General features: G+C 42.3%; 8 protein-coding genes, 1 non-coding gene and 1 pseudogene across 27 annotated transcripts; 6 read left to right on the top strand and 4 right to left on the bottom strand.

Moving 5' to 3' along the window:
* The first annotated feature begins 9,641 nt into the window (after positions 1 to 9,641).
* Positions 9,642 to 14,932, top strand: RNF39 (ring finger protein 39). The gene is made up of 4 exons (XM_016120665.2): positions 9,642 to 10,259; positions 11,950 to 11,972; positions 12,188 to 12,279; positions 13,724 to 14,932. Exons 1-4 carry the CDS (start codon positions 9,897 to 9,899, stop codon positions 14,299 to 14,301), a joined length of 1,056 nt encoding a protein of 351 aa, XP_015976151.2. The 5' UTR covers positions 9,642 to 9,896; the 3' UTR covers positions 14,302 to 14,932.
* A 128-nt stretch (positions 14,933 to 15,060) lies between these two features.
* PPP1R11 (protein phosphatase 1 regulatory inhibitor subunit 11) lies at positions 15,061 to 18,156 on the bottom strand. Its single transcript, XM_016120674.2, has 3 exons — positions 17,883 to 18,156; positions 16,725 to 16,833; positions 15,061 to 16,308 (listed from the first exon to the last, which is right to left on the bottom strand). The coding sequence occupies exons 1-3, from the start codon at positions 17,949 to 17,951 to the stop codon at positions 16,106 to 16,108; spliced, it is 381 nt and encodes a 126-aa protein (XP_015976160.1). The 5' UTR covers positions 17,952 to 18,156; the 3' UTR covers positions 15,061 to 16,105.
* A 1,724-nt stretch (positions 18,157 to 19,880) lies between these two features.
* POLR1H (RNA polymerase I subunit H) lies at positions 19,881 to 23,356 on the bottom strand. Of its 5 annotated transcripts, none has more exons than XM_016120678.2 (5): positions 23,294 to 23,356; positions 22,550 to 22,705; positions 22,210 to 22,310; positions 21,892 to 22,001; positions 19,881 to 20,122 (listed from the first exon to the last, which is right to left on the bottom strand). In XM_016120678.2, exons 2-5 carry the CDS (start codon positions 22,683 to 22,685, stop codon positions 20,098 to 20,100), a joined length of 372 nt encoding a protein of 123 aa, XP_015976164.1. In that variant the 5' UTR covers positions 22,686 to 22,705; positions 23,294 to 23,356; the 3' UTR covers positions 19,881 to 20,097. The 5 variants fall into 5 exon arrangements, with proteins under 5 accessions (XP_015976164.1, XP_015976163.1, XP_015976165.1 ...); XM_016120677.2 differs by lacking the exon at positions 23,294 to 23,356 and adding an exon at positions 23,106 to 23,242; XM_016120679.2 differs by lacking the exon at positions 23,294 to 23,356 and adding an exon at positions 22,791 to 23,014.
* ZFP57 (ZFP57 zinc finger protein) lies at positions 23,302 to 39,629 on the top strand. The gene is given in 7 exon segments (XM_036237712.1): positions 23,302 to 23,505; positions 35,918 to 36,115; positions 36,118 to 36,166; positions 36,169 to 36,419; positions 36,866 to 36,992; positions 37,446 to 37,526; positions 38,327 to 39,629. Coding segments are annotated over 7 exon segments (1,986 nt in total). The 5' UTR covers positions 23,302 to 23,439; the 3' UTR covers positions 39,541 to 39,629.
* LOC107498076 lies at positions 23,503 to 28,380 on the top strand (annotated as a pseudogene).
* A 12-nt stretch (positions 39,630 to 39,641) lies between the features above and the next one.
* On the bottom strand, positions 39,642 to 55,664 carry MOG (myelin oligodendrocyte glycoprotein). Of its 5 annotated transcripts, none has more exons than XM_016120669.2 (8): positions 55,418 to 55,664; positions 54,068 to 54,415; positions 49,945 to 50,058; positions 42,415 to 42,435; positions 42,046 to 42,066; positions 41,294 to 41,410; positions 40,917 to 40,995; positions 39,642 to 40,558 (listed from the first exon to the last, which is right to left on the bottom strand). In XM_016120669.2, the coding sequence occupies exons 1-7, from the start codon at positions 55,497 to 55,499 to the stop codon at positions 40,952 to 40,954; spliced, it is 747 nt and encodes a 248-aa protein (XP_015976155.1). In that variant the 5' UTR covers positions 55,500 to 55,664; the 3' UTR covers positions 39,642 to 40,558; positions 40,917 to 40,951. The 5 variants fall into 5 exon arrangements, with proteins under 5 accessions (XP_015976155.1, XP_015976156.1, XP_015976158.1 ...); XM_016120670.2 differs by having other exon boundaries at positions 40,975 to 40,995; XM_016120668.2 differs by lacking the exon at positions 39,642 to 40,558 and having other exon boundaries at positions 40,581 to 40,995.
* A 2,768-nt stretch (positions 55,665 to 58,432) lies between these two features.
* Positions 58,433 to 58,551, top strand: LOC118606514. The gene has a single exon (XR_004952482.1). It is a non-coding gene; the product is annotated as a 5S ribosomal RNA (ribosomal RNA).
* A 13,472-nt stretch (positions 58,552 to 72,023) lies between these two features.
* On the top strand, positions 72,024 to 99,214 carry GABBR1 (gamma-aminobutyric acid type B receptor subunit 1). Of its 11 annotated transcripts, XM_036237678.1 has the most exons (24): positions 72,027 to 72,360; positions 72,763 to 72,856; positions 73,530 to 73,733; positions 74,446 to 74,631; positions 75,941 to 75,961; positions 77,418 to 77,578; positions 80,885 to 81,019; positions 81,403 to 81,573; positions 82,676 to 82,777; positions 83,218 to 83,283; positions 83,771 to 83,962; positions 88,880 to 89,122; positions 89,763 to 89,826; positions 91,076 to 91,153; positions 92,493 to 92,643; positions 93,110 to 93,242; positions 94,939 to 95,055; positions 95,146 to 95,253; positions 95,679 to 95,772; positions 96,526 to 96,653; positions 97,251 to 97,379; positions 97,588 to 97,731; positions 97,949 to 98,033; positions 98,491 to 98,651. In XM_036237678.1, exons 2-24 carry the CDS (start codon positions 72,763 to 72,765, stop codon positions 98,508 to 98,510), a joined length of 2,826 nt encoding a protein of 941 aa, XP_036093571.1. In that variant the 5' UTR covers positions 72,027 to 72,360; the 3' UTR covers positions 98,511 to 98,651. The 11 variants fall into 11 exon arrangements, 10 of the variants coding, with proteins under 10 accessions (XP_036093592.1, XP_015976182.2, XP_036093581.1 ...); XM_016120690.2 differs by having other exon boundaries at positions 97,949 to 98,624; XM_016120689.2 differs by lacking the exon at positions 97,949 to 98,033 and having other exon boundaries at positions 72,028 to 72,360; positions 98,491 to 99,214.
* Positions 99,215 to 106,203: 6,989 nt separating this feature from the next.
* LOC107498094 (olfactory receptor 2H2) lies at positions 106,204 to 107,177 on the bottom strand. Its single transcript, XM_016120732.2, is given in 3 exon segments — positions 106,204 to 106,489; positions 106,491 to 106,868; positions 106,870 to 107,177. Coding segments are annotated over 3 exon segments (957 nt in total). The 5' UTR covers positions 107,163 to 107,177.
* Positions 107,178 to 119,963: 12,786 nt separating this feature from the next.
* Positions 119,964 to 122,371, top strand: UBD (ubiquitin D). Its single transcript, XM_016120733.2, has 2 exons — positions 119,964 to 120,093; positions 121,353 to 122,371. The coding sequence occupies exons 1-2, from the start codon at positions 120,076 to 120,078 to the stop codon at positions 121,821 to 121,823; spliced, it is 489 nt and encodes a 162-aa protein (XP_015976219.2). The 5' UTR covers positions 119,964 to 120,075; the 3' UTR covers positions 121,824 to 122,371.
* The last annotated feature ends 18,742 nt before the right edge of the window (positions 122,372 to 141,113 follow it).

The raw sequence follows: 141,113 nt of genomic DNA, 5'->3' as shown, positions 1-141,113 counted from the left end.
GAACTAATTGGCAGGCTGGATGCCAGCAGCATGCCTGCGATGTTTTGGTGACAGGTCACCTGGGAAGAGGAAGGAAGGGAAGGAGAATCTGTCATGTGGAAGAGGCACGTGTGGCTCCTCTCAGCTCACTCTCCAGTTCATCAAGCTTTTGTACGTCTCTCTGTGTTGCTGTCTCCCTTAGGTGTCTGCTTTGCCTCCTGCTTCCTTTAATGTTTCTGACTCATAGTTCATGTTCCTGGCTCCCATTGTGTCTCTGTTCCTAGGAGTCAGGAGTCGGGTTCTAACACTGTGTTTGGGGAAGAAATACATTAGTCCCAGCCCTGACTCTGCCCCTTGCGGTCTTTGACCTTGGACAAGCAAGAATGGGCCCAGTTTCTTCCCTGTAATGGTGTTATACGTTCTCTGGAGTAGATAGTGAAATAAAAAATAAATAAATAAAGAAGCTTTGAAGATTATCAATTCCTAAATAAACATGACCTATTATTGTTCTTTTTTGGTTCTGCCACTACTCATAATGTCATATGCTTACACAGGGCTGCACAGTTCATAAAACTATTGATAGCTCAGCTTCACATGTCCACCGTTAACTCCTGACCTCCCACCCAAACCCAACCCTCACAGTCTACCCCACCTCAATCACTGGCATTTCTGTTCTCCCAGGTGCTTGGGCCAAACCCCTTAGAGTTTCCTGACTACTCTTTTGCTCTCCATTCCACATCCAATCCACCAGCATACCCTCCGTCAGCTCTACATCAGCTCCTGCCCAGAACTCAGCCCCTTCTTGCTACTTCCATACCCTACCAGGCTTACCTCATTAAGCACAGAAGGGAGTCCTAACAATGGCCTCCAGATCCTTCACAGTAAGCCCATTGCCTCTCTAATTTCCTACCACTGTTTCACTCTGCTCCAATCACCTGGCCTTCATGCTAAATCTCACATATCAGCAGTTTCTGCCTCAGGGCCTTTGCCCTGCCTTTCCTTCAATCTGGACCACTCTTCCTCCACATAAGGGATTGATTAATTCTTTCATGTCCTTCAAATCCTTGCTCAAGGATTACCTATTAAAATTATAATCTTGCCCACTCTATCCAGCAACCCTATCTTCCTTCCCAGTTTTATGTTGCTTTATGGTAGTGTAGGGTTAACTCAGAACATGGCCCCTCTACATTCTCAGAAGACTGATAGATGCCAGGCCAGCAGCCAAGGAAGGCAGTTCACAAAGTGCTTTCAGGAACGCCTGCTCCTAAGGTCATTTTCTGCTGCTCACATGGACGTTATCTGCTTGTGTTATCAAGCAGCACATCTTGCTCCCATCTATCTGAGAAGGTGGCTGCTCCCCCAATGAGATGATCCCTCCCTCTGATTGTGTGCAAAAAAACTCTGCTTGTTCTTGGTCAGCAGCTTGACTCCTGCGGCTTCAACCAGTGAGCAGCTGCTGAAGCTTTCCTTCCTTGTGAGTAATAAATGGCATTTCTTGTCCCTCTGGTCCTCCTGGTGGTTCTTCTGGAATATCCAAACTCAGGTGCGAGTTCCAGGCCTGGGGCTCCTGCGTTACAGGTACCTATTATACATTTTATTTATTTTTTAATTATTGGTTTTCCTCATTAGTATGTAATTCTCATGAGGGCAGATTTTTGTCTGCTTTGTTCTCTTCTGAGTCCTCAGCTCCCAATACAGTATCTGGCACATAGTAGATGCTTAAAAAACATTTGTTGAGTAAATAAATATAAATTATTTTCTTTCGCCCTTAAAATAATTCTTTGATGTAAGTATAATTGTTTCTACTTTATAGTCACAAAACTAACAAGAGTTGAGTCAAACCTTCAAAACCCCACTGTTTCCAAGTAGGGCATATGTTCCTTCATACAGGTTTTTACCTAGTTTAGTTAAAATGAGCTTAGGCCTCTGTTTTCTCAGTTGTAAAATGAGGAGTTTGGACAAGTCAATTTCCCCTTTGCTAGAGAAGGATACCTCTTCAGCTGCTTCTGTCCAAGTTTTTCTCCCTGCTCCTAGCTTCCTCCTTCCTGGGTCTGTGGAAGAGATGCTAAATGGTTTATCAAGTCTACTGGGAAACTGGGAAATCTTTTCATTGCTAGCTTTCTATATTCCATCCATCTCATAGGCTGAGCCTCTGATTTTGTCTAGGAAATAGGATGACTAGAGGGCAAAACAAACAAACAAACAAATAAATAAAAATAAAAGAGAGAGACAGAGAGTTAGAGGATAAGAAAGTAAAAATGATGGGGGAGAAAGAAGGCAGAGAGGGAGGAAGAGGAGCAGCAGGAAAGTACAAGTTAGGGAATATTCTGCAGAGAGGCAGTGGTTGTGCACTATTGTCAAACTGAAACAAGATATCTTATCATTTTGTCCTTATCTCTTCTCTTGTGATTTTATCTCAACACCTAAAGCTCCCTAAGAGCCTTTCTCTATTTCTGTAATAGCACTTGTATCTAGGAATTCATCCTTGATTTTCCTCTCCTTCACCCCATAATGGCCACTCTAACACTTCTGTCAGTTTTATCTACATCATATGCTTCAAGTTGCACTCCTCATTTCCAGCTCCACTGGTTCTCACCAAACTTAAGCCATCATCGTTTCTCACCTAAATTACTGGAATCATTTTCTCTTTTCAGGATGACCATCTTGTACAAATCTGGGGAATGCCATTAGCATGTAGTGGCCCTGGGTCTCTCCCATTCTATGCTCATCTTATTCTACTATTCAAAACTTAAGACCTTGCATAATTTGGTCTCTGCCTAAGTCTTCATCCACCTTGTACCATTTTTACCTCTAGCTCACTATAAACCAGTTTTGTTTAAATTAGACCAAAGTGTTCTTGCCTTGGAGTCTTTACAAAGCTGGTCCCTCTGCCTGGAATGCCCTTCTCTGCTCTCTGTGGCTGATGAACTCTTATTTTTCTCTCAGGTTTCACCTCAGTGAAGTGACTTTTAATACCCCTACCTAAATTAGGGCACCTCGCTATCAGTTTCTGTACTGGATCTTTGCAGGGTTGTGAGATTTAGCAAATAAAAATATAGGATGTCTATTTAAATGTGAATTTCAGAGAAATAACAAATCATTTTTGTGTGTGTGTGAAGTATGCTCCATACCATTTTTGGGAAATCCTTATACTAAAAAAATTTATTGTTTACCTGAAATTCAAATTTAATTGGGCATTCTGTATTTTATCGGGTAATTCTAAATATATAGATTGACTTCATTGCTCTTCCAATTGGAGAGGCTGGAAAGTAAAAGAAACTCTGCTTCTCAGAAAATTTTGCAGCTGGGTTTCTGAACATGAATTAAATTCTGCTAATTAGATGTATTTGTTTGTTTGAGATTTTAAAGGCAGAAATAAGGTGGAGGCCATTTTCTTATAACAGGGTGGACAAGTTCCAATCAACATGAGAGGTTCATGTGAGTAGGACAGTTGGGGCTATAGCTGCAGTGCTAGAAGTAGCTGTTTCTGACAATTGAACTTGAAGCCAGGAGTCCAGTTAGGACTATTTGACTTTAATCCTCCTAGCCTTTCAGTGATTTTCTTATCATTTAGTTCCCTATATTAAATCCCATGTTGCTTAAAACATCTGGAGTGATTTCTGCTTCGTGCACTAAGGCCTATCTGACACAGTCCTCATCACTTGTATTTTCTTTCATATCAGTTTGTATACACTGTGTGATTGTGCAGTATCTCTCTTGCCCATAAATTCTAAGCTGCCTGGGAGTAGTGGCTGTTATATTCATTATTATACCCCAGTGCATGTACCTCATCATGTGCTCCTTCTATTCTTTGTGAAGCTGGGCCCCAACTCTGGACATGTAGTGAGTGGTCAGTTAATACCTTATAAATTGAAATAAGTGTCTAAGAGACAGGAAGCAACCTGCTCCTACATTCCTGAGGGGTAAAGACCAGAAAGTCTCCCCCCTTAATAGATGAGTTATCTTCATAAGCTAGGTCACCACTCAGGACCTCAATTTTCTTACCCATATGTAAGGGTTAGATTACATGTCATTAATGTCCCTTTCAATTCTAGTATTCTACAAATCTATGATTCTTTTAACTCTCTATAATAGATATGGGAACCAGAATTGCTATAGCTACATTTGATGCTCAAGTTAAAACATCATTTGTTTGGAAGACTTATTCTCCCCCACGGGGAAGTGGCGTGAATGGGATGCTCATCTTAAATGTAAATATACAATGGAAGGTGGGAGTTAGAAAAGGAAATGGAGAGAAAAGGATAAAGAACAAAGTGAGTGTCTAAATACATAAATTAGACCACGTAAATTCCCCCACTTAAGCCTTTCACTGGCATTCTACTGTTCTTCGAACCAAATCCAACTCCTTATCCTGGACTGTAAGGGCCTACACAGCCTGGCCCTTAGTACCTCTCCAATCCCATATCAAACCATTCTCATCACACCTTGTTCTTTATCAAAATCTTTCCCATTTCAGGGTCTTTGCACCTGCTGTTCCTACTGTCTGGAAAACTCTCCCTCAATTCTTCTCATTCCTGGCTCTCTCTCATCAGTCAGGACTCAGCTCAAATGTTGCCTCCTCAGAGAAGCTTTTTCTAACATCTTATTAAATGTAGTACACACCTCCAGTTAATTCCTCTTACATTACTCCCTTCATACTCTTCAAAGCACTTGTCACATCCATAATTATCTTGTTAATTTATTTGTTTACTTGCTTATTGTTAGTCTTTCCCAATAGAATCTAATTGCCAGAGGATAAGGGACCATGGCTAGTTTTTTCATCACTGTACCCTAACTCCTAGAATAGTGCTTGACACATAGTAAGTGTTGAGTGATTAAATGAAAGTCTGCATGGCTCTTAAAGAAACATTGCTAAGGGGGTGGGGAATTAGAAGGCCTGGGGAACATTAAGAAGAAAAGAATGATTAGTGAATGTTTAAAGGAGAATTTAAAGAATGAATAAAGAAAAATTATTAATGAGTGCTTGTCAGAAAGAAAGAGAACTGTAAGCCCTTGGCAGGGCTTTAAAGGGAGAAAGATGAAGGAGGTTTCCAGGAGAGAAAGAGAAAAGAGAAAATAAAGTCTCAGAAGAGAAGATTTTATGTTTAAGGGAAAGAGCACCAAATCTGGAGGCAGTAGATCTGAATTTTAGCCCTGCCTTTGCCTCTAACCTGCTGTTTGAGACTAGGCAAACCACTTACCATGCTGGAATCCCAGAGTCCTCACTATGAATGGCTGGTCTCTTTGCCCCATGACTGTTATAGGGTTAATAAGAGACCAGGCTGTGAGGATGACATTGTTATGACCTGGGTCAAGTCTTTTAGCATCAGGACTTTTTTAATCTGGCTGAATGTCTGTACTCTATCTTTACCTCAAATCCACCCCTCTTGAAGCAGCCCTTTCCATCAGAGGCTGTTTGAATAAGAGTTTTAGGAAAGCTGCCCTGCTCTAATAGAACTTCCAGGTATGTTAAAGCACATTGTAAACAACAGAGACTTTGTTTTAAAAAAAAAAATCATTATAGAAGCAATCAAGATTGAAGAAAATCTTTAGAAAAGGGCATAGTAAATGAGAATTGAGAAAGAATTTGGTCTCCTTTATTTGTGCTTCTTACCCATCTCACCTTTTTCTCCTCTCTTCCAGTTTTCTCCCCAAAGATGCTTCAAATTCCTTATTCAGACTTTTAAAAATCTCTTTTACTCAACCCAACCCACCCTTCATTTACAAGTCATCTCCTCTATGAAGACTTCCTGAAGTAATTCCCGCTCATTCTTTAATCTGTCAACAGAATCCTCCACTCGCTCTTCTCCCCTCTTCTCACCTTATCATCTTTACAATTCAGTAATGACAGATTTTGGTTGATGATGAATACACTTTACCTGCTTTATCACACTCCCTAAGGGCAGGGACCATGACTGTCTTTTCATCATTCTCCCAAACAGCTCTTTGTAACTATCTCTCCCCTTTGAAGTCTCCTAAAGATTTGTGGACTCTTCAAAAGGATGGAGATGCTACTGATATGGAGGGGAGAAAGACTGAAGAATAAACAAAAAGAGAGATGAAAAAGAGGAAGAGAAGACAAAGAAAGGATGGAAAGGGCTAAGGCCCATCCTACCTCTAGCATTCCCCAGGGCCATGCATGGGTATGGAGCTACAATATTCTACAATACCACCAGTAGATATCCAGGAAGGTGTTGGTAAAGGGTGGTAATAGATATGTGGGAGGCATAGCTATTAAAAAGATATGGTGCTAACAGAGAGGCAGGATCCAGTCAAGGTCAACTGAAGCAAACCAAGCTAAGCCAACACACACCAAACATCTCCTCCACCCATCCGGCTCTCTGGAGATAGAATGAATCCAAGGGGGATTAGAAGATCAAGTATAGCATTGTTAGGGATTCTGGAGACCAGAGGAGAAAGTTTTGAGAAGTGAGACATTTGCAGGCAGCATCTGTCTCCAGATGTCTTTTCTCTGTACTACATGTCCTAGAATCATCAGGTGTGAACTCTAGTAACCATGGCATAAAGGCTGAGCTGAAGCATCGTTAGTAGAAATCATCATCACCTAGTTTTAGAAGGCAAATGACAATGAAACTATGAGCTCTTTAATCAGACTAAATGTCATGTCTCATATCACATAAGCATATTCCAGAACTGCATCTGGCATCTATGAGTGAGGAATGACTGTTGATTGAGAAGGATAAGAATATCTTTGTCTGGCATTTAGAAGGTCTAAGCAGAGTCAATCAACGGAACCTTTCACTTTGCCCATTTGGTGAAGGGCAATATAATAACTGGGTATATTTTTATTCAGACCTACTGTGTGCTAGGTACTTTTCCAGGTTCAGGGAAAGCAGCAGTGAACATGAAGGCTAAGTTCCTTTTCCTATAGAGTTTCCTTCTATTGGATAGTGATAAAGGAAACTACTTGAGGTATGATGATGAAATAAATCCTCTATGAACATGTTACCTTTGAGTTGAGACCTGAATGAGAAGATGGAGACAGCCATGTAAAGTTCTGAAGGGAGAGGGGCAGGAAGAGCAGAAGGAACAGTGAGCATGAAGGCCCCACAGCAATATCAGCCTTGGCATGCTCAAGGAACATAAAATATAAAGCACTATGGCTAAAGCATAGGAGTGAAACAGGAAGGGGCAGGTCTACTTGTATACCTCATTATGTAAGATGGTGGGCTCTCTTAGGTAGACATTGGAGAGCTTTTAAAACTCCTGTTGCCTGGGACCCATCCCCAGATATTCTATTTTATTGATCTGAGGTGTCTCCTGGGCATTGGGAGTTTAAAAGTTCCCCTAGACAATTCTAATGTACAACCAAGGATAAGAACCACTGACAAGACCTTGAGGGCCATAGCAAGACCCTTGGATTGATGACAATAGAAGAGACCCAGAGGCATTTCTGCAGTACTCTAGACCCAGATCCAGAAAGAACGTAATGTCTAAGAAGCCTTTGTCTGGAGATGGAGCCAAGAAAATAAAGCAATACAAAAGAAGGTAGATAAAAGAAAACAGATAAGAAGAATCAGAGAGGCAAAGAAATTCAGAGAAATCCAGACAAACTGGAAGGGGCAAACAGAGACAAGTGCGGATAGTTCCAAAGAGCCAGAGACTGAGGGAGAAGGGAAAGCCTGTGTATTAGTTTCTTATTTACTGCTGTCCCAAATTATCACAAACTTTGGTTTGAAATGTGTGAAACAATGCACACTTCTTACAGTTCTGGAGGTCAGAAGTCTGAAATGGATCTTACTGGTTTAAAATCAAGGTATCAGCAGGGCTGGGTTCCTTCTGGAGGCTCTAATAGAGAATCCATTCCCTTGCTTTTTACAGCTTCTAGAGGCTGCCCACTTTCTTTGCTCACACCGTCTTCCTCAGTCTTCAAAGCCAGCAATGTCTGTTGAATACGTCACATGCTTCTATTTATCTGGTTGTCCTCTTCTGCTTTCATTCTTCACTTTTAAGGACTCATGTGATTATACTACCCCCACTTAGATAATCTGGAATAATTTCCCTACTTTAAACTCAACTGATTAGCAACCTTAATTCCATCAGCAAACTTAATTCCCCTTTGCCTTATAAGATTACATATTCATATGTTCCAGAAATTAGGATGTGGACATCTTTGGGGGAACTATTATTCTACCTAACATAACATAGAAGCTTATCTTTTACAAAATAGATTTTGGTTGTATTTGTAGTCTTTTACTTGGGTAACTGTGCATTTTATGAGCATTGTGCTTGGAAATTTGTTTCAAGATGACTGTACGTGTGTTTATTTGTTAGTTTGTTTATTAGGATATAGTATTTGAATGTCTCCCTGATAAGTATGAAGGGGGGAGAAGGATGCTTGGAGGAGAAGTGTAATATAGTGCTGCTGTTCCATAAAGACATACCACTGTTGTACTGTTGTTCTTATTGACAATAAAACTAATGACAGAACATCTCTTTGCATGTTTTCTTTGAGTTTGTCTATCTGTTCCTAAATAATACTGGATGTTTGTCCCTATCATAGTCAGCGTATATGAGAGTATTGAGGCATCTCTGAGATGTTTGCATAATATGAATGTGCACTTTTGGGCATTTGGACATTGATGGATGCACACACGTTTGTACAACAGTGTTTGTGATCATAATCGTAGACATCTGGATGTTTACTTACTCACAAACCCCCAAGGATATCCAGACAGACAGGCCTAGTTTGAGAGAGGTACAAGAGCTAGAAAGAAGAGGGAGCAGGGAGGAAGAGAGGAGAGGAGGGAAGAGGAGAGGGAAGGAGAGAGGAGACAGGGAGATGGAGGTGAGGAAAGAGGGCACAAAGAAAGATCAAGAAAAAAAAATCAGAAAGCAGAAGAGAGTTCTAGGGATCTGAAATTAAAAAAAAAGAGAGAGAGAGAGAGAGAGAGAGGTGGAGGTGGAGTCACAGCAAGGGTACAAATTAGAAGAGCTCCTAGGTAGAGCTCCACTTTTCTGGTCATTCTCTTGATGCGTGACCTTGGCAATGTCAGTTCTCTGGGCCTCGGTTTACCAAAAGAGTTGAAGTAGATAACCTTTAGGTATATGCCAAAGGAGAGAAAAGTGAAAATAAAAACATATGCAGGGGGAAATAGAGAGAAAGAACTAGAGAGACATAGGAAGAAAGTAACAAGAGAGGCCCTGGGAGCCAGCCAGAGGTAGAGCTGAGCTTAAATCCTTGAGGCAGGATTGTGGGTGCCTGCTCCCCACTCCTTACCCCAAAGCTTCAGAGGGTCTTTAAGCCCTTAATAGGTAAGGCAGGAAGGTGGAAAGAGGCATCTGGAATGACAGCCACACACCAACACTCAGAGGCCTGCCAAAGCCACATCAACCAAGATACATGCTTCCAGCCCCAGCCCTCAGATGTAGGTGTGCCAGCCACCTGGAATGACTCACACCCTGGCGATGTGGGCATACATGCCAAAAGCGAGCCTGGGCACCCTGCCCACCTGGAACGCCACAAGCCAAGGGGGGAGATGAGATTTCAGCTCTTCAGCGGGTGAGGGGGCTACCCTCCCCACACATGGCTACCTAGCCCCGCGTCTCCTAGTGACCACCACTCTGGCTCAAGGACCTAGATGCCCTTTTCCTTCCTCGCTCCTCCCCCAAACCTTACTCCAGACGCGGGAGAACCAGATGAGGTGTTACGCAAGGCCTGATGTTTACCTCTCTCAGGGGCCTCCTCCTCCCTATAAAGCCTGACCTGGTGGGGCGATTGGCAGAGACTAAGACTGGTTGACAAGATAGGCAATTCCAGGAAAAGGGCAGAAAAGTGTCAGAAAGTTAATGCGGAAGACAGAGAGAGGGGCTTCATCTCAGCAAGCAGCAACTTTGCGCACTCAAAGGCGGTCCCGGTGGTCGCGGAAGAAACGGCGCCTAGACGCTGGCTTCCCATGGAGGCGACTGAGCTGGGCCCGGGGTTGGTGGAGCGTCTGGAGCAGCTGGCGACGTGCCCGCTATGCGGGGGGCCCTTTGAGGACCCAGTGCTCCTGGCGTGTGAGCACAGCTTCTGCCGCGCGTGCCTGGCCCGCCGCTGGGGGACCCCGCCGAAGACCGGCACCGAGGCGTCCCCCACTGTTTGCCCCTGCTGCGGCCTGCCGTGCCCCCGCCGCAGCCTGAGGTCTAATGTGCGGCTGGCGGTGGAGGTGCGGATCAGCCGCGGACTGCGGGAGAAACTGGCTGAGCCCGGAGCCCGCACTGGGAGACGCCGAGGAGGCCGCATTCCTACTATGGGCAGCCTGGACCAGCTAGGAGAGGTGAGGCTGGGGGTGCTTCAAGGGTCCGCACCGGGTGGACTGGGGAGATTCATGGGTTCCCTGGAGAAGCGAGAAGTGGTACCTCCTGAGCCAGGGCCCTTATGGCAGTTGGGGCAAAGGATGGAGTTGAGGAGAGAAGAGCAAAGTAAGTGGGGTGGGTGGCAGGCAGCGGCAGTGGGGGTTGAGGAGCAGGGGCTGACCCCGAGTGCTCAAAGTGAAGTGAAAAGTGCCGAGGAGGACGGTGGGAAGGAGTTGACGCTTTGCCTAGAGGGGTGGAGCTGGACAGATGCCTGAGTCCTGCGAGAAAGCTTGTAGCAGAGAAGGGGTTTGGGCACTGGCCAGTGTGAGGACCCATTGGAGCCTTTGCGAAGAGCGCAGTCACTGCAGGAGTATAGGGAGGAGTGCTGTTAAGCTCCAGGAGGAGGAAAACCGGAGGGGAAGGAGATGACTGGTGCGAGGGGACCTATGAGGATGGTGGGGGAGAACAGAACTAACAGGAGAGCGAGGGGACAGGGAAGCCTGAGGGAAAGCAGAGAAAAATCTGTAGTGGACTGGTGCATAAGGAGGGGGCTGTCTAAAGGGGAGAGGAAGGGAGAGGGTAGCAGATCTAAAAAGCCCTTGTAGCTTTGGGGTTGGTCCCTGGGCTCTGGCCCTAGAGCTGAGTGTTGTTATTGTTGTCCTGGGCTCCGCCTGGGGCCTGAGGCAGCCACGAGGCAGGGCCAGAGAGGGTGGAGGTGAAGTCCTGGAGTACAGTCCCTGGGGCCTCTCACTCTCCTCTCCTTCTGAGACTTATCACCCACCAACCCCATCCGCACCCCTCTTGGGCCCCAAATCCTTGGCCATCAAACAATCCCATGCCATTGTGGTACCCCCATGCATCAGGGATTCCTGACTGCCTTCTCCCCAGCAGCCATGCCATCTGGGGTCTTGGTTACCTCCCTTTGAAGTCTACATAAACTCAATTAGTCTATGTATAATTGGCATAATTAAGCAAATTGCCTTTCCTCTTTCCCCTTCACCACCATACTGGTCTGCTTCAGTCAACACCCCCTGGACAGGGAAGGGGGAGAAATTCTCCTACATGGAGGGGGGAGCATCCGGCGCCCTCTCCTGGCTCCCAGGGTACCCTGCAGATCTGTTAAGCTTCCAGGGACCCATCCAAGTTTGGCTGCCTCCTTGACCAGGGTAGGGCTCAATAAACGCCACTGGGCTTTTAAGGCAAAAGGTAAAGCGGCATTATTATAAGCCTTTTATATACCACCCTTTAGCCCAAGGGCTCTGAGTACTTGTGATGAAAGGGGAAGGGGATGTTTATTTGGGAAACACCCTCAGGAAGGTGGATAAGGACAGGGGTCACTGAGACAGAGAATGGGGTTGTGGGGGCAGCAAAGAAAGGTAAGGACTCTGGGGTCAAGAAATGGCAAGGGATGAGGCTGGGAAGGACAATGCCTTGTAGAGTTAGGAGAATGAAATGAAAGGGTTGATGAAGTGAGAGGAAGTGGCGTGAAAGGAAGAGGAGACTGAGAGGAATAGAGAGCACAGAGAATAAAGAGGAGCTAATGCTGAGAGATGGGGTGGGGCGGGGGGAGCTAATTAACTGAGACCCAGATTACCTGAATGGGAAGGGAGGGCTCGTTCCCACAGTATGAAGCTCAGAGGTTACATCCATGTTTTCTTCTGTCCACCCCAGGATATGAAGAAGACATGGAAAAGGTGAGTTCCATTTTTACTATTCCTTCCTTTCCACTACAAGCTGCTATATCCATCACTTTCTCACTAGCTCACATCTTTGTACCCACTCACAAACAGGTTTCCTGGCTATGGCTTTACCCCTTCCTGCTTCAGAGATGTGAGTGGGTAGGAGAGGGGACATCAGAGGGCATAGGGTATTTACTGATTTCCTGACTCTGCTCCCTCGATCTGTCCAGATTTGATGCCCCAACACCCAAGTCATCAAATTCAGAGGATGATCTCCCTGAAGATTACCCGGTGGTCAAAAATATGCTTCACAGACTGACAGGTAAGGAGGGCAGAAGGGAGGGGACTGAGTGAGAGTTTTAGGCTTGCTCCCTTTTCTTTCTCAAAAATAATCACATCCTTTTTGATGTCCATATTAGTTTCCTAGGAATGCTGCAACAAAGCATCACAACAGAAATTGTTTTTTTGTCCCACAGTTCTGGAAGTAGAAGTCAAAATGTTGGCAGTTTTGGTTCCTTCTGAGGGCTGAGAATCTGTTTCATGACTTTCTCCTAGCTTCTGGTAGCCTTTGACGTCCCTTGGCCTATAGATGGTATTCTTTCTGAGTCTTCGCATCATATTCTTTCGGCATACGTCTCCAGGTCCAAATTTCCCCTTTTTATAAGGACACCAGAGCCCACACGAATGACTTCATTATTACTTGATTACCTTTGTAAAGACTATTTCCAAATAAGGTCACATTCTGAGGTATTGGGGTACTTCAACATATCTTTTTGAGAGGAAAGAGAATTCAACGGATGAGAATGCCTACCCTCAATTCCTCATATTCCACCCATTCTCCCCTCTTACCTTTTCATACACTTACAAAACAGACCCCTGGAGGTCACTGCCTCTTGGGAATCTCTGCTTCCACAGCTTTTCATCACTCCTCTCCAGAAGGATCTAAGGACTTCTGCATCTCCTTGTCCCCAGGACTCTGGGCCTTCTCTGCATCCTCTGGGGAGTTCCTTTCCCAATCACTCCCAAGGCTGTCCTCCACCCTTCTTTAAACTGTCTAGAGAAGATGTTCCACCTTCTTGGTCACCCACCATTCCACCCAACTCAGATTGCTTCTAGCACCCCTAATCCAGAAATCTTTTCTCAAGGTACCCCATACACACAAAGTACCCCATATATATAAGGCCAATTTTTTTCTTTCTGGTTCCTTTGGCTATCATCGCCTTCTCTCCAATTCTGCCCCACTCTATCTACAGAAATAGGCCTGTCCTCTATCAACCTATTCCTGTGAGTGAGCTGGTTTCTCAGGATACCTAGGATTCCTCCCTGTGCCCATCCCCTCTGACACTTGGGGTTCCTGTCTGATATCAGTCTTTCTGTTTAGATCCACCTTCCCCATCTTGCTGACCTGGCTCCCATGCCCCACCCCAGATACTACAGATTGAGGTATCAGTTCTCACTCCTCCCTCTATATCCAATCTGCCTTAGTGTTCCCCACCCCCACAAACCAGGCAATCTCCTTTGATCTCTGGGCTGTGCCCCCTGCTCTGGGCCAGCCAGTCCTTTTCCAAGTCCAACTCTTCAGAAGTAAATGGCACATTAGTGCACAGGGCAGGTCTTGCCCAGGCCTACCCTTCATATGCCTTCATTTTCTTTGGTCTCACTGCCCTTTCCAGCCTCTGAAGTGCCCTATGCTGCATATTCTCTGTTCTAGCCTACCTGTGACTCCAAAACCCCTCACTAGGTTCTCTCTGTCTTGCTCTCCCCAGCCAACCTGACCCTGGACCCTGGCACCGCACACCCCCGCCTGCTCATCTCTGCCGACTACCGCAGTGTCCGACTGGCCCCACCAGGGACACCTGTGCCTTCTGACAGCCCAGCTCGCTTCGATCAGCTCCCAGCTGTGTTGGGTGCGCAGGGCTTCGGGGCTGGCCGCCACTTCTGGGAGGTGGAGACTGTGGATGCTGCCTCCTGCGGAGACTCTTCTGAGGATGAGGGCGACTGGGAGAGTCGCTATGCCTTGGGAGCAGCTGGGGAGTCGGTGCGACGCAAGGGCCGTGTAGGGCTGTGCCCCGCGCGCGCCGTGTGGGCCTTGGAGGGCCGCGGCGGCCGCTTGTGGGCGCTCACAACACCAGAACCCACCCCGCTCGGGGGCGCCGGGCCCCCACCACAGCGGATTCGGGTGGACTTGGACTGGGAGCGGGGCCGAGTGGCTTTCTACGATGGCCACTCCCTTGACCTGCTCTTCGCCTTCCAGGCGCCTGGTCCCCTGGGAGAGCGCGTCTTCCCGCTGCTCTGCATCCGAGACCCCCGTGCCTGGCTGCGCATCGTGCCAGCCGAAGGCTGAGAACATTGCCTACAACTTCTTTCTACTTTCGCCCACAGTGAGGCTGCTTCTTCTTGGCATCGGAAATCCCTACTCATTCCAGGGATCATGTACAAGCCAGCAGCCAGAACATTGATAAATACACCCCACCCACCGACATTGTCTCTTTCCTCCCAAATAGGAAGACTGCAACTGGCCTTCAGTTTCCACATCTACTCCCAAAGCCCAATCCATTCCAGCCCCTCCCTCTTGGGAGATGCTCCCCAACTACCCCAGAACTTCCCAACTGTTTCAGGCCTGAGCTAGAAAACAGGCCCTGCCCCCACTGGAATTGGCAAATTGCCCATGTATACTACACAGAGTCCCTGCTAGTCAAATATTTACCTCCCACTCTGCTTCTCCTAGTCTCAAAGAAGGGTCCAGTGCCTTCCCACAGGCTTTCGGCCCTGTCCACTCTCAGGTTGCTGGAGAAACAAGGCCCTCCTCCTAAAAAACAAGAGACTTGACTCTGGCCTGGGCCTTCCGGCTCTCTAGGAAGGTTAATATTGTTTTTTGTTTTTTGTTTTAGGGGAATGGGAACCCTACCCCACTGTGACTGCTTTCCATGTTCACAGTCTTTTCCCATTAAGAACTTTTTTTTAAACTACCTGCTGCACATACTCACAGTAAGGAACCAGTGGTGCTACCTTTTCTCAACCTGGGCCCAGGCACCCCAAATTCACCCTTGTATATAGTCTCATATCTTTCCCCATATGTATAAATGGGCCCGTATTTAACACGTTTTTGTGATGTTGGGTTATTTATTTTGTGCATCTGTGGCAATAAATGAGATCTCTAAGGTGGTATGGATTTGACCAATCTCTGCAGCTGTGCATGGCAAGAAGCCTGAAAAATGATATTCAGATCCCAGTAAGGGGTGAAGAGGGCCAAGAGAGCTGGACATCTGGACTGGCAGGGATATCAAAGCCTAGGAAGGAAAGGCTAATAGTGTAGGGGATATACCCCCATCTCTTTGCTCCCTTTTCCTTCATCTCCCAGGGACCCAGGCCCCTGGGATGAATTTGGATCTGTCTCTGAGCTGGAAGACCAAAGGCTGAGGAGATAGTTGGTTCTAAGTGACCACTCTTGAAGCCAGCTTTGTCAGAAATCCTAGGTCACATGAGAAGGCTAAGAAGAGTGGACATGACTATTTCTTTTTTCATTTTCCATTAAAGGTGAGAATGACAAACACCTATCTCTCTTAGTTCCTTTTGAAGGCAGGAGGGGAGTGAGCAGGAGGGGAAGAGAAGGGCTAGGAGTCCTCCCATAACACCTCACATACCACAGGCAAGGACTAAGAGTTATGACTATATAATTACATTAGTGGAAGAGCTCTAACCAGGATTAACAAGCATAGCAGAGGCAAGATTGCCTGGAATCTGACTGGGACCCTGGCAGTAAAAGCTGGGGCTGCTGGAAACCCAATTTAAATGTTTGGGACTCAAGTAGAGAGTGCAAGGGGCCACAATAACTGGGTCCCAGGACAGCCAGTTTGGCAGTGAGAACAAAAGGAAGACATGGGGACCAAGATGCCTGGATCCCTGGATACAGGATGATGGGTATCGGAAAGAAAAATGAGAGTTGGAGGAACCCAGAAGCCTGGGTTCAAGAATAGCAGCAAGTCAGAATTCCGGGATCTCTGTCCACCCTCCTCCCCTTCTATCAGGCAGAGAAGAGGGGAGGAGGGGGTCTGGAGAAGGGATCAAACCATGGGTTTAGTCCCAAAAAAGCCACATGAACACATTCAGGGCCAGACAGACACAGGAATGGTGGGGGAGAGAGGAATTTAGTGCTGCATTGGCCCTGGAGGGGGCTGGGAGGGGTCAGGAGGCTGGGGAGGGGTGGTGGGGCTGGGTCCTGGGGTTGCACGACTCCGTCCTTTTCGGTGGCCCCGTACACAGTGTGTATGACCACAGCCCTCCTCTTCCTCCTCATCACTCTCTGTGGAGCTTTCGCCAAAGGCCCGAGGTTTCTCATAAATACAGCAGCCTGGATTTGGAAGGAGGAGCCCAGTTAAAAAGGAGGAAGAATAAGATGTAGAGTCAGTTCCATTCCCATTGGATCTCAGTAAAAATTCCTATTTCCACCATTGTCTCCTTCTACCTTCCAGGATCCAGCTTCCCCAGCTCCCCACTCTGCGACTCAGACATTCAATTCCTTTGTCTTTTTAGAGAGCCAGGAATCAAAGCTCCACTTCTCCCACCTCTGATAGCTACTGCCTTCAAGTGTTGGCACATTCCAATTTGAGCCCCTCCCTACCTCTTTCCCCTCTAACTTTAACCTTCTCTCCCTGATGCCAGAGAACCACCAACGCATTGTGAGCATCTTAAGATGATAGATGAAGGTAAAAGGTATGAAGATGGGTGCTAGAACTCCAGGGTTACTGTGGGCCAACAATTACTTACATTTTGATGAGCGGCGCCCCATGTGTTCATTGTCCACAGTGTCACTTGTCCATTCCACCTTTTTCTCTGGCTTCCGTTTCCGAAGTTTGATGGTTAGGCTCCGGTTTTCCTGGAAGTTTAATAGGGATGGGCATACCTATGTAGTCCTCTCCTATTGACCATTCCCACTCCCATCCGGGGGCCTACTATCTCCCCTATCCCAGCTCAATCAGTATCATAGACATAACACCAGAAGAGTTGAGTACTGGGAGATGAAATTAAACAGGTCTTTGACCTCCTTGAGGAATCATGAAATGGTATTTCCTATTCTTGATTACCACTAGTACACAGAGAAGACACAATTCATAACCTAGGGAATGTCTTAGCAAATCTTCAAAGGAAAGTATATCCCTCACTGTTTCTCCATCTTCCTCCTTGGTCGTACTAATACATGAAAATTATTTTCTCAGTTTTGATGCCTAATCTATGATCTCTATTTTTCCAAACCCCCTATTCTTTTAGCATTAGAGAAAACTTCATTCTCACCTCTCTCATCCTCAAGCCCTATCTCTTATCCACCTATTCCCTAGCATAATGTTATCTCTGGTAACTATTATTCTACTCTCCCTTAATCCAGGTGTAATTAAACCCAATACAACCAGTTCCTTTTGAAAACAGCCTGTTTTTACAAAAATGCTTTTCTCTATTTACACCTCGTCTGATTTTTCAAAATATTATTTTCATCTTTTTGTTTCCTTTCTCTCTGCTTCCTTTTACAGTCACCCCTTCGACAAATATTTATTGATGAGTACTCTTCCCGTCAAATTCCCCTATAGCTGGCCTCCAACCACGCTTTCTTACAAAGCCCTTCATTTGCCCCCAGAACTTCCCTTGCTCCTTAATCCCCAGGTTACCATTCTTTCATTAATTATACACATCACTACCCCAAGCAGCATCACCTACATCCTAACTCTATTACATGTCGCTTGATCAGCCTTCAGCACCATCTCTGCCACTCCAAATATCCCAAGACCCTGCGATTCTCTGAACCCAGATATTCAAACCCACCCCTCCCATATTCTCAAGCCTAGCCCCTCCAGCAACTCTTCGAAGCTCTATCCCCTCCCTCCCAGTAATATCCCAGATCCCTAAACAGCACCGCCCCCCGGCCTTTCTCACGGGCTCGGTTGTCACGGTAACCGTTGTCTCAGTGACGGTCTCACTCAACCCGGCCCCTGCCTCGGCCATGGCTAAGGCTGAGGAAAGGGAGGAGGGAATGAAGGGGGATGAGACACCGTTCCCTTTTTCTGTGTCTCTGACGTCTAAGAAAATCGGTATCGGATTTAGAATAGTAGCCAGGGTCCTCCACCTCCTCTTTCCCCCTGGTCCTAGGCCTCCGGTTCCCCACCCCTTGGGTATCCTGTCCAACCCCACTTCCGGCTCTCCACTTCCGGGTGTGACGCAGGTTGTAGAACCACTTCCCTTCCCTGACACTAAATGCGTCAAAGCGCAGGGGCCGCCAGATTAGTTCCTCCTGTAATGTAATAGTGCGCAGGTGCAGCAAGGAGGAGACAAAAACTTGGCGGAAGAGTCGTCACTGCCGTGGTGCACGAAGGGCTATCAAGAGCCGCAGGCACAAGCACTTCAAACAGGAAGGGGCGGTACCGAAGGGGAGATCTGGATTTGGCGTTGCAGACTGTGTGCCGCACTTTGGTTCATACATCTTGTTGCTGAGCAGTAGTAGTGTTTTGTTTCCTTATTTCTTATGGGAATTACGGGAAGGGGATCTAGGAGCAGAACACACTTGATTAAGAATCTGGGTTCTGGTACTCGCCCTGTGCCGGTAAATCTTCGAACGGGGCACCCGATGCGTGTTCAACTTGGATTTTTTCCCTGTCATTGTACGAGGCCTTGAAGAAGGAAGTGCATGAAACACTTAGACCCTGCCTTTTAGCTCCCAGTCTAGTGGAAAAGCCTGGCATGCTTAGGACTAACAAAAATATTAAGACATTGGGATATTAACGTAGATGTAAACATCATCTGTGAAGTTGAATTTAGTTGCATACTGCCAAAACTCTAGGGTGGAAATGAGTAAGATTAAGCAAGGAAATGCTCACAAATTATAGGTCAATTTATGCTATGATCGAATTGTTTTTTTTTTTTTAGGTAAAAAGAGCAGCTTGCAGAGTCATAGGTGTGTGCACTGAAGGAAATGTAGTTTTGTATTTTTGGGATGTAAAAGGGGTACCTGATGAGGCTTGACAGGTAGGTGTGGTTATATGGGAAGCCCTGTATGCTTTGCTAAGAAACTTGGGACTTCATGCTGTCAGTGTTATGGGCTAGGAAAGGCTTAAAGAAATGAACAGATTTGTTTCTCATTTCAGAAGTGGGGCAGGGATGTTAACTGCCAGAATGGTTCAAATGGACAATGCAAAAGACTGACCTGCCTATCTATCCCTCCAAGTTGCTGGGGAGTGGGAGAGGTCAAACAAGATAGTGTATGTTTGAGAGAGCTGAATACATAAAGGGCCACACAATTACAAGATAATTATTACTATCACCCATTGATCACCATTTAAGTCAAGGAATGCAGGAATACTGATTCCCAGACTAAAATTTGAATATGTTTATTGTGCCTGGACTATATATTTATTTCCCTTTTAAGTTTTTGGTTCAAAGTGAAAAAAGTAAGGTACAACTCAGCATATATAGTATAGCCCATTAAAAGAAAAACAACTCTGTGGAGTGGAATTCCCTATAATTTTTACTTTTTTCTACATATGTTACAATAAATTATATATCACATTTATCTTAAGAGCAATAAAAAAACAATTTCAGAATGTCCATCTGTAGTAAGTACATACTGGTATCCCTTAGTATCAGATTTTTGGTTGTTCAAGCTTAACATATCAAATAGGTCTGGGTAAATTTTCTGTTGAATCTCTCCAAACTCCCACTTTTTGTCTCCCTACACTCAGGAACCAAATAGATTTAGATATTGAGGAAATATTTACAGTTGTTTTTTCATATTAGCCTCATTTCTGGCTCCATTTTTTTTTTCTCTTTTTTTTTCTCGTACTAATTTATACTCTTTGTCAATGATATATTTGTTGAAAGAACAATATAAGCTCATTTAAATTCCTTTTGGAACAAGACAGTATAAATAACATACATATGTCTAGGTCTTACAAAAAAATATAACTTTAATAGGAAAACTCAACTAAAATAGGAGTACCCTGGGGACAATAGTAATCCTCACATGATGAAGAGATGCTTCTCTTATGGGAGCAAAATACTGCAACCAGTGGATGGACAAGAGATCTAAGAACCAATGTCCATCACCTTCAAAGGAAGAGGAGAGGGAGGGATTGTTGAGTCGTCCAGAAAAAAAATATTAAGAGTCTTCCTTTTCCTGGAACCTATGGGAAAAGAAAGGATTTCTTTGTTATATTTGACCAAAGGAAAAGGTTCTAGCAGTATAAGATGAAATATTCAAATAATTGAGGAAGGATTTTTATTTATTGACACTGGAAAGACTAGTTCCCCTAAACAATTCTCCAACTTTCAGCCAACTAAAAATGCTGAGATTAAAAATATATCTAATGAATTATGACCTCGAAGTATGCAAAGACTTTTTGGACACAAAAAGCACTAGCCATAAAGGGGGGTGGGGAGACTAGACCTAGTAAAAATTGAAAACTGCTCATTTCAAAAAAGTTAAATAGGTAAGACTGGGAAAAATACTCTCAAAAGATGTATCTAACAATAAATATTTTTAATCCATTGATGAGATGGCAAAAAAGTAAAGGGTAAAATGATGTAAAACCAGGAAACTAAACAGATAAGTTAAAACTGATGCCCCTGCTACTGTGATACCCCTTGCTGTTTTGACATGGAAGAACCAGAGACAAAGCTACAGTATCTGATAGGAGATACTCTGCATAAATTTGGGACCTCCCCCTCTGTGTAAAAGTAAATAAGAAAAAAAAAAAATCCACCTCTGTAGAGGGGAATTCATCTCACTAGGTAGAGGAAGAAAAATATCTCCCCTGAGATCTAACCATAAGCTGGCCCTTACATCGATTTGCAGCCCAAATTCATATTACCTATGTAGTCAAAAAAACCTGAAGCCAAGAATTTATTTAAAGTGATTCTGGCTTGGTAGTGCCTCAAGATACCTGAACAGGAAACACAAATGCCGATTTCACCCAAGGCCTCAAAGAATTCTCGTCCAAAAACAAACAAACAAACTGAACTTACAGTCAAAAATCACAAAACAAAAAGGCACCATGAGAACAGAAATCAGATGCAGCAGTATCAGACCCACAAAAACTGGGTATTGAAATTATCAGACAATATAAATAACCATGTTTAATATATTTAAATATATACTTTAAAGATAAAAGGAGCAATTTAAAATATGATTAAGGAATTGGGAATTATTAAAAATGATTAGAAAAGTGATAAAGTAGAACTCTAAAAAGTTTTTTAACGTAAAAGAACAAAAAATCCTCAGTGACCTGGAAGAGAGACCTGGAGAAATTACCCAAAGCAGCATAGATAGAAATAGAAATGTGAGAGGCAGGGTGAGAGAAACTAAGGATAGGTGGTCTAATAAATAGTTAATTATAATTATAGTTCCAGAATGTGAGCATTGAGAATATGGGGGGAAAGCAATATTCAATGAGATAGATAATGGCTGATAATTTTCTAAAGTTGTTGTGAATAAAAGAAAAATCAATCTTCAGTTTCAAAAAGTCTAACAAATCCTTAACAGGATAAATAAAAGAAAGCCACATCTTGATAAAGTGTAGTGAAAATGCAGAACACCAAAGACAAAGAGGAGTTTATAAATACCATTCAGAGAGCCCATGTTCTTTAAATCATGCACAACTAATTCTCCCAAAAGTACAATTTGAGAGCAGTGGAAGATTCCAACATAACATGCTGAACACTAAGCAATACTTGCCTTCTGTATTTTTCATTTTCTTTTAAATATTTTAAAAGGTTTACTTCACTGGCTAATAAAAAGATAAGTGTAATTCTTAAAAATATAAACAACCACAAATCTATTACCTGAACTTACAGAAATGGATGGGACCAAAAGAAACAACTGTTTATTCAGTACAAGAAGTAAATCCCTGGATTTGTTAGCAAATTGAGAAAGGGCAAGTGGAAGGATACGCACTTGCAGTTGGTACAGGTGTAGAAGACAGTCTGCCCTTCATCCGCTGAGCGCATCTGTCTGGTGTGGTATGCCATTCCCTCATGACTACATCGAGAGCAGCGCCTGTCAACCTGGGAAGCAACTGGTGGGTTAGGGAAACCTAGTTATATCCCCCTACTTCCCACACGAAGCAGGCTATAACACTCCTCGGACACTGATGCTCTAAAGGCCCCTCTTTTCTCTTGAAAGTGAGGACAAAACTCTCCAGTTTTCAGCAATCATCCCTCATTTATTTCCTACCCTCCCTGTGAGTGCCCAAACTCGATGTCATTAACCTACCACGGGTCCCTGGAATTCAGGTCCTCCCTCCATCGACATAGGCATGGCTGTCCCCAGTTTGTGGAACACAAATGAAGTCTTCACAACCTTTCCTTCGAAGTCTGCACAAGCAGTGAGAACTGGTTGTACAAACAAGTGGAGGGAGCTGACGCCCACAACTCCCTCTCAGTTAGGCCAGGTAGCCTTACAAATTCCTTCAGGTGTGGTCCAGATACGAAAATTATTAAGTGTCTGAGGTCCTGCTTTAGAGTCCCCCACCGATAGAACCAATTTGGAGGTCCTCAAGCCTCCAACCCTTCCATCCTGGGTCTAGACAGGCCGCTGTGTAGGAGCCCCTTACCTCTCACATTGATGGAGAAACCACAGCGGGTACAAGTGACTGTATCCTGAGTCCCTGGCAGAGGCAGGACGGAGCCGCAATCCGGACAGAAATCCAGGTCCGACTGAAAGCTGGAGCCGGTGCCAGCGAGGTCCATGACAGACAGGTGGTTGAGGGCTGAGAAGGGGAAAGAGAAGTTTATTAACAAAAGAGAGAGGGTAGCCCCCTCCCCATTCAGGGGTCGTTCTTGTTGTTAGTGGACCTCCTCCCACGCACGTCTCGTTCCGCTGCAACCAAGGAGCCCGAATGTCTGTAATTCCCAGCCCCAGTAGAGTACCACGGGCCCTTAGAGTCTTCCCGGGCCAGGTGAGAAGAGACGGCCAACTCCGCCGGCTAGAGCGCCAGCTCGGTGGGGATAGCGGGTCAGCGAGCGCGAGGCCGGCTAGAGCGTTGAGGCGGGCTAGAGCGTCAACGCGTTCCGGCTCACTGTTGACTGTGACGTCATAATTAATCGCAAACAAGATCCCGAGAACCTTAAGAGAAGAGGAAGAACCTCGCTGAAGGGTGGCAGCGTCACCTTTAGCTTGGTTCTGAGACTTTGGAAGACGGGTACTCAATGCTGTGCCTTTCGCTACTTTTCCTCTCAGGACTCCGAGCTGCGATGTTTATTTTCTTGGTCTCCCATCTTACAGAGGCCCCGTGCGGGGCGGGGGCGGGGACTGGGGCGGGGCGGGGGGGAAGCGTACCTCCGAAATTCGTACTAACCTTCCAAATATTAATCTCTTCGGAATAGAGAACTACAATCCCCGCCGTTCTTGAGCCAGTATTTCCCTTTTGCGGCTGCGCAGTAGTTAGAAAGCTGAGCAAATTGGGAGTTCCAGTTCTAGCGCTCCTTGGGCCTCGCTGGCCGAATGAGGGCTTTCTACAAAACCCAGTCTGGCTCATGTGTTTTGAGGTCTTCTGGGCCTTTAGAAGGGGTGAGTCGGCTTCTTAAGGGGAAGGAAGTGGTGAGGGTGAAAGCGGAGAAGGAATGCTTAGTCCCTGGGAACGAAAGAAAGCAGCGATGAAATTGGGACAATTGGAAACAGGCTCAGGACTTGGAGGTGGCGATACAGGAGTAATCTTAGATGCTAGCATTGGTCAAGGGAGCAGTATTGGGTAGGATTTCACTAGGACTTAGGTCGAGTTTAGCTTTCATTTGCAGACCTTTCACCTCGTCCCTCGCCTCCCGTCCAACCAACTCTAAATCATCATCCATTAGGCGGACAGTTGACATTTCCCAAATTTTTTACAAAACATGAGGACAAACATCTTTAGAAAATCTATTTTCATTCACCTGTAAGTACAGTATAAAGTAGAACGTTGCCATGAAGGGACCACTCCTGGACGTTTCCTAGTTTCCTCCTGGCCCTTTCATCCCCACCCAACCAGATGGCTGTACTAAGCTCCTTACATATAAAAGTTCTGGAACTGTCACTGTTTTCTCCTCTATAAGATACAAGATGTGGTCTCCTTGAGAAAGGCTCTGGTCTTCCTTTCTCTGCAGTAATGGAGAGACACATAATAGTGAAGGGGTTAGACCTCTGAGCAAGCCAGACAGTGACAAGCCCCATAATTTGATTTACCTGGGTGTTTTGTCTGTCTTACAAAGGGGAGGTCTGTTACAGAGTCTATGATGGTAGGCAATTTTTATTCTCACTTCTTTGTGTGTGTTCTTTGAAAATGGAATTCAGAATTAGCCCTTTTCCCTCACCAACTTTACCTTTTCATTGAAGATCTACCATGAGTTGAATACTGTCCTAATGCAGTAAAGGAACATATGTGTTATAAGGCATGGCCCTTTTCCAACAAAAGCTCACAATCTGTTCAGTTAGAATTTATTAAGCACCTGTGTTAGTCTTTGAGCTGAGGCTTGGGCTGCAAAGTTGAAAACTTCTCTGATCTTAAAAAAATACAAATGAATAATTATAATGAAAGTACACTAATAGGACAAAATGTGAGAACCGGGGACAGGCATATGAAACAAATATCCTTGTGCAATCAAGGAAGACTGGTAAATATTTGAATAAAAAATAGGTGCAGTGTTATAGGGAATATAAGAGAAAGATGCTCAGATATTATGATAAAGGTAATCACCAGTTAAATCATTAATTATGAGAACTTGGGGTCAAAAAGTCTAATGTTAAGTACTGTGCTAGATGCCATGTACTGAGAAATAAAAGTAAGATGGTCATTTTAAAATCTCAAAATAGATATACATAGGCAGATAAGAATGTATCTAAGAGGTCAGTGAGATCCAATATTTGATATCGATCCCTTCTGATAATATAGACATATTTTATTTGTTGATATAAATTATAATTCCAGTTTATGAATCTAAATTCAGCATCAAAAATTTAAGTGATATATGAATACAGATATAATTGATATCTGTAAACCATGATTGATTTTCAAATGAGTTATAGAAGTAAAAAATGTTAAGTGTCAGAAGAAGGCAAAATCATTGTTATATAGAGTAAACTAGAAAGACTTTATAGAGAGGGGCTTGACCAGTGGAGGATAGACAACTGGCATTTACTGATAACTTACCAGATCTCATGCATTGTGCCAAGCTCTTTAATTCACTTTTTTTTTTTATTATCCCAAGAGGTAGAATTTTGTCTTATGTCTCATTTTATAGATAAGGAAACTGATATAGATTATGTTGCTTGCCCTGAGTCACACACCTAGGAAACGGTGGAATTAGGTTTCAAACAGCACTGGCAAGCTTCAAAACTCTTAATCATAAATAGTATTTTAAAAAGACATAGAGATGAAATGCCAGGCATCTTCAGTGGTTTAAATATGACCTCATAGTAAACTCAGATTGGACCAGGGGTGACATAAAAAGTTGGTAGTCTTCACTTGTGTTGCCATCAGCCTGTACTATAAATAAACCCAGAGTAAGCACAAATTCTCATCATAAGGTATTCAACAGAGAATGGCCTCATAATGTATTTAAAGTTGAAAGACGAATGGGAGTATAAGGAAGAACAGAATTTGAGAACAAAAGATTAGAAGGCAGAGATGCTGTATGTGCTGATAGAAGCAGAGAGGGCCCTGATAAAGAAACTGCAGAAAGAGAATGAACAGATAACACTGCAGTCTAGAATTATCTTGGAAGGCAGAGAGGCTGGGAGACTGAGCAATCTGACGTAGATGTGCTTGAGCAACACTTCACCAAGAAACCTGTCTCTTCCTTCTCCAAATCCCTGATACAAGATTCAGAATGGTTTGCACTGAGTCCACCAGAGAAGTATGCTTTTAATTTATGTGAAAGGATATGTTCTTATTTAAAAAAAAAAAAATTCCTTGTTCTCCACCATAGGAATGCAGTGGTTTCCAATGGGGGAAATGGCCCTGCTGTAGTTTTGCCTAGTAGCAGGTGTTTTCTTTCTAAGCAGAAATATCCTTGGCCTTGGCCAAGACAATTGGTTTTTTTGGTTCAGTTAGTATATGAGATATGTTCTGACACTTCCTACATTCTAATTTGCCTTTGCTTATTTATCTTTCGGATTGGTCTTGGCTAAAGCATCTAGAGACCCTAGGATTGCTTCAGGTCAGCTGTCCCCACTGGAGAAAAAAAAATATTGGTAAATAAATTGTCTTCACATCATACAGTTTGGAACTACTAAGAGAAGGAATGTTAGGTTTAAAATCCTTCTGCCGAAGTGACACTCCCCAGTGGTGTGTCTACACCAGCAAATGTTTTCTAGTTACATCTGTACTTGCAAAACAAGGTATTATTTTGAAAACTCCCAACACTCTATTTTTAAAAAGCTAGTTATTGATTTTGGTGGTGGGTACATCACGTTTCAGAACTCACTGGCTCATCTAGGAATGATGAGAGTAAAATCATAGTTCTGACACCAAAGTAAATAAAAGACCACACATCTTTTCTTGGTGTCAGTAGTCAGGTATGCTCCTGTTTAAATGTTCAAAATAAAAAGATGGTCACCTTATAAAACTCTGTGCCTCACTGACAGAATCTAGGTGGTGTGTATGCAAAAACAGCAAGACAACTGATAACTCAAAAATATCAGGAAGAATATAAAACACTTTGTAGGGAGCAAGATCTTTCTCTTGCCAAAGCAGAGTCTTACTATAATAAAAGATTAGTGGAAATGATAAAAGAACAAAACACAGGCAATGAAATCAAGAAGAAGTTGGAGGGAAAAACAACCCAAAGCACAGAGAGACAAAAATGATACTATTTGGTACCTGAAAGAAATGAAACACTTAGGCACATATATTGAGCAGGACAGGTCAAAGAATTTAAGAAGAAAATGTTTAAACAATTACTATGGTCCCATAGTGAAACAACAGTCCCCAAATTTGTGTCATAAGAGCACAGTGTCCAGAAGGCACAGAGAAGAAAACAGGTAAATGAGAGAGAACAGATAACAAATTAAAGATCATCAGGAATGCATGATTAGAGGGAGAGAGAACTTGTAGAGCAAAGACTCAAGGAAAGACTTGAGAAAAAGCCAGAGCCAGTCACCTACACAGGAGAAGCATGAGAGAGTTAACAAAGAGATAAAAAGAGTTTGAAAGCGTTATTGTATATCCACTTTTCCAGCCACACAGTAGAAGTCAGGTTAAAGTGAATATTCTTATGGAAAAGTCTCAAAATAGAAAAGAGAATACAATTATAAAGCCATATCAAAGAAAATTCTTAACTATGCCACGCTTTTTGAGGAGTCAAATAGGAAAAATAAAAGATTAGTAAAATTTCAATGCTTTTATGATAAAATCATGTCTCTTAAACAAACCGTTTTAATTTTTTTTAATGCTAGTTTTCATCTCTCCCCAGAGTTCAGTGAACAGTCCCATTTGTATCAGAATCATAAATATTAGATAGTTCTGGACTTGAAAACTAGCTTAGCTATTTTTAGTTGCCTTGTGTTTAAGTTGCTTATTTCTTTGATCAGTTTCCTCATTTGTAAAGTGAGATTAAAGCATTACATAGCATTTATAGGAGGATTATGATTTCTGTGAAGTGTTAGCATATATCAGACATATTAGATGTTACATAAATGTTAGTTTTCCCACTTCAGAAGACCTGGATTGGGCAGTGATAGTGAGTAAGGAATTGTTCTCATTTGTCTCTCCCATCCCTCTGCTCCCAACTCTGGAAGGCTGTCTTGATGAGATTGCTATAGGTAAGTATGTGGTCTTTCATTTCCCATACTTTTATCAGGGAGCTGTTAACCATGCCCTGAAAGTTTAACTTGCACTGTGCAATTTATTTGTATGAGAAGCTTAATTCTGAGAACCTCCTATGTGCCAGGCATTGTTAGTTACTGGGAGTGAATAAAGAGAAGTCCCTGTTCTTGATTAGGTTATAACTAATGGCATAGATCATTCTCTAAACAGGTAACAAAATGTGGTAATGATTATGGCAGAGGAGTTGTACAGAAGAGAGTCACCTAACTTGGCCTACGTGAGCAGAGTATGGAGGAATAAGGTCAGAGAAGGGAGTTTAGAAGACTCATGTTTGTTCCAACTCCACATTTTGTCACTTTCTATCACCCACTTAAGATGTTTCCAATGTTTGAATCTACTCAGAGGTAGATTCACTCACCCTCTCTGAAACAGATGTTGTTCAACACTCACTGATAAATCAGAAATCAAATTTATGAATTTAGTGAGACTTTTAATCCCCAAGCAGAATGAAATTTATTGTTTTCCATTCAGTTCATTTTCTTTTCAAATACCAGAAAGTTGGGAAAGGAGAGGTTCAGAGTTGGTGAGTAGAGAATCCGAGAAATGAAAACTGGATGCCCTACAGAATATTTATACTTAATTTGTGATATTCCTGATGCCTACCCTTCTTACTAACAGGACACCCTTTACCCAGGATATTGCTGGATCAACACTATTCAATAGAACCTCCTCGAATGATATAACTGTACTGTATTTTTGCTTTTCAGTATAGTGGCCACTTCCCACATGTGGCTATTGAGCTTTTGATATGTGACCAATGCGACTGAGGAACTGAATTTTTAATTTTATTTAATTTGAATTAATTTTAAATTGCCACATGTGGCAAGTGACTCCATATTTTAGAGCATGGCACCAGATAAACATACTTTATTTTCTAGAGTTCAGTCCCACAATCAGTTTTCTGTCTTTGACAGTATATGGAGGTATGATTACTGCTCATCTTACATTAGAATCAGTTTAGTTTCCTGTATATTCGAGAGGTTCCCTAATTCCTTGAAGAAATTCAGAAATACTGTAGATGACTTCTGTGTGGAAATGAGATGGCTGAAGTTACTTAAATTGGGTTCAGGAACTGGCCTTCTCTTTGTTCATTCTAGAATTTGACCAGGACATTTACCAGAATCTCATTCTTACCCACCTGATTTGCCTCATGGAGACTCTTGTCCTGCCTGTTCTTTGGTCTTCCATCACCATGTCCCAGCTTTAGATTTTATACCTTTCAAAGATATGGATCATCAGAATGCAAGAGGCAGAAGACTTAGAAATCTAAATCACTAGGGTGATCAGCCCTTTGAGTTGAATGGGACTGAAAAGTAATCTAATGCATTACTGTTAGTAATGGTTTACCATGAAGATTTCACGTCCGGATATATAAATTGGGGAGTTCAGCTGCACTCTGTTCCTCCTCCAAATCTAGCATAAAAACTGGTGATCTCAAGCAATTTCACACCTCATGTGGCTCAGAATAAAGTCTGTGGTTAAAGAGACTCAGTTTGGCCCAGCTTGAGTCCATCATCTCCACCCCATAAACTCTATTCACCTTTTCTTTTCCTTGTACTATGTGTGAATGATACCATAATAGTAAGTCACACTTAATGCTTTTTTTGGTCCTAAATTCTTTTTTTCTTTTCAATGTGAAATGTAATATACAAGTGATAATGTATATGTACATTTGGAAGAACAGTAAAAGATGGCCAGGTATCTGCTACTCAGGCTGAGCAATGGGACATTACCACACGCCAGGAGCCCTTGTGTGGTCTCCTCACATCCTTCTCCCTTGTCCCTGGAGGCAATCACTATCCTGAATTTTGTAATAATTGTCATCTCTTTATAGTTTTTATTATCTACGCATGTACAGTTGATCCTTGAATAGTATGGGGTTGGGGGCACTGACTTACAAGGTGTATAAAATTCATGTATAACTTTTGACTCTCCAAAAACTTAACTACTAAGAGCCTACTGTTGATCGGAGGAAGCCTTACCAATAACATAAACAATTGATTAACATATTTTGTATGTCGTATGTCTTATATACTGTATTCTTACAATAGAGAAAAGATGTTATTAAGAAAATCATAAAATACATTTATAGAACTTTATGTATTTATTGAAAAAAATCCATGTGTAAGTCGATCCACACAGTTCAAACTTGTGTTGTTCAAGAGTCAACTGTGACATAATTGTTCATCATTGCCTGTTTATGGCCTTAATACAAATGGAAATATATTTTATCTGATTTACTTTGCTCATTAATATTTTTGAATTCATTTATGTCGATGTGTGGAACTGTAGTTTTTTTCCCCCTCATCTTCCCAGTCTCTAAATGTTGGAGTGCTCCAGAACTGAGTCTTTAGGCCCCTTCTCTACATTTGCTCTCTCATTAATCTAACTGAGTCTCTTCGCATTAACATTATCTACATAGTGATACACCAACAATACAAATGTATATTTCTAGTGTAGTTCATTTTCATAACATGAATATGCGACAACTTAATTACCTGTTCCGTTGATGTCATTTGGGTTCTTTCTGGCTTTTGTTTTCTTCTACTTCTGTAAACATTCCTTTAATGTGTTTCTGGTGCACGTGTGCAAGAGTTTCTCCAAGATTTATAAGTTGTGGTACGTTCATTATTACAAGCTTCATCCTGGGGATTGTTAGATTTCTATTCCATTGTGGTTTTATACCCATAGGCCTATTCTGTAGAGTCTGGCACATATCATAGTAACTATTTGTTGAAAGAGAAAAGGACATTTGTCAACTGCTGGAAATAGCTGTGTCTGAGACAGCCAGACCCAAAATACAAAAACAGCTGATGATATACCAGTATACATACCTTCCTATATCCTGTCCATGCACAATCATAGTTGACCTTTTTTTGTCCTTATATTTCAGTTGAGGTACTAAAATATATTCATTTACTTAATTTGTTTTTTAATGCCCTTCCATGAAAGGTCCATTGATACCCTACCATTGACACCCATTATCAAGAGGCACACCATTGTCAGACTAAAAATAGTCTGGAAAGCCGAAAATATGACAGATTAGTTTCAAGAGCCACAATGGTGTAGCCAGAGTAGGCTGGTTGGATTAGAATAACAACAGTGTATCCTAAAAAAAAGTGTCAACAGTGGTGAGGCACCACTGACTGATATCCCTGAGAAGGGATCAGAGATCCAGTGAAGTTCATCTACCAGGTGTAGGTGCGAACAGTGCCCCTTGCTATGTAGCCTCCCTCACTGTAAGACAGGTTAATTTTGGGTAGTAGTCACAAGTCTAAATCTTACTGAATCCTTTATTTTGTGCATAGTCTGCAATCGTGAAGTTCTTGCCATGTCTAGTATGATGGATCCAGACAGCAGTGGGGGCAAATCTGCGCAACATAGGCTCCATCAGCAGCTTGATTCCAGTCAGTCTCATCAGAGAACTAGCTCTTCCTGTGGGTATTCACCTGAGTGACCCAGATGGTTAGATTAGCAATTATGGTTTATTTCCACAGATTGAAGTTCCAAAGAGATGCCTAATAGGTCTAGTTTTTCAACTGTCAGATCAAATAGCTAAGTTATTGGCAATAACCCAAGAGTCAGTAAAATTATAGAAAGGTTGATCAAGGGGAATATTGATGAGAGCTATGAAAATGGCCTCGAGTTCTGCCCACCAAGTAATGACAGCATTCAAGTAGTGACAGCATCCATTTTGGGTTTTGCATAATACACTGAGATTGAGAGGCAAGCCACTCCAGATTGGTAGGAGGAGAGTTTAATAAGCAAGGGAACTTACATACAAGGCTTGTCTTGGGTGGCTGCAAGACAAGTGGATCTCCAAAACCACCTGTAAGAATCTTAACAGTTTACATAGAGGTCTCAGCTGGGTTCAGTAACATATCCAGTCCATGTGGTCTCAACAATATCTTACTTTCTCAAGGCTATGTCCTTAAAACAGCTCCTAGTGTGGGAATAGTGGGCAGAACATACATTCATGAACAGGGGAAGGGGTGAAGAGCCTCTGATTGCCTGGGTCCTGCTGACAGGTCAACGTGGTTATGTCCTCTCAAAAGGTTTATGGAGCTCTAGTGGTAGAGAACTTGCCACAGCTTGCTATATAGTGACGATGAGGTGGAGGTCTTCCATTTATTGCCTATTAATGAGAAAGGATTGGGGCAATGGTTGCAGACCAAGAACCAGGAAATTGATTCCAAGACATCTGCCCAAATGGTGGTAAACTTCAGACCAGGGTTTTTTGTCACTAGTCTGGTGGTTAGCTCAAGGGTTTGTGTCAGTATTTGGAACCATATAGATCAGAACCAGGAGGGCTTCTCTCTTTTCCTCTTAGCCTTTAGTTCTATCAAATCCAGACTCCATATATAGAAGTTCCCACAATATCCAACTCTCCTTCAACTTTCTTCCTCTAGCTCATTCTCTTCACACTCAAACCTCAATATCTGTCTCATACCTTGTTGCACCTGAGTGTAGCCCCCTTGCAACCATCCCTAACTCAGTCTCTGTCATTAGAGTTGAATCAGTTTCCCTTACCTGGTTGCTTCTCTATTTTAGGACATTGCACTGCATATTACTTCATATAGTGCTGTTCTTCTGTTTTGATTATAAACTCCTGTAACTCAGCTAAGGGTCTACTGCAAAGCAAGCGTTGTGCTGAGTATCGTCGAAACATGCAGAGATAAATAAAACTGGGTCTGTCCCAGTCCCTCTCTCCAAACCTAGAGTCTAATGCTCACTGAATGAATGAATAAATGCTCTATTCATCCTATATCTCTTTGCTGACCTTCAAGACTTGAGGATCAAATCAAATTGGCAAACCACGGTCCAGGGGCCAGCTGCCTTGTTTTGTAAAAGTGATTTGGAACCAGGGCTGGGATAAGGGCAAGCAGGTGAAGCAGGTTTATGCCATGCGCGGTCAGATCCTATGATTTTTGAAGGACTAGTTTAGTTTCTTCATGGTTAATGGGAAGTATATTTTCTATTCCCTCCTTCAGCCTGTCTACATGTTGGTCTGAAGATGGTGGTAATGTACGTGACTGCTTCAACCTCATGCTTTTCCTGTCACCTTCTCCATCAGCTTGCCATCTGGAGACTCTTTAGTCCACTAATACGAATTATCTATCCCTAAGGCAGAGGAGTACTGTGTCAGGTACTTTGGGAACACTGAGAGGTTTAAAACCTGCATCTGCAGCCATCCAGTGTGGTAACTTAAAGCAAAAGGTCTGGTTCAGATCCGGGTGCAGCAGGACATGGGCTTTGGCAAGGCTCAACATCGCAGGGCCTGTTTCATCACCTGTAAAGACGAAATAACAATGGTGTTATTGAAGATTTAATGGCGGCTCCATTTACAAAAGTATTTTGTAAATTGTAAAACCCCATGCCGATTGTGAAATATTTCCGTTGGGCTGATATCAAAACAAAACAAAACGAAACAAAAACAAAAGTCTCTAAGAAAAGTTGAATTGGGTTCGAGTAAGTGGACAAGGTAAATAGAACTTTACCTGGGCATGATTCTTTCTGATCCCCTACCGTTGTCTGCCATCTGTTATATAAATCACAGTTGTGTATTCTCCCCGTTGTCGTTGCTTTTCCAAGGTGATGTATCTCTCCGTGTGTCTTTCTGGGGGCCTGTGAAGGTCTCATTTTTGTCCTTTGGGTGGTGATAGTGGTTGGTGGTTGCTTTAACCAGAGATTTTAATTTAAAATCGAATCCCTTTTCCAAGAGTAAATTAAAACTGGGAATAAAGAAAAAGCCTAACGCTAGGTGGCACCAGCGGTTACAACTGGTAAAAGGGGTGGGCTGGTGGGGCGGGGAAGGGAGTGGTCTCTTCCTTTCTGGCTGTGAACACTCTATGTTGCCGAGACCCTCAGCCTCAGCTTAGTAACCTGGCAGCGGACGCGGGTGGGTTGACTAAGAGGGAGCGAGACCGCAGCGGGGTCGCGGACGCCTCTTACCTGTCGTCGGGGAAAGAGTGCGAGCAGGTTGCCGCAGGTTCCCAGGGATCCCTACGCTCTGAAGTCTGCGGCGGGTGAGTGGGGCCGAGGGGAGTTGAGCTCACGATGGTCCAGGCTAATAGAGGGTGTTTGTCCCGTATTCCCCCGCCCCTGATCTTGGCAGGTGGGGAGAACATTGAGCCTCCAATCTTGGATGAGTTTCCAACCTCTGGGGCCCGTCAGGGCAACATGAATTAGTCAAGCGTGTGGCCCAATGCGCAGACCGCTCCGGCGACGTTGGGGACTCATCGCCGAGGAGGGGCTTCTGGCACGTGTTGAGAAATTTGGGATCCCAGGAAGGAAATTCAGGGGGCAGAAACCTCGGGCAATAACAACCCAGTCAGTGGAGTCATTTTGAGCACAAAAGCCTCACCCAGTGGGTGTTCATAAGCGCCTGCCGTGCTACGCAAATGGGAGCAAAATTGTCTCGCTTTCTGCCGGAGGGAAGCCTCCAGGTTGGAGTGCGGAAGCTGGGCGCGCAGTGACACGAGGTGAGCATGGTGGGCCGTGTCAGCACCCACTAGAGGCAGAGCTGGGCAGTGGCTGGAAAGGGCCCTTGAAAGACTGAGCAGAGACCCGGAGGCCACGTGAGAGGGGCGAGTGTCCGAGGGCCATTATGCTTGGCTGAAGGGAAGTAAACTCAAGTGGTGTAGCACTGGGGTGGGGCGGCGGGGGCGAATCCTATAGTCATTCTTGGAATTGTGGGAAAGTATTGATGGGTTTCAGGTTAGGGAGAGACTAGGTGGAATCAGAGGACAGGAAGATGGCGACACATTTTCTCGGGGGATTTACTTCTGAAAGGGCAGAGACAGGTCTGGGATCAGATAAGACCGAGAGTCTCTTGAGTTATACCAAGCAACTTTACACTAGCCAGCGGGAGGGGTTGAGCTCTGGAACTTCTGGATGGAGAAAGTACTGTGGGAGATACAAGTGCTGGAGTCAAGCAGCAGCTGCCAGAAATTCAGTCTCCACAATCATGCTCCCTTCCCAAACCAGAGCTAGTTTAGAATCCGCACCAGGGGCCTCTTCCTACCAACCCCAGCAAATGCTGCTTTGAGGACTAGTGACAGAAGTGGGTTTCTCCTGCTGGAGAACAGGAAAGCCAGGGCCTTGAAGATACTGTTATTGATACTGTTTGGAAATGTTACCTTTATGTGTTTCACCGAAGAGTAGAAAAATAATCCAGACCTGAACACCAAACAGAATGATTATGAATAGTCTTGAAGGAAAGGAAGGAAGGGAGGGAGGGACTCAACTTTAGATCCCAGGAATGCACCTTTCATGTCAACTTTCTTTTTAGAGATCCAGTTAACTCCGTTGTCAAATACTTTTCCTTGCTGATATTTTCTATTTCATCACCTGTCCAAAAAAGTGAAAGAAAAAAGCCAACATATTTTTATGCCTTCATTTTTTTCATTTCATCTCAGGAGTAGATGAAATGTAGAATGAAAAGTAGAGTGAGTGACTGTCAGCAGGAAGAGGCGGGAGTTTAACCATGTTTGTTTCAGAGCAGGAAATTTCCAGGTGGGCAGGAAACCTCAGTGCTGGGCTCATTGTAAGCCCTGAATAAATATAAATGTTCACTGTTGGGTTGTTATCACTATTGTTTTATTTTTTATTTTTATTTTTTAACAAGGTTCAGTATATATTTAAAATCCACAGAATCATGTGGTTTTTTTTTTTTTGGCTCCCAGATGGGATCTTAGAGAGTGTCTTCTTTAATCCCATTTTCCAATGAAATCAGATCAGAATGAAGAGAATTGTGCAAGGTGGTTTGGAACAGGTCCAGGGCTGGTTATCATAGGCATATGCTTTCTTTTCAGAATTCTGTACCGCTGCTCTAGAGAATGCTGTGGGACAGTGGAAATCATGTCCTCAGTGGTACAGAGTGTAGGCTTTGGACACTGATTCTGCCATGAACTAGGTGTATCCTTGAGTAACTTAGCATTTCTGCACTTTAGATCAGTTAAAATGAGGCTAGGCTAGGAATTATTACCTTAGAGGACAGTGATGAGAGGATTCCATGGCACGGAGCAGGAATTCAATAATTTTTGGAGTTCCTTAACCAAATAAGGAAGCTGTTGTTCTTCTCTCCCCCTCTTGCTGATGTGTTTTGTTTCTCTCTGACCTCAGGTTCCTAAACTTGGGCACCAGCCAGTGTTTAGAAGCAGGGTGAAACAGAAGGCAGATGCCTTCATAGTCCCAACTTGGCATTACTGGACAATGGCAGCTGAGCCAGGGATGACCAGATCCCTGAACTCTGTGGCCTAGGCTTTGAGGGAACCAAAATTGTTCTCAGTTGAGAAAGAAGAGAATTTGGACCATAGAACAAAAAAAAGGAAGACAGCCCTTTGGAGCAGATGCATTTGTAACAAGAAGCTGCGTAAACCCTGGGGCCTTTGCAAAGCCTCTCCATCTGCTTAGTTACTGGGAGGTAGATAGCCCCAGGAAGGTGTCCAGCCAGCCCTGGGGGCAAAGCCAGGAGTGGATAAAACTAGAAAGAGACGCCATGGAAGAGAAGGTGTTTGACCAGCTGAAGCCAACTGAACCCGTACAGAAGCTGCTCCCTCACATGGACAAGGAGGCCCTTCAGGAAGCTCTGAAGAGAGAGGGCTGGTGGAAAGCATGGGCGAAGGTGAGGAGACCAAGCTAGAGAGAGGGAGGGACCAGGTCCTAGACTCCAGAAGCTCTTTCATCCATTCCCCTGTCTACAGGTCAAATGGAATCTCAGACTGTTTCAAGCTGAGTAACACTCAGCAAAGGGCTATAAGGCCTTCCTGTCTCCTACACCACCCTAGCATCCTTCATAGAATACTTCTAAAATCTCTCATAGCAGCAACCTTTTTCCTTTTGCTTCCCTTCCTATTTATATTCAATATATACCCTTCCCTTGTCTCCTATATTGTTCTTCCCTCCACTTTATCCTTCCTTTCCTTTCTATACATCATCATTGTTGACATTGTCTGTTTTATAGTTCTCCTACTTCCATGGTTTTATTTTTCTCTCAGTTTTCTGAACCTTGAGTCTAGATGTCTGTCTCTGTATGTGTACAGACTCCCTGAGCTTCTCCTACTCTTCCAGAAGCCAGTCACCTTTGAGGATGTGGCAGTGAATTTCACCCAGGAAGAGTGGGAATGTCTAGATGCCAGTCAGAAGGTCCTCTACCAGGATGTTATGTCAGAGACCTTCAAAACCCTGGTGTCTGTAGGTAAGAGACTGGGGTTCCCTTAGCAAGCCCCCTATCCCAGGACCCTTGGATACCTGGTTTCCCTGGATAGGTAAATCAGCTCACAAGGAGCTTCATTGACCCTTGGTTCTCAGGTTTGAAAGATCTGGATCACTAAGCTCAGGGTAAAGGAAAAGAAATGAAAGCCTATATGAAGGCGAAGATATCAAGATAACATGATGAGAAAATATGCAAATTTACCTATTTATCCATTCAGTATTTACTGAGTCACTCCTGTTATGTACCAGGCTCCAATTAGGAGCTGGTCTTTTGAGTGTCTCCTCCTTTGATCCGTGTCCCAGATTATGGTTCTTAAACTGAGGCTACAAAAGAAAGTAGCCTGTTGTCCCCTTTTGGTATGAAGGGGCCAAGCCTGGAACCCCAATACCTTCTCCCCTTCCCACTCTCCAGCTTGAATCTTTCTATCTAATCCAGATCTGATTACCAAGCTTGAACAAGATGAGAAACAGTGGAGAGCAGATCTTTGTCCCCCAAACAGAGAAGGCCTCCCTTCAGGTAAGATTGCAAAGGAGAGAGGAAGGATGGAAAGCTGCCTAAGAGGATCAGGGTTCTATATATTATCTCTTAGCCTGTATCCTTCCAGACTGATCAGACTCTGAGCTGGATGAGACCTTGAGATCATCTGTTGGAATCCCTTGGCTTCAAGAAGATGAATATAGAAGTCATTCAGGACAAGTGAATATCTCCATTTTCTAGGGATTGAGAGACTATGTATAGGTTGCTTATGTCAGTGATACTCCTTTGATGAAAAAGTCCTTTCCAGGAGAAAAGGAAAAGAAGGAAGATGAACTTGATGCTGAATGGGAGTTGGGGAGACTTGTTCCTGAGAGTAGAATAAGGATTTGAGAGAAACTGAAGCCCAGGCTGACCACATTTCCTGGTTTGCCAAGACAGTCTAGTCCTGGTTTACTTCTCATTAACTTTTCATCCAAGCTTGATTATTAATAGCACCTCCTGTCAGTCAAGTGTCCCAATTTGCATGATATATTATGAGGTCACCTGTGAGTATCTGTGGAGGATCTATGGAAGAATGAGAGAAAAAGGACTTCAGAAATTGTGGTTATAGGCTAAAAATTTAATCTCTGATACTGTTGGAAGATTCCAATTCAATTTTTATTTGCTTTTAATTTGAAAAACCCAAAAGTTTTAACTTAACTCTAGTCCATGAGGTCTAAGAGTGAACATGAATGTGTCAACTGGGAGAGTGAGGTCAGGAAGAGGGAAGTCACTTGGACTGAATGGAGTGTTGAGGTTCTCATGGTGAATCTTGTGTTATTCTTCCTCATTCATTGTAGGAGGCAAGAAGGAGGAACTGCAAGAACACAGTCAGAGTTTGAGAGATGAGGGGACTAATGATGACAAGGTCTCCCTTCCTTACGGAAGGTCAAGCCTAGCCTCTGCTCCAGCTGGGTCCATGGCCCCAGTGTTTCCAGCATCCTGGGCTGGGCCACCCTTTTCCTGCCACACTTGTGGAAGGTGTTTCAGCAAGCGTTCCAGCCTCCATAGCCACCAGTTTGTTCACAATCCGAAACAGACTAACAACTGCAGCCAGTGTGGGAAGTCATTTCAGAACCCCAAGGCCCTCAGCCACCACAGACGCATGCATCTTGGGGAGAGGCCCTTCTGTTGCTCACTTTGTGACAAGACGTACTGTGATGCTTCTGGACTGAGTCGTCACCGCCGTGTCCATCTGGGTTACCGGCCCCATTCATGCCCCTTCTGTGGGAAGGGCTTCCGGGACCAGTCTGAGCTCAAACGCCACCAGAAGACACACCAAAACCAGGGGACAGTAGCTGGAAACCGGAAGCATATTGTGAGGAGTCCAGGCACCACAGCTGGATTCCAGGAACTCATTGTCAGGAGCCAAGGACTTACAACTGAGAACTATGCACCAGTGGCTGGAGCCCAAGAACCCATGTTTAGAGCCAAGGGTCTTGTAGCTCACATGCAAACATCTGTAGATGGGAACCACGTACCCACAGGCAAGAACCAAGCAATCACTGTGAGAACTTGGGCACCAATTATTACAACCCCGGGGCCTGTGTCCAGGACCCAGGGAGCCAACCCTAGAGCCCACTGCCTGGATACCAGGTCCAAGTCTCACCTACCAAAGCCTTCAGGAATCAAAGTCTTTCCTTGCCCTTATTGTCCCTTGACTTTTAGTAAGAAGACGTATCTCTCCAGGCACCAGAAGACCCACCTCACACAGCAGTTAAACTGCTGTTTCTGCTGTGGCAAGTCCTTTAGCTCATTCTCTGAGTTGGTCAGGTACCAGCAGACTCACTGGAAGCAGAAGATCTACCGTTGCCCTATCTGTGACATATGCTTTGGGGAGAAGGAGGACCTTGTGGGTCACTGGGGAAGCTACAAAGATGAAGGGCTGTGCCTGGGCAGTCCTCAAAAATGCTGGGTTATCCTGGATCAGCGGCTTGGCTTGTTTCATAATGCTTCCCCTGTGGCAGGAAAGGAAATGCATCTTCTAGGATCCATACCCCTAGGGAAGGGTTGAGAAGGAAGGGAGAAAGCATGTAGAAGAGAAAAGGCAAATGAGGCAGCAGAGGATCTTGTAACATAAATAAATGTTCTTTTTTGACAGAGGCCCTTTTTGTGTGTTTGGTTTTCCTAAGGACTGACCGACCTCCAGGGTAAGGGGCACGGGGAGGGTAGAGGAATAGAGGTGAGGGGATAATGAAGGAAATGCAGAAAGGAAAAAGGACAAGAAGTGGCGCATGGAAACTTGTATTATCACCTAGCTTGTTTCTTTGTGTCTGATAAACCATCAGGTGTCATTGTTGAATAAACAGCGGATGCTCTGATAGGTATGAAAACAGGAGAAAAATGATGGGGGAAGGGAAAGAGTCTTTGGGACCCATTTGTACAAGCCATGGAAGTAAAACAAGCATTTTGAAGGAGGTGCGTGGCCCAATTTGCATCCTTTACTTCCCTAGCTCCTTGGTAGGCTGCCAGGGCAAGATGTAGCTCTGGCCATTATTCTATGGGTTTCTCCCCATGTCCTCACTTTGCAGCTTACTTAGCTCTCTGATGTTTTGGACTCATCTTGTTCCTTCTCTTCCACCTCAGTTCTGTCCATTGGAGCTGAGGTCTTGGAAAAAGCAACCACCTTTTGCAAAGTTGGCATGCTGTAGTTTGCACCGAGGAGGTTCCTGGTCTTCAGTTCATGGCAGAGACCCTCCTGTACCTTACTCTCCAGCACAGGTTTCCTCTCATGAAGAGCACCTGCCTGGTTGTAGCCAGAGAGGGCTTCCAGATGGAGGATGGAGTTGGAAAGATTTAGGCAGCAAAAATGGGGAAAGGAAAGAGCTGGGAAAAGGTAGATGACAGAAGAAGAGAAATCAATTCTACTTGGAATTTAGAGCATTTCTGGAAGTACAAATTGGAATGTCCCCACAGTAAAGAGGCCACTGTGAGTGTGGAACTTGACTGCAACATCCCTAAGGACAGGTCCTTGGACCAAGCAGGTTCTTCTCCACTTCTGCCAAGGTGCAACACCACTCAGAAAGGGTTTCCTAGAAATAGAAGAAAATAACTTGAAAAATCTGCCAGTAGTTTCTGTCATGAAACCACTAATCCAGGGAGAGGAAAAGCCCTCTAGTTTCATCCGGTCTCCATGTCTGACTCAGTAGATGGTCTTGGAGGCGAGGTAGCTGCTATAAGGGAATGGGAAAGGAGGCCCTCCTGAGTGGGATTTTTGCTGAGGAACACTGAAAGTGGAGCAAATCAGGTAGCAGGTGGGAGTGCCCCCAGCTTCCTTCCCTGCCACCCTGTAAAACTGGCCAAAGTGGCTTCTGCTTCACAGGATTTCTCCCTCTACCCATGCAGTCTAGCCCCTCCTTTCCTCTGAGATTTCCATCCTTCAATACTCCCCTCTTTCTCTTGCTGCTTCCCTGGTATTTTGTTCTCTACTTAGAAGAAGAAAACTTACTTAGCTCTTCAAGAAATTGTCCTGAAAACAAAGAGAAATAGGTGATTGATGGAAGCTGACTAGCTCCCTCCCCACATCTTCCCTGTGCAGATTCACAGGGACCCCCCACCCCTCTTTTCACTAAGGTGTCCCTCGAATCCCAGTAAGTGGTTCTTTTCATGACTTCTCTGAGGAGCCTGGGTTTGGCCACAGGGGACAGAGGAAGAAGGAAATCCTGGCTCTCTGAATCAGGAGCCCTGATTCATCTTTTTGTTTCCCATTCAGGACTGACTGGGTAACCCACTGATGGGTGGTCCCGTTTGCTGCCCCACCACTGCACCTGCTAGTCTTCTATGTAGCCAGTTGTAGCAGATGATCAGGGCCACCAGGGGTCCGAGAACTGGCACGATTACGAACAGGGTTATCTTCCAGCAAGGCACCCTCAGAAAGTGAGGATCTGAATTGTTCACCACAGAACAAACAGGATTAACAGTGTTCCCCCTTATACCCAACCACCCCTCTCCATATAGGTTTTTTTTTTTTAACATGTTGCAGAAATCTCAAAATATTGCTTATGTTTATCCATATTTTGAAATGACAAGTTATTAGACCCGAACAACATCTTAGTGGAGCTTGGTGTCTTCACTCTTCCTCCAAGAAGCCTTCCCAGATTAATCATGTATAGTTACTCATTCTGTACCTATGAAAATACCACTACATGAGTTCAGTTAATAATACATATGTACTTTGTTCTTCAGTTACTTCATGTGTATGTATCACCTCCCCAACTAGATATCAAGTATTTGTGCAAAGGATCTGTCTACCTCCCCTTTGTATTTCCTGAAAAGAGAAATATTGTGCATACAGTGCTTGTAATGAGTTAACAGGTTAAGCTTTTAGTTTAGTGCCTGACACATAAAATTGTATGTTTGTTTGCTATTATCTTACCAGTCCTAGATGTAAATTACTTATTTAAAGAAACAAAAAGAAGGAGGAGAGCAATCAGAAACAAGGGGTTCTTACTTCCTCAGGTAACTGGAAATGAGTGAAACATCAAACTGACCTGGGAGTGCTGGGTATCCCAGCACTTACCAAAAGTCCTGTGGAGATTCTCTGAAAGAGGAACAAACAGAGAGGGACTTAATAGACACTCAAAGGGAGATACTTTCTCCTCTTAATTTTTGTTATATATCACTTAAAATTGTTTCTAGTCTTGACACAGTGACACACGATGGAGAGAGGGAAGCTGTAGAATTTCGTGCCTACCCTGGCTGGCATCAGGGAAGAGGAATAAGATTTTCTACAATTCTTGGCTGCTTTGGGAGTTTTAAAGAGTAAATTTCCTGCCTGAAGGGAGCACAGGGTATTGGGATAAAGGCAGATTGTCTGGGAAAATGACTATTTGGTTATGCTAAAAGACCAGAAGGGAGGGATTGAGGAGGAAAGGTGCCTGGAACTCACCTATCTCTGCTCGAAGTTTTCCTAAAATAGAAAAAGTCAACATTTTTAGTTCCTGCTCTGGCATTAGGTGGGCCCCTTTCACACCCAGTGCCCTGAGCCTTTGTGCAGGCTGTTACTGCCCAGCCCAGGAGATCCTTTTGGTGGGAAGGGCACTGAATTTGGAGTCAGGAGTTAAGGCTCTTTCCCTGGCTGTTGTCTGGATTAAATATTGGGGTAAAGAATGTGGAGAGCCTTTGTAGATAGCAATGCCCCAAACCAACCAGGTTTTATTATTATCTTCCCCACTGTTCTTTGCTCCTTTTCTAGGTGGTTCTCAGTTCACCTTGCTGCTCCACCCTGCTGGGTTGTCACTTTGTAAATATAAAGCCACTCCCATCTGAATGAGGAAGGGAGGAGCTAAACATTTAGTTGAGCAGCTACTTTGTGAGGGGCTCTGTACTAGGCACTTTACATAACATTATCCCCTTTAATCCTCTCTTACAATTTAGGAGGAAGGGTGTTATCTCTACTTGACAGGTGAGGCAACTGAGGCTTGGAGAGTTCAAGTCAGCGCCTGAGCGGGGGATTCAAACCTGGGCTGTCTACCTCTTTGATCAGGTTCTTTCTGCTCAGCGATGTGGATAGGACTTATTCATGTGGGAAGGGTAGATAACTGAGTTTCTGGGATGAATTCAAGGGGAGAAAAAAAAAAAGACCCCATTGTTGATCCTACCAACATTCCCCCTCACATAGACCAAGTTTTCCTTGCTGCTTTATGCTCTTAGGAGGAAGAGGGGGAAGAGAAGAATTAAGGTCCTGAGTGCTTTGGTTTTGAGAAGAACACTTGGCGGGAGGAGAAAACTCAGAATGGAAACCCTGGGCACAAAAGAGGAGCTTTATCAGCAGCTGAATCTGAGTCCTTAGTGTTGAATAGAAAAGAAAGAGGGAGGAAGACGTCAGAAACATGGCAGAGTGAGAAACGTCCCTGGATCTCTCCCCTTGAAATAACAATAAGCTGAACATCTAAAACTCAACAACAAAAAAAACACCTAAACTGCACAAAAGCACGTCTGAGCATGGGATCTGCACATAAGAGCTACCACAGGTCAGAACCCTGGGAATAGGGTGGTGGACTGGGAGAAATAAGGCTTGCAGCTGCTGGAGCTTCCAGTAAGGAAAGGGGAAGTGGGAGGGGATAGGGTGCGGCGACTTCCTTGAATAGCCATGCCTGGGGAAGCTGCGAGTTCCATGCAGCCTGTGGCAGAGCCCAGTCATCAGGACAGAAAGCAGAGAAGCAAGGACGGCAGAAAAACAGGGACTGCAGAAAAACAGGGACTGCAGAGAAACAACAGTTGATTTTTACCAGACACGATTGCAAAGCTGAGGCTAAGCTGCAGACCCCATCCCCTAACCCAGAGGACCCCTCCCTCCATACCCTCTGAGAAGGAATGCTGTAGAGACCTAGGGGAATCTGAGCAAACGCTACTGACAAGAACTGAGACTAAGGGTAGCGAGTGTGATCAAACATATATAAGGAAAAAAAAGAGACATTATTAAGACTTTGTATCTATAAAGCAGAGATTCAAGAGGCTTATACACCACTTACTGGAAACCAAAAGAAAAACCCCTTCTTTGCAACAAGCTAGGGAATATTATAGAATAAATCTTCTTTCTAGAAAAAAATCAGAAAACACTTCCATTATTGCCCACCTGGGGGTGGAGAAATATTAAATGCCATGAACAACCAAGGTGACAAGCATCTCAGAAAGAAGAGAAAAATTTCCAGAAAATAAGCTTACAGACATAGAAATATGCGACTTAGATGACAGAGAATTTAGAATTGTACTTATGAAAAAAAACTCAATGAGACCTAAAACGAATCATATTAACAATTTCAAAACTTGAAAAAACACCTAGATGAGCAGAATGAGTTCTTTAGCAAGGAGATCGAAATCCTCAAAAAGAACTGAATAGACCTTCTGGCTATAAAGAGCACACTACAAGAGCTGAAAAATGAAATAACAAGCTTAGAGAGTAGAGTCGACCAAATGGAGGAAAGGATCAGTGATATCGACAACAGAAATCTAGAAATAAATCAGAAGGAAGAAGTGAGAAACTGAGGATGAAAAATAATGAAACAGAAATACAAGAACTAGCTGACGCCTTCACGAGAGAAAACATAAGAATAATGAGCATTCTCAAGTTGAGGAAAAGGAGCAGGGATTAGAAAGCATTTTTGGACGAATAGTTTATGAAAATTTCCCAAATCTAAGGAATGAGCTGGAACTTGGAATTCAAGAAGTCAATAGAACACCCAATTATCTAAACCCCAAAAAAGCCTTCACCAAGACACATTGTGTTAAAATTATCAAAAATCAACGCAAAGAAAGACTTCTCAAAGCAGCCAGAGAAAAGAAGACTGTAGTCTATAAAGGAAAACCTTTGAACTTCTCAGCACAAACCTTACAAGCCAGAAAGGAGTGGAATCGAATATTCAAATGATTAAATGAAAGGAACTACCAGCCAATATTAATGTATCCAGCTAAGCTCTCATTTAGATATGAAGGAGAAATAAAGACTTTTCCAGACATGCAAAAATTAAAGGAATTCTCCACTATGAGGCCTAGACTACAGGAAATGCTGAAAGAGGACTGCAGACCTAAAACAAAATGACCAAAAAAATCCCCCAAAACCATAATTAGGAGTAAGGTGACTAGCAGGCTGATAGAAGCAGAGGAGTGCAACTCTGCTAGGAACAAGGCATTGTAAACTTGAAAATTAGAAGAGATATGCTGTACCAAGATAATAATGAATGTTAGCATACATAGGGGAAAATTGTGACAACAATGACTAAAAAGGAGTAGATTCAAAGATCCAAGTTCGCAAAGGGGAAATAAGGCATGCACAGAAGAAAAGGGATGACTGTATATATATAACTATCCTTTACAAATTCATAATGGTAACCACACATCAAAGATTCAGAACTGAAGTATATAACATAAGACAAGAGAGACCAGAGGGAAAACCCACAAAACCCAACCAAAATAAAGAAAACAGAAACACAAGGACAAGGAAGCAATGGAAACACTGAGCTACCAAAAATCGAAAGATAAAATGGCTATAAGAAGACCTCATACTTCAATAACCACTCTAAATGTAAATGGATCGAACTCACCAATAAAAAGGCAGAGTTGCATATTGGATCAAAAAACAAAACTCAACCATATGCTGCCTCCAAAAGACACATCTCAGTTCCAGAAACAAATTTAGACTCAAAGTGAAAAGATGGGCAATGCTATTTCAAGCAAATGACATTCAGAGAAAAGTGGGAGTAGCAGTACTAATATCAGATGAAATAGACTTCAAAATCAAAAAGGTAAAGAAAGATACTAAGAGACACTTCATAATGATAAAGGAAATCATGTACCAAGAAGACATAACATTTGTTAATATCTATGCTCCCAATCAGGGACTCCCAAAATATATAAAGCAGTTAGTAACAGAACTAAAGGGAGAAACAGACCAAAACACTATCATACTAAAGGATCTAAATACCCCACTGTCAGATATGGACAGATCATCCAAACAGAAAACCTATAATGAAATAACATCTTTAAATGATACATTAGATTGACTGGACATAATTGACATAAACAGAACCTTCACCTCCAAACAGCTGCTTATACATTCTTCTCTAGTACACATGGAACATTCTCAAGGATTGACCACATACTGGGACACAGAGAGAGCCCAAACAAATATAAAAGGGTTGAAATCATACCAACTATATTCTTTGATCATAATGCTTTCAAATTAGAGATCAACTGCACAAAGAAAGAGGGAAGAACCACAAATACATGGAGACTAAACAACATACTACTGAAGAATGACTGGGTCAGAGAAGAAATAAAAAAAGAGATCAAGAGATATATAGAAATGAATGATGATGATAGTACAACGTATCAAAACTTGTGGGACACCGAAAAAGCAGTCATAAGAGAAAAGTTTATATCATTACAGTCTTACCTCCGAAAACAAGAACAAGCCCAAATATGTTTGGGCTAAATGCTTCATCTTAAAAAACTAGAAAAGGAACAAAAAATGAAGCCTAAAGTCAGCAGAAAGAAAGAAATAATCAAAATTAGAGCAGAAACAAATGAAATTGAAAACAAAAAAAAAAACAATAGAAAAATAAATGCAATAAACAGCTGGTTCTTTGAGAAAGTTAATAAAATTAACAAACTCTTGGCTAGACTCACAAAAGAAAAAAGAGAATGAATAAAAAAAAAACAAATATGAAAGAGGGGAAATTACACCAGACACTGCAAAAATACAAAGGATCATACAAGATTACTATGAAAAAGTCTGGAAATTGAAAGGATCATCAAAAAACTACCAAAAAGTAAAAGTCCAGGACCAGATGGCTTCACTAGTGAATTCTACCAAACATTCAAAGAAGATTTAATACCTATTACCCTCAAACTCTTCCAAAAAATCAAAGAGGAGGCAATACTTCCCAAAAAATTTTATGAAGCCAATATCACCTTGATACCGACACCTGGTAAAGATAACACACACACACACATACACACACACAAACCCCTACAAACTGATACCTCTCACAAATACAGATGCAAAAATTCTAAATAAGGTTACTAGCAAACCAAATACAGCAACATGTTAAAAAGATTATAAAAAAATGCCAATGAGATTTTGATGGGGATTGCATTAAATCTGTATAATGCTTTAGGTAATGTGGTCATTTTAACTATGTTGATTCTTCCAATTCAAGAACATGATCGAGTGGCTTCATCCCAGGGGCACGGGGATGGTTCGACATAGGCAAATCAATTAATTTGATATACCACAAAACAAATTAAAAAATAAGAATCATATTATCATATCCATAGATGCAGAAAGCACCTTCGACAAGATACAGCATGCAGTTATGATCTAAAACTTAACAAAATCAGCGTGGAAGGAAAATACCTTAATATAATAAAGGCCATATATGACAAACCCTCAGCCAACATTATACTTAATGGTGAAAAACTAAAAATCTCCCCTCTAAGATCAGGAACAAGGCAAGGCTATCCACTATCGCCACTGTTATTCAATATAACATTGGAGGTCTTAGCGAGTACAATCGGGCAAGAGAAAGATATAAAAGGCATCCAAATAGGAAACAAAGAAGTCAAACTGTCATATTTGTGGATAACATGATTTTCTATATAGAAAACCCTAAAGACTCCACAAGAACACTATTAGAAACAGTAAGCAAATACAGTAAAGTTCCTGGATACAAAATCAATGTTCAAAAATCCATAGCGTTCCTATACTCTAATAACGAAGTGTCAGAAAAAGAAGTGGAAAAAAGAATTCCTTTTGCAATTGCAACAAAAAGAATAAAATATCTAGGAATAAATCTAATGAAACATGTGAAGGACCTATATAATGAAAACTACAAGACCCTGTTAAACGAAGTTGAAGAAGATACAAAGAAATGGAAAGATATTCGGTGTTCTTGGATTGGAAGAATCAACATAGTTAAAATGACCACATTACCTAAAGCATTATACAGATTTAATGCAATCCCCATCAAAATCTCATTGGCACTTTTTTTAAAAAAATAAATAGAACAAAAAATCATCAGATTTGTGTGGAAGCACAAAAGACACCAAATTGCCAAAGCCATCCTGAGAAAAAAGAACGAGGCTGGAGGTATCACTCTGCTCGACTTCAAATTATACTACAAAGCGACAGTAATCAAATGGCATGGTATTGGCAGAAAAACAGACACACGAACCAGTGGAACAGAATCAAGATTCCAGAAGTAAACACACATTTATTTATATGACAAATCATTTTTGATAAAGCAGCTAAATCATACAGTAGAGAAAATAAATCCTCTTCAATAAATGATGCTGGGAAAACTGGAAAGCCATCTGCAAAAGAATGAAACTAGACTGTTACCTATCACCACACACCAGAAGTAACTCAAAATGGATTAAGGACCTGAATATAAGAACTGAAACAAAAAAATGCATAGAAGGAAACATAGAAACTAAACTCAAGGACCTTGGACTTAAAGAGGATTATATGAATTTGACTTCAAAGGCAAGGGAAGTAAAAGGTAAAATCAATTAATGGGACTACATCAAACTAAAAAGCTTCTGCTCAGCAAAAGAATTCATCAACAAGGTAAAGAGAGAAATGGGAAAATATATTTGCAAGCAACGCCTCCGATAAGGGCCTAACATACAAAATGTACAAAAAACTCATACAACTCAATAACAACAACAACAACAACAACAAAAACCAAATGATCCAATCAAAAAAATGGGCAGAGGACCTGAACAAACATTTCTCCCTAGAGGACATACAAATGGCCAACAAATATTTGAAAAGATGCTCAACATTGCTATCTATTAGAGAAATGCAAATCAAAACCACAATGAGATACCATCTCACACCTGTTAGAATAGCTATAATCAACAGGACAAGTAATAACAAATGTAGGAGAGGATGCAGAGAAAAAGGAACCCTCACACACTGCTGGCGGGATTGCAAATTGGTGCAGCCAATATGGAAAACAGTATGGAGGTTCCTCAAAAAACTAAGAATTGATCTACCATATGATCCAGTAATCCTTCTACTGGGTATTTACCCCAAAGGCTTGAAAACTCATATTCGAAAAGTTATTTGCACACCAATGTTCATAGCAGCATTATTCACAGTAGCCTGAACATGGAAGCAACCAAAGTGTCCTACGATAGATGATTGGCTAAAGGAGCTGTGGTACAATGGAATATGCAATGGAATATTACTCAGCCTTAAGAAGAGATGAAATATTGCCATTTGTGACAGCGTGGATGGACCTTGAGATATTCATGCTAAGCAAAATAAGCCAGACAGAAAAAGTTGAAAATCATATGATATCACTTATATGTGGGATATAAACCTAAAAGCAACAAATGGACAGGACAAACAGAGACTCATGGACATGGACAATGGACTAGTGGTACCAGAAGGGAGGGAGGAGAGGAAAAGGGGGAGGTAGACAGGGGAAAAAACAATTTAAATAATTTCCTCAATTAAAAAAAAATTTTTAAAAATGAACAGAAGAAAAGGAGGAAACAGTTTTTGAATACCTATGTGGTAGGGTCTTTTGCTTACAATAGCTTTGACCTGTGTGACTTTGAAGCTCACACTCTTCCAGTTGCACAAAACTGCTAGAGATGGTACAGGGGCCAGAAGGTGGGATTGGGCCTGACCTCTGCCACTTATAAACTGTCAGTTTAAGTAAATCATGAAACCACTTCAGGCCTTAGTTGCCTCCTCTGTAAAATGGGGCTATTACATGTTACCCTACCTCATAGGGAGATGGAAGTTCCCATTATCTATATTAAAGCATTCAGTACCATGTAAAACTTGTCATTATGGAATTCTGAGCCCAGAAGTCACTCAAAAAATAAATGTTAGCTGACTAAGCTTTAAGAAGACTGCTCATTTCAGGGATGGATCCTAAGCTGCCCACCCTCCAGTCTGTACCTCTCAGTCTGTGTTGCAGGCAGAGGAACACAAGGCCCACAGCAATCTGTAGGAGGAGCACAGGCAGGACTGCGATGACAACCAGCACTCCAGGGTTGATCCAGTAGAAGGGATCTGAAACCAGAACCGGCAGGCCCAGCACTGTATCCTCCACTCCCTGCACAGTGCTTGGGGCTCGATAAATCAGGTTGAATAAAGAAATGAATATCACCAAGATTCAAAGAAGATAACAAAATTGACACCTGATCTTAGCCTTGAAGGAATACTGGTTTCTAAGAGGGGCTAGAGGTTTAGGGCAACAGGATTCAAAGTTGTATATTGGGCTAATCTCGGAGAGTTTTGAGAACCAGCTAAGGGACTTAGATCTGATTCTCAAGGCCACAGTGGTACTTTTGCACATTGCAAGCTGAGGAGTACTAAGCTCCGATTTACTGGCTTGGCAACTAGAGAAGACTCCCAGGGAGGTCAGTTAAGAGGCCATGGTAAAGTGAAAGTAAAAAACAACGGGATCCTGAAGCAGGACAGTGGTAGAGGTGTAGGAAGCCAAGGGGTCTGTGAACTTAAATAGGAAAAAAGTACACGTTTAAGTAAACTTTAAACTGGAATTTAGTGTTTCTATTACATTTGTAGACAAAACATGACAATAATATGAACAAAACCTGTGACTTTGCCATCAGTGAAAACCACAAATATTTTCATATCATGTTGAGTTGTAGAAATCTCAAAATATTACTTACATTCATCACTATTTTAAAATCGCACTAATTATCAGGGCCACCCCATATCTTGTTATTTTAATATTTTGGTAACTATTTCAGGACCAAGTTTTATGCATTTAAAACATCTTTCTAAGAAGGATGCATCAACTTCAATAGTCCACTAAAGTGGTGCATAAAACAGAAGGATTAAGAACCCCTTTTCTGGAGCATTTGAGAAAGGAGGATCCACAGAATTTGTTAACTGAGTGAATGTGGAGTGGGTTGGGTAATGAGGGAGGGGATTCCAACTTCTGGTTCCCACCTATTTCCCATTATAGAGTCTGCTCCTTAGTGTCCCCAAGCTCTGCCTGCCTAATTCCCATGTGCCATGCTGTGGGACAAGTCCTTTTCATCTTGTTCTCTGCTTTATGGGGCTATATAAAGGCATTGCCATTAAAGGTAGGGATTAAGTCACAGTAAGCAACATTAAGTGGGTCCAGGAGGGTTTCTTAGGTTTAAATGCAATCACAGAAGAAAATGTAGCAAACTCTACTTTCAAATTCTTATCAGAAGTTAGCTATAGCAACATGATTTAGCAAGTACACACTTTAGTCCTTCTATTTTGCATACCTAGTGTACTTGAACAATCACAAAAAGAATAGACATTAAGAGCTTTCTAATGTAAAATAATAAGAAGTACGTAGCATCACCTATAGAAGCATGCTTGACAAAATAAATCAAACTTAAGTCTGAACGTGCACCTTCAATCTATCAGTTTACAGAAAATGCAGGTTATGGAGCACTGTGTTAAACAACATGGGAATGAAATCAGCAAAACATAGACCATGGGAAACACTACAGAGCAAACACCAACCTGTGGATCTTGTTTGGATCCAATTCAAACAACCCAATTGTAAAAACATACTTATGAAACAATCAGGAAAATTTGAACACAGACTGTTCAAATATTGCTGTTTAATTGAAGAACAAAATTTATTTTGGGATTTTTTTTCTCCCCTTGAATTCATCCCAGAAACTCAGTTATTAATTTTCCCACATGAATAAGGCCTCCTAGCCACATGGCTGAGCAGAAAGAACCTGATCAATGAGTTTGGATCCCAGCTCAGGTGCTGACTTGAACTCTCCAAGCCTCAGTTGCCTCACCTGTTAAGTTGAGATGACAATATTGATGATATTAAGGAATTTTTGTTAATTTTTAAAGATTTCATAATAGTATTGTGGTTATTTTTAAAAGTGTTATTATATTTGAATGATACATTCTTGAGAATTTAGCAATGAAATGATAATGCTGCTAGGATTTGCCTCACTAATTCAGTTACAGAGGGTGATAATGAGTGGTGTCAGTTGAAACAGGTTGTCTTTTGGTCCGTAATTGTTGCAAGTAGTAATAGGTACCTGGAAGCTCATTATTACTATTCTCTCTATTTTGTGTATGTTTTAAAGTTCTGTAATGAAGAGTTTATAAAAAGGATTAGAGACAACTACTAATAAAGTCACAAAAATCACAAGAAAAATATGGGAGACAGCAAAACTCTTTAGAGAAGGTGGAGAGGTAATGACATCTGAAACTTGCAATAATAGTTACTGCATTTCAGTCCTAAATTTGCCTCTGCTCCCCAGCTCCCCAGCCTAGGTGGTCCCTTGTTTAGTTGTGAAACACTCTTTTTATAGACACTTGGGCATGCAGACTATGAGATGGGAGGAAGAGGAGTGTGGAAACCAATCCAAAGTAAAATTTCCTTTCCTGAGGCAAAATTTTTAAGTAACTTTTCTTCCTTCCTTCCTTCCTTCCTTCCTTCCTTCCTTCCTTCCTTCCTTCCTTCCTTCCTTCCTTCCTTCCTTCCTTCTTTCTTCTCTCTCTCTCTCTCTCTCTCTCTCTCTCTCTCTCTCTCTCTCTCTCTCTCTCTTCTTTCTTTCTTCAGTGCGGTTGGGGTAAGGTATACTGGGGAGGTAGTATATTGAGCTAGGAAATTTATTGAATAGGAAGGAGGGAATTCTGCCAACCGGAGATGTCTTCGCTATCAGATTTCTTTGTAGGTAAAAATCTCCCAATAAAAACAGCTGCATGAAGAACATTCTGTGACATACAAAGCTATTTTCATATCCCTGCAATCTGTCTTTAGAAATAGCTCTTTGTTATCCTGCATACAAGGCCTCTTCTGTAACAGTCACCCTCAAGATACAAAAGTGATTGATTGTCTGATGGGTTGTCTGATGTTTTGCTGCAGATGGTGAAAGGGAAAGGACTCTCAGAACATTTTTGTTCTTCAATTAAACAACATTTAACTTTTAAAGCCCTTCATCCACTGCGCCTTGTCCACATCCTAGCCATCCTGGTATGAAACGAACAAAATTTTCAAAGTCATCCATTGCACAAAACATACTGAAACAAAATTCTAGAGAACTGGTGGGAGTTAAATCTAAAGGTGGCATTTCTATGGTTATATTCAGATATTTGTTTGATTTACTTATTCACTTCAACTATGTTTACCAGGAATATATTTTTTAATAATGTTTCCCATATAATAAAACACCACAAACACATTGGATTTGATCAATTTGACTCTTTAGGAATAATCTTCTTGTTTACAACAAATAAATAAAAAGATATTCCAAAGTAAAACAAGAAGGAAAAAATCTACTTGGATATTTTGATTAACTTTCAGGTCATTCATATTCTCTAGTAGCACAAATGAATCAGAAATTGATTATTTTGTATTTTGCTTCCTCCATTTATCATTTTTTTCTATTTTATTTCTTAAAATTTTTTCTTTAACTTTTCTCTATATATACCTCCAAATGTATATATTACATATTTTTATATGAGTGGATAAATATAATCAAATGGATCATTATGATATTTTCTTTTATCTTCTTTGGTTGGATCATACCCCATCCTCTCTCCTCTCCCCTCTTCCTCTAAAGTGAACCATATTAACTTTCTTATAGATCTCTTTTCATTATATATATCTATTTATAATATATATATAATATTCACAAACATAAGGTTTTGTTTTTGTTCTCTACATTGTGTAGCTTGTTTTTATCTCTTGACAATACCTTGTGGAATGCCCCCAAGCCATCTGCTATAGTCCTAAAACAATCTTTTTAGTAGCTGTATAATTTCTTAGTATAGATAACAACATTTATTCAGTCACTTCCCTACTCATGGTCATTGACTTTGATTCTGGGTCCTTTCCCATTCTGAATAATGATGCAACATACATTTGTGAGTATATGTATAAATGCCTCTGTACTGATGTACATACTTCTATGAAATTGATTTCCAGGAGTGAGACATTTGAGTTGAAGGATCTCATCTCAAGTAAGAGAACAATTAAAGTCTCAAAGGGATGTCTTGGCCACCCAACAAATAATACCCAGTATTATATGGCACTACTCACCTTCCACTTTCAATTCCATTGCTACCTCTTCTTGGTAAGAATGATCTCGGAAGAAGCATGTGAACCCTCCTTCATCTGAGAACCTTACTTTCCTGATCCTGAGGGTCACCTTCCCCTCACCAATAGTTTCTTTCAGCAACTCCGTCCGGCCCCGGTATTCAGGTGCCTGCTCTCCATCCTGATCCTTGCCATTTCGGTAGAGATGAACCACCCGAGAGAAGGGCGGCCGGTACCATCCCACCTCCATGCCTGTAGCATTCCTTCCAGGTAATATGCGACATGGCAATTCCACTTCATCCCCCACCAGAGCCCGGATGGGGTGCCCTGGTCCTATTACTCTGAACTGTCCTGTCCAAGACACCAAAGAAAAGAAACATCATCAGAGGGAACCATGAAAAACAAACCAGTCATGGGAAGGGCTGCTTCAAAACAGGAAAGAAAAAAGATACTCTCATTTTAAAGGGAGTTTCGAATAAACATTTTAAATGGCATTCCAGAACCAAGAAAGAGCTCAGTTTTTCTTCTTGAATATTTATATAAATAAAAGTTTCTGGCTATGGAGATATGGTGAGAGCCCTGGACAGAAAATTATGGCATGTGATCATCTGGACAGTCGGTGCTCACCTTTCTGCCAACTGTATCTATCCCTGATTCTTTAGTCCAGCCTTTAGGTTCCACCCTGGAATGTGATCTAGCATCTCGCAGTTAATTCTCCCTTGAGCTTTCCTGTCAGTTCTCTGTCCTTATTCCAACCCTATTCACAAACTCTTCTCCCCTGAGACCTTGTACCCCAGAAGTGGCTCTGTTTTCTTCTTCTCTTCCTCTGTACCTCCAGTCCTCACTACAGCTCCTGGACACTGCCCTGTACATGCTCACAGTTTTTTTTACATGGAATGTGTCTCCTCAGTAAAACTCTGAGATTCTGCAGAACAGAATTTTCAAACATGACAAGATACTACAATCCAACAAACATTGATCAAGATTTAATATGAGATAAGCACTGCATAAGCATGTTATGTAACTCATCTTACTGAATGCCGACAGCAACTCCAAGAGGTTGTTATTATTATATCCTCATGTGATAGGTGAGAAATGAAAGCTAAAAAGATAGGTAAGAATGAGTTCAAGGAAAGCTTGGAGTTAAGGTCATATTATAGAGTTAGGGTTCTATTCTGAAGGCTGTAGGGAGCCACTGAATTTTTCAGAGGAGGGGAACAATGTCAGAACATCTGTGTTTCAGAAAAATAATTTGTATAGCAACTTGAGCATGAATTGAAGGGGGAGAGTCCAGGGAAACTAGCTTTTTCATTTTCAGGATCTCCCTGGGAAAGGAATAAAGATCAATCTTACCTGCATAACTGGAAGACAACTGGAGGAGAAGGAGGAGGCAGGATAGGCAGCTGGGTAGCAAGGAGCTCAAGAAACTTGCCATCTCCACTTTCACTAGGGACAGAAAGCCCCTGCACTAGAGTCAGGTCGAGTGGAAGCCCTCAGGATGCATGTCACCTACCACTGAAAAAGCCTGGAAGGATCTGGGAGGGCAGTGTTCCCAGGTCCTGCCTCCTCCTGGCCATGTTTGCAGCTGTGCTCAGAGGAAGAGCCCCACGTCATTCTTGTCAGGCACTTACACAATAGGGCTACAGACCCGGGGAATGACCAGGGTTTACTTTCCCCACCCCCTCAGAGCTATGGAGCAGAGGCTGCCTGGTACTGGGCCTTCCTCCCCCACTCCCTCCCAGTAACCCAGCCTTTGAAGGGACTTCTAGGATACGACTAGTTGGGATTGAGACCACTTACTCATTGGACCTCAGGAAGAGGCCTATACATGTAATCTGTAAGTTTCCTTCAACCTCTGTCTTGCTGATATTAGCCAAAGGAGAGAGATCATTGCTGGCTTTTAAAAAAGAAAGAACATTTAGATTTGTTTTTTTATTTCTACTGTCTCATAATTGTCATTACCAAGCCATTCTTCTTGATATCTAACTTCTCTTTCTCCTACTGCAAATCCAAACTCCCTTTCTTATGTGTGAATGTGTGATAGGTCACTTGGACTTAGTTAGCTCCTTGCTCCCAAAGAATACATTTAGGTAAGTCATGAGTTTGTTGGCAGAGTGGGGAGGAGAAATTTTCCTCTACCCTCAAGATTCTTCTGGCTAGTCTAATAATCAAATAGACATGAGATAAATTAGCAAGAGAAAAATGACCAAATTTAATTACACACATATGTATGAGAACTCTGCATATGTGAGAGAGTCAGAGATCCCACATGCATGAAAGGAACAGAAAGTTAAAATGAGGTATATATGGCATTCCAAGCTAAGGATGAGGTGAGGTGCCTTTGGGCTTCAAAGAGTCATTGTAGGATGAGGAGAGGAGCAGATGTTTAGTAATTAGAAGTTTGTCCTGTCCTATAGATTGGTAAAAAAAAAATAAGGTTATCTCTGATAATCTGTTATTATGGACATGACCCTAATTCAAATTCTCTAGGTGGTTTAGGCGAAGGCAGAAGTTTCTCTTGAGCCCACAGGGTCTTGGTTGCCTTTAGCTCAAATAATCTGCATCCCTTAGAGGCACATCTTGGGGGTCTGCCACCCCACCCCCCATGTTTTACATTGGGAGTTGATGCCACTTGTGCTTAGAGAGGCAAGCACAAGTGGCATCATAAGAGGAAAGGATTATTAGCAAGGTCAGCAGCTATCAGTCATTACAGCCAATAAGGACAAAGCCAGCAACCAAGACATGTCTCTCCAGCCTTGGCATCGCTTCGTGATTTCCTCAGTGTTATAGGGGAAAGTAAGATCTGGAGTGGAAATATGACTTTTTTCTTTACCTCCCAAGATCAGCTGATCACTGAAAGATGAGACTAGCATCAGCACCAAGTTTGAAAAACATATTTCCCAACCTTAAAGCAAGGATGTCTCATTAAATAATAATAATAAAGGATTGGACAGACAATTTAAACCATGCTATCTAATACAGTAATAACTAGCCACAACAGCCATTCGAATTAAAATTTAATAAAATTAAAAATTCAGTTCTTTGATTCCTCCACCCATGTTTCAAATGCTCAGTAGTGCAATATGACATATGTATGTATGACTGGGACATATGTTTTCTGTTTTTTTGTCTGAGATGAGAATCAAGGGCTAGAAGGACAGAATTTGGTAGATGAGTCTGGGAGTTGCTTATTCTTTCTCCTTGCAAAGCAGCTGGAGTTTGGGCACAAGCCGGTTGGATATTCTGGAGCTGTCAGGGTAAAAGTCAAAGGCAGGAGAGGTGAACGAGTGTGCATGCCAGACTTCTTCTGAAGTAGGGATGCTCTTGGTCTAGAACGTAAAATGTCCTGTAGTGCTCTTCCTCCATCATGCATGTTCAGGTTCAGGTAGGTGGGTTATGCACAAGATGCTTTCCTGGGAAGTGTTTGGGGGTCATGTGATGCTTGAAATTATGCAGCATCAGTCCAGTTGTCAAAAGCTGGATGAGAAGCCAGAATGAGATGGACCATTGGGGGAAAGAGTCAGGAGCTAGACAATCAAGGCTACTTTGAAGAACAGCATCTGTGGAGAAACACGAATACCAAAAAACACCTGGCCGAATGTTTCCATGTGCCACTGCTCTAAGTGGTTTACATGTATTAACTCATTTAACCCTCACAACAGTAAAATCAATGTTAAACAATTATCACTCTTACTTTATAGATGAGAAAAGTGAGACACAACAGAAGTTAAATCATTTGCTCAAGATCACACCACTAAGGAGTAACAGAACTGGGACTTGAAGCCAAGCTTTATAGCTTCAGAATCGGCACTTTGTGATGACTGTACTACTCACTTCTGAAGAGCAGAACTCATTCCCTTCCATGTCCTCAACTGCTTCAAATCTCTGCAAAAGGAGTGGATTCTTGAAGCTGGGCAAGAGGTCTCTTGGATGACTGTTCTTTGGGCAAAGGTGATATGCACAAGGGAAGGGGAGAGGGGACCACCAAAACCAAAGTCCACAGTGTTTCTATTTACAGATATATCTGGCATATAGGAACGAACATTCAGTTTTTGCTAGGCATAGAGCATGATGTAGATGTGTCTAAGAGGAGAAATTGCTCTGTGTGATCAGAGATGGTCATTTCCTTAGGGCTTTAAAAGTTACTAAATTGATTTTGTTTAGCATATCTTATGGGATCTTGGAAGTATCTTCAAGTTGTTTCCTGAGTGCACTGCACTGCTCAGTAATTTTATTTAATCTGCATCTCTCACCATGTCTGATACACAGTCATGTATGCAAAGTGACATGCTGTAAATAATGATGAATATGCATGTAAGTTAATATGCTGTTCCTATGTGAAACTGTAAGCACTCAACAAATGGTAGTATCTACGGCCATGCCACCCTGAACGAGCCTGATCCCGTCTGATCTCAGAAGCTAAGCAGGGTCGGGCCTGGTTAGTATTTGGATAGGAGACCACCTAGGAAGACCAGGTGCTGTAGGTGTAAAAAATAAAAATAACGGGATTGTGAGCTGACAAGGTCCTTGCAATCTGTGAGGTCAACCAAGGGTTGCCTTGCCTATAACAAAAAACAAAAAACGAAAAACAAAAAAAAATGATAGTTTACTCAGGTAGTTACCCAATAACAGTACTGCATAAGCTTTTCCAGATTATGTGTAAAGTATATATCATACACAAATAATAGAAATACTGTTCTGCTTCTTTTGTTGTTTATATAACAACGTTTAATTCCACATTAATATATAATATAGCTCTCATGTACTTTAAAAATTTGATTCTTATTTATTTGTTTGTACATTTGCTTCTATTCCAAAATCCAAAAGGTAAAATATTAACGTATTTTGAAATACTCCCTCCCAGCCATCTGGAGCCAATTTACGTTTTCTCTGAATTCTTTTGCATGTGTGCCACTAGAGGGAGCTCCAGGAGAAAGTCACTGCGCAGAAGGACTTATACTAGCACTTCCCATCTCCTCCACTTTTTGTTTAAAAAATTGGTAGCAACACTTCATGTTGGACATCTTTCTACATCAGTGCCTAAAGAATATAATTGTTATTTTATACAGTTACACAATATTTTATTTCATGAATGTATCATTTAACTAATTTTCCAAGCTTTTTAGATTGTTTAAATTTTTTAAATATTTATTTTACCAGGTTGAAATAAAAATGTATTCAATTAACTTATATTGATAAATATTTAACAGCAAATGTCATGTATCAAGCTTTTTTATTAGACATTGATTATAAAACTCTTGGCAAGACAAAATTTTTGCCTTCATGAAAGTGATATTCCAGTTTTATTGCAGCTATGTTCTAGTTAGTTACATGTTACCTGAGGAACAAGTCCATGAGTGCCAGGCCATTATTTTCAACCTTTTTGCTCTTACATATAATTTGGCAATTAATATCACTCTACTAGGGCAAGCTACATAATTTGAGAGGCCCCATACAAAATGAAGTGATGGGGGCCCTCGTACAAAATGCATGAGAAAAGCTTTTTCCTTTCTTCTTCAGTTTCACTCTCTAAATATCATGGTAACTTTTTTGTTTGTTTTTTTTGTTTGTTTTTGCTATTTAATGTTGCACTTCTTCAGGCACAGTGATACTTAGGGGGCAAATGCAGTCCTTCGCAAGTGCCTGGGGTCCTGCCCTTGAAAGTGGCAAGACAGGTGTGTATGCCTGACCCATCTTATTTCCTTCCCTGTACCTAGGTCCTTGCACAGAGGGTGGCAATGATTCCTGGGAGGAGAGCAGCTGAAAACTAGTCCTGGGGAGGCTGAGAGGTGTAAGAAGCAAGAGCCTAGGCTCCAAACCCCTATCACATGTTCTAGTGTCCCATAGAACTTCACTTACAAAACACAAATTGAAAGATGAAATTATTAAGAATTTTAAGACGGTGACAAAGAGTGTTAAAAACCCAAACACAGTGTCCCATTCTAAGCATGGGGCCCCGTGTGACTGCCTTGGTCACACTCCCATGAAGTTCACTCTGCCTTCTGCACAAGTGAAATTGTTGGCGCAAATAACATGTGTATTTGTAATTTTAATAAATATTGATAAACTGCCCTGGACAAAGTTGTATACTTTGTACAAAGTCACTTGCTCAAGGTCATACCACTAGGGAGCGGCAGAGCTGGTATTTGAAGCCAGGCTTTCTAACCTCAGAATTGACACTTGTCATGATTACAATATTGACCTCTACACACTGTACCTCAGCTTTCTCTTCTGTAAGTGGGGGAATAATAACATGCATTTTATTTAGCTTGTGATGAGAATTACATGAATGAGTCCATGTGAATGGTACAAAGTAACCACTCGGAAAATGCTGTCTTAGCCATTCAGTGATTTTTCTTCTGGAACTCCCTCTGATGACATAAATATCAAAAGGAATTGGATATTTTCTTTTCCAGTTGTGTGGCCCTATTTTCATAGTATTTGTGCTTAAATTTGTCTGGATATTCCATGAAGATTCAATGACCAATAAACTGAAAAATGTTCTAATTCATATTCATTTAGCCAGATGTTTTAAAGATTGGCTAGAGAAATGAGAGCATGAATTTGAATCAATCTGATGCAGATACCCTGAAAATGGGTGTTTACAGCATGTGAGCATGTGTGTTGTAGTAAAGCCAGAGGCTGCTCTTTTATACTGGTATATTTATATAAGTAACAAGCAGTATAGAAAACTAGAAAAAAAGAAAGGAGAATATAGAGAAAATAAAGCCAATGATGCATTGCCAAACATTTAATTTTTCCTATTAGTATTTTCATTTTTGTGTCTTCATTGTTACTATCCTAAAATTTACCAATATTTTCATCTCTCATAAAGAAAACCATTCAGCTTGTTATGAATCAGGTGAGTCAGGCTCTTAGGCTTTTTTCTTTTTTCATTTTCCAGAAGTGAGAATGAATTCGTGCTGATTCTGACCAAAATATTATGGACTTCCCTGTGGAAGAGGCATTAAGCTAAAGCTATTCCGTAGGTCCTGGTGGGACAGAACAATTAAGTGCAAGCCCCCGCAGGCCGATTTCAGTTCAATACAAAGAAGAATCTTCTCTCCATAGGAACTGTCTCCCCAGACCTGTGGGAGTGAGCGTCCCTGTCCAGGACGTTCAAGCCAACACCGAACGGACATTAGACGAGATAACACTAAGGTTTTTTTTTTTCCTAGCTATAGGATGGTACAAGAGTATAAATTTTCCATTCCCATCTTTTATCCTGCTCTTCCTCTCTTCCTTTCCATTTCCCGGGCACTTTCACCTCTCGCCAACATCCCCGCAGGATCTTGAGGCTAAAGGCCCAGGAGGAGCGCCTAGTCTGCCCCGCAACGGCTGACGTCCACGCTTCCCCACCGAGAATTGGTTGCCAAGAGCCTTTGGGGGCGGCGACCGCATATATGCAAAAGCGAAGCAAAAGCGAGGCATCTGCGAGAGGTGCAGTGACAGCCAGTTCCCGCAGACAAATCCTTTCTTGCCCTTTCACGTCAGACTCACTGCTCTTGGTCACCTTTTCTCTGCTGTCCTCCTCGTTTCTCTGGTTTGGTCCAGCTTGGACTATAACTCAGGAGAAGGAAGACCCAGGTGGTCATCCCGGCACCTAACCCAGTCCCTGGGAGCACTCACCTAGTGATGGCCTTTCTGTCAAAATGTAATTGCTCCAACTATAGGAGACCGCAGTGGTGGCCATTTTGGAACCGAGCAGCTGTCATTTTGCCCATCACCTGGAAGTCTGGCAATTACAGTCTTTTTCTTTTCTTTTTCCTTTTCTTTTTTTTCCTCTCGCCCTCTCCCTCACTCCCTTCCTTTCTCTCTCTCCCTCTCTCTCTTTCTGCTCTTCCCTCTCCTCTTTCTTTCTCCCTCTTCTTCCCTTTCTTTTCCCCTCCCCCCTCCTTTTCTTTCTAGAAGATAAAACTAAATGGAAGGAAAGTTATGTAATGCAGAATTCCTAGGGCTCTTATAGGACTCGTAATAACTCTATTCCAAAATACAGAGAATCCGCATCTTCACATATTATAGGATATGTAAAAGCTTGGAAAGCTCGGAGGCAAAGTCTAGCTCCATTCCGCATGTGTCAGACTCTAGTTTACTAACCTGTGGGGAGACCTGGGACCTTGGACAGATAGCTTAAAGAAACCTCAGTTTCTTCAACTATAATATGGTTATTATATCACCCACCTCATGGGGTTGACATAAGGACTAAATGCAATAAGGTACATAAAGTGCTTAGGACTGTGTCTGGCTCTCAAAAACCATAATAATAACACCTACTATGCAGGGTCTGTGCATAGGAAGTTAGGCTGTGAGGACAGGACTTTATTTTCCTAGTATCCTCTTCAGTGTGGAAGAGTGAGGGATACATAACAGAATAATTTTGTTAAAAGAATAAGTAAAAAAGTACAATCCCCACCTTTAGATCTCCAGCCTTTGTATTCCCCTCTGTTTTAGGCTCTGGGGTCACCTCCCAAGCACTTTCTTGGAGTCTAATCCCTGTAGGTCAACATTTACACTTTTACTTGATCACACCAAGTTGTCATCTCAGAGATTAGGATTTTTGACTTTTGATCTGGAATTCTGTATTAAGGGCTTTGTGTCCTGATGAGGAACTTCAGGTGTCTGTCGGCCTAGAGAGAGCTATTTTGAGGGGCAGGAACGACCCATGATAAAATGGCTTCGATTGCTGGCTTTGGTTTCTTTTCAGTAACCTACAAGTTAGGTTATTTGGAGCCAGTATCTTCTTTTCTCTTCTCCTCACCTTTTGCTCATCTTATAGTTATCCTCCATGGCCACTTCTACAGCTTCCAAGACTGTCACAAGCTGGGACCCAAGTCTTTCTCTCTGTGTCATGTCTTCTTCCCTCTTGCTCCAGGGGAGTTTTCCCACCAGTGGCATATGCCACATGTATATGCCAGGGAACGCTGGTGCTTCTGGACCTGTGGCCCCCGGGCTGCTCAAGGAATGAGGAAACTAAGGTCCAATTTTTAAAAAATTGAGCGCAGTCAAACTGAATCAAACTTAGTCTTTCTTGTTGAATGAACTTTATGACAGCCATTTTGCCAAATAGCATGTTTTGGTTGCCATTTGCCCTTGGTTCTCAGCAGGATTCTTAATGCTCACTGTTGCCAAGTCACCAGATTAAGAAGGTATATGTAGTTATAGTTTTAGCTCAGAAAAAAATGTTGTAGTAGGGAAAAACTATTATGTTAATATATTTGGCTGTGAAGTTTTTAATATGTTTCTTGAAACTGTTGATTCAGTTACTGACTTAACCCACAAAAGTTCAATCAGCTCATATGGTATGTTAATGATATTGCCTCAGAGAAGGACAAGGAGTTTGTAAGATATCAGTAAGCTATAAAACAGCCTGGGGCCTTAAAATTGGTAAAAGTATAGTTGAATGTGGAGATATGTATGTGTAGGGGCAGGGTGGGATAGTGTGGGTACAAGGCTTTGTGTTGGTGTGGTTAATCTTCTGTGGCAGCCTGAGACAATATAGTGATTTCAAGGAGCCCAGCATAACTTTGTGCATAACAGGTTAATCAGGGCTTCACACTATTGTATTCAAATCAGGGCTAAGAAACTGCCTTGAGGCATACCAGAAATGGGGGCTTTCTTTTTTATGCCGTGTACCATTTGCTTTGTTTTCACAGTGAGCGTATGGCCTTTATAACAACAATTTTTTTTTTTTAAGTTTCAAAACAAACCTGGAAAAGTCGGTAAAAATCCTCAATTTCTGAAGGGACTTAAACTCGCTTGGTGACTAGTGCCATCTAATGGTCAAATGAAGTTATTGCTCTGACCTTGGACACGAGCAAGCGGGGGAGGGGCATGCGATGGGGGTGGAGGAAGAGATTGGGTGAAGTTCTGCAAGGATCTGACAGTGGACGACATACCACAGCCATTTGCCAAAGTTGTATAGAGTTTATACTTACTGAAATATTAATCCATCAAGGAACTCGCATTTAAGAACTTGGTGGCAATCAATGGAGGAAATACTAATTTGCGTTCATGTGGAGTTTTTAACCTCAAAATGATTTCTGTAATTGTATTTTTTCTTCGTATGATATGGATGTAGGCAGATCGAACAGTTTTATTCCCTTTTACAAATGATGAAATTGTGACCAAAGTGGTTGCAAGGGGCCCAAGGTCGGCCAGGTGATCACTGTCAGGGCAAGACCTAGAACCCTAGACTCTAAATTACCAGACTGGCATTCTTTTCCAGGAGTCTGCTGCAGTTGAGGGCAAAGATATACAGGCTTAATTTTATACTTAGATGTTTTATTATAATTTGGAGTTTGCCTGAACCCTCAGTGCCTGGAGGAGGAAATTACTCAAGAGTTAAAATCAAGAAGAATGGTATTAGGCACTCAGCCCATTTTAGTTGTGCCTCCCTATCTTGAGCTTTTTCACCCTTCTCCCTGACAAGTTCATCCATCTCTCTCCCTCCATATTGATAGCTAGTTTACTATGTACTCTTCTGTCATAGGCTCCGGAATTAGAAGCCACATTATCTCAAATCTTTTTAGTAAAATATTGATAAGAAGCTAAAAAATTCAAAGATACTTGTTTGGTACATTCCTCCTATTTTATATTTTCCCCACTGTGGCTTCACTTGGGTTGGGCAAAGGAAGGGAGACTTCAAGCAGAGCATTAGTTTTAGGAAACGAAGAGCTGGAGGAAGATGAAAGAAGACACCTTGTTTTGTCCACTGCCTGCCTGACAGCAACCAGGGACTACAGATTTACCAGTCCTTTCTTAACGCCCATTGGGTCTCAGTCTCCTTCTTCTCTTTTTCCATCCCCTCCCTCATCCTACTTGTTGTGATTATCCAGACAGAATGAAAGTTTCTTTCAGACACTGTTGGAAATTCTCCATGTTTGTTCCACTTTCATAATAGGATCTTGGGGCAAGACCAAGGAAACTGATGTTTGGAAGGGCACTTTCTTAAAAGAGGCAGGAATCACAGCTAACCGCCTTCCCAATAACATTTTGCTGTACTAGTAGTCTGACTTGGACCACCATTAGTGCTGTCATATGAATAAGAACTTGAGCATGCACCAGAAATTGTACCTGTATTGCCAGTAGGAGACTCACAGGAGGTGGGAGATGAACAGAGGTCCTGCTAGGCCTAATGCTGGACAGGAAGCTTCAGTTTGCTAATGCTAGAGGCTGCTTTTTTTTTTCTAAGTCAGAATTTATATTTTTATTTAAAAATATTCAAAAGACTTTAAAAAGACCCAAAGGCCCAAAGATCATAGAGTTGGTGTCTATTGGTTCCTCTTATGCTAAAGTCTCAATTTGATCCTGGTTAAGTATATGCCCTGATAATTCTTCTGGTTGGCTAGTGGTGATTTCCTCTGACTCCCAGCATCTTTTATAAATGGCCATACATCCACGAACAATGAAAAATGTGATACTAGAAACAATCATGAAATGTTTGTAGTAAGGGAGGGGTACTGAGCATACCATAGACAGCAAAATAATAACACCTACAAATAAGGCAAGTGAATATAGACATTGATAAAAGAGGATGTCTTGATGAACACTGGCAAAATCTTCCTGGAGCCCCCTGCCCTATGCTGTGATGAATCTACTCCTAACAGAAATCTTACCCATGTAGTTGAGTACTCCTGTGGTTTTATCTACAACAGCAATGCTGATAAGCAGAGGACTGGGGTGGGGGGTGGGGCGGGGCAGACCCATAGATGCTTCCCACAGTTGATCATCAAACTGAGCAGAGGCTTTGGAGTCAGATAAACAAATGTTCTCATTTTGGCTTATTACAGGTGAGACATTGGACAAGTTAAAATCATTTGAGTTTCAGTTTCCCCATTTATGAAATGGAATTAAAAATATCTATATCAGAGAATGTTATAAGGAGTGAAAGGGATAAGTAAAGCATACTGCCCCAAACTAGTTATAGTAAGATAAATGTTATTATTACGATCTCGTAATTCACAGGATGGAAGGACTTAAATGTGTGGAGGAGGTGTCATGATTATGGCCCATGGAAGAGAGCATCCCATTTCACCAATATCTAGGTCTTTGACAAACAACAAACCATCAAGAAGTTAATAGGCTTGGGAAGTGGTGTGATAATTCTGTACCGTTCAGTGACGACAGATCTTTGAGTCAAAAGATGTTTTTGCCCACATTTTATTAAGCTTCTAACCAGGTGGCAGGCACTGTGCAGCTCTTATAATGGCGATACAATGAGCCCTGTACTTAGGGGCTCTGACCTCATGTTGCTAAAGTTCTGCTCAGGAAGACATATTAAATAAATGATTCCATAATTATTTTAATTACCACTGAGATAAGTGCTTCGAATGATGAATATAATGTGATATGAGAATGACCAGCACAGTGAGATAGCAGCAGGGTGGGGGTGGGGAGGTCTAGGTTACTTTGAGGAATTCGTTTAAGGTTTCCCTGAGGAGGTGACACTTAAGCTATTAATAAGGTGAAGATGGCATGGGGTGGGGAGGCCAAGAAGGACACTGTTAGGCAGAAGGGGCCAGGTGTGCTTGGTCCCTGAGTTGTAAGTATTTGAGCAAGTTTAAAGAATGCAATCAGGCCAGCATGGCTGGAGCACTGTGAGTGAGAAGAAGGACCTGAGACCTGGGTTTGAGACCTGGCTCTGTTATTTATTGGCTGTGACCTTGGGCAGGTCATTTAAACTTCCTGAGTTGTAGTTTTCTTATCTGACAAACAGAGATATTGCTACACAAAAATAGTTGAAAGCATTAAGAGAGATGTTAGTTCTTTGTAAATTATGCACCAATAAGGTTTTATATTTCTGTGCTGATCTAAGTGACAGATACTCAAAGCATCTGAAGGTGTGTGAGTCATGTTGGCTCTTAGAATTTCAGAGTGTTGGCTGGGAAAGATAGAGAAGAAAGAGTTAAAACCCAGGAGATGCTTGTTGAGTCTAGATTGCTAAAGCAGAGCTTGCTTCCCAACTGTTCTAGGCTTTCCCTTTTGTTGGATCATAATGGGATGTACAGGTTCCTGGACCAGGGCAAGACTCGTCTGGTCCACTCATTGTAATAGGGACAGGGCTTCCATATGGGGCCTTTATAAGGATCCTAACTGGGGTTTTTTATGGTATTCCCATGAATAGCATTTCTAGTCTGTTACCTCAGGTTTGTTCATTTGACTTCTAGAACATCTATATGTAAATATTTTCTCATGTTTATACCCTCAGTACTATACACCCTATTCTGTAATTCCGAAATCCACAATGCTCTGAAAAACCAAAAATTTTGTTTCTAACTCATCTGGTGGCAATCCTGGCCTGACTTGTATTCATTTTGTGGCAAAACCAGGTGTGAAACTATGTATGGTATTTTTTTTACTCCACCTAATGTTAATAGTCATGCATTTTACTATAGAAACAGATTTGTGCTTATTATAGGCATTAGACCTCCGTATGTATATCACATAATGGAGTTTTCAGCTTTCTATAGTATCTAATAGAAAAACCTGGGTGATATGTCTTTTTACTCTAAGTATTATTTGGATAGGGTGCTAGTGTGCTTTGAATAAATGAATAATCATTATAAGTAACTGAATTGACATAGCAGAGGAGAAATCTGTTGCAGCAAAATGAACAAACAAAAACCCTACCAATCAATTGGCACACACATTATGATGCATGAGCTTTTCATATTGGTATAAATAATTATGTATAGATATTCATGCCTGATATACACTTAATTATATATTTAATTGAACATAATAGTAGTTTGAAATTCTTTAAAATCCAATTATTTTGTTTGTGAGAACTGAATCTTATCTAAATCTGTTAACCTTATATTCCCTTTAGAAGGGACAAACAAGCTATTTTCTTTTTTGTTGCTCAGGTTAATGTAGCATTTCACTACATTGCATTTATTCATTTATTATACAAGGGCTCACTTTTTGAGAAATATTTATAGAGGCAACTCATAGTGTCAATTCCATAATCTGGTTGTTGGCCCTGAGCACCTATGAGACAGCGTTCCCCATACCTCGAGCACCTTGTGGGCAGGGAAGAGAGGCGCTGGAGCAGGCGTTTACAATGTGGCTTTATTTCATTGAAGTTTTACGAATTCCAGACTGGATTCCCCTGTATATGCTTGGAAAGGCATAATAGAAATAGCTTTGTAATTTTCCTGTTTCCTCTTCCTGGCACGAAGAACAAAGGCCAGAAGTGTCAAGATGTACAACCAAACTAGAATTGTGTGTGTGTGGGGGGGACTTGTGTAAGATTTTCCCTCATCCCTCTACCTTCTTTTGGCCCAGTGATTCTGAGTGTCTACTCCTATCAAGAAAGGAAAGAGCAAGAACACAAAAATAGAAAATGAGGGAAGGGTCAAACGGGAAATTCTTAGCGATATTAAAGTATGATGGGAAAGGATTCAAGCCCTCATTAAAAAGCCAGAGCAAAGCCCAACATGTAAATAATTTCATGTTTAATTTTTAAACCTTTGTTCCATACATTTTCCTAAACAGCAAGAACTATGTAAAACAGAAAACCCTTCCTGAAGATAAGAGGACGGGCGTATCCTCCCTTTAAAGGAGACAGAAATACAGTTTGACCTTTGATTAAGAATTATGGTGGGGGCTGGGTGAGAAGAATGCCTTCAAACCAAGTTTCTGAATGCAGTAGAAAGAATTTGGAAATGAACTAATAGACTTAAACTCAAATGTTGACCCTATCAATTTTATAAGTGGGTGAACTTTGATTTGCTTCTTGCTTTCTTTAAATCAGTTTACTAGGCTCCAAAATCAGGGCATTAATATTACTATCTCCTTTGCATGGCTGTGTGAGAATTAAATTAGATATACTCTGAAAATAACTAGCATTTAGCAGGTTATCAATAAACTGAGCTACTTTGGCTCATGTTTTCAGGGCTTGTAGGGTGTTAAGCTCTGGGCCCTATACTCTCAGGGTTGGTAGACGATAAAGCAGAAAAGAAGAAAGGAGTGGAAGTATAGAGAAAAAAATGAACAAGAAGGTAATTCTCAGGGAAGTTGAGTAGGAACCTCTTCGTCTCTATGAAAAATAGTCAAAAACTACAAAGGTAGGTTGTGTCACTGAAGGCACAAAGAATACAGTAGTGAGGGACAAAGCAAGGGATCAAGTTCAGGGCCCTTCCCAGAGAAGTTTTGTGTGTTAAGGTGAAGAAGGAAGTGGATTGACTGTGGGGAGGGGAGGGTTAGGATATTCTAGCAGTGGTGGAGAAAAGACCTCAATTAATGTCCTGAGGCATATAAGGGCCAGGAATCTGGCAAGTGACATTGGATGATGAAAGAGTGAGAGGAGGAAGTTGTACCTACTGGTGGAGAAAGGTAACCAGTGTGTATAGTGAATATGACTGGAGCTTCTGTCCACATCCTCAAATGTGTTTGCCCAAATGAATAACAGATGTTGGCTAAATTGTTTCAATGTGCTTTGGGAGGTTTTTTTGTTTGTTTGTTTGTTTGTTTGTTTTTTAACTTTAAAAAAGTGGTTGTAAAGGTAACATTTGTAAAACATTTGGACAAAAATTGAACAAATAAGACAAAAAAAAAAAGTTGCCCAATAAGTTGCGGCCCCAAAGGCAATCCTATAAACATTTTGATGTATATTCTTTTAGCTTTTAAACATATATATGCCACAGTGGTACAAATTTTATATCCTTTTTTCTCAAATTCTCATTTTTTTCAATGTTAGCGTCATTGGAACATACTCTTTTAAACATGTTTTCCTAACTATTCCTTTGAATGGATACATTCCAGTTTACTGAATCAGTATCTGTGATTTTAGGTTGTTTCCCTTTTGATTTAGCATCGGCAGTGTGGTAATAAATATTACCAAAATAATTTTCAGTTTCATGGAATCAGATTTCTTCCATCCCCCTCTTTTCAGGCAGGACTTCAGGGAAGCTAGAGACAAGTTGCCAGAATAAAAGACTAGATAAGGACCTAGAGAGCACCTACTTAGATATTTTCCTACAGAAAGGCCCTACTGGGCCTGGGGAGATTATCCTCTGGGTACTCAGCCATGCCAGGACCATATAGGAGCACAGAGGGGTGGCATCTCACCAGCCAGACAGTTGAACTAGCCTGTAGATAGGGCACAGAGCTAGGAAACTTTTCTTTACGAAGTAGTCTGGAAAACTTCTCGTTCATACATTTTCCCGGTGTCAATAACTGTATTTTAGTCAACACCCACATATGTTGGTTCTGCCCTGCTGAGTGGACAGGCAGGACACTTGGAGGAGGGGTGGCTATCATTTTGAGTGGTTAGAAATCCTGCCCCACTCTCTACTCCTGCCCATTTTCTAGCTCAGTGATTCTCAATTAGTCCTGAGGGAACATTTTGAAAATGTGTGGGCTTTCCTTTTGTAATTACAATGATTGAGGGGGGCACAATTGGCATTTATGGGTAGGGCGGGGTATAAGATGTTCTTCAAAGCACAGCCTGCACAATGAAGAAGTGTCCCTCATCCAGATTCTCAAATGTCCCCAAGGACATTCATGTAGGTGAAACCTGTGTTTAATTATCTGAGTCTAGAACAGTTTAAAAAAATGGTTTTAATATACAATGAACTTTCTAGGAATGCAATTACAGTTCCGTGTAAATTTAGAGAAGATTAACTTTGCTAGGAGAGTTGTTCAATATTTCGTTAAAGCATGGCAATATGCTGGAAGTATGTGAGTCACATACCTCCAACTTAGCACCTGTATTATTAGTCTGTGTTTGTAGCAGTTCCATCGCCGTGATTCTGTGGATAAGTACAAGCATCTGCCTACTTCATCATGACTTCTACTACAGTCAGGTCTCTACACTTACATCAAAATATTGTTTGTGTTATTGTACTACAGATTTTTTTTTTCACTTTATGTTACAGACAGGGAAGCATGTTTGTTTTTTAAGTCATATGTATGTAGGTAGGTTATATTATCTATGAATTTCAAATTGGCATTCCAAAATATCTGTTATAAAGAAGGTTGAGGATGGAGAACCTCAGTTCTAATCAGTCTGGCAGGATCTGTTTTTTCCTACCTTTTTCCCAGGACTAGCCAGAAGTAAGTCCCTATCTCCCCTCTTCCTTCCTCCCTGCAAAAAGAGCCTCACATTGCCTCTCCCATGAATAACACACACACACACACACACACACACACACGCACGCACGCACGCACGCACACACCCTCCACAACCAGACAATAGCCAGGAGGCTCTAGAATTGTCAAGAGGCCTGCACTTCCCCCACTGTCGCTAGAGCTTCCAGTTCTCCTTTAGTCAAGAAATATTGATTGCCAGGCCCTGTTGGGAGTATAGAAGGTAATGCTAGCTCCCGCTCACTTGGAGGCTCATTTGTCTCTTTTTTCCCCCCCTCCTCTTACTATCTCAATTTCTCTCTTTGATGATCTCCTCATTTCTTGCTTCCAATCCTCTCTCCTCGTTCCCTTCCCGGAGCAGGGGAGTAGCAAAAGCTAGCTGCTGGACTCGTAGATCAGATCTGGTCTCCCAACCCTGTAGTTCCCATACAACTCTCGTTGTGCTTAGGTGGCTCCAAGCCTCCACCCCCTCTCTTGCCCGCACCTTTGCTCTCTGACCCTGGTTTCTCCTTTCTCTCCCACCCCGTCTGCTTCTCCTCTAAGCCTTTGACCTCTGCTTCTCTCCTCTCACCCAGATCCAGAGCTGCCTTCTCTTTGTGCAACCGCTTTTTCCCACCTGCATCCCAGGTTCCCTGTCTCAGCGCCAGTCTCTCTGCCCAAATTAGGCTCGGGTTTGCTCGCCCGCACCCCAGCTTCCAGTAGGGTTGACTGCGGGTCCCCGCCGTACGCACGTGAGCACCAGCGTCTCACTCTCCGATAGCCCTGAGCTCAGCTCTCCGCCGCCGCCCGCCCCCCGGCGCTGTGGGCGGTCCAGGGCGGGGCTCGATTCCGGGGCGGCTCCCCGGGCTCCGGTGGTGGGAGGGGCCCTCTCCTCGTCTCCCCTTCTCTTTCCCCTGCCCAGTCTTCTCTCGCACCCTCCTTCTTCCCTCCGCCCAGGAGCTTTCCCGGGTCCCCGGCGCCGCCTCCTTCGCTCCCAGCTCCCCGATCCCGCGGCTACCGCCGCCTGGGGGAAGGAGAGACGGGAGTGGGGTCGAGGGAAGCGAGAGAGCTGGCAGAGACCCTGGCTGGGCAGGAGCCCAGATTTGAGGGGAGGAGGGCAGGGAGGAAGGGAAAGGTGGAAGAGAAAGGAGTGGGGAGAGGGAGGAGCGGCCGGGCCTGGGGCCTTGAGGCCAGGGAGAGCCGGGGAGCTGGGCCGGCGCGCCGAGGTAAGAGCCAAGGCCCGGAGGAAGTAGGGCTCCGAGAGGGGTTCGCAGGGGAGGGCCGAGGCGGGCACGGGGGCTAGGGGAGAGAAGGAACGGCGAGGAAGGAATCTGGGAGCGTGGGTAAGCCGGGCTCCGACTAGCCGCGGGGGCCGGGGGAAAGGAGGTGGTGAGAGGTGGAGTCCCGGGAGGGTGGGGGGGGGGCCCGAGGAGGAGGGTGGGGACAGGCTTTCTCTCCTCCTTCCCCCGCTACCCCGCGCCGGGCTCCGCCCCCGCCTCCTTGGTGGCGCGCTCTCCTTGTCCTCAGGCTGAGCGGGGTCGGAGGCTAGGAGGGAGGCCGGGTCGCTTGCTGGGTCCATGCAGTGCCCGTGGGGCTCCGTCCGGTCCTCACCGCCGCCTCTCACTCAGATGCTGCTGCTGCTCCTGCTGCTGCTGTTGGTTCCGCTCTTCCTCCGCCCCCCGGCCGCAGGCGGGGCGCAGACCCCTAACGCCACTTCGGAAGGTGCATCCTTTTCTAGCGACCTCGGGCCCCTCTCCACTCCCGTCTCTTTCCTGGTCTTCATTACTATCCTGTCAGCCATAACATCGTGGCCTGGCAACCCAGTCTTGGCCCCACTTTACTACTCCTGAATGCCTTTCTATCAACCCACACTACTACCCAGCACCCTTTTTTCTCTGCCCCACATTACACTAGGCCACCTTTCTGTGACCCTGGGTTATGTCCTCAGTTCCACCCCTTTCCTGGTCTCTTATTACTACCCCAGTTCTGCCCTTTCCTTGCTTCTATGTTTCTGCCCAGATGGCCTTATAAGACCTCCATCTCATCTCACCCTAATTCAACTCATATAATCCTCCTTTAGCCTTCCTTACCCAGCTCACTCATACATCACACCCCTTCACTATTTAATTACTTTTCTCCTTACCCCCAACCAGCATCCCTCCCTCCTGACTTGTGGGCTCTCTCATTAGCCTTAACCCTGGCTCATTACTCTCTGTCCTTCAGCAGAGTTCTATACCCATCCCCACTCCCACCCTCTAGCATCCCATCCCATCCCTCCCTTCTGTCCTCTACCTGCCCATAGACCACGCCCTGGCTCTCCTGCCTCCAACAGCTGACTGCTGTTTCCTTTTTCCCCACCATTTGTCTCTTTACTTCTTCTCGACTCACCCCTCAGGTTGCCAGATCATACACCCACCCTGGGAAGGGGGCATCAGGTACAGGGGCCTGACTCGGGACCAGGTGAAGGCTATCAACTTTCTGCCCGTGGACTATGAGATTGAGTATGTGTGCCGGGGAGAGCGTGAGGTGGTGGGGCCCAAGGTCCGAAAGTGCCTGGCAAATGGCTCCTGGACAGATATGGACATACCCAGCCGTTGTGGTGAGTAGCCTCCTAAAGCCCCACCCTTCTTCAAGACCATTCCTCTTCCTGCCTCAAATTTCGCATTGTTTGCAAATGAGCACTTTAAATCCAGTGTAAGTAAATTCACAGATACTTTTATTGAATGATTACTATGTAGGAGGGCCTTTGATCTGTATAGGTGGAGGCAGTAAAGTTAGCAGCCTGCACATTTTATTTCATCCTTCATTACGCCACTAACCATTGATAAAATAACCTGATTATTCATCTTGTGAGTTACTCTTTTTGATGATTATTAATGGTAGATTATGCAAAAGCACTGTAAAATGATTTCACCACATTTCCAAATAACCTCTGTCTCCAATGCAGAGACCATATACCCAAGAAACAGAACCCAATTTAACAGTAATACAAGCCAACTAGAATAAGAAAGGCAAATCTGATTGTGCATCTAAAGTCACATACATCCACACATCCCAAAGCCAGAGAACTGCCCACTGAGGAGATTGCATTTTATGTGCTTATAGCTCCATCTTGGGATCCTACATGGCAATGCTTTTATCCTTTTTCTTGTGAGAATGCATGTATGCTTCCAGGACTAAGGGAGGACTACTGGTAGATAGAGGGGCCAATCCTTTTTACACCTGATTTTCTGCACCGTAGGATGCTTGTGGGCCTAAACCCAAAGCTGAGACTTTCCAACCTGCCTCTCTGTTTTCTGATCTCTCCACAGTCCGAATCTGCTCCAAGTCTTATCTGATCCTGGAAAATGGGAAGGTGTTCCTGACGGGTGGGGACCTCCCAGCTCTAGATGGAGCCCGGGTGGATTTCCGTTGTGACCCTGACTTCCATCTGGTGGGCGGCTCCCGTAGCATCTGTAATCAGGGCCAGTGGAGCACCCCCAAGCCTCACTGCCAGGGTGAGGGGAATAGCTGCCTGCAGGCAGCTGATGAGAGGATGGGTGTGGGCTGGGAATGGATGGTGGGAAAGGATGGGTGGTATACAGAATTGGGGGGCTTTGGGGAGGCAGAGATGAAAGCCCAACTCTTTCCTCCATCTACCCACCTCAAAATTCCTCCACTTTACCTATGTTGGGTTGGGACTTTCTTCCTTTACCTTTCTCTTTTTATATCTTTTCCCTGCTCTCAATTCTTGGGTCTCATATTTTCTCCTTTTCTTTACGAATCTCGTCCACCATTCACCCTTCTTAAGATTTCAATACTCCAGTTTTCCCTAGCCTCAGTCATTTTCTCTAAGCTTAGAACTTTCTATATACATAATCCTCTTCTAGAATTGATCCCTCTCCATTCATTATAACTGAATTATTGTACAGACTCAGCAGTAAATCATGGCACAGTTAGAAAAGTTGATAAGATTGGAAAGAATATCTGGGGCGGAAAATTATCAGGATAAAAATTAAAATGGCTTAAAACTTGGGGCAGAACTGTCAGAGCATTCAGGACAGCCTATCGATTGGAGAGGGGGCAGTCCTATGTCTCTCAGACAACCTCCATTATTTCCCAAGGGAATCCATCTTGTGTCTACATTCTGCTTTCTAGTTATGCATATTTCCCCTTTTGCTAGCATCCATATTTTCCTTCTGTAGCCTTCTCTCCTGGGATGCAGATGTACATTATGCTTCCTCTACTCTTGTAGACTTAAGATCCTTGAGTCTTTTCTCCCTTAATTATATTGCTTGTGGTTTATCATTCCATTTTGGAAATTGGGAGTCCCATCTAGGGGTGGATCGACTATGAAGCTAATGAAATTTAAGCTTCGAGACTCTTCATTTACACAGACCTCTTCCTGTGCTCTAATAATAATGTATTCACAGGATCATAGGTTTGTGTAAAAATTGCATAAGTAAGATATTTTAGCAGCAATAGGTTAAAACCAATTGTAGTTGTAATCTGCAATTGTTTCATCTTAAAGAGAGACCGCTAAATTTTATATTTAGGCTCCACAAAACCAAGATCAGCCCATGTCTTAGCTGCAGGCAACTCCTGTCTCAAATTCTGTTGTCCTGTGAAAAATAAAAGAAAAGCAACAAATCCTGACCCATAGTTCCACCTTGCTCTTATCCCCAGGCACTTTCCCCTCAGAAACGCAGGCTTCTGCTCAACCCGGTCTTCCGGCATGGACAGGTGTGGGAGGGGGCTAGGGATGAGGCCAGGGAAGCTGGGCGCCAGTGGTAACTCTTCTCTGATCCCCGTCTTTCCTGCTGCCAGTGAATCGAACGCCACACTCAGGTGAGATGAGAAACCCTTATCGCGTGCACTGCTATACCCTGACCCTTCACTCTTCACCCTTCACCCCCAGGGATTCTGCCCCAAGGCTATGGGTGGGGGTGTGGCCCTTCTCCCACCTTTCCCCGCCCATCGCAGTTTGCAGCCGGCCTCTTCTTTCCCTACCTGTTTCCTGCCTCCAGTCACGGTTTTCCGCGAGGCAGTGGTCCCTCCCATCTCCCTGCTCGGCTGTACTTCCCTTGGCTCCGCCTTCTCCCATTCTCTGCTTTTGCCAAAGGGCAGAGCTCCAGCAGGGGGCGGCAGGGGGCTGGGAGACTCTGAGCTTCCGCTTTGTCTTTCCCTGTGGGATTCCTTCTGACCCTCTCTGGAACCTATTCCTGCTTGCCCAGTCCCTAGGATTTTACCTGACCACTCCCATAGCTCATCCTACCCATCTCACCTCCGGCTAAGCCTCACCTTCCTTCAGCATCTCCCCATATCCTTTCCTTTCCCTTCTATATGATCTCAGCTCCTTCGCCCATCACCCTTTCACTTTTGTCTACCCAGCCCCTTGTCCGTATCTTTATCCCCATCACTCCCCTTTGCACCTCCCCTTCTGTACCCAAATATCTCTTTCCGAAACCATTCCCAACGCCCTCTCCCTCACAACCATCAGTCCTTCACCCCACCTATTCACAGCCCCACTCAGACTCTCAGGAGCCAGTCCTTCCTTCTAGAGTTCCACTCCTGTCCTGTTCTTCTTCATCCCTTGCTCCTCAGTGCTTTAGCCTCTTGTGGCCCCCTCTGCCCGCCCCTCCCTCCTGACACGCCCTTTCCCCTCATTTCTCCTTTCCCTGATGTCCCCTTAGGTGGGACTCCTCTCTTCTGTCCATTCCTTTTCCCAACCCCGGGGGTTGCGCGTCCTCCGTCTCTCCCCGCTTCCCTCTCCCTTCCTCTCTGTCCTTCCCACAGCTGCGCTCGCTGCCTCCGTCCCCGCCCCCTTCCTCTCTCCTCAACTCCTGCCCCTCCCCTGTGCTGCTTGCCGCCCGTGACGTCAGAGCCTCCTCCCAGCCCTACATCTCCCTCCTCCTCCCCTCGGTCGGTCGGTCAGTCTGTGAGGAGAGTCTGCGGTTTCTGGCTGTGGAGGTGGCTAGAGCTGTGGTGGGGGCTGCAGGAAGCCAACCGTCCCTGCTTCCCCGAGGCCCTAATCCCCTCTGCCCTGCAGAACCAGGGATGGAGGCCCCTCCTCGACATCCCCTCAGCAGCCCTCCCCAGGACAAGTGTCCTCCCTGAGCTCCCCTCTCCCCAAGCAGCTACCTCCCGCTCCCCGCCATGGGTCCGGGGGCCTCTTCTCTCCGGGTGGGGTGGCCACTACCACTCCTGGCGGTGATGGCGGCAGGGGTGGCTCCGGTGGTGTGGGCCTCCCACTCCCCCCATCTCCCGCGGCCTCACCCGCGGATACCCCCGCACCCCTCCTCAGAACGGCGCGCAGTGTACATCGGGGCGCTGTTTCCCATGAGTGGGGGCTGGCCAGGGGGCCAGGCCTGCCAGCCCGCGGTGGAGATGGCGCTGGAGGACGTGAATAGCCGCAGGGACATCCTGCCGGACTATGAGCTCAAGCTCATCCACCACGACAGCAAGGTAGCCCCGGACATGGGAGTGAGTGGGAGGAGGGGGCTTGGGGAGCTCGCTGCACTCCATCTCAGTCTGAGCCCTCTCAGTCTGAGTCACTTCGGGGATTTTGAGGCAGACCCCTCCTATGTGTGACTAGCAGGAGAAGGGCTGGGAGTGCGGGAGATTGGGGAGAAGCACAGGAGCTGGAGGTTCAGGATGAGGGTCTAAGGGGTTCTGGAGGGTTAATCATGCTGCAAGGCAGACCCTTTTGCTCTCAGAGACCCATGGAAGTGCCTGGGGCTGAGGGAACTGGTAATAGATTTAGGGTACAAGCTGATCCTGATCCTCTGGGGAGTAAACTAACCCTGGGTTGGGTTGGGGGATGGAGGGAATGTGAGAGATGGGGAGCTGGATCAGGGGTTTACATTTACCATGGTAACAAGGTAAATCTTGGCATCTAGTTGGAGCTGGAAGGAATAGGGACTGTTGAGGAACATTTTGAGGGACATGAGTGCTCTAGTTTATCACAACAAACAGCAAGGTAGCTGTGAGCCCTGCCTATTTCCTTCTCATCCCTCTCTCCCCAACCCTGTGGAGGATTCCTGGATTGTAGGACTATATAGAATATTGTAGTTGAGAAAGGCTCATGGTCAAGAGATGGGCAGAGACACTGGGAAAATGAATTGGATGAGAACCACGTGGGAGCCCCCACAATAGCAGAGGGATGGAGAGGAATCAGGATACAGAGAGCAGAAAGAGGACAGCGAGGAATGGCAGTGCAGGAGGGGGTGAGGAAGAGTGGGGATAGTGAGAGATCCTGGGGCATTTTGTGGAACTTGCATCTCAAATTTATATTCTTTACAGCATCTCTAAGATGTGAGAAGGGAAATGAGATGTAGGGTTAGGGAGGTGAGGAAGAAGGGTGGGGAGGTAAGAAAATTGGTAGTAAGAGATGGTCCTATGAGATTCTTTTTCCTCCACTATTCCCTACTCCTAATTGGGAGTACGAGGAAAGATGTGGCACAGGGAAGGAAGGAAAATTTGGACCTCAAATTTATCTTCTTTGACATGTGGCCCAGCGACTTAAGGCATTAGGGGTGAGTAGAACAGAGTATAGGGGTGAGGGTTGCCTATTTCACACCTGGGGTAGACCGAGGATTTATATTCATTCTTTAGAGCAGAGACCTGCACCTAGAAATAGGTGTGTGAAGGAGGAGGGGGCAGAAGTTGGGTTGAAGGTAGGATCCTTGGGGAGAAGAGAACACAAGGACTGTTAGGAACTTAGAGAGGGAACTTCAGATACCTTCTGACACTTACCCAGTGATTCTCAAAGTTCAGTGTACATAATAATCACCAGAGGAGTTTGTTAAATATACAGTTCTAACTTCTTGGTTAGAGATGAGTCCCAAGGATCTGCATTTTTACCAATAAAACTTCTGCCCTGGTGGGTGCCTATGTAGCTAAGCCCAGGATGTAAATGGGAAGAGCAGTAGGGCACAGAGTAGGAGAGGCAGGATGAGAAATACAGGGCCAGAACAGGGAGGAAGGGTCAAGCTTTGGGAGAGCAAGAGTGATAATTGGCTATGGTGGGTGGGAGTATAGGAAGAGAGATGGGGGATGCGTGCAGGCTTTATGATAGGGGATCACAGGGACTTTGGGATCCCTGTGTTTGAGCTCAGACTCATACATGATGACAGGTGAGTCCCTGGAGGTGTTGGAGAGCAGATGGGGGACCTGAGAGAAAGGAGGTGGCGGAAAAAATAGCAGACGCAGCAAGAATGAGATGGAAAGGCAGAGAAACTGGAATGTGTTGTTTCCTGACTGCAAATCTGGATCCTTGCAAGAGCAGAGGAGAGGGAGGAGAATAGAAGTGTATTGGGGAGGGGGTGAGAATCACATGGTGGAGGAAATCTGCAGTAATGCATTGGGTGTGGAAGGGGGAAAAGGATATAAGAAAAAGGAAGGGATGAGGACACAAAAAGAGACATCTAGGTATCATATGTTGCTGATTATATATATATCTTGTATGTTCTTCTATGTCCTTGTTGTTCCTATCGACCTCTTCAGACTGAAAAGGGAGGGGCACTGAGGGGCCTTGGGAGAAGCTGGGGGCAGGATCTGGAGTAACAGATGCTGGGAGAGTGCAGGAAGGTGAGAGCTGAGAATGGTAAAGATACAAAAGATGCCAAAGTGGGAGGGATGAAGAACCTTCAAAAAACAGCCATTAAGCAGATGTTGAGTACTGCCCTTTGTAGTGGGGTTGAGTGGGCAACAGAGTTCTGGGTGAGTGTTGGTTCTTCCAGACTCTGTCAGCCTCCCCTGACTCCCCCTTCTCCAACTTCCCACTGTGTTCCAAATGTCAGGCCTCTGTGGGAAGTGAGCAGGATCTAGAGGGCTTTCTTTATTTCCTTGGAAATGCCCCTCCATTTCACCCTCCCCAGTATCCTATGCCTCCTGTCTGTGTCCCCTCTGCCCTGGCTCCCCACTAGCTTCCATTTCTTCACTTCCTTTGGAGCTCCAGCAGCTTCTGAAATGTCATATTTCAGCAGGAGGGAAACACCCATTGCTGGCTCTTCCTTCCTCCACTTTCCTTCCTCCCTTTCATCTCTAGCTTTCTACATTGTTTACTTTCTCTATCTCCATGTCTCTCCTTTAGGCACCCTAAAATTATCTAGTTTCTTGAGAGTCATTCTATTTATTCTACCCACTTCTTTCCTCATCCTTGTTTCTTCCCCCACTTCTACCCCTGAGTGTCTTTGTTTCTAATGGGCCTGTCAAATGTCAGGGCCCAGAAGGAGGGGGTGGATGCTGAGCTAGACCTCCTGTTGGACTCATTCCTGTTCTCTTTTGTTTATTTACCACTAGTCCTGAAAAGAGAAGAGGGAGGAAAGGAAAGGAAGGTTGGGAGAGGGAGTTTGCAGAGGTGAGGGAGAAATTTTCATAATATGGCTTTGAGGAGGGGGTCTAGGGCTTGGGGAGAGTTTATTCACATTTCTGCAGACTCTTCTACTTACAGATGTTTGAAGCACAGAAACATAGGGCGAGAGTGTGAGGATGAGCTGAAAGGAGGGAAGATGGTTTTTGTATTAATACTGATGCGTAAGGCACCAGGTGGAAGACAGAGAAGGGTATTTAACAAATGAAGGGAAATAAGAGAAGACAGGAAGAGATGTTAGGAAGGAGAAGAACATGGTAATCATGACAAAAAGGTTCAGCAGAGGGATGGGTAGTTGGGAGAAATAACTAACTTTTTGGGAAAAATAAGAGTAGTTGTTGCAGATAGGTGTGGAGTGCTGGGAAAGCCTACCCTCATTTTCTCCCACCCCTATTTAGTGTGACCCAGGCCAAGCCACCAAGTACCTGTACGAGCTGCTCTACAATGACCCTATCAAGATCATCCTCATGCCTGGCTGTAGCTCTGTCTCCACACTTGTGGCTGAGGCTGCTAGGATGTGGAACCTCATTGTGGTAAGCAGAGCTTGGGGGTAGAAGGTGGGCCATTCCCTTTTGGGCTATACTAAAGAAAGGGCATATTTAAGAGGACTGCTTCCAAGATTCAGAGTCCTTTTTAGACCTGAACTAATTAGCCTCCTAGCAATAGTAGTCTGACAGTACTGCAACTGACCTTGTTCATCATCCCAAGGAGCCAAAGTTAGATAAGAGAAAGGACGTTCTGATTGTAAGGGGTGCGAGGGCTTTTGAGAATCACTTTTCTTAGGGTAGAAATAGGGACTCTTGGAGAGAGTAGGAGAGAGAAGCCTAGAGATGGGAAAGGGTTGAAGGAACTCTTAGCAGGTCTTAATGGAGTCTACTGATAAGGTCCTCTTTGGCACTATCCCTGTCTCTTTTAGCTTTCCTATGGCTCCAGCTCACCAGCTCTGTCAAACCGACAGCGCTTTCCTACATTCTTTCGAACTCATCCATCAGCCACTCTCCACAATCCTACTCGTGTGAAACTCTTTGAAAAGTGGGGCTGGAAGAAGATCGCCACCATCCAGCAGACCACTGAGGTCTTCACTTCGGTAAGGAGGGACTGGGTAAAGACTCCAGTGCAGAGAGATGGGACGTGGTATTCAACCTTTTAGGGGGAAGTTCCTGATTCTTTATCAAAAGAGAACACATTCCAAGTGGGTTAAGTGCATGTTCTTTCTGTAGCCAGGGAAATGAATGAGCTGAATTTTTAGGACCCTCTCCAACTTTTTGGTTTTAGGACTTTTTTTCCCCTTTGATAATTTGTTCTTCAGACAGATAAACCCCAAGTGACCCAGTTATATTAAAGTAGGTATATTAAAGTAGGGACACAGTAAGGGAGTGAATACGCCGTCGAAACCCAGGGAAGTAGCAGATCCAGAGGCACTCAAGGGGGGTGGTGGTTGTATGTGAATGGAAACAGAGAGAATGGAGCTATAGAAATGGGCACAGGGAGGAGCCAGGGAATGGGGAGTGGGAGAGAAAGATGTATATGGGAATAGAGACAGAAAGGTAGAGAGACAAAGAAAGGGGGAGAGAGAAAGAGGTGACAGAGGCAGACAGCGAGGTTTATGTACATGGGTCAGGTAGTTGGCTTAGAGAGAGATGCCAACAAACAGAGACGGAAGGGGGAGAAGGGGATTGATGGAGGTAGAGAGGAAACACATGGCTCTACCTGAAAAAGACAGCTTTCCTCTCTTTTCTGCTATTCTTTGGAACATCTAATCCACTCTTATGTTCAGTGGCCTTTAATCCTGCTCCTACTGTTACTCAGTGATTCAAGACATTCATCTCTGGTCCTTTTGTCTGTCTGCCCACTTGTCTTTTGGGGCTGACATCATCTTGTTTATACCAGACCGCCTTTTCTTTTCCTGGTTCCTGTTTCCTTTTCCCCATTTATACTGTCGGTGATGGTAAGAGGGTGAATGGGGTGACTTCTATGGAGGGGCTCTCCATGCACCTTCTCACTTGGAAGCCATATCCTAAGACTCCAGATACTTTTCTTTGAACACTCTCTGAACCCCGGGACAGAAGATGTTGAAGGAAGGTTCAGAATTGCCATTCCTTTGTTGAGTATGTAATCCCCAGGTAACTTCTCTGATCTTTACCCCATTGTATACCCTATGTTTTTTCTATTTCTCTTTCCCACTCAAGACTCTGGATGATTTGGAGGAACGAGTGAAGGAAGCTGGAATCGAGATTACTTTCCGTCAGAGTTTCTTCTCAGATCCAGCCGTTCCGGTCAAAAACCTTAAGGTGGGATGGCCTGGAGTGGTGGACTCAGACTGTAGGGGGACTGGGTTGAGGGAACAGTGGTGGGTTGGAGAGGAGAGCCGGGTGGGGGAACGTTGGTTTGTTTTTGTTTTTGTTTTTTGTTTTTAAATTGAGAGATAAGTGACATATAACAATGTCTAAGGTTAAAGTGTACAACATGTTGATTTGATAAACTTATATATTGCAATGATTGCTACACTAGTGTTAGCTAACACCTCTGTCACGGTCATAAAATTTTGATTTTATGAGACAGCACCATCTCCTGGGGACATTTAGCTCCATCTTCCAGTTGACATTTATTCACTACCTATTGCACCGAGCCCTGCACTAAGTGCTTGAGCACAGAAATTCAAAGCTTAGCTTAACCCCTCTGGCATTTCCAGGTGTCCCTCAGGAGCTCTGTTTCTCTCTCCATTCTGTAGCGCCAGGACGCCCGAATCATCGTGGGACTTTTCTATGAGACTGAAGCCCGGAAAGTTTTTTGTGAGGTGGAGTTGAAATATGAAGAGGGAGGGGAACTAGGTGGGCCCTTTGCCTGGAGTATCTCATGGGATCTCCTCTTCACATCTTCACTCAAGTTGATAGTAGATGATCTGAGGTGATAATTAATATGATGTCCCTGTCTGTTGGTTCTGATTCCATCTCTTGGCTTCTCACACACACAGCACTTTCTCCAGATCTCATTTTTCTACTGCTTTGCGTTCCTGGAGGAGACTTTAAATCCTTTCTTTTCGTACTGGCTGGAAAAGGCCACTTAAAAATAGAGGCTGGGGAGGAACTTAGAGGAGTTGAGCCTTTCCTACTTACCCTTCCATCCCCAAAACTTATAGATGACTCTTTTCAATTCTCTGTTCTTCTCTGATTCCCTAGAGGCTGAATAGTGTCAAATGAGATAAGCCAAAAAAAAAAAAAAAAAAAAGAAAAAAACAAAAAACAAAAAACAGAGACCCAGCCCTCCCCCTCCTTTGCATTCAGGTGTATAAGGAGAGGCTCTTCGGGAAGAAGTATGTCTGGTTCCTCATTGGGTGGTATGCTGACAATTGGTTCAAGACCTATGACCCATCTATCAACTGCACAGTGGATGAAATGACCGAGGCGGTGGAGGGTCACATCACTACTGAGATTGTCATGCTGAACCCTGCCAACACCCGCAGCATTTCCAACATGGTGAGAATGTGGGGACTTAGAAATTGGCACCTGGGCAGGTGGGGAGGCCTGAGGGAGCCTTGAAGAGGAGAAGAACAGGTGTGGAATTTGGAGGTACAGAGGGGCATGGGGCCTCCGCCCACCCTGAACTTGTTTGTGCCATGTTTCCTGTAGATTCCGCCTCCGCTCTGACTTCCTGGGGCAGGAAAGAGAGAGGAAATGAGAGTGGTTTGTTCAGTAGTCCCCTGATGAGTAGAAGGGCTGTTACCGTGGAAACGAGGAGCAGTTGGCAAGAAGTCAAATGGGGGAGAGGTATTAGTGGTAATACAGATGCTGTTTATGCAAGCACACCTTTACGGAAGTGCTGTTCCTGGCAGAAATACCTTTTATTTTCTTGGTGACTTCAGAGCTCTTTATTGCTTAATATTCACCCCTGATTAATACTCAGTTAGCTTGTCTCCTGATGCTTTTTTAAGGATCCTTTTTTAGAACTTTAAATGAAAGGGGACTTTTGAAATCAGTTAACCTCAGATAGCTGGTTAGTGACAGACAGGGAGCTGGAGAACGTTCTCTGATTTGGGAAGGCAGAGGCAGCCTTGCAGGCGAGGGGTACAAGTGAATAGAGTGAATATGAAGAGGCTCCTTGCCTGCTCAGCCCTCCATCTTAAGGGGTAAGTGATGGTTATAAAGCCCGCAAATATCCCATTAAAACAAAGTTGTAGTAACAGTTGTTTTTGTGTAGTAAACCAGGAGCTCAGATATATAATTTCAGTGATCCTCACAGCAATAGTCTGATGTAGATTTTTCATTTCCATTTTATAGGCCAGAAAATTGAGACTCAGAGAGGTTAAGTGACTTGTCTCAGCTCATGTAACTACTGAGTGGTCAAGCTGGAATTGAGTCCTGGTTGTTGACTCTAACTCCAAACCACTCTGCCCTATCACCTTCCATGGCAAACCATGAAATATCTGACTAAAAGGTTTGTGCTTTTATTGCCTAACACTGTTAAGTTGATGGCAGTTTTTGAGCAAGAGAGAAAGAAGATTCAGGAAGTTTATTCTGGCAATGGATTGTGATAGGCCTTGTGGACTCTGATCATGGACATCATCCTAGGATAGTCGAAGGGACTCTATTTAAGGTATCTTGGTTGAAAAATACAATGGGAAAATTCTGGAAGGTCACATCCCTGTAGCACACCTGACAGCTGTCATCCTTGAGGACCTGGGGAAATAGAGGAGCTGGTAACTGAAGTTGAAAAGGCTTTTTGGTGCCCTGAGCCCAGGACCTTCCAATTGTGGCTTATGCTTCCTAGCATGGAGCTAGAGGAGCCCCTGACAGGAAGCAGGGATTTGGTTAGGGGAATAAAGGGACATTTGGGTTTTAGGGCAGAATGAGTTGGAGGTCTCTTTTTGGCTCTTGGTCCCTATAAAAAGATGTGCCTGCCTTCAAGGCTACAGGGCTTCTAGTGATACCAGGCCTGTTTAGAAGCCTAAAATGCCCGATGGAGAAGCCATGACTTTCCAGAGGGTTAAAGCAGTCTTAACAACCAACCGGGGAAAAGATTATAGATAAATTAAACAGGATAAAGAGAAGTGGATTGGAAGCAAGAGTTGGTCCTAGGAGCTCAGAGCCATGGCAATTTAGAAAAGAAGCAAAAGTGCCTTTACTCTGTAAGGATGGCCGTAAGTTTAGATCAATAGTTCTGAAACTTTAGCTTCCATCAGAAACACCTGAAGGTTAGTTAGTGCACAGATCAATGACCTCTTTCCTTGGAAGCTCTGATTCTTAGGTCTGGGATAGGTCTAAGAATTTACATTTCTAACAAGTTCCCTGAGGATTTGATGCTACTAGTTTGGGGACCACATTTTCTGGACTGTTGTTGGAGTAGTGGTTTTCAACCAGAGATTGCAATGTCTAGGGACAATTTTGGTTGTCACAACTGCTGTGTAATGACCTGCAATGCACCAGACAGTACCCCACAACAAAGAATTATCCTGCTCCAAATGTCAATAGTGCAGAAACATTTTAGAGAAAGAATCCAGGAGCCAGATGTGGGAGAGTGGGTTAGAGAGATTCTGGAGAAATAATATAGCTCTGGGCTAGAGGGGCAGGTGGGAGGTGGGGTAAGATTATGAGTAAATTCTGATTGGGTTAGAGGATCCATCAGGTCTGGGCACAATACAAAATAAAAACCTACCTCAGGATATGCATTTTAGATCATTGTCGAACATCCATTGTCACATATAGAAATAGATGGGACTGTTAAATTAAGATTATAAATTTACACTCGGTTACTTCACTAATTTCTATGGGTATGGAATTTTGATTGTTGTTCTGTTTTCCTTAAGTTGCCTCATAACATTTCCATTTGAAAACTTACAACCATATCTTTGCTGACTCAAGGGGGAAAGATGTTTTTGATAACTTTTGTTATGGGGGAAAGAGCCAGTGGCACCAGCAGTGGCCGAGCACGTTAGTGGTAGTGACCTGGAACCAGCAGAGAGTATGAGGACCCGGGCAGAGGATGGCATCATGCACCGTAGATGACTCCCTTCCCATTTGGGTGATTTTCTGATATAGTATTTACTTTGAACTGCAGGTCGGATAGACTTGGAGGCTGAAGGACTATTTAGAAAGCCTCAGCTTAACTGCTGTCTGTCCAGAAGGCACTCTTGGAGAGAGGCATTTCAGCTTACAGAGACAGTGTAGGGTAGTTGGGAAGAGTAGGGACTTTGATGCCAGGCTGCCTGAGTTTGTTTGAATCCCACCTCTGCCATACACTAGCAGTACAACTTTAGCCAAGTCAAACTTTTCTGTGCATCAGGTTCCTTATCTCTAACATGGACTATAAACTTCATGGAATTATTTAAGGGTTAAAGAAGTTAATATATGTATTTTAGAAAAGTGCCTGCTACATTGTATGGACAATATAAATGTTAACTATTATTATTATTGTTATTGTTATTATTAACAACATTATTCTATGTAGGGATGGATGATATTAATGAAACATTTTAACAAAAGAATTAAGAGAACTTGGTGATTTGAAAGAGTCTACGGTGATTCTAAGGATTCAGTCTCATGTACCGGGAAGTGATGGGGAATGAGGAAAAAATTGAGTTTAATTTTAGATATTTTTAATTTGAGATCACCAGTCATATAATTGCAGATGTTTTAGAGACAATTCAAGATATAGAACTTGAAATACTGAGCTGGATTATAGATCTGAGTATCAGTGACAAAGATGAAGTTGAGGTATAGGAAAAGTCACAAAGAGAAAATGTAACTTACTTTATAACCAGCATTTTAAATATGTGTTATTTCATCTTATAATAACTCTTCGAGGTAGTATTTTTCCCATTTTAAAGCTGAACAGCCAATTACTGAGGTTTAATAACTTGTTTGAGATTACATAATGGGTAAGTGGATTAGTTAGATTTGGAATCCATCCATTTATTCAATGGACATTTCAAAATAAAATTTTATTATTTTTTAAAAGCAACTTAAGTTCATAGCAAAATTGAGAGGAAGGTGTAGAGATTTTCCAGTGTCTTCTGCCCCTGCTCATGCACAGACTCCTCTGTTATCAACATTTCCCACCAGAGTGGTTAAAACTGATGAACCTACACAGACCCATCATTGCCACCCAAAGTCCAGAGTTTACATGAGAGTTATACATTCTGTGGGTTTTGACAAATGTGTAAATACATGTTTACCATTATAGTATAATACATATTATTTTCACTGCCCAATCCAATGGACATCCATTATTGGCTGAGCACAGTGCTGGATGCTGAGGTAAAGAAAAGAATGGAACCTAGTCCTGTCCTCAAGCGAAGTAGAGCCCAGGCCTGTCTGTCTTCACAACCCAGGCTGTGTCCACTGCACTACACTGCCTGTCCTTTGCATCTTCTACTCCCTTGTGTCTACAGAAAACTGAACAGAAAGAAATGTGGGCAGGGCTTGGGGAACAAAGATTTTTATTTGTTCTTTCACCTATTCATTAGAGTGTGTGTACGTTCAGACATTACAAATCTAGACAGAGTTGTGTAGTGCCCCTGTGTATTATGTGCACCTTGCCAAGAGCTGGCCACTGAGCCAGTGTGGTTTCTGGGAGGTAAGGAAGGGCAGATGTGATTTTCTTCCTTATATGGTAGACATTTCCAAAACCTTAAAGCAATTTGCTTATGGTCATTTAGCTAAGCAGCGTTACTGCCAGGTATAGAAATTCAGGTCTCTCGACTCATTTCATGACAGAGTTAAAGGAGCTGTCATTCTATTTAGCTTTCTTGGAAAAAGAATATTGAGGGTTGGGAGGGGTGTGGGTAGGGATCGAATGATAGACTTTAAAACTGTGAGGGTTATTTCTGCAGTACTCAGTCTTCTGAAAACAATCTAAGAGACAGTGAACTGAAATTACAGGAGGATGAAAAGTAGTTGGCACACTAAGGAAAAGTCTTCCTGGTTGACAAGCCAAGTGAGGAAGGCTGTGGTGTCACCTTTTCTAGGATCTTTCAGAATTGGAGGAGCTCTTTGGTCTTGCTTGGGTCAACTATTAGAAAAGACTGAAGGATGAAAGAACAACATTGCAGCTCTTCATTGGAATATCCATGTCTCTTGCTTTTCTCTATTTCTACTTTCTGTCCTTTGCCATTTATTATGCATAATGTCCATACATTAAATTTCTCCTTTTGTAGTTCTGAGCTAGCTACTGTACACATTAAGACCATTAGACCCAGCTAATCTCTGCTTTAGTCACTTTCGATCTAAGACAGACACTTAGGTATAGTTAAAGATTTTAAGCATATACATGCTCAGTCTGACAACATGAACATAAGCTGTCTATTCAAGTCGAAGTGTTGGAGCCAGTATCAGATGCTCCCGCCACCCCAGAATCCCTCACACACCAGTTTTTTCCTCCTATTCTTCCCTCCCCAGACATCACAGGAGTTTGTAGAAAAACTGACCAAGCGACTAAAAAGACACCCCGAGGAGACAGGTGGCTTCCAGGAGGCACCGTTGGCCTATGATGCTATCTGGGCCTTGGCATTGGCCCTGAACAAGACATCTGGAGGGGGTGGCCGTTCGGGTGTGCGCCTGGAAGACTTCAACTATAACAACCAGACCATCACTGACCAAATCTACAGGGCAATGAACTCCTCCTCCTTTGAGGGTGTCTCCGTGAGTCCGAGCAACCTCCTTTACACTCCCCTGTCCTCCCATTGAGAGAGAGACAGAGAGACAGAGATCGAGAGAGACAGACTCTTCTTCTCCTGGAAACATGCATTCTCTGTCTCAGTTACCTTCCTGAGATAATCTCTCTCAGACTGAGGAAGTAGGGACCCTCAAACCAGAAAACCTACAAGTGATTAGAAGGGAAAATTGATCTATTCCATTTCTTTCAACCCCTCCTCTCATTTCTTTTTGGTCTAGATATTTATGACTCAGATAAGAATTATAGGATTTCAAAAGAGGAAATGGTCCGAAAGATCGTCTCCTTATTTTTAAACTGGGGAAATTAGTATCCAAAGGGGTTTGGTGACTTGCTCAGGTCACACAGTCAGAAGCCAGGTCTCCTGGTATTCTCTCTGGGGATTTTTCCCATTCAAATCTCATGGGCGAAACTTCTTCTCAAAGAATAATGTGTCTAAAATCTAGGGTATGGGCATCTGGGGTATGTCCTATATGCAGGCAAATGCCATAAATAGAATTCATTCAGATAATCAGTTAACATCAAAAACATAAGGATTCAAAGAGTCCTTGATGTTCACTCTTGCTCGTATCCCCTTTGTCTGCCTCCACATGTTCTTCTCTCTTACAGGGTCATGTGGTGTTTGATGCCAGCGGCTCTCGGATGGCATGGACACTTATTGAGCAGCTACAGGGTAAGTGCAGGAGCATAAGGGGACAGGGGAAGTCAGGTAGGGCCAGGCTGGGGCTGGGCTAGGCTAGGATGCTGTCTGGTAGAAGAACAGCAGGAGACATCACAAAGTGGCTTTGATGCCTCCCCACCTCCTGCTCTTCTCTCTTAACTGTATTCATCAAACTCTTTAATAATAATAATAATAATAAAAAGCTTATGTATGGGTGATTTCTTTGGGTTGCGGGGGTTATGTTCTTGAAAAGTGGCATGCGCTTTGTAAATAGCTACTTTCTTTCCCCAGTGGCATCTATTTTAATTTCAAAAATTTCCCTTTGGTGGCTTGGGTTGAAGGGTTAATGACCTGTCACGTGCATACCCATGGATTCAAGGAAAGCTGATCTAGCAAACCTTTTATTTTTAAAGGGAATCCCTTGAATTTCCTTGCTCTGTAAACAATTTTTTTTTTTTTGTTAATATGTATAGTTTGGCTTTTCTAGTTTGTATTTTCTTATGATTTAGCCTACTTGTGTATTTGCAGAACTCCTGTGAGTTAATTTTTCAGCTCCACCCCACTCTCAGCCACTTACAGCATGGCCAAGAGAGCCATTTCTTGGCTTCCTGTGAAAAGTTTCTTTCTTTCCTTCTCCCCCTTCTCACATCCTTTGAGATCTTTGTATCCAGGACAAAAGGGAATGGATTTCGGCCATGGTGAAAGGGGTATGAGTTGGCTTTTGATGAAAAAGTTATGGTAACTGGGCCAGTTCTAGAACAGGTATCTTAGAAGTGACTGAATTCCTCTTTAAGAGGCAAGTGCAACTTAGCTAAATAGAACCCACGTAAGAACCAACATAAGAGAAATTTATAAAATTAAAATGAAAGCCTCTGGGAAAATAGAATCTGTGATTGTGTCTATCATGAGGGGGACAATAAACAAATGTTTAAAGCTTTCAAAGCTAGAATCAAAGTGAGAAACATCTTGCTAAAAGAGGTATGAGTCTGTGGAATGAGCGGCCAACACTGGAGCCTTCTTTACTGAAGGGCTTTACACATGTAAGATATTCTTCATTTGAGGGATCCACTTTACATTGCATTTAAGTCACATTGCTTATTCAAATGACCCCTCAGGTCCTTTGAGTATCTTTCAGGGCTCAGGTGAAGGGAAAAATTAGATACGACCATGGAAAGCTACCTTAGGGAAATGGCTAGTCGAGAATGCCTGGGATCGGTTCTTCACCTATCCGTGGTCACTCTTTCTGTTGTCATCTGCCCAGGTGGGAGCTACAAGAAGATTGGCTACTATGATAGCACCAAAGATGATCTTTCCTGGTCCAAAACGGATAAGTGGATTGGTAAGTGGATCCTGTTTATATTTTCCTTCAACCTCTCTCAAAAGGGTTTACAGAAAAGGGTCATGCATTTGAATGAAGATAGAGTGGTAGGTGCCATTAGGTTGAAATGTACCAGGGAGATGGACCAGGGGCCAGGGTTAAATGCAAGGGAATAAAACATCCTAGATGTGGGTAGAGGAGACTGGTGTATTTGGAGAAGGAATAGGTGGTTGGTAGCAATGCTCTATTAAAAATAGTACATTGCTAGGGTAACTGGGAATTAGAAGCAGGAGGTGGGCAGGGATGGGAAATGGTTTCCCAGATGTTCTGGTGCCTTGATGTATCAGAACCAGCTACTTCAGGCCTAGAGCTGCCTCTTTATCTCTGTCAGGAAAACAGTTACTTAAACTATAGGAGAGGATGGAAAGCCTCATATAATTGTCTTCTGCTAAAATGTGCTTTTTAAAGAAGGAAAGTAAGCAATATTCTTTGTGTGCTTGATGGTCTAAAATAATAAGGAAGGGGTAAAGATACTAAAGGTGGGCAAAAGGAAGGACCTCTTGATAAAATAAAGGCTCAGTGTCTTAAGGATGGAGGGGGAGGCACAGCCATTGGAGACACCTGCCATCTGCCCACGCAACTGAAATCTAGTAGTTCCCAACATTGCTAGAGTTTTGAAATTTTTTTTATAATTTGAATTTAGGGCAGTGTTCTGTACTGCTATAAATGCTGCATGGCCTAAATTACTTTTTTTTTTTTCAAGCTTAGCAAATTGAAATTAGCTTTTTTTTTCCCCTCCTCTGAACTCTGACACATTTGAGCTTTCTCTTAATATTAACTGGAAAACACCTTTGGGAATTTTACCCTGTCAGGGTTAAAAATCACAGATTAGTTTTTGTTTCTTTTTTTCCCCTAAAGTTAGGAGGCCAGATTAGATTCTTTGAGGCTGTTTTTGAAGCTTTTGATGTGCGTTTTAAGAAACCTCATAAATTTCTCAGCTATCCCCTTCTTTTTCTCACCATTTTCCTTTCCTGCAAGAAAGACAGTAAAACAGTAAAACAGAAAGAACAAACAATAACAAACAAAGACTATGGCTTTGGTGATACAGCTCAGCCTTTCTCAGCCTCTAGACAGGACATTTGCTACATTTTCTAATCTCATTTCTGATTCCTCCCTAAGAGCCCTCCACCTGCAACAGCCATGACTCAGAGCAGCTAGGGCCTCATGTCCTCACAGCCAAAGTTGTGATTGTCCATCAGTAGCTTTGTTCTTCGCTCTTCCTCCTGTCTCACCTTCATTCCTTTGTCCTCCTTCCTTTCTCTTTTCACTTCTCCCCGACTCCCACCTGCTTGTGCTATAGGAGGGTCTCCCCCTGCTGACCAGACCCTGGTCATCAAGACGTTCCGCTTCCTGTCACAGAAACTCTTTATCTCCGTCTCGGTTCTCTCCAGCCTGGGTATTGTCCTAGCTGTAGTCTGTCTGTCCTTTAACATCTACAACTCCCATGTCCGGTAAGTGTATCTTCTGGCATTTTTCTTGTCCTGTTTTTCTTAATGATCTTTGAAGGGAGTAAGAATCACCTGTGTAACTCTGAGGCTATGTGTCATCGAGGTTTTCACTCTGACTTACTGTTTTCCCAGTGATCACTGAGAATGAAAGGAGGGAAAGCAGATATAGCTCCCATTCCTGGTCTAAAGCAACTAACTGAAAAATAAAAAAAAGACTTTGGGGCCAGGCAATGCAGTGCAGGGCTCTAAATAGAGTCTGTGCTGGGAGGCCCTCCGCAGCTCTATCTCTAGCCCCCTGACTGTGTCGGTTTTGTCTTTCAAGGCTCCTTTGCCTGCTCCAAGCCTGCCTTCTTTAGTCCTGTGGCCCTGAGGTTGAATCAGGTCATTGCATGGCATTTGGAGAACTGAGCCTCCCTGGAAAAGTTGTAATTCTCTTCTCCCTCTCCCACCCTTCCTGCCTCTGCCCTAGTTATATCCAGAACTCACAGCCCAACCTGAATAATCTGACTGCTGTGGGCTGCTCACTGGCATTAGCTGCTGTCTTCCCCCTCGGGCTGGATGGTTACCACATTGGAAGAAACCAGTTCCCCTTCGTCTGCCAGGTAAGGCTGGGCTGGGCAGATACCTTGCAAAATATGGCTCTCCTACTCCCTTCAGCAGCACCTTCTGTGATGTATAGTTCCCTGCCTTTCCTTCTTGTCTTTCCCTGACTCTTGTCCTTGTTCCTTCTAACACCAACCCTCTGATATGTTTGGCTCCATCCTTCTTTCTGCGCCTCCAGACATTTTCATTCTGTAGTGCACTTGTTGGTTCCAAGGTTGCCTTGGAGAGAAGAGGAGGGAGTACTGAGGACGAAGGAAGGGGGTCTGCACAAAGGACCCCTGAACAATGGTGGCTTGTCTTTGCTGTAGGGGCTGAGAACAAGAACTTTGGGTTTCCTGTGGGAGCCTTAGTTGGGGTTGGCAAAAACAGAGGCAGAAATCTGAACTGACAGCCAGGAGAGTTGTGAGGAAGGGATTACTGTTATATAGGGAGGGAGGCCTGGGACTCTGGGTACATGGAAGGTTCTGGGGCTGTGCGGAAAGGCTAGTTTCAATAGTGCTATTTGTGAGGTTCAAAGTTATGCTAGTGGGAAATAACTACCCTTTTCCCTACCCACCCTTACTTCTTCCTTTCCTCTGCCCTGTGCCTGTCTTCATCATGCATCTGTACACATGACATTTGCATGCACATGCACTTCCAGTTCACCAGGAGCTGTCTGTTTCCAGCGAGACCAGAATGCAGTGGGAGAGGCAGACAGTTTACTGCAGTGCAATATGAGGGATATCAGAATAGGGATGTATGCAAAGTGCTATGGTAGCAAAGGAGAGAAAGCACTTTCACAGAGTAGTTCGGCGGATGGCTAAAAAAGGTAACATTTGAATATTGAAGGATGCATGGGATTTTATCAGCTGGTAAAATAAAGGATTGTTACTTCAGGGGCTAACAAAGATAAAAGGAGAGTAGATCGAGGGAGAGCGAGCAGTTCAGCATGGCTGGAGTGTGGGGGTAGGTGAGGACCTGGGCAATGAGCCTGGAAAGTGCCACGTCCAGCGTGGCCCGGGAAAATAAACCTGAGTGGGAACAGTGGGAAATTGAGAAAAGAAAGAACACAGAAAGCTGGGATCAGGAGGTCCACTGCCCACTGATGGTGGACAGTGGTGCAGTTTTATTTTTGCAAGGCTGCTTTTATACAAGAGCATACAGTTGCTGGATAGGATAAGATCATCCTTTGCACAATCACGCAACCCACACCCTGCTATGATCTTTTGCAGTCTGCTCACGGCTAGTACTTCCTGGTCTCGAGCAACACCTCATTGTTCTCTGATCAGTTCATACTTCTCCATTCTTAGGAGGGTTCCTTGAGGTGAGGTAACCCTTGGTTGACCTCACAAATGGCAAGGACCTTGTCAGCTTGCAGTTCGCTCTCCACAGGAAAGGTGGGTGGGAGTATATTGTGAAAGGTCTCATGCCACATCAGAGATGTCCAGGCTGCAACCTGTAGGCACTGGGGGCTGTCAGAAGTGACTGGCCATTAAAACTAGTAGATTTTTAGCAAGATCACTTGGTGGCAAAGTAGAAGATGGATTGGAGGAACTTGTTAAAGGTAGGGAGACCCTCCCCTGCTGGCTTTCTCCACCCCCCACAGTCTCCTACTGGTTATGTCTTGCCTGTTCCATCCTACAGCCTGTCCCATCCTCACCACAGTCCTGCCACCTGTCCCACACTATTCTTCCTCTGCTCTCTCTCCTGTCCTAGGCCCGCCTCTGGCTCCTGGGTCTGGGTTTTAGTCTGGGCTATGGCTCCATGTTTACCAAAATCTGGTGGGTCCACACAGTCTTCACAAAGAAAGAGGAAAAGAAAGAGTGGAGGAAGGTGAGCTGTTCCCCACCCCCAGCCCCTAGTGCCTTAGCTGTTGGGCTTAGAGGGTTTCCACTGACATGCCTGTGCTCTGTGTTTACCCAGACCCTGGAGCCCTGGAAACTGTACACTACGGTGGGCCTGCTGGTGGGTATGGACGTCCTCACTCTCGCCATCTGGCAGATCGTGGACCCCTTGCACCGGACCATTGAGGTACCGTCTGAGAGAAAATGTCAGGAGACCGAGTGGGCTCATTGGCGGTCAGGGCTTTCGGGGCTGTGTGTGGAGGGAAGTCCCCTTGAGGAGGAAAGTCGTTCTGCAGGAGACTGCTTTCTTGTCTTCTGCATATCAGAGTTTTTTCTCCTTCCTAAAAGGTACCCCATCAGAGGCCTCCGGATTCATCTGAAGAATGGAAGTGAGGAAGGGTCTGGGAAGGATGTGTAGACTTTCTGGGAGTCATGGGAATAAGCATTTCTAAAGTGTTCAGGCAAACACTTCCAGGCCTAGAGTGGATTTGGTCTCCAAACTGGCGGTCTCATAGGAAAAAGGGGCAGAGTTGGGAGTCAGGGACTGAGCTGAGGTGGAGAGGGTAGGGGAGGATGGCAACCATCTTTTCTGTGGCCCTATTTCTCTCTTAGACTTTTGCCAAGGAGGAACCAAAGGAAGATATTGATGTATCTATTCTGCCCCAGCTTGAGCACTGCAGCTCCAAGAAGATGAATACATGGCTTGGTGTGTGGGATGTGGGAGAAAGGAGTGGAATGATGGAGCAAAGGTGGGGGGATGGGGCAAGGACAGTAAAACTTACTCTTTGGAGGGAGAAGGATCTTTGGAAAAGGAGATAGAGGTCTTATGTCAACCCCATTTGAATATCCTCCTTTTGGTTATTGCACTAATCTTTTCTGAGAATAGAGGTGAGTTGGTCTTTTGCATTGAGGAGCTTAATGTCTAACAAAGGGATAAGGTAGAACTTGTGTTCAGCAGAGGGACCAGTGTGGATGGCCTCATCCTTCTCATACCTGACACCATCTGTGTCTAGACAGCTTCCTAGAGTAAAGCCGGGGCTGTGAGGGCATGGATTTGGGCCCCCTCTGGCCTTTTTAATATCACTCTGATCTATGACCACGAATGGCAAACCTATTCTCAGTCTGGAAAGCCAGCTTCCTACCTGGAGGGTATGAAGTGAGACACTGCGTGGCCCAGGCTCTTGCCTGATGGACAGGTGCTGATGACCATCGTTTTCCTGTGTGACATGGCTGCTAGTCCCGGGAGGAAGCTACGAGGTGCTGGGGAGTTGGGTGAACATTGGAGGGAGCAGACAGGGAGAGGAATGCTAGATCAGAAAGGTTTGATTGGAAAAGAGGCTCCTTTTCCCATTGTGGAACTGTAAGAAAGAGCAGCAGTAGGTGACAGGCATAGAAAGGATGGGGAGTGAATGAGAGTATGGAAGTTTTGTTGCCCTACAACCCTTTCCTGCTGTTGTAGGCATTTTCTATGGTTACAAGGGGCTGCTGCTGCTGCTGGGTATATTTCTTGCTTATGAAACCAAGAGTGTGTCCACTGAGAAGATCAATGACCACCGGGCTGTGGGCATGGCCATCTACAATGTGGCGGTGAGCTCTCTGGACACTTGGCATTGACCCTGGGCACTGACTATAGCAACTCAGTGGGGCACCCTGAGAGGAATGAGGCACTAGATCTCAGATGGTTGGGTGGAAGTCTTAAAGAGTTTTTTAATGCCTTGGATTTATAAAGCATTTTATAGTTTGTTAAACACACACAGACACTATCCCATTAATCTTGACACAAATACCCAGTGAAGTGAATATTAGTATCCCCACTACAGAGGCAAGGAAGCAGAAAGAAAGAATTTGTATTGCTTGTCTGTGGCGCACAGGCTGGAATCTGAATGTAGATTTCCTGTTAGGTATGTCCAGGGACTGATTCCAGGACTCTGAATGTGTATTATATAGAGATCATGGGAGCTCCTGCCTTGAAGGATGGGTTGACCTAGAGCTGAAAACTGGTTTAGGACAGTTTATTTGGGATTTTTCTTAAGCTAGAATTGAAGATGACCCCAAGTTTGGATCCTTTTGAAATGGAAAGTTCACTGGGAATCTGATCTCACAGACTCTATTCTGGGAAAAGAAAACCCTGGAACTTATCTGAGCCTGCAAATCTGAGACTCCCTAAACACACTCTGCCCTCAGGTCTTATGCCTCATCACTGCCCCCGTCACCATGATCCTGTCCAGCCAGCAGGATGCAGCCTTTGCCTTTGCCTCTCTCGCCATAGTTTTTTCCTCCTATATCACTCTGGTTGTGCTCTTCGTGCCCAAGGTGAGATTCTGGGTGTTCTCCCACTCTCTAGCCTGTGCCCCTCTATCCTTTCTCCCTCCCTTCCCCCTCCTCCCACTCCTTCCCTTGTTTTGGACCGAGCTTGTCCCTCTTATTTTCATTCCTTTCAATTCCGATCCACTGTCAGCTAATAGCTGAAGCTGACACAGTCCCTGCTTAGTCATCCCATGCCCCAAACATTCGCTCCCAGATTCGCAGATTGATCACCCGAGGGGAGTGGCAGTCAGAAGCTCAAGACACCATGAAGACAGGGTCATCGACCAACAACAACGAGGAAGAGAAGTCCCGGCTGTTGGAGAAGGAGAACCGTGAACTGGAGAAGATCATTGCTGAGGTGTGTGCTGATGCAGGGGGTGCTGGTAGCGTCCAGGAGGCTCACATCTCAGGTTGGGTTTTATGAAGCCAAGTCTGAAATAGGGTCCAGGTATGTGTGATCTATTGAGGGAGGGTCTCAGGAGAAAACTCGCCAGGGTGTGAGTGGAGGAGCATAAGGAAAGGGAGAGTTGAGTAAGGATTCCTTCTCATGTAAAATCTAGTGTTGGCCTCCTCAGGTGGAGAGGAGTTCTGGGCATGAACTGATGAACTGCACTATTGACTTGACCCACTGGAGGAGAGAGAGTAGTCAAGGGCTGTGCGGTATGTTGCGGGGGCAGCTATGAGCCATCAGCAGCCAACACTCTCAGCAGCTGGATGTTGAGCATCCTCTCCAGTAAAGGGGGTCTGGGCAGGAATGGTATCCACTGTGCCCCGGGCTGTAGTTGGAGGCTAGTGCAGTGCCAGAGTGGGGGATAATCAAACTGGGTTGACATGACTCTATGTATGACTTATTGGAAGCTGTGTATACTGACCTTTCCCCCTTCCCTCATTTTATCTACCCCCTTTATTTCTCTGATCTTTTCTTCGATTGGTGCTCCTATTATGCTCTTTTGGCTTTTCTTATTCTTTAACTGTTTCTTCATTTTAATTTATTTGTCCATCTACCCTTAAATCCCCCCTCCACCGCATTTTTCTCTGCTATTCCTCCCTTTTCCTCCTCCGTATCTCTTCATAACTTCCCCTTTTCCCACTCTCCCAATTGTTTTTCTTCCTCCAGAAAGAAGAACGTGTATCTGAATTGCGCCATCAGCTCCAGTCTCGGCAGCAGCTCCGCTCACGGCGCCACCCTCCTACACCCCCAGACCCCTCTGGGGGTCTACCCAGGGGGCCCCCTGAGCCCCCTGACCGGCTTAGCTGTGATGGGAGTCGAGTCCATTTGCTTTACAAATGAGAGATGGGTGAGGGAAGACAGGCCAGTAGGGGGAGGGAGAGAGAGCAGAAGGAGGGATTGAGAGGAAGCAGGGGATCCCTACCCCCAGATGGGAAGAACATGCTATCCCATCCCACAGCTTGTAAATACACTCCCCTCTGTGAATTCTGGATTTATCTGAGTTCCAGTACCCTGGGAACCAGACTCTTTTTTTTCTCTTATTTGTTCATACAATTTTATGTCACTACTTCATAATCTAGTTGGTACCTTGCTTGAAATTTCACTCCTCAGCAGCCTCACCACATATACCTTTTCCTTTTCCACACTGCCTCCCAAGATTGTTCCCTTTGGTTGTGTGTTTTTCTGGGGCAATTAAGGGAGAAGAAATGGGAACAGATTTGGGAGCGGCTTCCAATGGATAGTTGGTGAAAATCCTGAACAAAGGAAGGCACCGCTGACTGAGATGGATAGATGGATCTATAAGGTGGGAGGTGGTGTCCCTTTCTCACTGTGAAGTCTTGTGGGGAAAGATCTCCCTGAATCTCAATAAACCAGTGAACAGTGTGACTCAGCACCTGTCCCTTACTGTGAACAGAGAAGGCTTCAGTCCACAGAAGGAAACTTAGAGGGCTCCATGTTAATGAAAAGGCACTAAAGGGGAAGGATAGAAAGAAGTGTTTTAGTAACTCTTTGAGGGCTTAGCAGGGCAAAGCAGGACATGAATAGGATTGAGTGATAACATTAATGGTTCAAAGTGTAGAGTCAGACTAACAAAGTGTCAAATTTCACCACATGCAAAAAAGTACCTAAATCTCTATTCTCCATGTTCTCATTTGTGAAGATAATATAATAGTAATCATCATTGTCCATCATCATCATCATGACACACTACTTTGTAGGCTGGATGCAATGACTAGTGCTTAGGATGGTTCTTGGTCCATGGAGTGTGTTGAGTAAATGCTAACCACTGTCACTACTGTTGAGTGAGTTCTCTGGCAGTGATGGACACATTGGGAGCCTGGAGCATGTATGTGGCTGAACAGATGTGAGGACTCTTCTTCCTACGAACTAAGAACAACAATAAAAAATGGTGACTGCTAGGAGAAAGTGGATGAGATAGCCCTTGAGTGCTTCCAACCTGAAAAATCTTTATCTAAGAATTCTGGGCATCTTGGAAGGATTTGCTATCTAAATAGAAGAAAGTATTGAATGGCCGGCCAATGAAAATAAAATGAACACATTTGCCTAGGATTTTTATAATTTTTTTGTGTCCTATTGAGGAAGTGCTTTATTTTTTTTTAAATTAGTTAATTATTATTATTATTTTTTATGGTGACGTTGGTTAATGAAATCCAATAAGTTTTAGCTGTGCATTTATTTACACTGTGTGTTCACCTCCCATAGTTAGATTTTTTTTCTGTCACCACATATTTAACTTTTTTTTTTACCCCATCTACCTCCCCTCTATCTCTCACCCTGCTTTCTGGAGGATGTGTTTGAAGCTCAACTTTTGTCTTTCCTTTTGGCACTGTGATTTTTTTTTTTAAAGTGATTTTTGTAAAAGCTGCAAGGGTTGGATAGGCCCTGTCATTTCGTTATCCTGTTTCAGAGCCAGTTTCTGAAGTTCCATGAAAGCATTGGTGGGTTAAATCTTAGACCAATACTTCAAAACCATTCCACTCTGATTATCTGGCTTGGACCATTTGGACTTAAGTTTCCCTCTTCCCACAGTGGAACATTCTCAAGGCAAGGGGAAGAAGCCAATGGAGTAGGTAAGCCTGCAGTGTGGAAAATGAGCAGTTGGCTTCAGAAGCAGCAGGAGGAGCTATCCATGTACCAGCCCTGGGTAGGACCTCAAAGACCAGAATTACCATCTCAAACTTTCTTTGCTCTTAGGTGTGGTGTAAATTACAAAGGATCAGAAGTTCTGCTGTGGCCAAGGTTGAGCCAGACATTCTTTTCTGGCAGGAGTGCAGAAGCCAAGCCAAATAATAGGTCTGGTGGAATGGGGATAGGTTTCCAGGTGATGAGACCACCTCTCAGCAGTTCTGGGAGGAGTCACTCTCTTGGCATCTCGAGCCCTGCCTCTATTAGGATGTGATTCACCTTCAGGCTTTAGATCTCGTTGGAGCACCCTGGACTCTAGACATCCTGCTAGGCCTTGGCAGCCCTGCTTTGCCCTGACAGCCTCTTGTCTCCCTGCCTTAGTCACTTACTGATAAAATGTCATGAGCACTCTGCTGTTATGTTAGTTTTGTTATTTCTTCTGTCAACAAGTTTTGATCTGGAAAGTTGCTGAGACAGACACTATGCACTAGGCTCTAGGGGTAGAGCCATGAGCAAGCTGGGCTTTTATGAGGTATACATTTTCAAAGTGGGAAGATGAAATAAGTAAGCAGATGGAACAGATGAATAAGATAGCCTGAGAGAGCAACCAGGAGTGTTGGGCATCTTGTAGTTACCAGCTCTGATGCTCAGGGAAGCCCTGTAGGGAAGGTGTATGTCAGTTATCTGGCAAAAAGACTCAGGGAGAGGGAAGGCTCTTGTCCAGGGCCACACAGCTAATGAGTAGAGCTAGCAGTCAAGTTGCGTATACTATTGTTATCTATTGATGCATAACTTGTTACCCAAACAGCCTAAAAAAATCACTAAACATTATCTCTCACAGTTTCCGTGGGTCAGAAATTCAGAAAGGTGACAGTGGGAATATCTCCGGAAAATGTAAAGGCTGGGGCAGAAGTCATTTGAAGGGTTTGTAGGTGGGTCTCGGCTGTCATCACAGACAGCTAGGGCTGTCAACTGGAACTCCTTCACTGCCTCTCAATGTGGCCTGGGATTCCTCATGACATGGTGACTGAGTTTCAAAGACAAATGTTCCGAGAGAGATGAGAGAGCCAGTTAGGTTGAATCTATTTTTTTTTTTTTCCTGACTTATCCTTGGAAGTCACATAGCATCACCTCTTATATCCCATTGGTCTGGGCAGTCTCAAAACTGTGTCCAGATTCAGGGGGAGGAATCATTGACAACCTTTTAGTGGGATGAGTGTCAATCACATTGTAAAACACTTGGGATGGGATAAATATGTGGTTGCCTCCTTCTTCGGAAAAAATGATCCACCACATCATCTTGTCTCCCTAATCTAAAGGAAGTGTTCACACTACTTCACCACACTTCTTGTCTACCCTCCCAAGCTGATCAACCGGTCTTGTCTATTCACTGACTTTCAGCTTTTTACCTGGACTTCTGGACACTTCAGGGCCAGCTGTGGTCCAACACTTCGCCCTTTCTGCAACTGTGGCTCTTCTCACCATCCTTTGTAATTTTAGGCCACTCTGGACAGGGACTTTTTGTTTATTCACTCAGGCTTTTGAAGAAGGGAATCCTGTTACTTTGCACTTCATGGTCCATTAACTGAAGGGGAATCAGGATGAACTTCATGTCACGTGATTTCCCAAACAGGGGTGATATTCACAACACTTTACCAGTATGGCATCCACTTACAAGGTCCCCAGGAGCCAGAAAGGAAGCACGAGAGGCTATCACATGGAGGATGAGTCCCAGCACCACTGGCCCCATGTGGTGAGACATTGAGGCCTATGCAGGGCAGGCACTTTGCCAAGGGCTGTGACACAGGTGAGTGAGGGAAACAATCATGCTGAAGTCACACTCATGTAGCACAGAGTACCTGCTCATGTTTAGGGTGTAGGGGAGGAAGAATAATCTTTTTCCTCTACCCACCTTGGGTTCTCTAGCTGGGGTCCTGTGAACTAGACTGGCAAAAGACAGATTAGCAGGAGAGAAACAAAGAGAAGTTTGTGTCACACACGTACACATGGGAGCACCCAGTGATGAGCAACCCAAAGGGGTGTTTAGGACTGGGGATTATGTATGGTCTTAGGCTAAACAAAGGAAAAGGTGTTTGGGCTTCTGGGTGAGGCTGCAGAGGCAAGTAATACGAAGGTGATCAGGAAAAGGAGTAAATTGGTTTAGTAAGAATCGTTATACACATTTAAGTCCATGTCTTCTCCATTAACAAAACCGTTGAGTCCTTCCTCCTACAAGAGAGGGAGGGACCTCTACAAAGGTAAATTTCCTTTAAGGAAGGAAAACTCATGCCTTGTTTTTAGAGCTTTTCCTGTATCTGCCTATTCTCAATAGCCTTTAGCTCAAAATAACCCATATACCAAGGAAGCCTATTTTGGGGTATTATATTCTGATGACTTTCAAGGTTGAGTTGTTAATTCCATATAGGGGAAACTAGGAAAGCTAGCTTCGCTGGGAATGGAGGGATGCAATGGGAGCTGGGCCCTAAACTGATGTTCCTAGTCATGATTCAGGGAGCTTTTCAAGAAGTGAACTGGTGACTAGAATAGGCAACTAAAACTGAGGTTCTAGAATTATAACCCTTAAATGTTTCCAACTCATGTTATATCAGGTGAATAGGTAAGTGCCCTCCCTCACAGGGCCCAAATCTTGTTATAGTAAAGCATCTATAAAGTATCTTTTTTTCCAGTTGTATTCAATTTAGTATCTTCTATAAAGTCCTAAAATAATCTATACCTTCCTCATGGTAAAACTGTGGTGTCATAAGAGAGCCTGTGCCCACCTGTGCGTGCAGTGTCAATGAGAAATGACACTAGGCTTTGTGGTGGAGAAAAATTGGCTATATTATTATAAATGGCGCCACTCAGGGGATCAGGAAAGCTAATGTTCAAAAGCCCGAACTCTTAGATAGATGGCTTACAGACAAGAGGTCTTATAGGGCAAAACTCATAAGTAATCATGAGTAAGGGATTGGGATTGTGGTCTTGTTGATTGGTCCTTGATTAGTAAACAGTTAATTTTCATCTTCCAGTCATTTGCTTCCCTCATGGAGTTGCTTTGTCAGGTTTTAGGGAGATGGTAGAGTGGTTGGTCACTTTCTGGGATGAAAAACATCTTAACGATGTGTATTAATAGATTAACTTGGTGTCGAAGAGTGGAAGTTATACACCTTATAACCCATATTTATTGTACGCTATTATTATTTCTGCTGTTTTGGTTATTTATTCCCCTCCCCAACAGTCTAACGAGATGCTCTATGACTTCCTTTCTGTAGCTGTTAGTCCAAACTAGTTGACAAACCTATTTCATATTAAATATATTTTTTTTCTAGGGATATTAATTCTCCAGCTTCATTGGTGTAACTCCTTCCCCCACATGTTCCCATTCTTATGCACAACATGCTTTACCTCTTTCCACGCCATAAACCAGCAAATATTTCATATTAATTTTGTTTTCTCTGCCATGGTTCAAACCTCTAGGAAGAATTCTCTGATCTCCACACCACCCAAGTGCTCATACAGTTTATTCTTTTGCTTCCAACTCGGTTGTGTAACTTGCTTCTGTAAATTTGTCTGTGACCATCTACAGCTCCTTTGGACCCTCTGAGGACCATGATTGAGTAACCTATGTTGGATTTTCTCTTAGAGTATCCAGTAGGTAACTTTCCACATTGAATTAATTTGGAATAACATGTTATTCCTAAAGCTGATATTATTCGTTTATTCATCAAATCGGGTTTCATTATAACAGATTCTATTAGATGGCTTCATTTAATTGTCTGTTGTATTTTCCCCCAGAGTTGTCCCCTATAGTAAAAAGGACTTTACTATACATGAACATTAGGGCCTCTGGATTTAGGAAGCTGATAAACAGGCAAAGATAATAAGTTTCTCAGGTCAATGAGAGAAAGAGGATAGAAGGGGTTATGAGGAATTACATAAGTGACTTGAAAAGTGGAATTAAGGTTAGTATTATTTATAGGGCTGAGATTAGTGTTATTAAATGTAAAATGGGGGATATACATTGAAATCAGAAAGCAGTCTAACAATGAGGCTGAGGAAATAATAAGATTAGTACATGGATGGCTAAAATGAAGATTAGGATTAAAATAGAGTTAAGATGATGTTCTGTGTTGATGCCAGGGTAAATGTTGAACCAAAGCCAGTTTGTGTTGGGACTAGAATAAAGCTAGGATTTTCCTAGCTTTTCTTGTTTTATCAGCATGTACCCAAGAAGAATTTGATATTGTTCCCATTGCCATGGAAAAGCTGGGAAATAGCAACTATGCAATTGGCCCTCCAGAGTCCTTTACATATTCTTTGCAAAGATTCATTACTTCATTTATGCATTCATTTATTTATAGAATTAATTGGGTGCCAATTTCCTGCAATATTCTCGTTCTTACCTTCTGGGAGTATGAAATCTAGGGGGACCTAAGCCAGGAACACACACCATGAGCTATAACAAAACTTCTTCCAAGTGGGTTTTTGTTTCTTGTGTCCATGGGATGTTTTGAGTCACTTGATAAACTCTTATTCCAGGGAAGCAAACTTCCTTTAACTGGGGATCAGATTAGATGTATTTCTAGATTGGGATGATTTCTTCAAAGTTTATTGAGAGGTCAGGACTTCTCACTTGGGCTGGGAAGGCAATATTTGTACCAAAAGTCAGGGTTAACAGAATGGAAACTTGAGTCAGTCCTCCTGGGTCAAAATCTCTGACATGTTAAAACTGCTACTTAAACTGATTTAGTTTCTGTATCTGGAAAAGGATAATAATGTTATATGCATCATACTATTGTTATAGGGATTAAATGAGTCAACATGTATAAATTACTTTAAATGGTATTTGGAATATCATAATTACTATATAAACACTTAACATTAACAATAGAATAATTGCCTTTCTGAGCAGAGTACAGGGCTGGTGACCTTGGAGATGTTTTAAGTCAGGTGTCAGGGATGCCATACACAATACCAAATTTCGCCAATAGATGGCAGTAAGGCTCCCATTGTCAAAATTGTCCCGACAGCCTAAACATTAAAACATTTTAGTCTCTGAGCTGTTTGCCTGCAATCTGTGGTACCGTAAAAGGAGAAATGCTAGGACTGAAGAAGTTAAATTTTCTCCCTAAGGTTACGATCTGCCTTTAAGCCTTAGGATGTTGGGAAATTTGATTAGGGCATGAAAGCAACAGTGTGTTTGAGAGGTTGCTTGACTGGAAGTCATGGGGCCTGGATTTTAGTTCTAGCACTGTGTTCTTGGATGACTTTCTGAACTTACCTGGGCTTCAGCTGCCCACTCCTTGCTGTTATTTGGGGAGATAAAATAGAACGAGAATGCAAAATGGAAATAAAAAGGTAGGAAAATACTTGAAGGAAAAGCAAAGAAGATATGGTAGGAATTAGAAATGCAAGTGAAGAAATAGTGATATGGCAAGGGAACTGAGATAGAAATAGAAATGAGAAAAGTAATCACATCAAAGATGAAAAGCATTAAAAATAGTGAAAATAGAAAATATTCAGTTTGATTCATATAAAGTTTCAGGTAGAGATATGTTCTTCCTCTTACCGTCTTTTCAATCTGTCTCCAAACCCCCCCCCCCGCCCCCGCCCCACACACAAGAACATACATGCACACACATATGGCTTTCATTCATTGTTGTGACATGATGAGTATGAGGAAGACAGAGGTGTGAGGAATACTAACTCCCTGACAAAAGCGTGAACAATCTCTCAATTTGAAGGCATATCAAGTAGCTCTTTCTCAGCTCTTCTTGGAGTCCCTGGCCTTCCCAGCAACCTTCTAAACACCCTCTTTACCTCCTTGTTCCTCAGGGTGTATATGACAGGGTTAAGTAAAGGAGTGCCCACTGCATAAAAGAGACCAAAGAACTTGCCTCTTTCTTGGGCATAAGGATTCTTGGGTTGAAGGTAGACAGCAATGACTGAGCTGTAGAAGAGGGTGAGCACAATGAGGTGAGAGGAGCAAGTGCCAAAAACCTTCCTCTGCCCTTTTTCAGTTAATCCTTATCACTGTCTGGGAAATGGCACCATAAGAAACAAGAATGAGGCTGAGGGGCACAACCAAGATGAAGACACTGGCAACAGCCTTTTGGATTTCATTGTAGGTGGTGTCCCCGCAGGAGAGTCGAACTAGAGCTGGGACTTCACACAAAAAATCATTTACCTGCCGGTGGGGGCAGAAAGGCAGGTGGAGAGTGGGTGGTGTCTGGACCACTGACTCCACCAGTCCAATGACCCAGGCCACAGTTGCCAGCCCCCAGCACAGGTGAGGATGGATGATGGTGGCATAGTGGGGGGGCTGGCAGACAGCCACTTAGCAGTTAAAGGCCGTCACTCTTAGAAGGATATATTCTGTGGTCCCCAGGAAGAGGAAGCTGAACAGAGCAGCCCAAGAAGCTGATGGTCTTCTTTGGGCCCCAGAGGTTGACCAGCATCTGGGGGACACAACTTGTGGTGAAGCAGAAGTCCAAGAAGGAGAGATTGGAGGGGAAAAAGTACATTGGTGAGTGGAGCCTGGGGTTTAGCATAGACAGCATGATAATGAGAGTGTTTCCCACCAGAGTCAGGAGGTAAGAAATCAAGACAACCACAAAGAGGATTCTTTCCAGTCTTGGATGTGCAGAGAAGCCCAGGAGGAGGAAGCCTCCTGGGGAGCTTTGGTTTACCATGGCCCATTCCTGTCCAGACCCAGAGGGATGAGAGCTGTCAGACCAGTGAATTCTAACCTGTCTTATGAAAACTTGCCCTAGGTACTTGTCAGGTCATACCACGTGGGCGTTTCTCTTCCTCTTCTTCTTACTCAGCCTCTCTTTCCCAGGCACATCACCACCGAGAAGCTCCTCTCCTCCCCTGTTCTTCCTGGTCAAATATTGTCTAGGAGTGAAGAAACCCTAAATGTGATGGAAAACAGATGAGTTTTCCATAGGTAACTCAGACTTATGTATTGAATAAGGATGGTTGATGTAAAACATGGATTAATTAATTAGTGAGGGGAAGCAGAGTTTGCCATCCCAAAATATGCCTTTTGGGATATTATTTTAAGCTGGTTATTTTTAATAATTGAAAGACTTAGAAAAACCTTTGATCTACCAACTAACTGCCTAAAAGGAATTCAGATAGAGTACCTGTTCCAGTAAGGGAGATACCATCCTAGATAACTATAGGTTAATATGAATTAGAATGTGATAGACAGGGAAGAACCTAGCAAAGTCTCATTTTTCTAAGTCCTCTCTGTGTCCCATTGGTGACCCAGCTAACGTTGATTTACCAAATATTTACTTTTGTATCTCCATTTGAATTGCCTTCCTGCCCTTTGAAGTCTCAAACCACAATCTCCCCATTTTCCTTAGCTCAAGACAGCATATGAGTCTTAACTGCCCATGTGTCCTCAGGTCTCATATTTTTATGGCATCCCTGTATGTACATATGTATTAAATTTGGACATTTTCTCCAGATAAAAAAGTTGGTTATTTCTGAATAAGTAAGAGACCAGAAACAGACTGAATTGGACAAGGAAAATTGTAGAAGTTTTGTGAAAAAGAATCTTGAGAGAGAAATTTTACATGTGGTAAAGCTCAATAAGATTGGAATAAATTTAATTAAGTGAATTTAAGAATTAAAAGTAAGGTGATGCAGAATTAGAGTTTGGTTCTTTTCTCTGTTTTAAAAGGACGGTTTTCCTGTACTATTGATCTACTCCTGATAAGGTATTACAAAAAGTTTTGGGTTTTTTTGCCTAGAAAGCAAAAATTCTATGTTTTATTAAAATAATTTTCTGTGTTTTATGTTGTCTTAATCATGTTCTTATTACTTAAGAAACTGAATCTTTTTAATAATAAAAACTGAAGTTTTGCTAAAAATTATGTAACTTTTTGTATTTGTCTTTGAATTCTTTTATTGTCACTTTGGTTAAATGGATAATTAAGTATTGTTTCATAATGATATGTGATCTTTTTAGTCTAATATCTAAACTTTTTGGTATATTTCACAAATTTCTGAATTCAAATTTCATTTTTTATTTTAAATAATTTTTTAAAAGATTTTTTTATTAAAATAGCTAACATACAATATTATATTAGTTTCAGGTGTATGCTATAGTTATTAAACATTTATATATCTAAAGAAGTGATAACCATAATAAATCCAGCAACCATCTGACACTGTACAATGCTAACAATATTATTGACTATATTCCCTATGCTGTACATTACATCCCCATGACTTTTTTGTTGTATACCTGAAAAGTTGAACCTCTTGTTCTCCTTTACTCCCTTTCTTCTGTTTTTCAATTACATTTGACAATTACATTTGACATTTTTTTAATCTTGTTTTTTAGATTCTACATGTAAGTGGAAATCATATGGTATTTGTCTTTCTCTGTCTCACTTATTCCATTCAGCACAATGCACTCTAGGTCCATCCATGTTGTTGCAGATGGCAAGATTTCATTCTTTTTATGGATGAGTAATATTGCAGTGTATACACACACACACACATATATATATATGTATGTATATATCACCTCTTTTTTATACATTCATCTGTTGAACAGATACACAGGTAGTCTTCATATCTTGGCTATTGTAAATAATATTGCAATGAACATATGGATGCACATGTCTCTTCAAGGTGGCGATTTGGATTTCTTCAGGTAAATATCCAGAAATGGAATTACTGGGTCATTCTTTGTATTTTGTTATGACCTTTGTTTTAAAGTCCATTTTGTCTGAGATAAGTATTGCTACTACAGATTTTTTTTTCATTTCCATTTTCATGAAATATCTTTTCCCATCCCTTAATTTTAGTTTGTGTGTGTCTTGATCTGAAGTGAGCCTCTCGTAGGTAGCATATGTAAGGGTCTTGTTTTCTCATCAATTCAGCCACCCTATGTGTTTTGATTGGAGCATCTAATCCATTTAAATATAAATTAATTGTCGATAGATACGTAGTTATTGCCATTTTATTATTTATATTTTTACCTTCTCCTCTTTTTGTTAAATAAGTCCCTTTAACATTTCCTGTAATACTAGTTTGGTGATAATGAACTCCTTTAGCTTTTTCTTGTCTGGGAAGCTCTTTACCTGTCCTTTGATTCTAGATGATAGCTTTGCTGGGTAGAGTATCTTGGTTGTAGGTCCTTGCTTTTTATCACTTTGAATATTTTGTGCCAATCCCTTCTGGACTACAAAGTTTCTGCTGAGAAATAAGTTGGCAGTCTTATGTAGGTAACTAACTGCTTTTCTCTTGTTACTTTTAAGATTTTTCTCTTTGTCTTCAAGCTTTGGCATTTGAATTATGATGTGTCTTGGTGAGGACCTCTTTGGATTCATCTTGTTTGGGATTCTCTGAGCTTCCTGGGTTTGTATGCCTATTTCCTTTGCCAGGTTTGGAAAGTTTTCCGAAATTATTTCTTTAAATGGGTTTTCATTTTCTTGCTTTTGCTCTTTTCTTCCTGGTATCCCCCTGATGCAAATGTTGGTATGCTTGATGTTGTCCCAAAGGCCCTTTAAACTATCCTCATTCTTTCTTTCTTTCTTTTTTTTTGTATTCTTTATTCTTGTTGCTGTTTTGATTGCATGATTTCTACTTTATCTTTCAAATCACTGTTTCAATCCTGTGCTTCACCTGAGCTACTGGTGATTCCCTCTAATGTATTCTTTTTTAAAAAATAAATTTAATTATTTATTTTAATTAGTTTCAAATATATAGCACATTGCTTAGACATTTATATAGTTTATAAAATGATCCCTCTAATTGCTCGTTCTCTCCTCAAGTTTTCTACCTAGCCAATATATTAATGCTAACTGCATTCCCTATGCTGTGCACCGAATCCATGTGAACATCTATCAACTACTATTTTGTACTTCTTTAATCCTTCACCCCACTCTCCTAGTCCCCCAATTCCCCCTCTAATGTATTCTTCATTTTGGTTATTATATTCTTCATTTCTGACTGGTTCCTTTTTATATATTTATTTTTTAATCTCCTGTTTTATGTTTCCTATCTCTGTGTTGAAGTTCTCATTGAGATCATTGAGCAGTCTTCTTACCAGTGTTCTGAAATGTGCATCTTGTAGATTTCTTCTCTCCATTTTGTTTAGCTGTTTTTATGTTTTGTTCCTTTTTTTTTTTTTTTCATTTGGGACATGTTTCTTAGCCATCTTGTTTTGGCTGACTCCCTGTGTTTGCTTCTATGTATCAGGTAGACCTGCTACATCTCCTGGTCTTAGTAGAGTGGCCTTAGGTAGTAGGCGTCCTTTAGGGCCCAGTATCAAAGTTTCCCTAATCATCTTCTCCAGGTGTGTTTCTCATGTGGATTGTATGTGCACTCCTGTTATAGTTGAGCCTTGATTGCTGTTAGCATGTCAATGGGAAGAATTGATCCTCAGTCTGATTGGTTGTGAGGACTGGCTGTGAGTACAGTAAAGGATCTGTTGTGCAGGGGCTGTCCTATGGCGCAGGATTTGCTTTAGCAGGGCTCTCATGCCTTCTGAGTCTACCCTTTGGGTGTGTCATTTGTGAAGGTGTTGAGTGGTGCTCTTTAGTGATTTAAAGCTGGCCACCAGGTGTGTTGGTTCTGGGGGCCTCTTGGGAGGGGTTCTAGCTCAGGCTAAGGTCAGCCATTGCTTGTGCCCTGTCTGGGGCCACTTGTATGAGCTACAAGATGATCTGCAGATGGTTGTCACTTGTGCTGGGCTTGGAGTTGCCTGAGAGAGGCTAAGCTATAAATTGAGGCCAGCTGCCACTGGTGCTGGGCTTGGGGCTGCTTAGCAAAATGCACATGGCATGCTGAGGCCAGATGATGCTTGTTTGGGGTTTGTGAACCTTTATGAGCTTTTAGGAAAGTCCACAGCATGAGGCAAGACAAGCTGTTTGTATGGAAAAGCCACTGGCAGCAGCTTGGGTGGACCTGCAAGTTGGGTACAGTGGGGAGAGGGGGCGGGGAGGGGTGTGTCTCAGGGAATCAAAAAGGGCAAAAGAACAGTGTTAGCTAGGCTGATGGAGACTCAGATATAGGTAGTGTGAGGGCTCAGAAAAGGAATAATGGGTTGTACCAGCAGTTCTGTCTGAGAGATGGCTGCCGTTGTAGCCATTGGCCTGAAGCCAGACAATTAAGTTCCTCCCTGTATGTCCTTGGCACCTTTCTAGCTGCTGCCCCAGCACTGAGGCTCAGAGTAAGTGAGCCCATTAGCAAGTAAGTGAGCCCATTAGCAAGTGTGCGGGCCCTTTAAGAGAAGTGCCAGGGATTCCTACAACCCTCCTGCACCCCTCCTTCTCACTTAGTCACAATCTCTGCTGGTTTTTACAGTTAGAAGTTGTGGGGACTTCTCTTCCTCACAGTGGAACCCTGGGCTGGGGAGCCTGGTGTGTGGTTCAAACCCCTCGCTTCTTAGGGGGGACCTCCATAACTGAGAACTTCTTCCTGATTTTTACCTGTCCACATATGGATGTGAAACTGGCCCAGTCTATGTCTTTGCCCCTCCTATCAATCTCCATGTGGCTTCTACTGTATATACTTAGTTATAAAACTTGTGTTCATTTAGACTTCAGGTGATTCTCAGTGATGGTTATTCTGTAGTTAAGCTGTAATTTTGATTTGGTCGTGAAAGGCAGTCAGCACGGCATTTACCTACTCTGCCATCTTGACCAGAAGCTCCTCACATATCTTTTCAATTTAGTGTTTTGGATTTCTTTGGATAAATAACCAGAAGTGAAATTGCGAGTTATTTGGTAGTTCTACATATTTTATGAGGAACCTCCATACTGTTATACACAGTGGCTTCACCAATTGACAATCCCACCAATAGTGCACGAGGGTTCCCCTCTTTCCACATCCTTGCCAACACTTGTTTACTTATTTACAGTGTGAGATGATATCTCATTGTGGTTTTAATTTGCTTTTCCCTGATGATTAGTGATGTTAAACACCTTTTCACATGTCTACTGGCTATCTATATGTCTTCTTTGGAGAAATGTCTATTCGGGTCCTCTACCCATTTTTTAAATTGAATTGTTTGGGGGTTTTTGGTGGTAAGTTGTATGAATTCCTTATATATTTTGGATATTAACCCTTTATCAGATGTATTATTGGTAAATATCTTCTCCTATTCATTAGCTTCTTTTTTTCATTTTGTTGGTGGTTTCTTTCGCTAGCAAAACCTTCTGGTTTGATATAGACCTATTTGTTTGTTTTTTCTTTTTTCCCTTGCCTAAGGAGACATTTTTAAAAATATGCTAAAAGCAACATCAAAGAGCTTACTGCCTATGTTTTCTTCTAGAAGTTTCATGGTTTCAGGTGTTATATTTAGATTTTTAACTCATTTTGAGTTTATTCTTATATATGGTATAAGAAGGTGGTCAGTATTAATTTTTTTTACATGTATCTCTCCATTTTTTTCAAAACCATTTATTAAAGACTTGTTTTACCCCCTTTTTATATTCTTGCCTCCTTTGTCATAAATTAATTGACAAGATAGGCATTTGCTTATTGCTAGACTCTCAATTCTGTTCCATTGACCTATGGCCTATTTTTATGCCAGTACTACGCTGTTTTAATTACTAAAGCATCGTAGTATAGTTTGATATCAAATAATGCGACCTCCAGCTTTGTTCTTTCTCAAGATTGCTTTGGCTATTCAAGATCTTTTGCAGTTCCATATAAATTTTAGAATTATTTGTTCTAGTTCTGTGAAAAATGCCATTGGTATCTTGATAGTGATTGCACTGAATCTGTGGATTGCTTTTAGTAGTATGGACATTTCAATGATGTCGGTTTTTCCTATTCATGAGCATGATATATTATTTCATTTATTTGTTGCTTCTTCAAGTTTTTAATTCAATGTCTAATAGATTTTCAAGTACAGGTTGGTGTATAAAATGCTACCAATTTCTGAATATTAATTTTGTATCTTGCTGCTTTACTATATTTATTAGTTTTAACGGGGGTTTCTTTTTGGTGGAATCTTTAGAGTTCTCTATGTATACTATAATGTCATTTGCACTTAATTACAGTTTTACTTCTTCCTTTCTAATGTGATGTGTTTTATTTCTTTTTCTTGTCTGATTGTTGTGGCTAAGACTTCCAATACTATGTAGAATAACAATGATGAATGTGAACACCCTTGTATTGGTCATGATTTGAAAGATAAAGATTTTAGCTTTTCACTGTTGAATATGATGTTAGGTGTGAGTTTGTCATATATGGCCTTTGTTATGTTGAGGTATGTTTCCTCTATTCCCACTTTGCTGAAAGTTTTTATCATAAAAGGAAGTTGTATTTTGTCAAATTATTTTCTGTATCTATTGATATTATCATATGATTCTATTCTTTATTTTGTTTATGTGGTATATTATGTTAATTGATTTGTGGATATTGAACTAAATATGCCTCCCAGGAATAAATACCACTTGATCATGGTTTATGATGTTTTATTGTCTTGCTGAACTCATTTTACTAATATTTTGTTGAGGATTTTTCCATCTATGTTGATCAGTGTTCCTGGCATATATATATAATATTTATATATATATAATATTTATATATATATATATATTGTTCTGTAGTGTATTAATCTGGTTTTCATCTTAGGGTAATGCTGATCTTGTAAAATGAGTTCGAGAGCCTTCACTACTTTTCATTATTTTGGAATAGATTGAATAGTTTGAAAAGGTTAGGTATTAATTCCTCTTTGAATGTTTGGTAAAATTCACTTGTGAAGCTATCTGGTCCAGGGTTTCTGTTTGCTGGAATTTTTTTTGATTACTGATTGAATTTTATTAGCTGTTCAGATTTTCTGTTTTTTTCTCTCTCTCTGATTCAGTCTTTGAAGATTGCATGTTTCTATAAATTTATCCATATCTCTAGGTTGTCCAATTTGTTGGACTATAATTGTTCGTATTATTTTTGATAATCATTTTTATTTCTGTGCTGTCAGTTGTCACTTCTCTTTAACTTTTGATTTACTTCTTTGAGCCCTCTCTTTTCTTTTCTTGATGAGTCTGGCTAAAGTTTATCAATTTTGTTTACCTTTTCAAAGAACCACTACCTGGTTATGTTAATGTTTTCTATTGCTTTTTAGTATATTTTATTTATTATCACTCTGACCTTTGTTATTTTCTTCCTTCTGCTCACTTTAGACTTTGATTATTCTTTGTTTTTGAGTTCCTTTATGTATTGGGTCACATTGTTCATTTGAGATTTTTGTTTGTTTCTCGAGGTAGTCCTGTATTGGTATGAATTTCTCTCCTAGAACTGCTTTGGTTGTATTTTATAGATTTGGAGGTCATCGTGTTTTCATTTCCATTTGTAGTTATTACCATTCTTTATTCCCATTTTTGATACATGCTTTTGCTTCTTAAAGAAGTCCTTCCAACATTTCCTGTAATACTAGCTTTATGTGGATAATTTTTTTAGCTTCTTTTTGTCTGGGGAACTCTTTATCGGTCCTTCAACTCTAAATGATAGCTTTGCTGGATAAAGTATTCTTGGTTGTAGATCCTGCATTCTCATCATGTTGAATATTTTTTGCCCAGCCCTTCTGTCCTGCAAGTTTCTTTTGAGAAGTCAGCTGCCAGTCTTATGAGTGCTCCCTTGTAGGTACCTAACTGTTTTTAAGATTGTCTCTTTGTATTTGACCCTTGGCATTTGAATTATGACGCGTTTTGGTGTGGTCTTCTATGGGCTCCTGTATCCTGGGACTCTTTGCATTTCCTGGGATTGTATGTCTATTTCCTTTACCAGGTGAGGGAAGTTTTCCATCATTATTTCTTCAGATAGCTCTTCAACATCTTGTTTTCCTTCAGGTACTCCTACGGATATTTTTACATTTAATATAGTATCCCATAAGCTCCTTAATTATTATTATAGTCTTGGTTTCTTTTTTCCTGCCATTCTGACTGAGTGTCCTTGTATTCCCCCTCCTCTATATCAGTGATTTGATCCTCTTCTTTATCCACTCTGTTAGTTCTCTCTAATATACTATTCATCTCAGATAACATGTTCTTCATTTCTGACTGGTTCCCTTTTATAATTTCCATTTCCTTTCTTATGTTTTTATCTCTTTTAAAGTTCTCACTGAGTTCTTCTACTTTTCCCCTAAGTTCATTGAGCATCTTTATAACTAGTGCTTTAAACTCTGCCTCTGTTAGATGGCCTGACTCCATTATTCCTGGATCTCTGTTCAGTCCTCTCATATGGTTTCTGCCTCTTTGCCTTCTCATTTTAGCTGCTTTTCTGTATCTGTTTCTATGTACTCAGCAAAGCTCCTAAGTCTCCCGGTCTTATTAGTATGGCGTTGTGTAGTAAGTGTCCAGTGGCACAGTCCTGAGAGGGGTTCAGCAGCAGACCACGTTTCGCCCCAGGCTGTGCCCCTCTGGGGCTACCTGTTAAGATTCGTCAAGCAATCCACAGATGCTGTGCTTATACTTGCCTCAAGGGGCCACGTCAGAAATGAGGCCAACTGCCACTAGTGTGAGTCTTAGCGCTGCTCAGCAAAGAGCACCTGACTTGCTGAGGACACAGCTGGATGTGGCTTGAGTGGGGCCATGAGTTTGGGAAGGCAGTTTCAGGGACTCCTCTGGGCAGAGCAACCTCTGTTATCCAGTTTGATGATGTCTCAGCTATGGCGATGCTGCGTCCATGCACTGGGAGGGGGAAGGGCTCAACAGGGGAGCAAAGGATACCTCTGGCACTTCTGCCCAGGAGAGATCCCCACCTCCGGCCATCACCCAAAAATTCAGTGTCCCCCTGGAAGTCCCTGGTGCCCCCATGCAGCCGACTGGGCGATGGTGCTCAGAGCCAGTAGGTCTGTCACTGGGAAAGTCCACTAGTGGACACAATCCCTTTAAAAGGTGTCTGCATCTGTCGGCTGGTACTATCACAATCTCTGTCCCACTCATCCTGTCCTACTTTCTCCTGTTGCAGGGTGGTTTCTTATTTCTCTCCCTAGTTGCAGTGCTTCTGTTTATGTTGATAGTGGGTGACTTTCCTTGCTGTTTGCTCCGTGTTTCTGTCACAACTTTGATGTGGTCACAAGAGGGGTGAACAAAGCCCCTATCATCTATGCCATTTTTCCACTCCTCTAGTTTCGCTTGTTTTTAAAAGTTATAAACAGTAACATACTTTGTGTAGTCTTCTTGGTCTTGCGTTTTTTTTTCTTTTCCCCACTCAGTATTTTTTCTAGCATACTGATCCATATTGTTGCTCATAGGTATAATCCATCTATGTTTACTGCTAGTGATATTCTACAATTTAGTTATATATTGCCCTATTACTAAAGGGTATTTGGGTCATTTTAGTTTGGCATGTCTGTTTGGCCTTGGCTGTTTTTCTGAATTTGTTAGAGGGGAAAATGAAAACAGATCTTTCTGCTTCTAAAATAATTTATTATGATACAGAAGGGAAAAAAAGATTGACACTTTGTTAAGAAGCAAGGAAGAGGTCAGGTCCTAGAAAGAAATTTTACCTATGGTCAGCAAAGGGCACCAAGATGTCTGGGACAATCTTCACCCTGGCTTTGGGCTGGGAGGGAATTTCATATAGGAAAGAGAGAGAGGAAAGAGAGATCAAAGTCCAGATTTGTTATTTTATTACTTGAAAGGATACTGTTGCTAAGAATCCAGGTTCTCTCTGAGTAGGGAATTTCCTGAATTAGTTTTCCTGGAAGGATTCCATGCTTGCCCTCGAAGTAACTCTACGCTGGAAATCTCCAGGTCTAATGGGAGGTTCCACTCTTGCCACGTGGAGTTGCATCACATTGGCATCTTTTAACACTCACAGTCCTGGGACAACAGGTCTCATCTACTTTGCAGCAGGATGTGATCTTCTTCCAGGCTCTGACTCCTGTACTCACAGGCTCTTTGCTCACCTCTGCCGAGTAGGGAAGTGTAAGATGGTCCAGGCAGGGTGTGCCACCTGGGGATACTCCTGCCTACATATAGGCCCCCAAACTCTTCTTGCTCTCACTTGTTCCAAGTCTCCTTGCATCCTCTGCTTTCTTTTATCTTTCCATATTCCTTTCCCCAACTTGTACCTTTCTGTAAAAAAAAAGGCAGTCATGTGCATGCACTCCCCCTTTTCTTTCCAATGAATCATAATATGATAAGAAGGAGACAAGGACTGTAGAAATAGTGATTTGCATTAGAACACTTGCTCACCAGCTACTACTAATATGACTGTGGGTGAGTTAGCATCTTGCTTAGCAAGAAGGGTACTAATACTTCAATAGAATGCTAAAACAGTTAATGAGGTAACATTTAATAATATCTTGTGCAATTCCCAAAACATAATAAATCCTAAATATTTTCAAGTTTTACTCACTTATTCAGGTATTTATTCATTAATTCATTCTTTTAGTAAATATTTACTGTGCCAAACAGCTTACCTGGGAAGTACTGAAGATACTAGTTAATAGTTTGGCATGTCTGTTTGGCCTTGGCTGTTTTTCTGAATTTGTTAGAGGGGAAAATGAAAACAGATCTTTCTGCTTCTAAAATAATTTATTATGATACAGAAGGGAAAAAAAGATTGACACTTTGTTAAGAAGCAAGGAAGAGGTCAGGTCCTTAAGATTTCTACTCTTTCCTGGGGGTGAAGGACAAGTAAGCAGATAATCCTATTGCTGGAGAAATGTGCTCTAAGAGGCTTGCAGAGAGAGTATGAAAAGACAGAAGGTGGGCACCTAACCCAGAATAGGTAAGAGAGTTAGGGAATGCTTCCTGGATGAGATGCCGTTTACATTGCACATTCCTATAAATTCATGGCATTGGGGGTAAGGTTGGAGGGAGAGGCATGCTCAATGACCTGGTGGCAGAGAGCTTGGAGTGTTCAAAGATATGCAGAGAATTCAGGGAACCATGCGTGGAAACAGCTAGACATACTGATCTGCAGATAAAATTTGAAATGTGAAAGCAGTTTATTTCAGTCAGGGTTTGTACAGCTTTTACTTTCTCTTTTTCCAGGCCCATCCCCATTCCTATTCTGCTGCAGGGCTTTCTCTTTCCCTATCACTTTCCCCCTGATCTGACATTTCCTGCCTCCCACTGGTGCTGTTTCAGAATTTCCAAATCCTATTGCAACAGCCAAAGATCACAATCTTGCTTTCTAAACGCAGGGGACAATAGAAACCTGGAGTGATATCTGAAAGGAGAATAGCAGGAACCAAGGTTTCCTGCCTATTCCATTAGGGACTCTTCCTGCTTTGCACTCATCTCATGTGTTTAAAGAAGTATGACTAACTCCGCAAGATACATTTAAATAATAACCAGTTTTTCCAATTTTATCAACTGACTATCTAATAAGAGCTTCAAATAGAAAAACATGGTTCATGTTAAGCTGTTGAGAATATTGGAATGAGCTCTCAGGTCCCATTACTCTATGCAGTCACTCTGTCAGTGAATGAAGGTACAGTAAATGGCCAGTGAAAACACAGTAAATAAACATGATAACTTGGCATTTGTGCAGGCTTTTTACTTTAAAAAAATCTGGAGCTTGATGCTTTTGATGATGCTTTTTAAAAAATGGGTTGCGTGGCAATGTCCTGAGAGTTTGGGATAGGGCAGTGATTAATTTGGAATGCTAAGAGGATCAGAGTCATTGAGTAAATTCCCTGCACTCCTTTTTTTATTTTTTTTTTGTCCCAATCCAAATCTCAAGAGCCGAGGAGTGAGCAGCATCTCTGAGATCAAAACAGTGGGAGTAACCAGGAGTCAAGGTGAGTAAATAAAGGTACTATGGTGTGAGAGTGAATGTGTGATACTTCTGGCATGTGGAAGGTGGGGGTCAGCATTTGATTGTTCTCAAGTAGAGGATTTGGTTCACAGGTTCTGGGACAGGATAGGAAGAGTTATGTTAGAGAGCTCAAGACTCAGAAACCTAAAGGTCTTTGTAAAGGACATTTTAAATACTTTTCTGAGCCTGGAAGAAACTTAGGAATTCTCTCCAATCATCATCGTCTCATTTTATAGACCAGATCACTAATATGTAAGGAGATGAATAGATTTGCTCAAGTTTATGTAGCAAGTGACACCTCCAGGACTGATCCAGGTTTATTTATCCTATGTCTTCTCAAGGCATGCTTTACACATCCTGCCAGGATAGTGTGAACAGGCTGCTCATGGTCCCATGACTCCACACCAACTCTGACTGTCCTTTCCTGGGTGACCTTGCTCTCCTGTAGGCCCCTGACTGATTGGGGGCTCCTAAAAGCAGCAGGAGAAGACCGCCAAGTATTAAAGGTCTTTAAGCCATGAGGGCCCAGGGCTGGAGGCTGGACAGTCATAAGTCAGAACTGGGAGTGGTGGGTCAGGGAAACCATCCATGTTTGGAAAGGGAGGTAAAAGGAATCGGCCGATCAAGTGATTGATCATGAAGTATTTTTTGTTTGTCGACTTGCTCCAGCGAAAGTGAAAGAAAATTCATGAGACTATGCAAGAACAAAGGGCACCAGAAAGCTACACAAACAGGCAGGGACTTTCCAGTTCAGGGGATTTCCAAGTTGCTTGTATATAAGCTGGACACAAGGTCCTTTTTCTTAATCTTCTGTTTTCCCGGTTTCTGGTTTCTGCTGCTCCCTTGATTGCAGAGATGGCTTCCTGCCTCTGTGTAAGTTGAGATTTGATAATGGAGATAGGGAAAGGGGAATCACCTCCAAGAGATGGGGATCTCAGGAATGGGTGAAGGACAGTGCTCAGGGAGTTGGGGTGGCTTGAAAGGCTTAGTAAAGGGGCATCGAAATCTACAGAATGGAAAGGAATGTTCTGTGAAGAGAAGTTAGTCATTTGGCTCCTGAGTTCACTTTTGTGTCAGACTGGCTGGCTGTTGTTTGGGATATGTGGTAGGAAGTGGGAGTGGGCTTGGTGCTCAACAGGGCTGACAAGATTTGAAATTGTGGAAATATAATCTTGAGCGATTTTTCCCTTATCCTGTTTAGGGATCCAGGACTCTCAAATTTAAGCTTTCTTCTCTTCCCCAAAGAGAAGTTCACAAAACTAATTTATCCTAAGGTGTTAATGATACTTTACCTTATGTAAGAATATTTGCACCATTAAGAGAACTTGGAATGAAGGTAATGCTTATTATGGTAGTGACAATCCAGGGAAAAAATGTCTGTGACATCTAAGTTGGGAAGATATTTTTGAATGGAGCATGAGGAAGGCCCTCGCAGGCTTTCAAGAGACAACATTGGGGTTAGCGTCCACATTTTCACATTACTTAAATATGACTTAGAATTAGCCCCTACTTTCTGTAAGTGAGGCCATGTTTTAATTAAAGGACAAAATCATATTCTACAATAGGCAGATAAAAAATACAGAAAATACAAATGAACAAGTAACATTGAAAATAGTGTTACTATAATATGTAAGTTACTATTATAAAGTAATGAGACATTAAAAAAGAAACTAACAGTACAGACAATATGTGTCCTAACCAGTTTCCTTCTAAAATAGTCATGGAGGGCAGCCTGGTGAGTATCCCATTAGGGTGTCAAATCTTGGAAATTCTTTTTGGGAGTTGTTTTTAGAGTCTAGTGTAAACCTTTGGATGCTTTTTGGTTGTATTTATTTTTTGACGTTTGACAAAATTTATCTGGAGAGGAGACAGGTAAATATGGTGGCAAATTATTAATGATATTTTTGTGATGAATAAGAGGTATGGTTATAAGGAATAAGACTAATTTTCTTGTTTGTGTTATAAGCTGGAAATTCAAAGAGAGGCGTTCTAAGAAAGGGAGGAACACAGCTTGTTATAAATGAGCTGAAGGACCAGCTAGGCAGTGAACAGTGGGGGGAATTAAGAAGGGAGAACGAGTGTAAAATGGGGTAAGTATTTTTAGTAACTGTCTCTTGACCTTCATTGTCTAGGTGAATGTCCATTCTGAAAAAGGGGAATTAATGACCTTTACTGCTAGCTCAGATGACAGAGTCAAGAAGATCAACGAACATGTCCGGTCTAAGACCGGTGTTCCCGTGCAGGACCAGGTCCTTTGCCTGGGCTCGAAGATCCTAAAGCCCCCGAGAAAGCTATCCTCTTATGGCATTGACAAGGAGACAACCATCCACCTCACCCTGAAGGTGATGAAGCCCAGTGATGAGAAGCTGCCCTTGTTTCTGGTAGAGGCAGGTGATGAGGGGCATAGGCATCTCCTCCAGGTGCAAAGATCCAGCTCAGTGACCCAGGTGAAAGAGCTGATCAAGAAGAAGACTGCTATAACCCCTGAGAAACAGATTGTGACTTGCAATGGAAAGAGACTGGAAGATGGGAAGATCATGGCAGATTATGGCATCAGAAGGGGCAATTTACTCTTCTTGACATACTACTGCATTGGGGGGTGACCACCCTGGGGACGGGGTGATATCAGGAGCAAAGAGTTTATTTCCTTTCAGCTCTTAGCAACCACATCCTTTGATGATTTCTCAAAACTAGTGAGAATGATAAATATCAAGAATAGATTTGGAGTGGGGAGTTAGACTGCAGAATACTTTTTAACTCTTTGATTCTTTGATCCTAACATAATTGATTAAGTGTCAGGATTGTGTATTTCACTGAAAATAGAAAATAAAAATTTAAGGCACATTAGAGATAGCATTCAAAGCCAGCTTGCAATTTAATCCTTTCTTAGTTCCCTCTGATTTATAGAAAAATTTCTATTTCCTTTCCTACCCAACTACATAGTAAGTTTTAGGCTGGGATCCACGTTCTACTAATTTCTGTGTTTCTGTCTATGTTTAACCTAATGTTTCATTTATCATGTCATGTGATAATTATTGAACCAAACTGAATTTCTACTACTTGTAGAGAACAGTGAAGTGATTATGAAGTGAATTAATTACTCTGACGTGATCACAATGTAATTAATAAAGAATTTAGAAATTCAATTAAACTACTTCCCCTCTCATTATTTAAGCTGTTTGATGTAAAATGAAACCTGACAACATGCCCCCATCTTACTCTCTTTCTCTGTTCCATACCCAATTAAAACCGTTTTTATTTCTGGAGATTATAGTGGGCATGAAAACATATTTTCTCTGAGGATCTAGAGAGTTTGTGTCTCTAGAGGGGAATTCTTGGGGGCAGATTTAAAATCTTCAGAAGGGAATGGACTTTCTGAAAGGTGGGGTACTGTTGACCAGTGTCTGTCCTGCCTGCCTATGGTCTAGCAGATCTTCTCTAGGTTGGGGGTATCAGTTTGTGTGAAGGGGGTAGGGGCTGGTCTCTGGATTGACCCAAACACTTTGCCCAGGTTCTGGCTGATTGAGCTTCTTCCTTTTCTGTTTCTTTCACCACCAGTTTCTCTCTTGGGAATTAAAGTCCCTTCCTCCATTTTACTTCCTTGATTTACTTTTCTGTCTTACTGTACCTCTCATGTCTCTTTACTGGACACATGCATGTTTTTCTCACAACCTGAGACATGTCCACCTTCTCCACTAGTAGTGCCTTCTTATCTTTAAAACTTGCTCAAGAACCACCTCCTTGAAGAATAGTTTCCAACGTAACCCCACCCAGCACAAACCACAGGGATGGGTGTTCCTCATTAAACTTATGGGTCAACTGCTCTGTAGTGGTCACCAGTCACCTGGCTAGGTGGTCATTAAGTTGGAAGAACTTCCCAATATCGGAGACCATGGTTCTTATTTTTTGGATAAAAGTCTCCTGTAAGGTAGAGTTTATGATTTCTTTGTCAATTTGGGAGAATCTTGAGGGCAGAGCCATGGGTGGTGTCTTCCAACAGACTAGAAGAGAGAGCTAGCATTACGCATCATGTCACATGTCATCTTACCAGCAAATGGACTCTTGATGGTGTGGTTACAGTATCCTCTGAGTTCTTCCTCAAATCATGCTTTCTCTCTTTGTCAGCCTAGGAGAAAGTCCAAGGGCCCTTTCCCCATCCCTAAACCTTTTTATATAGAGGACATATGGGTTTCTCTTAAGCACAGGAACATTTCCTAATGGGAGGAAGGGATTTCCCCCCATCAACCTTGGATTCCCCGAGGACAAATCTTGCAGATTCTCATACAGAAACGAATAACCTGCAGTCTAAAGTGACTAACTTTCCTATGGGCATTCCCATCCTCAGGCCCTGGGCTAAGGATTTGTTTCCTCCCCTACCTACTCGCTGGCCAACCTGCCCTTTCCCAGACTCCCTAGTAGCCTCCTAGCTGCTACCACCCACCCCTCCCCCTCACTCCCTATTCCTGAGGGTGTAGATGAGTGGGTTGAGGGCAGGTGTGACTATGGTGTAGAAAAGCTTCCAGTTGTAGCTCTGCGTGGGTCGCAAAGTGTAGATGGCCCAGTTGTAGAACAGGCAGACGTCTGTCAGGTGGGGATTCACACGTGTCCACCGCTTTCCTCCGATCCGCCCTGGCCCCTGCCCCCGCCCCGCCCCCTCCCCGCCCCCACCAGCTGAACCTCATGCCCCACGCAGGGAGGGACACCGTGCCACATGAAGCCAGGTTGACCGCGGACAGCACCAGAAGGATGACCACGAGGGCAGCAAACTTCTGGCGCTCACTGGTGTTTCAGCTGCGGCCTGAGCCACCTGGCAGAGCAAGCACAGAGGCTGCACGGCCAGGAGTGGCCGTTTGCGCCACAGAGTTAGTGAGGCCACCGAGTCCATAGCCGTGGGCCAGGGCGCCGCGGGTGTGCTACGAGGTGAGCCTGGCCTAGAGCACACAGCAGTGTGCACAGCTGGACCTTGCAACCACAGTGCCCGTGCTGTGCAGGTTGGCCAGCAGCAGCAGCACCACACTCAATGTGAAACCCGCTTCCACCACGGCCAAGTGGCAGAGGAAGTTGTTCATGAGCGTGTGCAGGCTCAGGTCACTCACAGCCATCAGCATAAGCAACTAGTTGCTGGTCAGAGTCAGGAGGTAGCAGAGTACAAGGGCGAAGAGGACCCGCTGCAGGGAGGGCCTATCAGAGAAACCCAGCTGCAGGAAGGGCTCCACTGTGCTGTGTTTAGTCTAAAGGAGGAAAACTCCTGGAATGTTTGGAAGGACTAAAGATAAAAAGGTATCATCTCTTATAAGCAAAGGAAAACCCGGGCATGCAGGGTGGGGTGGGGAAAGGGATGGAAGCTCGTACAATGCTTACAGATTGTAGTCTCATTTACAATTCTAAATTCTTAGTTTAGGAATATAGCCAGATATTAGTATACTTTATTTGCTGTATTTACCAGATTCTATGAAGAAAGTAGAATCACCATCTTACAGATAAACAAACCGAGGCTCAGGAGACTAAATTTTTCCAAGGCCATAGGTCCTTTGACACTTGTACTCAGGCCTATCTAATTTCCACATTAGTACTCTTTCAGCTGCTTCACTGGTCCTGGTTAGACTCCTAGGAGCCAAAGCAGAAATCTGAAATCTAATTTTCCTTCCACATGATAGCTCTTCAATATTTGAAGACAAATTTCACTCTGAGCCTCCCTCCTCCTTCTTTGAAACTGTGTAGTGTCTGTAAGTGCAAAATACCAGGCTTGGTATAACCAACACTTGGGTAGATCAGAACTATCACCTTCTTTGTTTCAGGTGCTCTACGTCTATCAATACATTCCATTACATTGCTGACTATTGAGTTCTAATCTATGAGTCTCTCTTCTAGGCTGCTTCCAATGTCCGTGCCCCTCCTGCTTACATTCTAATGTAATAATCATGTGTACCAACCTTTAAATAGATTTTTTCAATTTCAATTTTCATGAAATATCTTTTCCGATTTCTTTAATTCCAGTCTGTGTGAGTCTTTTCATCTTGAAGTGAGTCTCTAGTAGGCAGCGTATGTAAGGGTCTTGTTTTCTTATCTATTCAGCCACCCTGTCTTTTGTTTTATGAATGAGTATACCATTTTTATTAATTTTGATCATGAATTTTTGGACAATAACATTCTCTCTCTCTCTCTCTCTCTCTCTCTCTCTGTCTCTGTCTCTCTCTGTGTGTGTGTGTATAAATTTTCCCAGGATTTATTGAAATATAATAGACAATTAGTGGCTCATACTTACATTGTACAATTCAATGAGTTTTTTTTTCAACTTCAGTTGGCATATAATAATATATTAGTTTCAGTTGTACAGCATAGTGATTAGAGCTCAAGCAAGCACCCCACTAAATCAGGTATCCCTCCCTCTTCCCCTTACATATTTATTACAACATTGTTGACTACTATCCTTATGCTACTCTTTGTATCTCCATGAATATTTTGTAACTGTCCATTTGTATTTCTTAATCCATTTGGCCTTTTTCACTGTTCACCCAATCGCCCTCCTGTGTAGTAGCCCTCAAAATATTCTCTGTAGCTATGATTTTTTTCCATTTTTGTTGTTATTATTGTTTATTTTGTTCTTTAGATTCTGCATGTATGTGAAATCGTGGTATTTGTCTTTCTCTATCTGACTTACTTCATTTAGTGCAATACCCTCTAGGGCCATCAAGGCAATTTCTTTTTCTGTCCCCTTCCTTGTAGTCTGTGTGTGTCTTTTGATCTGAATTGAGTCTCTCATAGGCAGCATTTGTAAGGGTCTTGTTTTCTTATCCATTCAGCCACCTTATCCTTTGGTTGGAACACTTAATTCTTTTCCATTTGAGGTACTCATTGATAGATATGTAGTTATTACCATTTTTTATTCACAATTTTGATACATGTTTCTTCTTGAAGAAGTCCCTCCAATATTTCCTGTAATGCTGGCTTGGTGGTGATGAATTCCTTTAGCTTCTTTTTGTCTGGGAAGCTCTTTATCGGTCCTTCGACTCTAAATGATAGCTTTGCTGGATAAAGTATTCTCGGTTGTAGATCCTGAGTTTTCATCACGTTGAATATTTTTTTTTTGCCAAGCCCTTCTGTCCTGCAAAGTTTCTGTTGAGAAGTCAGCTGCCAGTCTTATGGGTGCTCCCTTGTAGGTAACTAACTGCTTTTAAGGTTGTCTCTTTGTATTTAACTTTTGGCATTTTAATTACGATGTGTCTTGGTGTGGGCCTCTTTGGGTTCCTCTTTCTTGGGACTCTCTGAGCTTCCTGGGGTTGTATGTCTATTTTCTTCACCAGGTGAGGAAGGTTTTCCATCATTATTTCTTCAAATAGGTTTTCAACTTCTTGTTCGCCCTCCCCCCCTTTCAGGTATCCCTATGACACAGATGTTTTACATTTAATTGTGTCCCATAGACTCCTTAAATTATTATTATATTCTTGGCTTCTTTTTTCTTGCTCTTCTGATTGGGCATCCTTGGCTACCCCATCCCCTGTACTGGTGGTTCTATCCTCTTCTTCAGCCACTCTGTTAATTCCCTCTAATATACTCTTCATCTCAGATAATGGTGTTCCACATTTCTGACTGGTTCCCTTTTATAATTTCCATTTACTTTCTTATGTTTTTATCCCTTTTAAAGTTCTCACTGAGTTCTTCTACTCTTCCCCTAAGTTCATCGAGCGTCTGTACAACCAGTGTTTTGAACTCTGCATCTGTGAGATTGCTTGACTTTATTATTCCTGAATCTCTGTTCTGTTCTCTCATATGGTTTCTGCTTCTTTGTCTTCCCACTTTGGCTGCCTTTCCGTGTCCGTTTCTATGTACTCAGCAAAGCTCCTAAGTCTCCCGGTCTTATTAGTGCGGCTTTGTGTAGAGGTGTCCAGTGGCACAGTCCTGAGAGGGGTTCGGCTGCAGGTCAAGTTTACCCCAGGCTGTGCCCCTCTGATGCCACCGGTAAAGATTCGGCAAACAATCCACAGATGCTGTGCTTATAGTTGCCTCAAGAAGCCACGCCAGGAACCAAGGTCAGTTGCCAGCAGTGTGAGTCTTGGCACTGCTAAGCAAGTTGCACAGGCCTCACGGAGGATTCACCTGGATGTGGCATGAATAAGGCTGCAAGTTAGGGGAGGCAGAGTTTCAGGGAATCCTCTGGGCGGAGCAGTCTCTGTTCTCCAGTTTGGTGATGTCTTATAAATGACGATGCCTGCATGTGCACACTAGGGAGGTGGAGGGCTCAACAGCGGAACAATGGACACTGCTAGCTCTTCTGTCCATGAGAAAGCCTCACCTCCAGTCCTCGCTTTGACAATTCAGCATTCCCCTGTAAGTCCCTGGTGCTACTCTTAGGACCCACACTGCTGACCAGGCTCTGGTGCTCAGAGCAAGCTAGTCCTTCACCATGAAAGTTCAGTCATGGTTACAGCTCTTTTAAGAGGAACATCCACAGCTGCCAGAGCCTGTATTCCACTCACCTGCTAGGGACCACGCAGCCTCATATTTTTGCCACCTTCTACCTCCTACCATTGCAGGATGATTTCTTATTTCTCTTCCTAGTCACAGGGCTTCTGTTCATCTAGACTCCAGGTGTCTGTTTGCTGTTTGCTCTGTGTTTTTGTCACAGCTTTGACCTGGTCGCAAGAGTAGATGAACAAAGCCGCTATCATTTATGCCATTTTGCCCGGTCCCCCAAACACACTATCTTTTGATTGGAGCATTTAATTTTTTTTCATTTGAAGTAATTGTAGATGTGTAGTTACTGCAATTTTATCATTCATATTTTTATATATATTCTTTTCTTTTTTTATTATGCTAACATTGTTTAATGAATCCAGTAAGTTTCGATTATATAATTCAACAGTAAGTCATATATATTTTGCATTGTATGTTCACAGCCCATAGTTAGATTACTTTCTGTCACCATATACATGGCCCTTTGAATCCCTCTTCATCCCCCTAGCACCCTAAACTGTGGTTACTATCATCGATGTCCATAAGTCACTCTTTGTTTGTCATATTGTTGCTTTTAGGTTCATATTCCACATACAAGTGATATCATGTGGTTTTCAGCTTTTTCTGTCTGTATTACTTTGCTTATCATGATTATCTCAAGGTTCATCTATATTGTAACAAATCGTGGTAATGTATGTACCACAGTTTATCTATCCAATCATCTATCATAGGACACTTTGGTTGCTTCCATGTCCTGGCCACCATGAATAATCCTACTGTGAACATCAGCGTGAAAATATCTTTTTGGATATGAGTTTTCAAGTCTTTGGGGTAAATACCCAGTAGAGGGATTGCTGGATCATATGGTAGATCAATTCTTGTTTTTTTGAGGAAACTCCATACTGTTTTCCATAGTTGCTATACCAATTTGCAGTTCCACCAGCAGTGTATGAGGGTTCCTTTTTCTCCACATCCTCTCCAACACTTGTTATCACTTGTTCTGTTGATAACAGCTATTCTAACAGGTGTGAGATGGTATCTCATTGTGATTTTGATTTGCATTTCTCTAATAGCTAGCGATGTTGAGCATCTTTTCACATGTTTATTTGCCATTTGTATGTCTTCTTGGGAGAAATGTCTGTTCAGGTCCTCTGCCCATTTTTTTAAATTAAGTTTATTGGGGTAACATTGGTTAATACATTTATATAATTTTAAGGTGTACATTATAATTAAACATCTGTATATTCTATTGTGTATTTACCACCCAAAGTCCAGTTTACTTCAGCTACCATATATTTGATCCCCTTTACCCACTTCACCCTCCCCTTGCCCCCTATACTTGACCTCCTTTACCCCATCTACCTCCCCTATCCCCTATCCTCTGGTACCACTAATCTATAGTCTATGTCCATGAGTCTCTGTTTGTTTGTCCTGTTCTTTTGTTGCTTTTAGATTTATATAAGTAATAAGTGATATCATGTGATTTTCAACTTTTTCCCTCTGGCTTATTTCACTTAGCGTGATTTTCCCGAGTTCCATCCATGTTGTCGTAAATCGCTTTATTTCATCTCTTCCAATGGCTAAGTAATAGTCCATTGTATATATGTACCATAGCTTCTTTAGCCAATCATTTATTGTATGATACTTCGGTTGCTTCCACGTCCTGGCCACTTTGAATAATGCTGCTATGAACATTGGTGTGCAAGTATCTTTATGGATGTGACTTTTCAAGTCTTTGGGGTGAATACCTAGTAGAGGGATTGCTGGAACATATGGTATATCAATTCTTTTTTTTTGAGGAAACTCCATACTGTTTTCCATAGTGGCTGTACCATTTGCAGTCCCACTAGTAGTGTATGAAGGTTCCTTTTTCTTCGCATTCTCTCCAGCATTTGTTATTACTTGTCCTGTTGATTATAGCCATTCTAACAGGTATGAGATGGTATCTCATTGTGGTTTTGATTTGCATTTCCCTAAAAGCTAGTGATGTCGAGCATCTTTTAATGTTTGTTGTCCATTTGTATGTCCTCTGGAGAGAAGTGTCTGTTCAGATCCTCTGCCCATTTTTTGATTGGATCATTTGCTTTTTTTGCTGTTATTGATTTGTATGAGTTCTTTGTATATTTTGAATATTAGGCCCTTATCGTAGACATTGCTCGCAAATATATTTTCCATTCATATAGTTGATGGTTTCTTTTGCTCTGCAGTAGCTTTTGGGTTTGATGTAGTCTCATTCATTTATTTTTGCTTTTACTTCCCTTGCTTTGAGGTCAAATTCATAAAATCCTCTTTAAGTCCAAGGTCCTTGAGTTTCATTCCTATATTTTCTTCTATGCATTTTATTGTTTCAGGTCTTATATTCAGGTCCTGTATCCATTTTGAGTTACTTTTGGTATGTGGTGATACACACAGTCTAATTTCATTCTTTTGAAGGTGGTTTTCCAGTTTTCCCAGCACCATTTATTGAAGAGGCTTTCCTTTCTCCACTGTATGTTTTTGACTTTTTCGTTGAAAATTATTTGCCCATATAAATATGGGTTTACTTCTGGACTCTCAATTCTGTTCCACTGGTTCATGTGTCTGTTTTGCTGCCAATACCATGCCGTTTTAATTACTGTCATTTTGTAACATAATTTGAAGATGAGCAGAGTAATGCCTTCAGCCTCATTCTTTTTTCTCAGGATGGTTTTGGAAATTAGGTGTATTTTGTGCTTCCATACAAATCTGATGATTTTTTTGTTCTATTTCTTTAAAAAATGATGAGACTTTGATGGGGATTGCATTAAATCTGTATGCTTTAGGTAATGTGGTCATTTTAACTATGTTGATTCTTCCAAGAACACGGAATATCTTTCCATTTCTTTGTATCTCTTCAATTTCTTTTAATAGAGTCTTGTAGTTTTCATTATATAGGTCCTTCACATGTTTCATTAAATTTATTCCTGATTATTTTATTCTTTTTGTTGCAATTGCAAAAGGAATTCTTTTTACAACTTCTTTTCCTGACACTTCGTTGGTAGAGTTTAGGCACACTATGGATTTTGTAACCAGAAACTTTACTGTATTTGCTTATTGTTTCTAGTAGTGTTCTTGTGGAATCTTTAGGGTTTTCTATATATAGGTTCATGTCATCTGCAAATACTGACAGTGTAACTTCTTTGTTTCCTATTTTGATGCCTTTTATATCTTTCTCTTGTCCGATTGCACTTGCTGGGACTGTCAATGTTATATTGAATAACAATGGTGATTGTGGACAGCCTTGCTTTGTTCCTGATTTTAGAGGGAAGGTTTTTAGTTTTTCACCATTAAGTATAATGTTGGCTGAGGGTTTGTCATAGATGGCCTTTACTGTTTTAAGGTACTTTCCTTTTATACCAATTTTCTGAAGTGTTTTAATCATAAATGGATGCCGTTTCTTGTTGAAGGGTTTTTCTCCATCCATTGACATGATAATATGATTCTTATTTTTTAACTTGTTTATGTGGTCGATCACATTAATTGATTTGCATATGTTGAACCATCCCTGTGCCTCTGGGATGAAGCCCACTTGACCATGGTGTATAATCTTTTAAACGTGTTGCTGTATTCGGCTCGCTAGTACCTTATTTAGGATTTTTGCATCTGTGTTTGTGAGCAATATTGGTCTTAGTCTTTTTTGTGTGTGTGTTATCTTTACCAGATTTTGATATCAGGATAATATTGGCCTCATAAAATGAGTTGGGAAGTTTTGCCTTCTCTCTTTGATTTTTTGGAAGTGTTTGAGGAGAATAGGTATTAAATTGTCTTTGAATGTTTGGTCGAATTCACTGGTGAAGCCATATGGTCCTGAACTTTTACTTTTTGGTAGATTTTTGATGATTGCTTCAATCTCCATACTGCTGATCCATCTATTTAGATTTTCCAGTTCTACTTGATTCAATCTAGGAAGGTTGTATTTTTCTAAGTAGTGGTCCATTTCTTCTAGGTTACTAAATTTGGTATTATATACTTTTTCATAGTATTTTTGTATGATCCTTTGCATTTCTGCAGTATCTGTCATAATTTCTCTTCTTTCATCCCTGATTTTGTTTATTTGTGTCCTTTGTCTTTTTTCTTTAGTGAGTCTAGCCAGGAGTTTATCAATTTTATTAACCTTCTCAAAGAACTAGCTGTTTGTTGCATTTATTTTTTCTATTGTTTTGTTTTGTTTTCAATTTCATTTATTTTTGCTCTAATTTTGATTATTTCTTTCTTTCTACTGACTTTAGGCTTCATTTGTTTTTCCTTTACTTGTTTTTTAAGATGGAACATTTAGGTTGTTTATTTGGGCTCGTTCTTATTTTTGGAGGTAGGCCTGTAATGATATGAACTTTCCTCTTATGAGCACTCTTGCCATGTCTCAAAAGTTTTGATATGTTGTACTATCATTACCATTCGTTTTTATGTATCTGTTGATCTCTTTTTTTATTTCTTCTCTGACCCAATCATTCTTCAGTAGCATGTTGTTTAATCTCCATGTATTTCTGGTTCTTCACTCTTTCTTTGTGCAGTTGATCTCAAGTTTCAAAGCATTATGATCAGAGAATAGAGTTGGTATGATTTCAACCCTCTTATATTTGTTGAGACTATCTCTATGTCTCAGTAGGTAGTCAATCCTTCAGAATTTTTCATGTGTATTAGAGAAGAGTATATAAGCAGCTGTTTCAGGATGAAAGGGCCTGTAAATGTCAATTCTGTCCAGTTGGTCTAATGTGTCATTTAAGGATGCTATTTCCTTATTGATTTTCTGTTTGGATGATCTATCTATATCTGACAGTGGGGTATTTAGGTCCTTTACTTTGATAATGTTTTGGTGTATTTCTCCCTTTAGTTCTATTAGTAATTTATTTACATATTTGAGGGCTCCCTGTCTGGGAGCATAGATATTAATGTGTTATGTCTTCTTGGTGCATGATTCCTTTTACCATTATGAAGTGTCCCTCAGTATCTTTCTTTACCTTTTTTATTTTGAAGTCTATTTTGTCTGCTATTAGTACTGCTACTCCCGCTTTCTCTGAATTCCAATTGCTTTAAATATCGTTTTCCATCTTTTCACTTTATCCAATCGTCTGTTGATGGGTACTTAGGTTGCTTTCATATCTTGGCTATTGTAAATTGTGCTGCCATGAATATTGCAGTGCATAGATTTTTATGAATTTTGGTTTTCTTTGGATAAATACCCAGAAGTGCAATTGCTGGGTCGAAAGGTATATCAATTTTTAATTTCTTTGAGATACTTCCAGACTGTTTTTCATAGTAGCTGTACCAATTTGCAATCCCACCAACAATGTATGAGGGTTCCCTTTTCTCCGTATCCTTGCCAACACTTGTTTTTTTGATTTACTGATGGTAGCCATTCTGACAGGTGTGAGGTGATATCTCATTGCGGTTTTAATTTGCATTTCTCTGATGCTTAGTGACCTTGAGCATCTTTTCATATGTCTATTAGCCATCTATATTTCCTCTTTGGAGAAGTATCTGTTCACATCTTCTGCCTATTTTTCAATTTGGATGGTTAGTTTTTTGTTATTGAGTTGTATAAGTTCTTTATATATTTTGGGTATTAACCCCTTATCAGATGTATCATTAGCAATTATCTTCTCCCAAACAGTCAGTTGGCTTTTTGTTTTGTTGATGATCTCCTATGCTGTACAAAAACTTTTTAGTTTAATGTAGTTCCATTAGTTTGTTTTTTCTTTTGTCTCATTTGCCCGAGAAGATATATCTGAAAAGAAATTCTTGTTAGTAATATCAGAGAGTATACTGCCTGTTTTCTTCTAGAGGTTTTATCATTTTGAGTCTTACTTTTAAGTCTTTAATTCATTTTGAGGCTATTCTTTTTTGTATATGGTGTAAAAAGGTAGTCCAGCATTTTCTTCTTCTTCTTCTTTTTTTTTTGCATGTATCTGTTCAATTTTCCCAATACCATTTATTGAAGAGACAGTCTTTACCCCATCATATATTCTTACCTCCTTTGAGTGAGTGTATAGGTGTGGATTTATTTCTGGGCTCTCTATTCTGTTTCATTAATCAATGTATCTGTTTTTATGCCAGTGCCATGCTGTTTAGTTATTATAGCCTTGTAGTATAGTTTGATATCAGGTAGTGTGATACCTCCAACTTTGTTCTTCTTTCTCAAGATTACCATGGCTATTCAGGTTATTTTATGGCTCCATATAAATTTTAGGATTATTCATTCTAGCTCTCTGAAAAATGCCATTGATATTTTGATAAGGATTGCACTGAATCTATAGATTGCATTGGGTATATGACTATTTTAACGATGTTGAGTCTTCCTACCCATGAACATAACGTATAGTTACATTTATTTGTATCTTCTTCAATTTCTTTTTTCGATGACATAATTTTCTGAAAACAGGTCTTCTACCTTCTTGGTTAATTTGATTCCCAGGTATTTTGTAGTTTTTGATGCAATTATAAATGGGATTGTTTTCTTCATTTCTCTTTCTGAAAGTTCATCATTGGTGTACAAAAATGCCACTGACTTCTGAATATTTATTTTGTAACCTGCTACTTTACTGAATTAATTGATCAGTTCTAACAGTTTTTGGGTGGATCTTTAGGGTTCTCTATATATTCTATACTTCTTCCTTTCCAATTTAGGTGCCTTTTATTTCTCTTTCTTGTCTTATTGCTGTGGCTAAGACTTACAATATAATACTGAAGAGGAGTGATGAAAGTGGTTATCCTTGTCTTATTCCTGAGAGTAAGGAAAGTGCTTTTAGCCTTTCCCTACTGAGTATGATGTTAGCTGTAAGTTTGCCATATATGGCCTTTATTATGTTGAGGTATGCTTCCTCTATTCCCACTTTGCTGAGAGTTTTTATCATAAATTGCTGCTGGATTTTGTTGAATTCTTTTTCTGTACCTATCAATATGATCATATAGTTTTTATCTTTCGATTTGTTAACATGGTGTATCATATTTTTTGATATGCAGATATTGAGCCAAACTTGCATCCCAGGAATACATCTAATATATTTTTAATGTATGGCTGAATTTGGTTTTGTTGAGGATTTTTGCATCAATGTTCATAAGAGATATCAGCCTATAGTTTTCTTTTTTTGTAATATCTTTGTCTGGTTTTGGAATCAAAGTAATGGTGGCCTTATAAAAGGAGTTAGGAAGCCTTCCCTCTCCTTAATTTTTTTTTTTTTTGGAATAGTTTGAGAAGAATAGGTGATCGTTCTTTGAATATTTGATAAAATTCGTCTATGAAGTCATTTGGTCTAGGACTTTTGTTTTTTGGAAGGTTTTTGATTATTGATTCTACTTCATTTATGGTAATCAGTCAGTTCAGATTTTCTGTTTCTTTTTGAGTCAGTCTTGGGAGATTGTATGTTTCTAGGAATATGTCCATTACTTCAGATTGTCCAATTTGTTGGTATATAATTGCTTATAGTATTTTCTTATGATCCGTTGTATTTCTGTGGAGTCCATAGTAATTTTTCCTCTTTCATTTCCGATTTTATTGATTTGAGTCCTGTCTCTTTTTTCCTTGATAAATCTGACTAAGGGTCTGTCAATTTTGTTTACCCTTTCAAAGAACCAGCTCTTGGTTTCATTAATCTTTTATATTGTTTTTCTAGACTCTATGTCATTTATTTCTACTCTGATCTTTATTATTTCCTTCCTTCTATTCACTTTGGGCTTTGCTTGCTGTTCTTTTTCTAGTTCTTTTAATTGTAAAGTTAGATTGTTTATTTGAGCTTTTTCTTGTTTCTTGAGGTAGGCCTGTATTGCTATGAATTTCCTTCTTAGGACTGCTTTCACTGTGTACCATAGATTTTGAGTCGTTGTGTTTTCATTTTCATTTGTTTCTAGGTATCTTTTGATTTCTTCCTTGATCTCATTAAAAACCCATTCATTGTTTAGTAGCATGTTATTTAACCTCCATGTGTTTGTGTATTTTCTAGGTTTTTTCTTATAGTTGATATTTAGTTTTAAACCATTGTGATCAGAGAAGACAGTTGATATTAATTCAATCTTCTTAAATTTATTGAGACTTGATTTGTGTCCTAACATGTGGTGTATCCTGGAAAATGTTCCATATGCACTTGAGAAGAATGTATATTTTTCTGCTTTGGGGTAAAATGCTCCAAAAATATCTATTCGATCCATCTGGTCTAGTGTGTCTTTTGGGCCCATTATTTCCTTATTGATTCTTTGTCTGGAAGATCTGTTTATTGGTGTCAATGGGGTGTTAAAGTCTTGTATTATGAGTGTATTACTATTGATTTCTCTTTTTTATGTCAGTCAATAATTGCTTTATGTATGTAGGAGCTCCTATGTTGGGTGCGTATATGTTTACTAGGGTTATGTCCTCTTGATTTATTGATCCCTATATTATTATGTAATGCCTTTTTTTACTATCTCTTATAAAGTCTATTTTATCTGATATAAGTATTGCTACCCTGTTTTTTTTTTATTTCCATTTGTGTGAAATATCTTTTTTCCATCCCTTTACTTTCAGTCTGTGAGTGTTGTTTGATCTGAAGTGGGTCTCTTATAGACAGCATATGCATGGATCTTATTTTCTTATTCATTCAGTTACGCTATGTCTTATGATTGGAACATTTATTCCATTTATATTTAAAGTGATTACTAATAGGTACATTGTTACTGCCACTTTATTATTCATATTTATTATTTCTTTCTTTTTTAACCCTTATCTTTTTACAGAAGACCCTTTAACATTTCTTATAATGTTGGCTTGTTGATGATGAATTCCTCAAGCTTTTTCCTGTCTGGGAAGCTCTTTATCTCACTTTCCATTATAATCGAAAGCCTTGCTGGGTAGAATATCCGTGGTTGTAAATTCTTGTTTTTCATAACTTCGAATATTTCTTACCATTCCCTGCCGTTCTGCAAAGTTTCCATCGAAAAGTCAGCAGACATTCTTTTGGGGGTCCCCTTGTAAGTAACCAGCTTCCTTTCTCGTGCTGCTTTTAAGATTCTCTCTTTGTCTTTGACCTTTGGCATTTTAATGATGACGTGTCTTGGTGTAGGTCTGTTTGAATTTCTCTTGTTTGGGACACTCTTTATGCTTCCCGAACTCGTAGGTCTAATTCCTATGCCAGATTAGGGACATTTTCTGTCATTATTTCTTCAATTAGATTCTCAATCCCTTGCTCTCTCTCTTCTTCTTCAGGTACTCCCATAATTCGGATATTTTTATGCTTCGTATTTTCCCAGAGGTCTCTTAAACTATCCTCGTTTTTTAAAATTCTTTTTCCTTTTTGTTGTTTTGATTGGGTGTATTCTGCTACCTTGTCTTTTAGTTTGCTGAATTGATCTTTTCCTTTGTCCAATCTACTGTCGAATTCTTCTAGTGTATTCTTCATTTCAGTTATTGTATTCCTCATTTCTGTCTGGTTCCTCTTTTTGGTTTCTATGTCCTTTTTAACGCTTACTGTCTCTCTGTTGAGGTTCTCATTGTGCTCGTCCATTCTCCCTATAAGTTTGTTAAGCATCCTTATAACCGTTATTCTGAACTCTGTCTCTGGTAGGTTGCTTGCCTCCATTTCATTTAGCTTATTTTCTGGAGTTTTCTTCTGTTGTTTCATTTGTGGCATGTTTCTTTGTTTTCTCATTTTATTAGCCTCTCTTTGTTCGTTTTTATGTGTCAGGAATATTTGTTTTGTCTCTCAGCCTTGGCCAGATGGCCTAATGTGGAAGGTGTCCTATGTGGCCCAGTGGAACACTCTCCCTGATCCCTTGTGCAGGAGCTCTGGACGTAACCTTTGTGTGAGTTGTGTGTGATCTCCTGTTGTCGCCAAATCTTTATTGTTGTTAGTAGATCAGTGGGTGGGATTAACATTCAGGCTAATTGTGGGAATAAACTCTACCCACAGGATAAGAGTTGCTGTGTGGGGTTGACCCTATTGAGTAGGATTTGTCCTAGCAGGCTTGTGTACTTGTTGTAAACACCTATTATGTATATCACTAATGGAAGTAATCAGGAGTTGCTCTGTTATGGTCTGCTGCCAGCCTCCAGATGTGTTGGTTTTGTGGCCCGTTGGGAGGGGCACCCCTGTAGGCCAAGATAAGCCACTGCTTTTGATTGCTCAGGGCTACCTAGTAGGAACTACCAAGAGATCCGAAGATGGTTGTTGCCTATGCCGTATCTAATGGTAAGTGGAAGAGACAGCACTGTAGGCTGCTCTCTGCTAATCCCCGCCCCTGACCTGTGGCAGTTTAGCAGAGGGACCAGTGCTCCTCCAGGCCTGATAGTGCCTGTCCATTGCCTGTAAGTCTCTGAAACTGGATGAGCCTCTGGGTGATATGCATGTTGAGTGGTGCAAGATCCTTGGAACTCCTGGGTCTATTGAGTAAATTCCCCCCTACCACTGCAGTGTCAGTTTATGTGCCAATGCTATCTCTGTGGCTCCCTGTACAAGTCTGCATTCATAGCAAGGTCAACTGCTACCCCCTCTGGGCCTAAACACATTATTCCAGAGCAGGGGCAGCTGCCTATCAGTGTGCAGCAGGCACTTTGTGTACTGGATGGGGCAGAAGCTCAGGGAGTAAAGGACCATCAGGCCAATACAGACCCCTGCAATCCCCTTAAGAGATATTGCAGCTCATACAGGAAGCAGTGGTCTGTCCACAATTGTTTTCCTCGAAATGCGCTCACTGCGCTAGCCAAGGTCTATTGCTTGTGCTAACTGCACAACCTCAGAGCCAAGTAGGGCACAAGAGGCTGCTCGTCAATGGGCTGCAAGCACTTTGTGGCTTGGGTGAAGTGGGATCTCAGGGAGAAAAGGTCTATTTGGCCAATACAGCCTCGGTTTTGCTTCAACTTCTGTGCCTGGGCATTCCCACTGTAGACACAGATCACAGTGAGACTAGCTACCATCTGGGGTGGTTCCACAGTCCCCTGTGCTCCCCAGACACAATATTGCAACTCTTGTAGGCAGCAAAGTTCTGTCTGCTGTTGATTTCTATCCAATGCCCATCCTGTGCCAGCCAAATTTTGTTGACTGGGTAGATTGGGAGATCAGGGGAAAGTAGGGGCTAGGCTGTGGTAGTTCACTGACAATGGGCCGGCCTCCTGGGGCAATTTTTTGGGTAGGGTGGGGTAGGGTCTCAGACAATGGCAGTCAGATCAATATAGCATCTGTCTTGCTGTAACTTTGATAACTGTTTGTGAGTTCCCAGATCATAGCAAGACCAGCTGCTGTCTGGGACTGGCCCACAGGACCCAGATATTCACCCAAGTTCATGTTGGCAGCAGGAATCTGCCTAACCCTACCTTGAAATGTGGCTCGGAGCTCTGGTTGTCTCGTGGGAATGGAAATGTGGCTCACAGCCCTGGTTGCCTGCTGTGAGTACTTGGCGCTGAATAGGAACAGGGCTTGGCAGCCATCCAGTAACAAATGTCCTGGGGAATCCACAGGTTGGGTGGGGTGGGCAAATCTCCTCTGATCTGTGCTTCTTACTGCTCTGTGGGAGGGGTCTGCCCAATCAAGCTGGCAAGGTCTGTGGATTACCCTAAATTACCAGACTAAGGCACAATGGTGGCTGCCTTTCTAGCCCATGTTCTGACACCAGGTAATACAGACTTTCTCAGAATGAATCCCGTGTGAGCCTCTGACCCACCACTGATGTCCTGGATGAGTGTCCGCATGTCAGAAAGCCTTTGCACATGTCCTTCAAAAGGATGTGTACGGGTTCAGTCTCCTTCCATCTTACCCAGCCAGAATCCCCTATGGTTTCTACAATCAGAATTATTGAAATTTCTTCTTCCTTGGGTTGGGATCCTGGGCTGGAGAGACCCCAGATGAGATCAGGACACCCCTTTCCTTCAGGAGAGCCTGTGCAGCCTCAGTCTCTCTCCCGGTGATCCTCCACCACTTGTGAGTGCAGGTCCAGACCAGTTCAGAACTTTGCCCCTCCTACCACTTCCATGTGTTGTGGCGTGTTCAAATCTAAGACCCACAGAGCCAATTGAGATTAATTATGAGCCTTTATTAGCCGGCTGGTGACCGATTCTCCCCACTAGGGAATCAGCCCCGAGCCTCTGGAAGAGGCAGTTTATAAAGCCTAAAACTATGTCTTGGTGGGCTTTGATTACACAAGCAAGCAGATTATAGAAGCAGATGTTGGCAGTTAGTATCTAACACAAAGAAATGTGGTTTCTGATGGACAACTTTATTATCTATACTCCGGTGACAATATTGTTTTATTTTTCTTCTTAGGAGCCTTGGGAGCTATTTTCTCCTAGGCAGCTGGTGCCTGGAGATATTACTCTCTGCCCTGCCCTTGGGACTGACTCACTGAGGAATTGATACCAATAACCCATAACAACATATTTTCCAAAGTGGTCACTGCCAGAGTAAGGAAGGGAGATGTGAACAAGGAAGATGTCATTGAAATGCACTTTTACACTGTTACACATGTGGCTCCTTTATATTATCAGATGTAGGTGTTATGATCAGCAGGACTTCAGGTGATTCTCCACATTATTTTATAATTTGGTTGTAATTTCAGTGCAGTCCTGGGAGGAGATGAACCCTGCATTTACCTAGTCTGCTATCTTCCCTTAGATTCCCTAACTGTATTCTTTATGCTGTGTTCCCCATTCCCATGACCATCTATTGACTGCTAATTAGTACTTCTTTAACCATTCACCCCATTCTCCCAGCCGCCCAACCTCTTCCCTTCTGGTTGTCACCAGATTGTCCACTCTATTTGTGAGTTTTTTAAATCAGTTTTTTCTTTTTGTTCCTTTGATTCTGCATATAAGTGAAAGCATATGGTATTTATCTTTTTCTGTCTGACTTATTTCACTAAGCATAATAACTTCTAAGTCCATTCATGTCATTGCAAATGGTATGATTTTATTTTTTTAATGACTGAGTAATATTCCATTGTATATGTGAACTATAACTTTTTTATCCAATTGTCTGTTGAGGGGTTGGCTATTGTAAATTGTGCTGCCTACACATAGGGGTATATAAATCTTTACAAATTATTGTTTTGGTTTTCTTTGGATAAATATCCAGAAGTGCAATTGCTCAGTCAAAAGGTATATCAATTTTTAATTTTTTTGAGAAATCTCCAGACTGTTTCCATAGTGTCTGTACCAATTTGTAATCCCACCAACAATATATGAGAGTTCCCTTTTCTCCACATCCTCGACAACACTCTGCTGTTCTTTGATTTGATGATAGCCATTCTGACAGGTGTGAGGTGATATCTCATTGTGGTTTTAATTTGCATTACTCTAATGATTAGTGATATTGAGTATCTTTTCATATGTCTATTGGCCATCTGTATTTGTTTAGGGCTTTTGCAACTGTATTCCTCTGAGACATTGGTCTGTAGTTTCCTTTTTTGTTTTGTCTTTACCAGGTTTCAGTATCAGGTAATGTTGGCCTCATAAAATAAGGTAGAAA

This window comes from Rousettus aegyptiacus, unplaced genomic scaffold (genome assembly GCF_014176215.1).
Source record: "Rousettus aegyptiacus isolate mRouAeg1 unplaced genomic scaffold, mRouAeg1.p scaffold_m13_p_1, whole genome shotgun sequence".
NCBI classification, from domain to species: domain Eukaryota; kingdom Metazoa; phylum Chordata; class Mammalia; order Chiroptera; family Pteropodidae; genus Rousettus; species Rousettus aegyptiacus.
The sequence above is the reverse complement of the archived record's forward strand: the minus strand, read 5'-3'. Positions and strand labels throughout refer to the sequence as shown.

Excerpts from the sequence above, each read along its gene's own strand:
- RNF39 (XM_016120665.2), top strand. The coding sequence starts at position 9,897 with ATGGAGGCGACTGAGCTGGGCCCGGGGTTGGTGGAGCGTCTGGAGCAG. Across the intron at positions 10,260-11,949 it reads GCCTGGACCAGCTAGGAGAG|GATATGAAGAAGACATGGAA; the intron begins GTGAGGCTGGGG and ends TGTCCACCCCAG. Across the intron at positions 12,280-13,723 it reads TATGCTTCACAGACTGACAG|CCAACCTGACCCTGGACCCT; the intron begins GTAAGGAGGGCA and ends TGCTCTCCCCAG.
- PPP1R11 (XM_016120674.2), bottom strand. The coding sequence starts at position 17,951 with ATGGCCGAGGCAGGGGCCGGGTTGAGTGAGACCGTCACTGAGACAACG. Across the intron at positions 16,834-17,882 it reads TTACCGTGACAACCGAGCCC|GAAAACCGGAGCCTAACCAT; the intron begins GTGAGAAAGGCC and ends TTAAACTTCCAG. Across the intron at positions 16,309-16,724 it reads GGGGCGCCGCTCATCAAAAT|GCTGCTGTATTTATGAGAAA; the intron begins GTAAGTAATTGT and ends TTCCAAATCCAG.
- POLR1H (XM_016120678.2), bottom strand. The coding sequence starts at position 22,685 with ATGGACCTCGCTGGCACCGGCTCCAGCTTTCAGTCGGACCTGGATTTC. Across the intron at positions 22,002-22,209 it reads CTGAATTCCAGGGACCCGTG|GTTGACAGGCGCTGCTCTCG; the intron begins GTAGGTTAATGA and ends GTTGCTTCCCAG. Across the intron at positions 20,123-21,891 it reads TACACCTGTACCAACTGCAA|GTTCCAGGAAAAGGAAGACT; the intron begins GTGCGTATCCTT and ends CTTTTCCCATAG.
- MOG (XM_016120667.2), bottom strand. The coding sequence starts at position 55,499 with ATGGCAAGTTTCTTGAGCTCCTTGCTACCCAGCTGCCTATCCTGCCTC. Across the intron at positions 42,436-49,944 it reads CCTGCAACACAGACTGAGAG|GAAAACTTCGAGCAGAGATA; the intron begins GTACAGACTGGA and ends TTTCTATTTTAG. Across the intron at positions 42,067-42,414 it reads AAAACTTCGAGCAGAGATAG|AGAATCTCCACAGGACTTTT; the intron begins GTGAGTTCCAGG and ends TTCCTCTTTCAG.
- GABBR1 (XM_016120689.2), top strand. The coding sequence starts at position 72,763 with ATGCTGCTGCTGCTCCTGCTGCTGCTGTTGGTTCCGCTCTTCCTCCGC. Across the intron at positions 72,857-73,529 it reads CCCTAACGCCACTTCGGAAG|GTTGCCAGATCATACACCCA; the intron begins GTGCATCCTTTT and ends CTCACCCCTCAG. Across the intron at positions 81,574-82,675 it reads CCACTGAGGTCTTCACTTCG|ACTCTGGATGATTTGGAGGA; the intron begins GTAAGGAGGGAC and ends TTCCCACTCAAG.